Genomic DNA, 144,179 nt, shown 5'->3' on the forward strand with positions numbered 1-144,179 from the left:
TTGCAAACTATTGGTGGCGCCTGGTGAATTTTCCCAAAACACGGTTTCAGAAATGAGTGTGGGGCTCACACTTGGAGAAGTGCTTGAATCTTCAAGTTCTCCATCAGGAGACTGTGGTCTAGTCACAGCCACCACATGGCAACTCCCCCCCGCACCCCCGCCTCCACTCTGTGTCAGGTGTAGCTTTGGCACATTGCCTGTGGTTTCCTCAGGGGCTCAAAATTAGGAAACTCCAGGGCTTCCCAGGTGGCGCAGTGGTTGGGAGTCCGCCTGCCGATGCAGGGGACGCAGGTTCGTGCCCCGGTCCAGGAGGTTCCCACATGCCACGGAGCAGCGGGGCCCATGAGCCATGGCTGCTGGACCTGCGCATCTGGAGCCTGTGCTCCACAACGGGAGAGACCACAACAGTGAGAGGCCCGCGTACCACAAAAAAAAAAAAAAAAAAAAAAAAAAATTAGGAAACTCCATATTGGTGGTGTAGAGAGGAAGGCTCAGAGGGATCCAATTATTTGCTCACGATCATCCTTCTAGGAAGCAGCAGTGCTTGGATTAAAACAAAGTCCTCCTCAGTTGAAAGCCCATCTCTCGCCCTCTGCTCTTGCATACAGAACAGGGGCTGTCCTTTTGTACCTCCACACTTAAATACTCAGCACAATTTGTCCTAGGAGCTAAATGGGCATGGCCAGGGCCCTTAAGGCAACAAATGAGACCAGTAATCCTCAGAAGGGCTCTCCGTGTACTGCCCATTTATGGCCTGTGGTTTGATTGATCCATCCATTTCCAGGGATAAAGCTGTGTCCCATTTTCAGTTTTGCTCCACAGTTGTGGGTTTAGTTTAGAGTTCCCATCTCACACGTGTTCATCCAGAGCCAAGGCGTCTCAGAACATTGGGCATCAAGCAACAGAAACCCACTGCAACTCGTTTAAGCATAAGATAGGACTTTATTGAAAGTAGCCTGGGGCATCCTATAGGACAGTGAGTGAGGCCAGGCTAAGGAGAGCCCAGAACTGCCTCTTTCTCTGAAGGACTGTTTTCTCCGTGAACCTCTGCTTCGTGAGTCTCCTCTTGCAGAGCAGCTTTCTCTGTGCACGTGGCTCCCTGGTGGCTTTCAAGTTGATTAGATCCAGTGCAAGTAGCCAGTCCACAATGACCATGGTCATGGTCACCCAAGGCCACGGGACCCACTTTGGGAAACACTGTTCAAGCAAGGACCCTTCCCATGGAGAGCGGGGCTTCATGCTTTGTCCCCAGAACCCAGAACAGTACCCTGGCACATATCTGTGGAGCTCCATACTTACCTGTGGGTGGAAGCAGCTGACTTAGCTGCACACACACACCAGGCAGCGCTCTGCACTGCAGTCACAGTTGTGCTCCAACACGATCTTTATCTCAATCATCTGCTTGTGGCTCCCCTTTTCAGAACTGTAACTGGTCTGAGAAAAGTGAAAATCAAAATCGAGACCAGGTGGAGTATCCACTGTGGGCCCAGCACTGCCTGATATGATGCAAAGGCAGGGCCCGCCTTCAAGGACATGGACTACATTTAGGATCCGACCTTAAAAGGGGAATTTATTGGGAGGACACAGCATTTCTTGTGGAACCCAGGGGCAGAAGTACAGCTGGGCTTTCCAAGGCATCAGGACCAAAGACCAGAAAGTCATCAGGACACAGCTATGTCTGAGGTCTCATCCTTATGTCGGCCTCTTTCAGCAGTCAGCTTCTCTCTGTGCTGAGGTACGTCCCCTGCTTCACTCACCTGTGGCCCCTTAATCCCTGATACCACATTGCCCAACCCAGGACCTGGGAGAGATGAGCCTAGCACAGCCCAGCTTCTGATTGGTTCTCCTGGGTCAGGTGAACACATACCTATCAGCTGTGACTTGAGAGGGTGGAGGTCACATGGCACCAATATGGCTGCTGAGATTCCTCCTTTTGGGTGGGGTGGGAGTGCTGGGGGGAATTTTCTTTGCTCTTTCATAGCCCTGGGGCCAGTTAGGGCCCAAGAACAGGTGAGGTGGGTGGCTTTTGATTTTTCTCCCCTGTCTCTGCCTTTCTTATATTTAGTCTAAGAACAAAAACACGGCGGAGAGGAAAGGAAGGGCCAGGGTCTTCTGGTTTTTACCTTTTTAGCTTTTTCTGTAGTGAAAAGATAGAGAGCTCTGAGAAGTCTGAACCAGTGAACAAGCAGGACGAGTGTGCCTTCGGGAATTTTGAGGTGAAAGTGACCTCCTGCTTTGGTTTTAATTTACTCTTGCAGATAACTTCCTTGTCTTCCTAGGCACTATTCAGGGCTCCAGCCTATTGCTACCATTCCCAGCTAACATTCTCCCTGCCTTCCTTTTAGATGGAGGTGCATCCATGCTCCATATTTTATGTACTAAACATCCATGAGCTATTCTCTGAACAACGTGAATAATTTTCTACTTGATTGTTTCCACACATACAAAACAACTAAGGTCCTTTGTGCAATTCCCACAGCACTCCTGCCGTATAGGAAGAGTCCAGAAGTGTTCAGATCAAAGTGGGGGGCTGGTCTCTAATGAGTTGAAGATTGAGCCCCGTGTTGGTTTGCTAAACACAGTGATGAATTCCCACAAGCTTAGTGGCCTAAAACAACAAACGTATTCTCTCATGGGTCTGGGGGCTGGAAGCGCCAAATCAGCATCAGCTGGGCTGCAATCAAGGTTTTTCAGAAGGACCAAACTCCCTTGGATGTTCTAGGGAGGAGTCCATCCCTTGCCTCTTCCAGCTCTGGTGGCTGCTGGCATCCCTTTTTTCTTTTTTTTTTTTTCTCGCTATGTAGGATTCCCATCTAGGGAAATACAATAATTTATATGTGCATTTTCCTGTTGATGGACATTTAAATTGTTTCCAATTTTCAATATGATTTCTTTTAAAAAAATTTATATACTTTTTCAAGGTTACTTTACATTTACAGTTATTACAAAATATTGGCTATATTCCCTGTGTTGTACAATACATCCTTGAGCCTATCGTACACCCAGAAGTTTACATCTCTCACCTCCCCACCCTGTATTGTACCCTCCTCCCCCTCCGCGCTGGCAACCATTAGTTTGTTCTCTATATCTGTGACTCTCCTTCTTTTTTGGTATATTCGGTAGTTTGTTGTATTTTTTACATTCCATATATAGGTGATATCCTACAGTATTTGTTTTTGTTTGACTTATTTCACTTACCACAATGCCCTCCAAGTCCACCCATGTTGCTGCAAATGGCAAAATTTCGTTCTTTTTTAAGGCTGAGTAGTATTCCATTGGTTATATGTACCACATCTTCTTTATCCATTCATCTCTTTAAAATTTTTTTTTTTTTTGCGGTACACGGGCCTCTCCCTGTGAAGTCTAAAGAAATTTTAGAAAACCTGGATAAAGTAAGAAAACATCTGTTCGCTGGCATCTGAATGTTAGAGAGACACCAAGACATGTGGGCCAAGTTCTGGAGAGAAGGGAAACACAGACACAAGCTTGACATTGGGTGCAGCTTTTCTCCTTGGGGCATTTGCGGATTCAAATCTAACAGCCTAGGAGCTGAAAAGCCAAGGAGTTCAAAAGACTCTAACCACAGAAGCTGCTGGCATCCCTTGACTTGTAGGTGCAGCACTCTAGTCCTGCCTCTGTGGTCACTGCCTCCGCCTCTTCTTTGTATATAATCTCCTCCTGTCTCTCACTTATAAGTACACTTACAGATGGCACTTAGGGCGAGGATAGTCTCAACTCAAAATCCTTATATCCGCAAAGCTTTACCTTGTAAGGTAACATTCTCAGGTCCCAGGGATTAGAGCCTGAGATCTTTGGGGCCACCAGTCAGCCCACTGTAAGCCCAAAACGTCTTCTCTCCTGAGGAGGGTCTAGGCTGGGCAGAAACCCCGACAGACATCTACCAGAGGCCAGATTGAGAGCCCTTTTAGAAGGTCAATTCTCAGCTCATTTGGAACCTTGCTATTGCCCTTTTTTTTTTTTCTTTTCTTTTCGGTACGTGGGTCTCTCACTGTTGCGGCCTCTACCGCTGCGGAGCACAGGCTCTGGACGCACAGGATCAGCAGCCATGGCTCACGGGCCCAGCCACTCGGTGGCATGTGGGATCCTCCCAGACCGGAGCACGAACCCGTGTCCCCTGCACTGGCAGGCAGACTCTCAACCACTGCGCCACCAAGGAAGCCCTGCCCTTTCTTTTTTCCTCCTGTTTGTCCTCAACAGGGGGAAGCATTAAGAGTAAATGAGGGGCTTCCCTGGTGGAGCAGTGGTTAAGAATCCGCCTGCCAATGCAGGGGACACGGGCTCGAGCCCTGGTCCAGGAAGATCCCACATGCCGCGGAGCAACTAAGCCCGTGTCCCACAACTACTGAGCCTGCGTTCTTGAGCCTGCGAGCCACAACTACTGAAGCCTCCATGCCTAGAGCCTGTGCTCCGCAACAAGAGAAGGCCATGGAATGAGAAGCCCGCACAACACAACAAAGAGTAACCCCTGCTCGCCACAACTAGAGAAAGCCCGGGCGCAGCAACAAACACCCAATGCAGCCATAAATTTAAAAATAATAATAAAAAAAAAATAGATGCATTAGCAGATTTTGTGTTTCCTCTCATCGTTAGTGTATTGCTCTCATTCCTAAGACCCTAAAAAATTGGAAACCACTCCACTTACCAGGAACACACTTTGCAACACGGTTCCAGGGGAAGCTGTTTTCTTCCGTAGACACTTCATGACCCCGGTTTCCACAACAGCAGGCACTGCTGGCTCTGCCAAGTTGCTGGAGAAGGGCACCTTATCTGCAAAGTCACGAATCCAAATGGGCCCCCATTGGCAAGGGTGGAAGGAAGTTGTTTGGCTTAGCTTCTTGGGGGATCAGAAGATTGGGAGTTCTGGGGGGGAACTGCAGGTACCTTGCTGTCCCTTGGTACAACGTCAGGGGAGAGAAAGGTCGCTGGTAGCTTCTCAGAGCTACCAGTTGGGGCTGTGCAGAGCGTCTTAGTAAATGCCATTTTGGTTGCAAATAACAGAAACTCAAACCGGCTGAAGCAAAAAAGGGGACATCTACGGGGAAGAAAAGATGGCTCCTGCCTGTCCAGACTCCTCAGCTTTGCTTGCCCTTTGATTCTCTAACCTTCCGCATTTCCTTTCAGTAAACTCCTTTTCTGTTTAAGTTAGCCACAGGAGATTTCTGTTGGTTGCAACCAGAGAATCTTGAGTGATACAAAAAGTCCTAGTGGAACCCAAGGGCAGGCATTGGAATGGGCCTTTCCAAGGAAAGAAACCAGGAACCAGAAAGTCATCAGGAATCAGGGCAACTTTCTGCATCAGTTGGAATGCCTTCAGCTTTCTTTTTTTCCTTCATGGAGCTCATAATCCATTCATTTATTCAATAAACAATTATTGAGTATCTATCCTGTGCCAGGCACCCTGGTAGGTCTTAGAGTTCCATACAGGTATAAAATATGCCAGGACCCCTGCCCTCAAGTAGCTCACATTCTAGTGAAGATAAGACATGGAGCACATAGAGTATATTCACAACACAGAATAAGAAGAGCTATGCCATGGACACATATACACCAGCAAACATAAAATAGATAGTTAGTGGGAAGCAGCCGCACAGCACAGGGAGATCAGCTCGGCGCCCCGCGACCACCTAGAGGGGTGGGACAGGGAGGGCGGGAGGGAGGGAGACGCAAGAGGGAAGAGACATGGGAACACATGCAGATGCATAACTGATTCACCCTGCCACAAAGCAGAAACCAACACACCATTGTAAAGCAACTACACTCCAACAAAGATGCAAAACAAACAAACAAACAAAAAAAACCAAGAGCTATGCCAGAGGGATGAAGCATGACTGTCTTCATAGACCTAGAAAGCACAGATGCAATTATCCTGGTAGAGAGGGCCTGGGCAGAGAATCGCAGGTAGGTGAACCTGTGTGCACAGAGAACATGGTATGTATGAGAAGCTGCAAGTTTTCAACATCCGTGGAGCAAAAGAGTTCTTGCAAAAGTAGTGGGAGACGTGGCTGAAGAAATTGGTTGAGGATGAAGCATAAAAAACCCACTGAAGTGTGATCTTTTTTTCCTGAGGAGGCATGGGGGAGCCCTGGAAGATTTTTAAGCTGTTTGAGGACATGGTCAATTCTCTGGGTTTCAGAAAAGTCTCTCTGGAGTCTGGGATGTGGTGAAAGTTGGGCTGGACCTTTCACCAGCGGGCATGCTCAGTCGCTCAGGAAAGGTTTTTGCTCTGCCTTGGGAAATTTTTCACGCCGCTCTGGCAGCGGAGCTCGCCCCGCCCACGGCTTCTCCTCACTGGATTGGTTGAACTCAGGGAGGCTACCAGGAGGCCCAGTTGACCTCCCAACTCCACACCCCCGCCCCCGCCCGTTAACGCTCTGGGCGCGCGCTGCCTTCAGCTTAAATAACAGAAACCTGGATGTGGGTAGATGGTAAAAATTTGGAGCCCCTCCCAAATGAACTCTAGCCATGTGGCTTGCTTTGTCTGATGAGATGTTGGCAAACACATGGCAGGTGGAGACTTGAAAAGTGTGCTTTGGGGCTTTCTCTCTCCTGCTGCTCTTGGAAACCTGTACCCACCACACGTGGCCTGGTCTGGCCTGCTGGGTGATGAGGGACCACACCAGGCAGAATCCGACGTCCCAGCTGAGGCCTTTCTAGACCAGGGTTTCTCATTCTCGGTACTATTGACATATTGGATCAAATAAGTCTTGGTTGTGGGCAGCTGTTCTGTGCACTGCAGGATGTTTAGCAGCATCCCTGGCCTCTACCCCTAGATGATAGGATCACCCCCACCCCAGTTTAACAACCAAAGTGTGTCCAGACATTGCCAAATGCCCCCTGGGTGGCAAAATCGCCCCCAGTTGAGAACCACTGTCCTAACCCAGCTTGCCTGGCAATGACCAGGCAGGCATGTACACGAAGCCACCCTAAACTAGCCCCAGCCAAACCAACCAGACCAGTACAAGTGGCCAGCTTGACGCCTGGAATCATGAGAAATAATAGTTGCCATTTTAAGTCACTAACGTTTGAGTGGTTTCCTCCACACCACAAACAGGTACATCTGACCATAGTGGCTTAAACTGATAGGATTGATTTATTTCTACAACAGGATGTACAGAGGTAGGCAGTTCAGGTACAGTGCAGAGCACAGTGATGCCACTAGGCTCCCACCCAGGCTTTTCATGTCTTTCCACTCCACTGTCCTTTGAGGTGGGCTTTGGTCTCTGGCTTGTTACCTGGTGATCCCCAACATGGCTGTTCCAGCTCCAAGACTGAGCTCCAGGAGAGGAAAAGGAGACAAGGCAAAGGGACAAAGAGAAAAACTTTCTCCTAGCAAAGCCTTGCCTTTAATTCCAGAAGGGAAGCCCTGCCCAGGGCCTTCACCTGCATGTCACTGGCCAGAACTGAACAACACAGCCAGGTCTAGCTGCAAGGGAGGCTGGGAAATGAGGGCATTTCGCGTGCTGCTTATACAGTAGAGGGAGGCAATGACTAAGGGGCTTGTAGTGTCTGCTGCACTGTCTCTCTGGGGGTCGTCTTGGTTTCTTCTTCTTCTTTTTTTTTTGCCACACGGTGTGGCTTATGGGATCCTAGCTCCCTGATCAGGGATTGAGTCCAGGCCCTTGGCAGTGAAAGCACAGGGTGGACTGCCAGGGAATTCCCTGGGGCTTGGTTTCTTGTCTCTACCTGTTGCTTATCTATCCTGGCCATCTCTTTCTAAGACTGGCTTTGTTTCTCCAAACACAGTGGGAGAAATGGCCACCCCAGCTGGGAACTGCATCAAGACTTTCAGCTCCGGGCCATTAATGACCTGTGTGGTAACTCCGTGTCCCACTTCCAAATATCAAGGGCACAGGTGCTGATTGGCCCAGCTTGGGTTAGAAGAGAAACCTGATTGGTCTGGCTTGGGTAGACTATCTACTGATCAGCCAGTCAGGTGTGGCCAAGAGAGCAGCAGTAGGTAGGGTAAACCTGGTTGGGGAATGTGCATTCTCAGAGAAAGGGGTGTGTGGCTGAGGAGACACCTAAAGAACCATCTAGTTCAAGGAGTGAAGAAAGGACATTGCCATTGTGGGTTGCAATGTTGATACGATAAAGATTAACACGTCCTTTGAAAGACCTCAAATACAGTGAAGTCACATAGGCATTACATTTAACTTATGCAAATTCAAATATTTGTATTCAACCAAAGTAGTTTTTTTTTCCACACAATTTGGCTTCCAAACATGAGCCAGCTACTTAACTACTGACTGACCAAGTGATCTCTTCTGGTGCTGGAGATTGCTGTTTTGGATTTTGGGGATATGGTACAGTATAAGTAATATGTTCTTTATGGAAAACTGCTGGGATTTTCAAGATTATTTTTAAGGTCAGGTGATGCTCACCCTTCTCACTGTGTAAGAAGCACCGTTAGAGGAAGATCATGCAAATCATTTTTCCCATTTCCTTTTAGTTTTAATCAGTATAAAGAATGCATTTGGTTTTAAAATATCAAAATACTTTTATTGTGGCTTTTTAAAAATAAAAAATAAATGATATTCATGGCTTCTGGCTCTTCCTCCTGTTTTTTTTTTTTTTTTTTTTTTTTTTTTTTTGGTGGTCTCTGGCCATACAAGAAAGGCAGGGAGAGAACAGATGGCTGGAGAGAAGGCAAAAATGAGGGTCTCTTCAAACACCACAGGAAAGGGGTGTGTCCACCTGGGCAGTGTGTGTTCTTTGTTGACTGGGTACTTGGTCTGTCCTGATGGCCTGGGACTTGACCTACTGGGCTGTCTTGGTGCGGCAGAATGGGCAGCGTGAGACGGAGTTAGAAACCTGGGTTCCAGACCCAATTCTTGAATTTACTAGCTGTGTGACTTTAGGCGGGCCATTTAACCTCTCTGGGCCTCAGCTTCCTCATTTGTAAAATGGGGAACATAATGCTATTTACCTCCCAGGGCTTGAGAGAGGATTAGACGAGAAGTGTTTTGAACACCGCAGAGTGCCATATAAACATGACTCACTGTTATGGAAGCGATAAAACTGGTTGCTGTTCACATTTATTATAATCAATTCAGATATAAATGCACTATACCATGGCCCCAACAGCCCTGAGGTTACCATTCTGTCCTGTGGCCCCAGTACACGCCCTGGGTTTTCTCCACTGCGGGCTTCTCAGAGCTCCTTGGAGGTGTGACATTTGGGTTTGTCACTACCCAAACACATAATTGCATCTACCAGGCCTAGGAGTCTGAATTTCAAACTTATTCTTCATACGCCTGTGTATGTTTACATTCATAATATCTGTGAAAAGAACCCCTCTCCTCACACACTCCAAAATACAGTATTGTGCAAAATACCAGTCTAGGAAGCAACACACTAGGGTAGCAACCTTTAATGTCCTAACAAAGCATCTTAGTAGTTTGACGCAGAAGAGTTACACTGAGTCACAGAGGATCACGCGAGGCCCAGCGGGACGACGTTTCTAGTTCCTTCCACCAGGTTTAGAAAACAGAAGGCTCTGGCTGGATTTGCTGGACATTTCTCTCTTCAGCATCTCCCTTCCTTGGTCCATCTTTGGGGTGCCTTTTCTGGCTCCAACCTACAACAAGCAAGAGCAACAAATGCCCAAACTATATAATTGTAGGGAGATCCCCAAATATTTCTCAAATGGCATTTTTTTTTTACTCCAAATAAAATCTTTGTTGTAAAAAATATTTATATACACACATAGACGTGAGCAAAATGAAGGAAAAATGATCCACCATTATCACACTACCCACAGGTAACCTTATTCACATTTTGGTGTACACTCTTCCAGATACACAGATAATGTTTTCTTCTGACATTTGCATCTCTTTTTGAACCAGGAGTTTCTGATGATAGGCAATTTCATTGGGATGGACTTTCTCTCGAAAAGCTGTTACTGAACTGAATGCCTTATGTCTCTGATGTCTTAGGAGGGTAAAATGCAGCATACTCTAGGGGGTCTGTCTCACCCTTTTCTGAGCACTACTCCTGGATCCAGGCAGCCATGTGTGTAACTCTGTCCCTGGTCATAGCTGATCGGGCACTTGGCACGGGCTGGGCTTTTAAGATGGTCACTCCCAGGATTTGGGGTTATGGGCTCTAAGATGCCACTTGCTTCCTGGGCTGGTCCTTTGAACTGGGGGACCATGAGGTCATTCCTTCCTGTCACATGACTGGAGAGAGCAGAGATCAGGGGAGCCACACAGAGACACAGAGAGGAGATACGGCCTGTGTGTGCGTGTGCGCATGCTTGTGTGTGTGTAAAAGAGATGATGCCTGAGATCTGATGGCTTACCAGTTCTATTTCGAGGCCAGGCTCTCTTTCAGCTCCCAGTTTTTATGAGGCACTCACCCCTATATCCTTAAAAAAGCCCCCTCCCCCCCCTTTTTAATTTTTTGCGGTACGCAGGCCTCTCAGTGTTGTGGCCTCTCCCGTTGCGGAGCACAGGCTCCGGACGTGCAGGCTCAGCGGCCATGGCTCCCAGGCCCAGCCGCTCTGCGGCATGTGGGATCTTCCCAGACCGGGGCAAGAACCTGTGTCCCCTGCATCGGCAGGCGGACTCTCAACCACTGCGCCACCAGGGAAGCCCAAGGCCCACTCTTGGGGAAGGAGTCGCCCAAGTTACACTTGGCAAGGAACCTGAAGGAAACCTTTCTGTACTGAGGAGATCTTAGACACCAAACTTCTAAGCTCAGGCTGGAGGGCAGGGAGAATGGGAAGTTGGCTCTTTGCTCTTAGCCGAAGCACCATCTGCCCCGCTTCTGTTAAAGCCAGAGGCAGCGTGAAGTTCCAGGGCGTCTCACATCTCAGAGAAGCACAATGTTCCCACAACATCCGGGACTCATCCCAATATCTCCCCTGCCATTTCACATCCCCAGGTGGTCCTCAGACAAAACCTAGATGTAGGGCAGTTTCTGCCTCCTCCCAGCTCAGTCATATATGTGAGTGAATAAGTAACAAACTTCCAGTCGTTTCCACTTTGCAGGGTGGCAAACGTCTCAGATCAAGTGGGGCCCTCAGGATGCTCTCTATCCTCTTAACATCCTGCTCTGGGGAGTAACCACCTTCTGGTCTTTGCACAAGGATGCTGGTTGAGAAGCTTCTATTTTCCAAATATATCCCTCACCTAGAATATCTTCGTTTCTTCCCATGATAATTTGGTTGCCTCAGCATGACTGTGGCCTTTTATCAAACTTGAATGTCTCCTATCTCATATTCAACCAAAATGTGTTTGGCTTTCTAGCTTCCTGAGAGCTCGCCTCTACTGTCTGCAAAGTGGGAACGTGGACTGGCTTAATTCCAGTTCCAGGGCTGATTTGTCAATGGCAATGTTTCAACATGTTCAAGATTTCATAGTCTTAATTCTCAACTTTGAAGAGAATTCTAGAGGATGCTTCCTTGAAATTTCAGAGAAATGCCACTGGAAATGTATCAGGTTTATTACCTGGAGGTTTATAACCTAAAGGAGGAAAAGCTAGCACTCACCTGGGTGTCAGATCTGCACTGATTCCCAGCTCTCCTACTGAGCTGTGTGGCTCTGGACAAAGAAAGTCTCTGAGCCTCAGACACCTCATCTGTAAATTGGGTATAATAACAACACCCACCCCATAGGGTTGTTGTGAAGCTTAAAAGAGATACTGCACGTCGAGTGTTTGGCTCTGTGCCCGGCACATGCCAAATGCTCAGTACATAATAGATGTGGGATAACTGTCAACTGGGCTTCCTGCTGACGTTCTAGGGTTTTCTCTCTTCTCTCTTCTGGCTCACCTGGAAATGTGAGTTCTGCATCTTTGAGTTCTTCATCAGCTCTCCAAACATTTGTCTCTTTAACACAGAAAGAATATTGACAAAATTTAGCTTATGTTCTTCTTTGCCTTTTGCATCAGAGAAAAATGGATTTTTCTCAACTTTCAGATGCTACCCATTTGGATGGAATGTTGAGCCTTCCTAGGTGAGGAGGTGAGGATAGAGGTCTGCAGAAGGGGGTGTGGCTTTGGGGTAACGCTACACTGTCCTGCTGCACCTTTTAGGGAATCTCTGTTCCAGATTCCAGCAGAGAAGGAGGTGGTCAACCAAGAAGGCTACGAAGGATACTGTATTCTTCTTGGAGGACAGATCTGCTTTAGCTGGAAGCAGAGCCTCCTAGATCAGTGGAAGAGGCTGTAGATGTCCAGTGGCTTTCCACCCAGTGGAAATGTTGAAAGCCCCAGTGGCTAACCTCCCTGGCAGGGACTACAGGGGCCTGTTGGGAAGCCAGCATCACTGAAAACCTAGAGCTTGCTGCTCCCCTGGGGTTTGATTACTATTGCTGACCCTGATCTGCTCAAGACCCTGCACCTCAGGGGCAGCTCGTCAAAGAAAGAGCATCCCCTAGGCACTGGAGACACAAAAGTGAGAGGGAACTGGGGTCTCCCTTGCAGACTGACACTCCGCAGGTGAATGTGCAGTGGTGTCAGGAAGGAGACATTCTCCTAGAGCCCTGAGCATCCACTGGGGTCGCCAACCTGATTCCTACAGCGGCCAGGAAAGGAAAAGAAGTGGGTGAAGTGAGCTGGGGTGGTGGTGGACAGCAGCAAACACACGAGCCCAGCGCCTTTCTAAGGGGCCTGGAAGATGGAGGCTTGTGATGGTGGCTTGTGGGTCTGTGGGCCTAGGGTCGCCAGATCTTCCAAGTTTCCCAGAGAAGCTGGAAATCCAGAGTATTCCAGGAAACTGCCCTATTTTGAAATGTAACTTCAAAAAAAAATCCCATGAGCCAAATGGAATATATCTGTGGGCTGCCATCTTGCGACACCTGCTTCAGAACCTCCCTGCTTGGTGTCTAGTTGGTGCTCAGTAAATGTTGGAGGGGTTGCCAGATAAAATACAAGATGCCCAGTTAAATCTGAATTCCAGAATGAAGCCAACAAATTTGTGAGTGTGAATATGCCCCGTGTAATAGTTAGGACATTTATACTGAATAGCTTTTGTTGTTTATCTGAAATTAAAATTTAACTGGGCATCGTGTTTTTGGTTTGTTTGTTTTCCCCTAAATCTGGCAACCCTACCGGGTAGTCACAAAACTCAGGGAGGAAATAAGGCTGTCTTTTGGGACAGGGCATAGGTGCTTACAAGACTCTTCCATTCTCCCAGAAGGATGCTAACTCTACCCTCAGAGGACTGTCTGTGAAGGCTGGTGGGCCCGTATTGAACTGACAGTTGCCCTCCAGGCATTTTCCGTGGAGAAGGCCTTGAGCCTGCAGCCACTCAGTATTTATCACAAACTCAGTTGAGACAATCACTATCCAAATTCCCAGACATTATAAAGCAGGGGTTAGTTTTAAACCAACAGCCTTCTTCTCTCCCACCCCATCCCCCGCCTTTTTTTTTGCAGAACCGGTTTATCCAAGCAAAATCCCATGAGGAACTTGGGGTATAAGATAATGGAGAGCTTCTCTGGCGGGAGAAAGGTGTGTGTGCTTTGAGAGTCACACCTTTCCATGGCACCCAAAGGCTCCAGGGAACCCCAGTTTGAACATTGCTGCAAAATTCCTTCCTGGATTAAGTTCCGTCAGTGGGCAACTGGGCACTGAAGGGCAGAGCCTGGCCCCTGTGCACCTGCTTTTCCTGAACTTTACTGAACACACTGGGATGTGATGAAGGGGGTGCGGGAGGGTCTTTTTCTTTAGCCTTCTTCTATCCGTATGCTGCATAGGCCTGGCCACATGGTTCTACTTCATCATTGTGGGCGGAAGAGCACCACCCCAAGCCCCTCCCATCCCACGCTCCTCCTACACAACATCTACCAATTGTGGGGCTTCCCTGGTGGAGCAGAGGTTGAGAGTCCGCCTGCCGACGCAGGGTTCGTGTCCCGGTCCAGGAGGATGCCACATGCCGCAGAGCGGCTGGGCCCGTGAGCCATGGCCGCTGAGCCTGCGCGTCCGGAGCCTGTGCTCCACAACGGGAGAGGCCACAACAGTGAGAGGCCTGCGTACCGCAAAAACAAACAAACAAACAAAACACACAAGTGGCACGGAGGAAGCCAGAATCTTGAGAATACCTGGGCCCAAGGAAATCTTGGAAGATAGTGAGTTAAAGAGAATAGTGAGGATAATGACGATGGTAGGAGAGGGTGAATGCTTTGTGGTCCTATGTGCTAAGGCTTTTGTATACAAGCTCCCATTGGGAAGGCTACGAGCTAGGTGCCATTTTTATTCTCATCTTAAAGAAGAGGGATCTGAGCTAATTAAGCAGAGGGAAGGTTAGGGGGTTTTCCTGGCTTAGACCACAAGGCAAAGCGGTGGTCACGCCCCCTAGCCAGGACTTGATTGGCTGGAGATTTGATTGGCAGGAGAGCTGAGCGGCTTCTCCTGCCAGAAGCAGCCGGTGCCCTTCAGCCTTTCTTACACTTCAAGCCCTGAGAAAGGGCTTGCGTGCTTCCCAAGTGGCAACTTCTGTGCATTTAAAAATTTCCTCTTGAAAATCCCAGCCTTAGCCCATTCACAAAAGGTATCTGGGTCCTTTCTTGGCCGTGGCCTAGTCGTATTCACCAAAGAGAAGAGCGCGTCCCATAAGAGCTGGCGGCTTTGGGAGGACCGGGGAAGGCGTCAGCTGGCAGGAAGCTCCCTGAAAGAAATAGAGGAATCCCCACCCATCCATGAGCTGCCTATTCTTCCCCCTTAGAAACGGGGCTTGTGATGTGCCAGGCACTGCAGGCATTTTGCCATTTAACCCTCCCACTGCCCCACGGAGTAGGCCCCTTGCTAACAGTTTTGGTTGCTTTTGTTGAGGAACCTGCGATACAGAGGTCAAGCCACTTACTCAGGGTCATTCGGGGCAGTGGTGGGGCTTGACCCCTATTTCTTTGACTCCAAATCTGGCCTCTGAACTCTGAGAGACACTGCCGGGTTCTCGAGGGATGTGGGATGTGGATTCGAGTGAGCACGGCCTGGGCCGCGTTTCCCGTCCCTCTGCCACATGGAGAGAGCCACAGGCCCAGTTCGCTGTGAAGGCCCAGCATCTTATACCAAGTCTCATTTTCACAGCCAAAGATATTAGTGTGGATATAGGACTTTTGATTCTTGAAAGGTCTGCTTGGTGAAGAGATGATCAAACATTAAAACTACAAACTCCATTTTTTTTGGGGGGGGGCAATTGTGAAGCTTAAGATGTGTAATTTCATCTCAGTGCTTCAACCTTGCCACCTCTGTGAACGGGTGAAGAGTTTCAAAGTTTTATACAGGAGGCTAAAAAACTAAGGCTCCTTGTGAAAATACTAAGTGTAAAACTTAGAAAAGAGGAATTCTACTTTCTGTTCATTTCTGCTTAAAGACAACGAAGATCTACTCCCTGGAAGGAATGGATGCCAAGACAGATATATACAAGTGCCCTTTAGGATCCAGCAAAACTTTAAAATGTATTATTGTTTTCTTCCTGACAAACAGGCTGGCATGTCCCTTGCATTGTGTATGAATGAGGCAGCCCATGAATAATGCATGTGAAGCCTGATTATGTAAATCCTCAGGTTTTCAGTACATGACAATGGCTTTTTTTGGGCCCTTCTCTGTCCCATTCTGTGGTCTGGTGTCTCTGCTTTGGGGCCTAGTCTGCCAAGCCCTGTGGGGGGGGGGTGCATTTCAGGGAGGGGTGAGCTCTCCAGAGGGCACATCAAAGGGAAAGTCACAACTCTGTCACTGGCCCAGCTCTCCCTGGCATTGCTTGGTGTGAAAGGAAACTGTCCTCTGCCTGAGGCAGCCCCATGACACATGCAGACTAAGGCCTGTGATGTTTAATTCAGAGCAGTGAGCACTGGAAACACCGCATCCAGGCTCCCTCAGAGCAGGACAGCCACTTTTCATTTCTAGGGCTCTAAGTCAGAGAGCCTGCTGTCTGGAAACCTGTTGCCTGGAAGGTTCACAGGATGGAGGGCAGGCTTCTGCAAGGAACTATCTGGCCATCACCTCCTGGTTGAGGAGAAGGGCACCATTCTATCACCTTGGCCTCCTTAGAGCTCATGCAGGCAACAAACACACACATGCAAATACACACACATGCAAACACACGCAAGCATGCGTGTACAAATACACAGCCCCAAGTCAGAAAGACTGGAGTACTATTCTGGCTACTCAGAAGAGCAAACCCAAATCTTTATTCTCAGAGAGCTTATTCCTCGGTGTATCCCTGGCACCTGGCAGAACAATGAAAATCAGAAGCGCCGCCTTTAAAAACACTCGGGCTGTTCACTCAACTGATTGTGGTCATCATTGCAGGAGGCAGGGAAGTCAGATCATGATGCTGGACACCCTTAAGCTCAGTACAGTGCTGTGTGTCGCTTATGTCTCAATAAAACTGGTAGAAAAAATAGTTATCTGGATAGAAAAAAACAAGATAAAATACACGAATTATCAAAAGTTAAAAAATACAGACGAGCTAGACTATGAGTCTCACAAAGCACTGTTCACAACAGCCAGGACATGGAAGCAGCGTAAATGTCGATGGAGGAGTGGATAAAGAAGATGTGGTACAAATATACAGTGGAATACTACTCAGCCATAAAAAAGAGTGAAGTAATGCCATTTGCAGCAACATGGATGGACCTAGAGACTATCATACTATGTGAAGTAGGTCAGACAAAGACAAATATCATATGATATCACTTATATGTGGAATCTAAAAAAAATGATACAAATGAGCTTATTTACAAAACAGAAAGAGACTCACAGACTTTGAAAACAAACTTATGGTTACCAAAGTGGAAATGTGGTGGGGAGGGATAAATTAGGAGTTTGGGTTTAACATATACACAGTATTATATATACAATATGTAATCAACAAGACCCTACTGTATAGCACAGGGAACTCTACTCAATATTCTGTAATAACTTATATGGGAAAAGAATCTGAAAAAGAATAGATATATGTATATGTATAACTGAATCACTTTGCTGTACACGTGAAATTAACACAACTCTGTAAATCAACTATACTCCAATATAAAATAAAAATTAAATTTAAAAAAAGAAAGTTAAAAAAAATAGAGGCAAGCTAGACTATGAGTCTCAGAGAGGTTAAGCTAACACATATATATGGAATCTAAAAAAAAAAAAAAAGAATGTTCTGATGAACCTAGGGGCAGCCAGGAATAAAGACACAGATGTAGAGAATGGACTTGAGGACATGGGGAGGGGGAAGGGTAAGCTGGGACGAAGTGAGAGAGTGGCATGGACATATATACACTACCAAAGGTAAAACAGATAGCAGCCGCATGGCACAGGGAGATCAGCTCAGTGCTTTGCGACCACCTAGAGGGGTGGGATAAGGAGGGTGGGAGGGAGACACAAGAGGGAGGGATGTGAGGATATACGTATGCATATAGCTGATTCACTTTGTTATACAGCAGAAACGAACACCACACTGTAAAGCAATTATACTCCAATAAAGATGTTAAAAAAAAAAGCTGCCTGAAGTCACACAGTAAATGGCAGAACAAGAGTCTAAACCTAAGTCTGCCTAACGCTAAAGCTATTCTGCCACCTTCCTTTGCAATGAGCGAATGCATTCTGTGCTGCCTGGATCCCACTGGGACCTCAGTTGGCTGTTTCTAAAGGGAGCTGAGGGGCAGCCTCAGAGGCTCTGCTCCGAGCAGGGACCTCTCACCTTCTGCTGCCTGATCGCCCTGGTGACCCTCTTCTCCTGGTGCAGCCGCTCTTCCATGTGCGCCAGGGCCTCCTTCAGCAGCGCCTTTTCTTCGGCCTCTTTGCAGATGTCGTCCTTCAGCTTTGCCACCTGTGACTGGTACATCTGAACCGACACTTTGCTCTGCCTGAGCACACAGGAGAGACAAAGTCTCTTTTCTCCTCATCTTTCTCACTCACCACCAATGCTCCCGACCTGGGAGATCCTCAGAACACTTCCATATATGCCTGGCTTCGCGGTTTCCTTACAAGTGGGGGGAAGGCTGAAGATGTGGGGACTAGAGGGCAGAATAAATAGCCCATTGGCTGTGGACGTGCAGCATGAAGGGGGCACAGGTTATGCTACCAGCCCCTCCCAATTTTCCAGAGAGGGTGGGGGAACGGATACCACTGAAAATAGGATGGAATTATGAAAAGCACACACATGGTGAAACATCAGACACATTTATAAAAGGTGCACCTTATTCCTTAACAGTAGGGTACTTTAACTGCTGCTTTCTTGCCCAGAGACTTGGGTCCATCAGGCCCTGAGTCACCATCCCGCCTCCCCACTCCACACCCAGGCCTCTGTCCTCTTGTCCTGGTCCCTACGGGTCTGCAGCTGCACCGAGGTTTAGCCTGGAGAATGGAGGCCTGGGCCTTTTGCCGGAGACATGGGCCATACTTGAGCTGTTCAATGTCCTTCTCGTATCGTCTCAAAAGCTCCTCTTTTCTCTGCAGCTGGTTCTTGAGTAGGGTGATCTTATCAAACACCAGGTACAGGTCTCTTTGTCGAAGCTGGTAGACTCTCTCCCTCTCTTTTGGGGAGAGGTGTTTCATGGACACGTGACCTGACATACCTTTGATGTTCATCAAAGTCCCGAGGGTTTTGCTCATGTCCATGTACTACGAGAAAGCATTTCGCAGGTAAGAGGCCTGGCCCAAGACCGCTGGTGGCCCCTTTGAGGAGGCAAACGTCTAATTCTGTTTCATTCATTTTCTGCAGTTGCAGAGAAGAAACACATGCTTTGCAAATGAGTGCATTTGGGGTTTTTAGTACGACTTTCATTTTCCCCCGCATCCATTTACACTATGCCTTTTTGAGAATTGGGGGGAGGGGTGGAGGGGGAATGACAACAGACATAAACATTCATTCTTACTACCCAGTCTTGCAAGGAATTGGGCTCTGCAATTTCCAGCCCATGCTGGGATAGGAGATGGGTCTCGTGGACCTACTGTAACAACTAAAATGTATGTGGAGTTGATGTTTAAACTATCTGCAGGGCACGCAGGTTTGGACAGGAGGGGACTGATGCTGGGTATACCTACCAGCTTTTCACTAAGATCTAAAGCCTCAGCCACATCCATTTTCCTTAACTTCTCAGAGACCATGATGGACCCTGGGCTGGAAAGGCCATTTTGAGGCTGAAATAAAAAAAAAGAAGAAAAACTCTCTTGGCATTCCATTATGATTTTCTACATCCAGAAGAATAACCCAAAGAATAATGGAAGAACTGGAAAGATACTAAAGAATAATTTGAGAGAGTTAATTTTTTTAACATCTTTATTGGAGTATAATTGCTTTACAATGGTGTGTTAGTTTCTGCTGTATCAAAAAGTGAATCAGCTATACGTATCCATATATCCCCATATCCCCTGCCTCTTGCGTCTCCCTCCCACCCTCCCTATCCCACCCCTCTAGGTAGACACACAGCACCGACCTGCTCTCCCTGTGCGATGCAGCTGCTTCCCACGAGCTATCTATTTTACCTTTGGTAGCGTGTGTGTGTATATATGTCCACGCCAAGAGAGTTGGTTTTAAATCCAGTCTGACTCTGTGAACTGCTTTCTATATGACTGTGTTCCTACCACTTCAGAGCACGACTGCCTTTGAAATGATGCATCACTTATGCCGTTCTTTGGCCACCGTCTCGTCTGTCTTCCCTTTAGGCCAGTGGTTCTCAACCGGGGGTGACTCTGGCCACCCTACCCCCTCCAGGACATTTAGCAATGCCTGGACACATTTGTGGTTGTCATAATTGCTGCTGGCGTCTAGTGGGTAGAGGACAAGGATGCTGCTAGACACCCCACGATGCATAGGGCAGTCTCCCAAACAAAGAGTTACCTGGCTCAAAAAATCAGTACCGCTGATGTTGAGAAGACAAGCTCCAGAAAAATGGGGACCATGCGGCTTTTGCTCACTATCTCCCTCCTTGTGCCCAGCATGGCACCTGGCACCAAGTGGTGCATAGTGGGCATGTTTGTGGAATGAACGAATGAAGGTTAAGTGGAAAATAGCCTCCCTCCTTTTTATTAAAGGAATCTCATTTCTGTGCAGCAGAAACCATACCCTCACAAAATTTGGCCCAACCTTCTCCTAGCTCTGGAACCTGGTGGGTGGGCATCACTTCAGACCCTTTCCAGAGACAATGCAGATAGTGTTTGCAGCTGCATCTCCCTAAGACCCCAACCAGCCAGCTGGCTGCTGGAAACCCAAATGACTGCATGGAATGGCCACCAGTCTGAATAGGTTACCCGATCTGAACGACTACAAATAACCCTAATAAGCCTCCTTAAAAAATAAATTGGCTTTTAATGCTTGCCATGAGCATCTCTTAGCCCTAGCATTTGTTGGCACTACCCTGAAAACCTCTGAGATTAAAAACAAAACAACTAAAAAACTATAATGGCCCCCAAAGTGACTGTGATAGATAAGAGTGGACATATTTGTCTATGTATCTATGGAGATGAGAATAAAAGAGGGTATCTGAAGATGACAATAAACCGGGCAGATCTGCTGCAAAATGAACCTGAGATGCTGCTCAGTGTCTTCAGCTACCCTGAGCTGCATCCTCTATACCTCTCCAGACGCCCCCTCTTTTCCTGAGGGGAGGGTCACTAAGGAAGAGCCTGGGCTACAGGATCCAAGCACACAGTCCCCACCCGGTCTCTGCAGGCTAGCAGACAGACCATCAGGGACACACCCCTGGTGTGTCTTCAATCATTATTCTGTGACCTTGGGTGAGGTACTTGACCTCCTGAAGCCTTAATTTTTCTTATCTGTTAAATGGGGACAATAATAGTAACTATGACACAAGGCTGCTACGATGGTTAAATGACATAAGGCATGGAGCCGGCTGAGCTCAACGCCTGGCACACAGTAAGCAGTTCATAGATGTCAGCTATTCTTCCTCCTGCTCTTTCATTTAATTACTGCCAACCTTGGAGGATTGAGAGTTAGGAGGTTTCCTGCTCTGTGGTGTCAGTGGTGGGATGAGGGCTTGTTGCCAAGGAGAAGGTCTTGGAAGCAGGACCATCAGGACGTGAGATCCAGCTGAGCTCCCCACCTGGAGACGGTCCCTCTACTCCCAACCTCAGAGAAGGAAGGTTCGATTTTATCAGGAAGACCAACAAGTTTCTGAAGACTCACATCTCTAGACGTGTGAGCAAATGTCTAGAAAAATTGTAGGAGAAAATGCTGGTACAGAGAGGATGGCTTTATTATGTTTTCCAAAAGCTGGTTTAGACCAGCTGCCGCAGCAAGCCACGCTGGCCTGAGCTGTCCATTGTCATGTGTCAGTCAAACACCCGATCAAACATCCATTTAGGATACAGGGCACCTTCAACCTAACAATCAAAGTACTTCTGAAAATCCTGGAAAACACAAACTATGCTCCCTAAGAAAGGAAGGTTTTCTTGGATAATACTCTTTAAATACTGTTTGACAATAATAACTATCATCTATTAAAGTGCTCGCTATGAGCTAGGCACTGGGATAAGCACTTTACATAATGATCTCCTTTAATTTTTCCATCATCATTTTACAGCTGGGAAATTGAAGTCCCAGAAAGGTTAGGAGCCTGCCCAAGGTCACAGAGCTTGCAGAGCTGGGATTAGGACACAGGTCTCTGATTCTAGAACTTGTGTCTTCTTAATCATCATGGCTCCCTTCTGCTGCCCTTTATGTGTTCATGTTTTTCAGTTTATAGCAAAAAGCAAATGTTAGGCAAGCTCATGGCATAATGTTGTACATTAGCTTGTTGAATCTTTTCTGCAGAATACAACATGTGATGTGAAAAGGAGGGCCCAGAGATTGTCCGGGCCAGCATCAGTGCAATGTTATATCATGCTGTACACGATGGGAAGCCACCTTTCTATTCAAACATTGGATCACTGGTACGGCCAGGCACCAACCAGTCCATACAGGTGTTAGCCCATCAGGGAGGACCTGGCCTCGAACCAATGATGTATACAGTGGTGCCAGGGCACACGGCTAGTGTCTGTCCTCATGCCCACCCTCCCCACGTGTCAGTCAATGCAGAGACAAAGTTTCTTTGGTTACCGTTCCGATCTCTACTCTTGAAAAAGTTGGCAAGTCAGGTTTTGCATCCAATATTTTCCGAACATTTTTTTCCATCCCGAGGGTCTTTAAGTCTAGAAATGATTCATCCATGTGGTCCTTGTGATCTATAAAAGAAATAATTTACACTCAAAAGAAAGGCTCAGGAAGAAGTTACTGCATGTAAAAGTCACAGCTGCTATTTACTGGACACTTACCACAGGCCAGTACTAATTAGCTCACCATCCTCCCTTGGCAGGTGAGGCATCGAGGCCCAGAGAGGTGACATGACTTGTCCAAGGCCACACAGCTCATATGAGGCTGCAGCCTCCCAGGGCGGGGGCACTGAGGGGGAGCCTTCGGCCACAGGTGTGAGGATGGACTTGAACCCAGGCTTCTGTGTCCTAGCCCAGGGCTCCACCTAGCAGCAAGCTTGGTTTCTTGAAAGCCCTATTCCCTCTAAACAGGGTATTTATCCTGGGAAGTTCCCCAAGGTTGGTCCTTGCACAGCATGCATCTATGAAAAAGTTTCCACTGGGCCACAGTGAAATAAGAAAAAGAAGGACAAGGTTCTGAGTTTTTCATGAAATCCTGTTTATTTAATATCAAGGCCTGCTCTTGACTCTGAGCTCATGCCTACACATCTATTTTTTTTCCTGCCCATCTTTTTTTTATAACTATGTTTTTTTAGTTATGAAATGATGGGGATAGAAGATGGTGGTCCTGGCAAATTGGTTAGTCCCTAAAGTGAACCCTCAAGTCTGGGGCCCATGGTTCTCAGCACAGAGGGGTGACTAGGCAGGAGGAAACTTACTTGACAAGCTGGCCTTCTCAAGTTCTTTAATTCGCACACAAAGCTCAGATAAGGCCTTTTTCTGACACTGAATGACTTCCTCATGTCGGGACCCTTTGCACTTGGCTCCTAGATCACTGAAGGACTGCTCCTGTGGCCAGAATGGTGAGGACAGCAGCTTTATCAGTGATCACAATCTCCCTCTCTTGTATTTGAAGAAACATGAACAAATCATGGATTAGCAGAAACCCTGTCACTTACTTAGTACCTTGGAAAATATCATTACAGGGCTTCAGCAGAGAAGGAATTTAAAAATTTCATTTCGAATACAAAGTCACATCTAGGAAGATTTCCAACTTTCCTACCTACTTAGCATCATTATAAATAAGAGATCCCCCCATGTTCCCTCCCCATGTTTTATTTCTTTTTTTCTTCTAATGTTCTTCTAAGCTTGGGTTTCCACTTGTTGTCATTCTGGTCTCATCTCTGAACAATCACACCAAATTTGCTCCTGGAGGGGCTTTTTTTTTTTTTGCCTGCACCATGCGGCATGCGGGATCTTAGTTCCCTGACCGGGGATTGAAACCGTGCCCCCTGCAGCAGAAGCACAGAGTCTTAACAACTGGAACACCAGGGAAGTCCCTGGAGGGGCTTTATTTATTTATTTTTTTTCCACGTTACGCGGGCCTCTCACTCTTGTGGCCTCTCCGGTTGCGGAGCACAGGCTCCGGACACGCAGGCTCAGTGGCCATGGCTCACGGGCCCAGCCGCTCCGCGGCATGTGGGATCCTCCCGGACCGAGGCATGAACCGGTGTCCCCTGCATCGGCAGGCAGACTCTCAACGCACTGCGCCACCAGGGAAGACCCAGGTGGTTCTTATCGGCCAACTTGGGGAAAACCTTCTTCTAAGACTTTGTGGCTGAAAATGTAGTCTGCAGAGCTGTGCTATCGGTACCAGCTGGGAGCTGTTCAGAAATGCAGAATCCCAGGCTCCCCCCACCCGAGACCTGCTGAGTCACAATCTGCATTTCAACAACATCCCCATATGATCCGTGGACACCTTTGAGTTGAGAGGTGCCACTGTAAAGTATCCTCTAATTGGCTGGTTTCTGGAAAAGTAAGTAGCCGTTTTGGCCATGTGTTTCCCCTGATATGCATGAAGAGAAAGCAAAAGACTGAAATACTATTGGTTGGTCTTGCACACACTTAGACACAAACCAGGACCCGCAGTAACGACTGGGATTTGTATCAGTAAAATCAGCTGCGGTATATAAACAAAGTACCATTTCTAGACATTTCAATAAACTTGCCTCTTCAAGTTGATCTTCAAGTTGATCTCTGAGTTTTAGGATTCAAGCTTCATGTTAATTCCTCCTACATCATTCACCCTCTTTAATTAATTTAGTTCCCAACGAGGAGTTGCTGAGATTCCTCCATCTAAGTACGTGCCCTCTGTTTCTCATAGGAAAGCCCATTTCATCAGTTTCCAGTAGTAAAGAGAAGGACGGGGACCACCTTACCGATTTCTCTGCCATTAGCCGCTTGACTCTGGCTTTCAGCTTCTCCTCTTGCTGTAGCCTTTCCTCGGTCAGCTTCTCCTTCTCTGCCAGATGCTGCCGTAACTCTTCTTGCAGCAAACACTGCTGAGTTTCCCGAGAACTGTTGATCTTCATCTGAAATGAGGGGAAGGGGAACTGCAGCTGATGGGGGACAGGACTAACACAGGAGTCATTTCCACTACCTTTGGGGGCGGGACAAAGGTTCACGAAACTTTCTTCAAAACACAGAAAAATGATGCTTAGCTTAGTAACTAATAGCGAAGTAGTAGAGCATCGTGGTTAAAAGCTCAGGCTCTAGATCTAGATAGAATCTCAGCTCTAGTTCTTTCTAGACACTTCTTCGTATAGAAAATAAGCGGGTGAACTAAGGCAGGCCGTCTTCCTCCTCATTCATCCCTGCCGGCCGCTTGGGTGCGGGATTCCGTGGAGAGCACGGGCCCGTGAAGGGGCTCTGCAGCACGCCTACCTGACCTACTGCCCTTTCCAAATTGGCTTTAATGAGGTTTGCTCTGTTCCTCATTTCTTGCAGCTGAAGCAATTTCCTTCTGGAATCCTCCCGAAGCTTCTCTTCAACCTGAAAGGATGATGAAACCGAGGGCTTGCTGCTAATGTGATCATCATGCCCTCTGGGGAAACCCTTCTGGGGGGGCTAATGGCAGTGGGGGAGTCCCTGAGGGGTAGGGACAGCTGCAGCCCAGCAACAGCGGTCACAGGCATGCACAGGGTGGAGGCAAACTCACAGGGAGTTGCCCCCTACGGGAAAGGGCCGAGCTCTGCACCCGGGGCTCAACTATGTTCTACCGCACACTCCCATCCCAGCTCGGTCCCTAACAAGCCGTACGACACTCGGAAAGTTATTTCACTGCTCCGTGACTCAGTGTCCTCATCCGTCAAATGGGGATGATGATACTAGTATCACTGCATAGAGTCATTGTGGGGATTCAATGTTTGGAATAGTGCTTAAGGGCTCTGTGAGTGTGTTAAGTACCGTTGTAACCTATGAAAGGTGGACGGGAATGTCCGCCGTACAGTCTCGTTCTAATAACTCGTGATGGGTACTTGGAAATGTTATGATTGGGTTTATTATCATAACTGTTTGTCGTCACCACTTTGAGCACACTCACTGGTGGTAACCTCTCTGGAGGCTTGCCAAAGCAATGTCTATTAAGAATTGCAGCCTGAAAAGGAAGGCCTTTAAAGTGGAGAAGCTTGCCTACTTTTTCCCCCTTGCTTGGGTAACAGTCAACACACGGTAAGCTTGGGTGTGCTCCACGCTACCCTTGGCTGGCCAGTGTAGGCCTCGCAGCTGCTCAGTTCTTGGATGCACCTGCTGAGCCCTGGGCCCTGGCACTAACAGGAAATGAGGCAAACTCTCGTAAATAAATGGAAAGTTTTTGTGCTGAAACAAATTCACAGGCTGTGTTTTTAGGGATCTGAAGAGGGGGATCACAGGGATGTAATAAAAGACCCAGAAAAGCCCTTAAGAGCTTTCTTCTGAGTAGTGTGGTCCAGTGGAAGAGCCTCTACCCAGCTCCGTTACCTTGGAAAAGTCATCTAAGCTCTCTGGGCCTTAGTTTTCTCCCAGGTCTAAACATGCTCTGACTTCTATGTCAGTAGCCTTTTTCATATGCTGCAAAAGCCAAGTCCAGCCTTGGACTCTGCCCTTATCTGTGCTCTGCATGAACAGCCCCCGTTCCCGTCCCCAGGCCTCAGAGTCACCTTCAACAGCCGCCCTGCTCCCTCTCTCACACTCGGGGGTCTCATGCCTGTCCTCCAACCCCTCTCACATGCAAGCTGGACTGTGACAAGTGGCCTCCTCGCCTCGAGTTTAGTTTCTTCCAGTGCAATCTTAACGGTACTGTGAGAGTTACCCAGCTGTAAGGCAGCTCTGCGCAACAGAACTTTCTGCAACGATACAGGTACTCTGAGCGAGGCTGTGTTGTCTAGTACGGCAGCCACCAGCCACATCTGGGGATCGAGCACTCGAAATGGGGATGGTGTGACAGAGGAACTGAACTAAAAATTTTAGTTAATTTTCATTAATTTCAGTGTAAACAGTAGCATGTGGCTGTTTGCTACGCCAGGGTCACTGAAGTCAGACGAACCTGGAGTCAGACAAAACCGACTGTGCCATTGGGCTAGTTACTTTACTAGTAACTGGTAGCCTTGACTTTCTCATCTGTAAAATGGAGAGGATGAATTCTAGATCACAGCGCTGTTGTGAAGATGAAGAGATGAAATGTTCAAGGTAACTCCTAGTACGTGAGAAATTGTAACTATCATTTTCACCCTGATTACTGTCCACGAATGTCATTGCATCAGTCACTTGTTCAGAAGCCTTAGGAGCTCCCCACTGCCTGTGTGGTACAGAGCCCAAGCACCTGAACTAAGGCAAAACACCAAGCCAGGGATTCAAGAAGCCCCTACGAACTCAACGAGGTAAATAAAACTGAATCCACACCTAGATAAACCATAATAAAACTGCTGGAAATCAAGGGAAAAGACAATCTTAAAAGCAACCGGAGAAAAAGACAGATTATGCAAAGGTACAACAGTTAGGCTTACAGATGACTTCTAAATAGAAATAATAGGAGCCACAAGACAATAGTGACATATCTAATGCTGTATCTAATGTGCTGAAAGAAAAGAGTTGCCATTGTAGAATTCAATACGCAGTCAAATGTGTTTTAAGAATGAAGGTTAAATATACATCTCCAGACAGACACACAGGCACATTTGAGAATTTGTCATCAGCAGAGCCACAATGAGGGAAAACATTAAAGGGTATTCTTCAGACACAAGAAAAATGAACCCAGGTGGGTGATCAGAGATGCAGAAAAGACAAGCAACAGTAAGGGTAATGTGTGGATATGATACTGACTATAGAAAAACACTAATAATGTCTTGTGGGGTTTTAAGTATCAAGAGGAGTTTAGAAAATGACAGTAATGGCTTATAAATCTGGAGGGGGTAAGTGAAGTTAAGGTGTTTGAAACTCATTGCACTGTCAAGGAGAAGGGCATAATTATCAACTACTATTGTCTCTTGGTAAGTTAAGAATGCAGGGCTTCCCTGGTGGCGCAGCGGTTGAGAGTCTGCCTGCCGATGCAGGGGACATGGGTTCGTGTTCCGGTCCGGGAGGATCCCACATGCCACGGAGCGGCTGGGCCCGTGAGCCATGGCCGCTGAGCCTGTGCATCCGGAGCCTGTGCTCCACAACGGAAGAGGCCATAACAGTGAGAGGCCCGCGTACCGAAAAAAAAAAAAAGAATGCATATTGTAGTCTTTAGGATGACTACTAAGAGAATAGTAGAAGAGTGAAAAACTTAATTAATGTGTGATTTTGGTGAGTCAAGGATGAATGCTATTGTCTTACTATTACTAAGAGAATAGTAAAAAAGTGAAATATTTCCAAGCTAATAGAGGGGGAAAGTGGAATAAGAGAAAACCATCCACTCAGAAGGAGGCAAGAAAGGAGAGAAAAAGGAACATACCACAGATGGTACAAGTGGTATTGAGCAAGAAGGTAGATTTAAACCCCAGTACATGAGTAATTACATAATATAAATGGACTAAAAGTCAAAGATGGTCAAACTGTATTTTGTAAAAATGATACGCTATTTGAAGGCATATGTCTAAACCTTAAGACAAAAATTGACAGAGAACGTATGAAAAAGATATGGTATGAAAACTCTAACCAACAGAAAGCCAGTGATGAAGCTAAATGACAAAGGAGACATTAAGGGAGAAACACTACTAGAGATGAAAAGGGATATTTCATGATGATCTAAAGTTTTGCTCTACAGGAAGTATTAGGATTCTAAATTTATATGCACCTAGTAACACAGCCTCAAAATATATAAAGCAAACATCGTTCATATTAAAATAAGAAACACACAAATGACAAACATGTTGAGATTTTTAAAAACATTCTCAATGATGGAACAAAAAGACAAAAAAAATCAATATGAGAATTTAAGTTGGATCAACATCATTGGCAAACTTGATTTAATGGATCAATTCTTTCTTAGATAATTTCACAATTAAGATCTGAAGGCAGTCTAGGGTTGTGGTTACACACAGGAGCTTTGGAGTCAGGCAGACCTGGATTCAAGTTCTGCCACAACTACTTTATGCAAGTGAACTTGGATAACTTCCTTCACCTCTGTGAGCCTCAGTTTTCCCGACTGTAAAGTGGGGTTAATACCAGTATAGACCGCATGGGGTCATTGTGAGGATGAACAGAGATGATGCAGGTGGAGTGCTGGCCCCAGAGTGGTTCCCAGGCCAACCTGTCCCTGCCATACCTTGCTCTTTTCCCACAGCGTCATAGAGATCAGGCTCTGCTCGGTACTGCTCCTTTTCAGCTCCACCCTGAGCTTCCTCATTTCTTTTTCCATGTCATGGATTTGCTGAAAGAGTTCCAACAACAGGGAAGTCAACTTCACAACTCATTTCATCCGGTTCATTAAGGCAGAAACCTAGTCTGGGATTCGCTTCATTCCTTCCCTTGGGGGACAATTCCACATCTTTGAGGCAAAGTAGACTTTCTTTCAACGGATGCAATGAAAGGGCTGGGTGAGGGAAAATTTGAGTTTCTTTTGAAGATCAGCATGGATCCTGGATTAAACAGTACAAGATACCTATCCACTCATTAGAATCTCTTTCCTTGGGGTATATTTTTGAGTTCAATCTAAATAAGGGCTGTTTGGAAGACACAATGGGCACAGTTTGGAAGAAAAGAACAATGACATTTTTCTTTTTTCTCATTTGAGGCAGAGAAGTGTGTTCCTGACAGAGAGAAGAACACACGTCTCCTCCCCCTGTCCCAGGCACCGGGCTTCCCAACGGATGGAAAACGTATGCCTGGTGATGTGCACGAGGGTTCGGGCCGGTACAGGGGGTGAACATTTACATTGAGTGGCCATCTTTTCATTGTATTCATTTTTATGTTCACCTTCCATACAAGGCCAGTGATACATTTGCTTTTTATTTTGTTTTTATGAATTGTTGTAAAATTGAATGTATTTAAGTAAAAATATTTCAAGAAGAGTTGTGTTAATAACAGTGTTCAGGGCTGTGATAAAACTTGTGACAGTGGATCATGAAAGTCTGGGCATCACAAGTCCAGGGGTAGGGACCACGTTGAATTTCTAGCAGCATACGGTGGCCACCTCTCGTCCCTTTCCCCAGGGGAATCCTGATGAGGGGCCTTGAGCCAACTGCCCAGAAAATCTGGGGAGAGTGTGTTTTCCATGGTCTTTTCACCCATCTCTTTGAGGCTAGCAAATCAAAGAATTAGGAGACTACATTAACAGACAAACACCCAGAAAGCCCCAGAGCTTGTGCTAGCTAATGGGCCAAGGAACCCCTCCAAAACCCTGAAGGCCCCAATCTAGGCTTTCAGTGGACACCTAGGGGTCAGGAGGTTCAACGCACGGTTTTGCAGAGTTTTAACTCTTTCTCTTGGGCTTCCCACTTCTCCTTCTGGGCATCTTCCTTCTGTAACTCTTCTTTCAGCACTGAGCACTGTGGAGAAAAAGGACAAGGCCACGGGGGCTTGGCTGGGGGTCCCAAGTACCTGTGTTCACGCCCAGGAGTGTTTCCTGCTGTATAACGCAATCACACCTCTGAATTCTGAGAGGCGAGACCATTTGTGTGATGGGAGCACGGGATCCTGCAGTCGTTCCCAGTTCACCCCTCTCATGAGTTCTGAGGAATAGAGCGTCTAAATTCCTCTTCAAAAGCCAGCAAGCTTCACTGCAGGGGAAATCCAGCTTTGTAGGCTCTGGGTACTTAGGGTGCAGGAATTGGGATGTTTTCACGCTGTGACCAGTGAGAGTGGAACGGGCCAAGCCAGTGAGCCCAGGTCCATCTTAGGGCTTTTGTGCAGGTTGCATCTCAAAGACACAACTGCCCTGACTGGTGTGGACGGGTAAACGGAGCTGTCTTGCCCGAGAGCGGCTTGGCAACAGGCATTAAGGGCATAAGGATGGATGTGCCTTCTTTTGACCCAGCAATTCCCACTTTAGGAATGTACCTTAAGGACAATGACTGGAGAAATAAGTAAATCTGTAGTTTCAAGGATGCTCTTCACAGAATTGTCAGTAACAGTGGAAGAAAAAAAAAAAAAGAGGAAACAACCCAAGTGTTGTTTAGAACAGCAGACCACTTTATAACACTGGGTACATCCAGGAGAAAGTATGTAGCTTTTAAGACGAATGATAAGAGCATTGATTTATTAGAACGGGAAAATAATAAGTATTTAAAAATTTTAAAAATGTGTATATTATAAATTCACTATAAAATGATTGATTGATTTCTAGGCAATATATAGAAATAAGACTGGAAGAACATACATGAAAATATTAACACTGATTTCTGAAGGTAGCATTTCCTCTCTCCTCTTTTTATTTTTTCTTCTCAATGTCATCTACTTATTTTTCTAAAATTAACACACATGATGTATGTCATTAAAAAAAAAGGCATATCAAATGTTCACAAGAGCAGTACCCTTGGTGGTGACGAGCCCTTGTACTATTGGCCAGCACAGTCTAGAGGAGAAGGGACCTCATTCTGAGGTCAATGAGGAAGGGGAAACGGGGACATAAATCATCCAAAGGCACTTCAGGAGGTAGAAGAGCCAAGCAGGTGCTGTCTTTGCAGATTCCTTCTACTTAGCACCAGCTCTGCATCCCCTTCCCGTCCCCAACACACACACACACACACACACACACACACACACACACACACACACACACACCACATTAAACAGCTATAGCACATGCCTGGGAAGACACTCTGCTTGGGAGAAACGAATGCAGAGGGCTTGGCCAGGCAGCCGACCTCGGGCAGAGGCCGAAGAGCACAACGAAAACCAGCCTCCCACTTCTCGGAAAACGATTTTGTCATCCCCATTTCACACATGGGGAAATGGAGGCCAAATAAGTTACAATAAAAGAAAGCTCTGGGATTGGACCCTGGTCTGTCTGATCCCAAAGCTCGTGCAGTGCCTTTCACCAGCTCCAAACTGGGTATGGTACTACGTACCAGGTATTACTTACTGTGCCTTTTCCTTGGAACCTCAAGATCTGTTCTCACCCCACCCCCATGCAGACCTAGCTATCGGGTAGCCTCTGGGAATCTCTGAGTTGCCACCTGAGATGAAAGCTTTGAGGTTTTACCTTGACTCACAGAAACAGGCACATCATGCAAATACTGAGAAATCTTATCCTATAGGGGCAGGATTCTCAAGTTAGCATTGAAGGCAAGATTTGCAAATAGTCAAAGTTACATGTGAAAAGCTCTTTGCTTGCCTACCACGTCCATCTTCCATAGAGACATTCCACACACTAAAGTCTAAGGAAGAAATGAGCGTCTGCGTGTTTGCATCTGGATCTTCAGACGTTCTGCTGTGAAGACAGTTATGAGAACCAGCGGTGCTGGGGCCACGATGCAGCCGTGTGGTCATCCGTGCTCACAGGGAGATCGTATTCTGTTTAATGTTAAACTTTGCAATGGCAGTATATGCTCATAGGTGGGTTTGTTGCTGGGATTAAACAAACTCATTTATAATAGGGGTTAGAAAATGTTTGCTGGATTTGAAAATCTATTATGCTTATTCTGAGCCACATACATGCTGTCCTTTGAAAGGCTTCAGAGAAGTTGGCCACCTGCCCAGCAGCTACCCTCCCTGTGTCCTTGGGCACTGGCCTCATCTCACCACCGTGTGTCATGTGACTCCACTGTGTCTGCTTTTCGCAGCTACAATTTGCTGATGACCCGACACTCACTCTGGAGCTGAGGGCTTCGAGCTGGTGATCCTTTTCTTTGTTCTCACTTTTCAGTTGATTCACCTCCTGTTGTAGTTGTTGAACTTGACCATCCTTTACTAACACGTCTCTTTGCAAAGATGACACCATCTCTGTAAAAGAACCAAACCAAACCAAAACAAAAGACTCATGGAGGTGAAAGAGGCAGGAAGGATTATTGGCAACACCATGGCTGTCAGCCAACGTTTGGACAAGACTTTCCAAGCCCGGGCCACCACCGGTGCCCTCCTAGGACTGGGGAGGCTTTTTCCAAGGGTACCAGAGCAGGAATGGGAATGAGAGCAAAGTCCACAGAACAGGGTTTGAGGCTTCAGTGAGAATGAGGGGCAGTCAGCACCAGCGAGAGGAGAAACCTTTGGGGGCCCCTTTTGGGCACAGGCCAGGCAAACCTGGGAGGAGAGGCCACACCATGGACCTGGGGAACAAAGTCCCAGCACAGGGAAGTTCTAGGAATTCTTCTCCAGAGGCCAGGACACGGGCGTGTGGCAGAGGGCACTGCTGGACACTATTGATGGGGTGGGTGGTTGGTTTCTCAGTCCTCTGAGTTTGGACCCCTCTCTACCACTTATTAGCTTGGTGGTCTTGGAGAAGCTATTTCACCTCCCACTGTCTGTCCCACACAGAGTTATTTTAAGGGTCAAATGATGCGATATGTCCCAAGAACACAAAGTGGCTAAATTATGTTTGTTACAGGGCGCCTATGATTTTTCTCGGCAGCCAGCTTCCAAAATGGCCCCAATGATCCCTACCACCTAGAATTCATGCCTTGTGTAGCCCCTCCCAACCTGAATAGGGCTGCCATGGGTAACCAATATGATACTGTGGAAATGACGGACTGTTTCCTCTCAGGCTGGGTCATAAAACACACTGTGGCCTCCTCTTTGCTCTCTCTCCAATCACTCACTCTGGGGGAAGCCAACTGCTGTGTCGTGATGACACTCAAGCAGCCCTAGAGAGAAGCATGTGTGCTCAGGGACTAAGGCCTCCAGCCAATAGCCATATGAGCCGCCATTCTGAAGGGGGATCCTCCAGCTCCCCCCGAGGCTTTAGATGACATGACTTATGTCCCAGCCGACATGTTGACTGCAACTCATGAGAACTAAGTCACCCCCCTCTCAAATTCCTGAACTACAGATACTGGGTGAGATCATAAATATTAGTTGGGGATTTATCCATTACATTTTGGGGTAACTTGTTATGCAGCAATAGATAACTACTCCATTACTGTAGTATCATTTTTTTAAAACATCTTTATTGGAGTATAATTGCTTTACAATGGTGTGTTAGTTTCTGCTTTATAACCAAGTGAATCAGTTATGCATATACATATCTCCCCATATCTCTTCCCTCTTGCATTGTAGTATCATTTTGACTAAAAGTGGGAAGAAGGGTGCATAAATGCAGTGGTATTGGGTTATCTCCTACGGTTCTTTTCTTAAAAGAACATCAGGCCCAGTTTTAGTGGTAGGTATCAATCAAGAATGTCTATGAAATAAAGCACAAAATGCTCCAGAATTTCATTTTAAAAATGAGCTTTGCCTCCAGGACACAGTTCAGTTACTTGGAAATCCCTCTGGGGCTTGCCACACTTTGAGTGGGTCCAGCCCATCTCAAGCATTATCCCAACCCAGGTCTGTCCGACTCCCTGATCGGAGAAGGTGGGATCTGAGACAGGCTTGATGCTTGGATGAGGTTTCACTGGCCGACATACGGGAGGAAGGTGAGGACCAGCGAGTTCATCCTTCCATTCCTGGTGCCCAGAACAGCACCTAGCCTGGGGGAGGGGCTCAGAAAATATCTGAGGACATCCCAAGTGAGGGAGGAGAATAAGCAGAGACCTGGGGGCAGCAGGGGGTGGGGCTGGGTGTGATTAAGTTGCAGAGTGAGGCAGAAGAAAAGCACAGATTCATACAGAGATGGGGATTCACGTGCGACTCAATGCTATGCCTGCCTTCTACAGCTGTGGGCATGTTTCCTGCTACGCGCTGGCTGCTTTCAGAGTGATGTGCCCCTCCGAGGCTCACTGCCTCCTCCCTGTCACCTGCTTCTCTCCCTCCCCTCGTCTGTGAGTGGTCCCATCCTCTTCAGGTCTCTAGACATGTCAGTTTTGGCTTAAAAAACTCCACTGGATTCCCAACACCCTTGGAATAAAAACCCAGACCCCCCGACCCTGCCCAGCCCCACAATCCCCTGTTCACTCCACGCAGCCTCGCTTGCCCTTGGCTTGTCCTTGCCCACCTGAAACAGGTCCTCTCTAAAAGAAGGACATAGCCGTGGAGGATACAGCATAAACTGGTTAGAATCGGCTAGGTCCAAGGGGGCGTAAGATTCGAATTCCAGGGGGAACAGGAGCCCCATTACAGGCTCATTGTAACACATGAGCGAAATGACACACGCACCAGCACCAGGACAGTTCCGAGGCTGACCATAAAGGTCAAAAAGTGGGTGGTGGGGATTCCCTGGTGGCGCGGTGGTTGAGAGGCTGCCTGCCGATGCAGGGGACATGGGTTCGTGCCCCGGTCCGGGAAGATCCCACATGCCGTGGAGCGGATGTGCCCGTGAGCCATGGCCACTGAGCCTGCGCGTCCAGAGCCTGTGCTCCGCAACGGGAGAGGCCACAACAGTGAGAGGCCCGCGTACAGAAAAAAAAAAAAAAAAAAGTGGGTGGTGGCCCAATGCCTCGAAATCCCCGCCCCTTCCCCAAAATATTAGAGTTGTCCCAATCCTCCCACTCATTAGCCTATAAAATTACCCAGCCCATAAAAACTAACCGCCCCATATTTGGGGGCCTCTAGCCTTCTGAGATGGCCCACACTCTGTCTGTGGAGTGTGTTTCTCTCTAAAGAAATCCACTTCTTACTTTGTCTCTCACTGAATTCTTTCTGCATGAGACATAAAGAACCTGAGCTTTATTAAGTCCCGAGACCAGATGCGTGATCTCGATTAAAAGATAGTGGGTTCTGACTGGGTTCGAGTCCCAGCCCACGGGTTCAAGTCCCACCTGAGTTCCATGGTTGCACACCCACTAAGCTGGTCCCCCATGGCCTCCCCCCTTGAAGCGCTGGCCACCACAACACACAGTTTATTTTCTCCACAGCACCACTGCTCTCTGAAGTGGGCTTGTTTATTCATCCGTTTACTTTTATTGTCTGTCACCACCTCCCAAATCTGTGAGTACAGGAATCTGACTGTCTTGCTTGGCTCTCCCTCCCCGGAGCCTGGAACGGGGCCTGACACCTAGAAGGAGCTCAAGAAACATGTTGAAGCAATGAAGGAATCCAGGGAATCAAAGCTCAGTCACAGCTGTGCGTTGGCTGCCCCTCTCCCAACCCAAGCCCTTTATCAGGGAACCACCTCTGATCAAATTAGAAAATGGTTTCCTTTGGGCCCAAGTGCACTCGGCTGAAATGGGTGAGACTATGGGTGCCTTAAAGGAGTGACCCCATTTTGTCCATGCTCTAGTTTGCACTCAGGCTGCTTTGTGGAACCACCCAAGCCACAAGGCGACCTGTGTTCTCCCTGGTGGGGCCAGTGCTCAGGAGACCTTGTAGCCAAGAGATACCATTCTCTCAAATATTTACCAGGCCCTGCCCTCGGAACTGGGTGGCAAGAAACCTCCACTGAGGGAGAACTCTAATGCACCGACACGGGTGATCCCTGAGGCTGCACCCATGTCACGGGCACAGGTGCGCTGGTTGACTGGTGATGTCTGCAGGGGGAGGGCAGAAGCTCTGGGGCCTGAATGCAGAAGGGCCTCACCTGACGTGATGGCGGCGTCCCTCCTTAAGTTCTCGGCCTCGTGCTTCAGGGAGGTGATATCCAGGGTCTGGCTCAGCACCTGGTTGTAGCCTTGTTGTAGGGCACTGATCTGTGGAAGGAGGCAACACACAGTCAGAGGGGGTCAGCCAGGCCTGCAGGACACGCCGGTACTTCTCCAACGTTGGGCAAAGAGTCGGGCTGATCTTGGATCGGGGTGTTGGGGAAACCAAGGTTTTCAGTTGTCACTAGTGGAAGGGGCAGGAGGGGCCTGTTCCTTCAGTGACCACCATGTCATCGGTCCTCAAGACATGAACCTTATCTTTGTGGCCACCCAGGGGCTCCGGTGCTGCTGTCTTCCTATGACCTGTGGGTTTTCATCCATAAATAGACCAGCTGTTGGTTCCAGATCATCCAGCACTGACTGGATGCACAGCAAAGTTCAAGAGCCGGGAGCAGGTTATGAAATGAATTCCCTCTAATGAGAATAGAGGGTAGTTTATACCTCACAGAACACTCCAGAGTTTACAGAGCCCGTTCACACATGCTACACTGATACTCGTCACAGCGTTGCTGAAGGCTGACGTTCCCATTAATGTGCCCATTTTGCAAGGGAGCCAGGTTGAGACTCAGAGAGGCGAGGCCCCCTGCTCGGGATCACGCGGCTGGTCAGACGTGGAGTCTGATTCAAACCCAGTCTTTAGTTGCCTGGTTCCTCCTTCCCAGGTGGCTCTAGGAATGAGCGTGAGAAGTTGGAGGCTGTAAAGCATGGCATGGACTCGGGAGCCGGACTGTGGCCTTCAAGTCCTGTCTCTGCCAGTTAACGGGCATTGGGAACACAAGGAGGACACCATATTCTGTTTCCTTTTGTTCAGTCTGTACGCGGGGTGATGGTAGTCCCAACCTGATAGGATTGTTAGAAGTATTTTAATAAGTTAACATGTGTACAGGTGCTCAGATCAAGCCTGGCACACGGCACAGGGGGATGAGCTGTGACGGTCCTCTCCTCTGACTACCCACAGGGTGTTTTTTTTCTTTTGTTTTGGGTTTATTTTGGTTTTTTTTTGTGGTACGCGGGCCTCTCACTGTTGTGGCCTCTCCCATTGCGGAGCACAGGCTCCGGTCGCGCAGGCTCAGCGACCATGGCTCAGGGGCCCAGCCACTCCGCAGCATGTGGTATCTTTCCGGACCGGGGCACGAACCCGTGTCCCCTGCATCGGCAGGTGGACTCTCAACCACTGCGCCACCAGGGAAGCCCTCACGGTGTGTTTTAGCTTCAACTTCCCTCGTCCGTCTCTGGGGAAGGTAGTTGGTAATCTTTATGTGTGCATTTGTAAGCCTTGCCAGGCTCACTTAAATGCCAGTGTGGTTGTTATTAAGAGGAAATACAGGGGCTTCCCTGGTGACGAGGTGGGTGACAGTCCGCCTGCCGATGCAGGGGACACGGGTTCGTGACCCAGTCCGGGAAGATCCCACATGCCGCGGTGCGGCTGGGTCTGTGGGCCATGGCCGCCAAGCCTGCGCATCCGGAGCCTGTGCTCCGCAATGGGAGAGGCCACAACAGTGAGAGGCATGTGTACCACAAAAAAATAATAATAATAAAAAAATAAAGGAAATACAGGAATCGTGGGTGGGAGCACCACAGGCCAGCTCTATCTATGGCTGCTGTGAGCACCCTCTAAATCCATGGCTCAGAGCCCCCTCAAGGGCGGGCCCCCCTCCAGGGGTCTAGGTCTACACGTGGGGTGCGGAAGGCTCTCCATCAAATGCAACGTTGGTAAGGGCCCGAAAGTAGCTGCCAGGCCTCGGCCTCCACAGAGCAGGTACCCGAGAGGCCGGGAAAGAGAGCTGGGCCCAGAACCCCCTCCCTCTCGGTCTGATGTGGCCAGACTGCTTGTTCTGAGTGGCCCGGACATTCCCACCTCAAGGTGCACTGTGGGCCTTTGCCCTGTGATTTTTCAGATGTCAGGCCTCAGTACTCCCACAGGGACACGTTTATTGGGGCATAAATGTCAAGCAATCCGTAGACAGGACAAGAGCTAGCTTGTTTTTTTTTTTTTTTTTTTTTTCGCTGTACGCGGGCTTCTCACTGTTGTGGCCTCTCCCGTTGTGGAGCACTGGCTCCGGATGCGCAGGCTCAGTGGCCATGGCCCACGGGCCCAGCCACTCTGCGGCATGTGGGATCTTCCCGAACCGGGGCACGAACCTGTGTCCCCTGCATCGGCAGGCGGACTGTCAACCACTGCACCACCAGGGAAGCCCCACTAGCTTGTTTTGATAGATCAAAACGGAAGTGACAAAGAGAAGGATGCAATTTCTTTTCTTTTTTTAAAAATAAATTTTATTTATTTTTGGCTGCGTTGGGTCTTTGTTGCGGTGCATAGGCTTATTGTGGCACCTTCTCTTGTTGCAGAGCCTGGGCTCTAAGCACACGGGCTTCAGTAGTTGTGGCACGAGGGCTCAGTAGCTGTGGCGCACAGGCTTACATGCTCCACGGCATGTGGGATCTTCCCGGACCAGGGCTCGATCCCGTGTCCCCTGCACTGGCAGGCGGATTCCTAACCACTGTCCCACCAGGGAAGTCCTGGGTGCAATTTCTTTGTTCTCCTAAGGTAAGGTTGCCAGATTTAGGGGAGGAAAAAAGGATGTTCACTTAAAATAGGATTTCAGATAATGAATAATATTTTAGTGCAAATGTGTCCCATGCAATATTTGGGACACACGCTAAAACGAAATTCTAAAATTCAAATTTAACTGGGTGTCCTTACTTTATCTGGCAACCCCACCCGAAGAGAGTTCCTAAACTTCAGTCATTCATATACCACTTTCACTATTTTTCCCATGTCTCTTGGCTAGCCCCACTATAATTTCTTAGCATTTTTCGTAGAAGCAGCTCCCTTTTTAAACTTAAAAACGTGCATTAAATTAAAAATAACTGTTATAAGAGTAAATAGAGACTCAGTGTCTTAAATAAAAATAATCCCTCCAAAAGAAGAAATACAGGAATTTCCCTGTTTACCATCAGACCAGGTTGCGGGCATCACACTAAAAAAAAAAAAAAAAAAAAAAAGATTGGGGGGAGGTGGTGGGCATGCCCAGGTAATGGAGTTCGGGCGTGCTGATATGGCCACCAGATGGCGCTCACAGCCTTTGGTCTTGGTTTGTGTCCTTGGAAATCTTGTCATTATTACTCTGGTAGAATTAACAGAACCGTCAAGGTCTCACAAGTTTTCTGACTCGTTTCATACACCATCATGGTTCAGAGTCTAGGACATTTGGGGCAGTTACACTTACTTTTTCCCTGGGGCACCTGAGACATTATTGGGGGGGGTCTATGCTAGAAGTTGCGGGGACACAGGCCACTCTGACCCCCACTCTCCCCAAGGCTATACTTTTGCATGTTTGTGCTTTGGAAACTTTGAGTGAAAAAATTCTTTCACATCTTACTTTTCTCTGTTGGGGGGAAATACAACTTTTCCATAAAAGGTCCTTGGAACACTGAAAGTGTTTGTAAGCTCTTCTCAGCTTAATGCTTTTATTTGCATGATACCAGAGATAGAACACACAGAGACAAACTTCCAGAAGGGAAAACATACGTTCCCCTCTAAGACTCCAGTGGTTTTGACAGATTGAAAATATTTCAATCTGAGTGTCAGAGTTTTAGGATTTCGGATTGCTGGAAAACTCCAAAGAGTCTTCAAACCTCTTTGATACTTTTACTATCAAAGTAAATATCCATATTGTTTGTAATGGCATAAATTCCAAGATGTTTAATGTCTGTTAAGCTGTGTAATAAAATGGGCACTGAATCATAAGAAAGTTAAGAGTGCTAGGAGGAGTGATTGTTTCAGGATGATAATTTGGCTTCTAATTAGCACAGGCGTATAAGAGCACATGGAGGTAAGAATTTTCTAGTGATACTGTAGCAGGTCGAAGATCTCTGAGAGCAAATCATTATGCACACACCTTCGGGGACCAGGGAAAACACATAAAGTAATCAGAACCATAAATCAACCTGCCATGTGGCTTACACTTCTGGTGGAATGCTCTGCAGGCAGTAGAATAGTTAAGAAACTAAAATGTCAGTGGATGAAACTCGATTTGAGTTCAAACCGATGGAGCCTCTGGTTCATATATGCCTTGCTATAAACTATTCTTCTTCAGTTATAAGTGAAGCTCCAGGGGTAGGGGAGGCAAGAGCATGATGCATCAGTGTAATTATTTCTAGATAATTTCTTTGTAAAAAAACATTTTTTCCCCCAGATATCGGCAGCCACTTTAAATAATACTCAAATTGGGACCGGCTGATATTCAAAGCTATGTGGAAATTATATAATATTCTATGTCAAATATATTTCAATTATTTAAATAAAGGTATGTGGGGAATTCCCTGGCAGTCCAGTGGTTAGGGCTCTGTGCTTCCACTGCTGGAGGCCTGGGTTTGATCCCTGGTCAGGGAACTAAGATCCTGCAAGCCGCGTGGTATGGCCAAAAATAAAAAAGGTATGTGGGAATAATTCAGCCTCATCCATGTACCTGAAAAAGACATGTCATTTTCTCAGGAAAGCTCTGAAATGGGAGAATAACTGAAAGGAATATTTCAGCAAAATTGTGTTCAGTTCAAGAAAAAGATGCTCATTAATGTGTCAGCTACCTGTCAAGGTAGCTGTTTGCACTAATAATTCCTACAGGACCTGTTACTTTCATTGTTTTTTCAAAACAAGGTTTGAAGGAGTGTCATTAGTTCATTTAAATATTAGAGCATGTATTTGTTGACTTGTTTTTTCTGTCTCCCTCACTAGAGCATAACAGGGGGAAGGATCATGTCTGTCTTGTTCTCTGCTGAATTCTCAGAGCCTGGAAGAGGGCATGGCACGGGATAGGCCCCCCAAAATATTTCTTTGGATTAATGGACGGATGGATGGATGGATGAATAAAGAACAAACAAACAGACATGGTCCTAACAGAGTTCTAGAAGGTTACTGGGCCCAACCTTTGCCTTCATGGAGCTTACAGTTTCCTGCTAGAATCTCCTAGGTTCACCATACACAATCTGTGTCCTTTCTAGAGCACCATTTCTAGGATTGAAACTGTGTACCTAGAATCGGTTACAGAGGGAAAGACAGTAAACAGAGAACAAGAGAACAAGGGCCCCCAAGCACTGACTACGTTTTTTTTTTGCTCTCTCTTTTTTAAAAATGTTTATTTATTTATTTATATTTTTCTTATTAGTCACCCATTTTATACACATCAGTGTATACATGTAAATCCCAATCTCTCAATTCATCATACCACCACCCCCACCCCCTGCCGCTTTCCCCCCTTGGTGTCCATACGTTTGTTCTCTACATGTGTGTCTCCATTTCTGCTCTGCAAACTGGTTCATCTTTACCATTTTTCTAGGTTCCACATATATGCGTTAATATAGGATATTTGTTCTTCTCTTTCTGACTTACTTCACTCTGTATGGCAGTCTCTAGATGCATCCACGTCTCTACAAATGACCCAATTTTGTTCCTTTTTATGGCTGAGTAATATTCCATTGTATATATGTACCACTTCCTCTTTAACCATTCGTCCGTCGATGGGCATTTAGGTTGCTTCCATGATCTGGCTATTGTAAATAGTACTGCAATGAACATTGGGGTGCATGTGGCTTTTTGAATTATGGTTTTCTCTGGGTATATGCCCAGTAGTGGGATTGCTGGGTCCTATGGTAATTCTATTTTTAGTTTTTTAAGGAACCTCCATACTGTTCTCCATAGTGGCTGTATCAGTTTACATTCCCACCAACAGTGCAAGACGGTCCCCTTTTCTCCACACCTTCTCCAGAATTTGTTGTTTGTAGATTTTCTGATGATGCCCATTCTAACTGGTGTGAGGTGATACCTCATTGCAGTTTTGATTTGCATTTCTCTAATAATTAATGATGTTGAGCAGCTTTTCATGTGCTTCTTGGCCAGCGGTATATCTTCTTTGGAGAAACGTCTATTTAGGTCTTCTGCCCATTTTTGGATTGGGTTGTTTGTTTTTTTAATATTGAGCTGCATGAGGTCTTTATATATTTTGGATATTAATCATTTGTCAGTTGCTTCCTTTGCAAATATTTTCCCCCAGTCTGAGGGTTGTCTTTTCATCCTGTTTATGGTTTCCTTTGCTGTGCAAAAGCTTTGAAGTTTCATTAGGTCCCATTTGTTTATTTTTGTATTTATTTCCATTACTCTAGGAAGTGGATCAAAAAATATCTTGCTGTGATTTATGTCAAAGAGTGTTCTTCCTATGTTTTCCTCTAAGAATTTTAGAGTGTCTGGTCTTACATTTAGGTCTCTAATCCGTTTTGAGTTTATTTTTGTGAATGGCGTTAGGGAGTGTTCTAATTTCATTCTTTTACATGTAGCTGTCCAGTTTTCCCATCACCACTTATTGAAGAGACTGTCTTTTCTCCACTGTATATCCTTGCCTCCTTTGTCATAGATTAGTTGACCATAGGTGTGTGGGTTTATCTCTGGGCTTTCTATTCTGTTCCATTGACCTATATTTCTGTTTTTGTGCCAGTACCATATTGTCTTGATTACTGTGGCTTTGTAGTATAGGCTGAAGTTAGGGAGTCTGATTCCTCCAGCTCCGTTTTTTTCCCTCAAGACTGCTTTGGCTATTCGGGGTCTTTTGTGTCTCCACACAAATTTTAAGCTTTTCTGTTCTAGTTCTCTAAAAAATGCCATTGGTAATTTGATAGGGATTGCATTGAATCTGTAGATTGCTTTGGGTAGTAGAGTCATTTTCACAATATTGATGCTTCCAATCCAAGAACATGATATATCTCTCGATCTGTTGCTATCATCTTTAATTGCTTTCATCAGTGTCTTACAGTTTTCTGCATACAGGTCTTTGTCTCCCTAGGTAGGTTTATTCCTAGCTATTGTATTTTTTGGTTGCAGTGGTACATGAGAGTGTTTCCTTAATTTCTCTTTCAGATTTTTCATCATTAGTGTATAGGAATGCAAGAGATTTCTGTGCATTCATTTTGTGTCCTGCAACTTTACCAAGTTCATTGATTAGCTCTAGTAGATTTCTGGTGGCATCTTTAGGATTCTCTCTGTAGAGTATCCTGTCATCTGCAAACAGTGACAGTTTTACTTCTTCTTTTTCAATTTGGATTCCTTTTATTGCTTTTTCTTCACTGATTGCTGTGGCTAGGACTTCCAAAACTATGTTGAAGAATAGTAGTGAGAGTGGACATCCTTGTCTTGTTCCTGATCTTAGAGGAAATGCTTTCAGTTTTTCACCATTGAGAATGATGTTTGCTGTGGCTTTGTCATATATGGCCTTTACTATGGTGAAGTAGGTTCCCTCTATGCCCACTTTCTGGAGAGTTTTTATCATAAATCAGAGTTGAATTTTGTCAAAAGCTTTTTCTGCATCCATTGAGATGATCATATGGTTTTTCTTTTTCAATTTGTTAATATGGTGTATCACATTGATTGATTTGCATATATTGAAGAATCCTTGCCTCTTTGGGATAAATCCCCCTTGATCATGGTGTATGATCCTTTTCATGTGTTGTTGGATTCTGTTTGCTAGTATTTTGTTGAGGATTTTTGCATCTATATTCATCAGTGATATTGGTCTGTAATTTTCTTTTTTTGTAGTATCTTTGTCTGGTTTTGGTATCAGGGTGATGGTGGCCTCAGAGAATGAGTTTGGGAGTGTTCCTTCCTCTGCAATTTTTTGGAAGAGTTTGAGAAAGATGGGTGTTAGCTCGTCTCTAAATGTTTGATAGCATTCACCTGTGAAGCCTTCTGGTCCTGGACTTCTGTTTGTTGGAAGATTTTTAATCACACTTTCAATTTCATTACTTGTGATTGGTCTGTTCATATTTTCTATTTCTTCCTGGTTCAGACTTGAAAGGTTATAACTTTCTAAGAATTTGTTCATGTCTTCCAGGTTGTCCATTTTATTGGCATAGAGTTGCTTGTAGTTGTCTCTTAGGATGCTTTGTATTTCTGCGGTGTCTGTTGTAACTTCTTTTTCCTTTCTAATTTTATTGATTTGAGTCCTCTCCCTCTTTTTCTTGATGAGTCTGGCTAATGGTTTATCAATTTTGTTTAACTTCTCAAAGAACCAGCTTTTAGTTTTATTGATCTTTGCTATTGTCTTCTTTGTTTCTATTTCATTCATTTCTGCTCTGATCTTTATGATTTCTTTCCTTCTGCTCACTTTGGGTTTTGTTTGTTCTTCTTTCTCTAGTTCCTTTAGGTGTAACGTTAGATTGTTTATTTGAGATTTTTCTTGTTTCTTGAGGTAGGCTTGTATAGCTATGAACTTCCCTCTTAGAACTATGGGATGCTTTTGCTGCATCCCATAGGTTTTGGATCGTCGTGTTTTCATTGTCATTTGTCTCAAGGTATTTTTTGATTTCCTCTTTGATTTCTTCAGTGATCTCTTGGTTATTTAGTAACGTACTGTTTAGCCTCTATGTGTTTGTGGTTTTTACAGGTTTTTCCCTGTAATTTATTTCTAATCTCATAGCGTTGTGGTCAGAAAAGATGCTTGATATGATTTTAATTTTCTTAAATTTCCTGAGGCTTGATTTGTGACCCAAAACGTGATCTATCCTGGAAAATGTTCCGTGCGCACCTGAGAAGAAAGTGTAATCTGCTGTTTTAGGATGGAATGTCCTACAAATATCAATTAAATCTATCTGGTCTATTGTGTCATTTAAAGCTTGTGTTTCCTTATTAATTTTCTCTTTGGATGATCTGTCCATTGGTGTAAGTGAGGTGTTCAAGTCCCCCACTATTATTGTGTTACTGTTGATTTCCTCTTTTAGAGCTGTTAGCGATTGCCTTTTGTATTGAGGTGTTCCTATGTTGGGTGCATATATATTTATAATTGTTATATCTTCCTCTTGGATTGATCCCTTGATCATTACGTAGTGTCCTTCCTTGTCTCTTGTAACATTCTTTATTTTAAAGTGTATTTTACCTGATATGAGTATTGCTACTCCAGCTTTCCTTTCATTTCCATTTGCATGGAATATCTTTTTCCATCCCCTCACTTTCAGTCTGTATGTGTCCCTAGGTCTGAAGTGGGTCGCCTGGAGACAGCATATAGATGGTTCTTGTTTTTGTATCCTTTCAGCAACCCTGTGTCTTTTGGTTGGAGCATTTGATCCATTCACGTTTAAGGTAATTATCGATATGTATGTTTCTATGACCATTTTCTTAATTGTTTTGGGTTTCCCACTTAGAGAAGTTCCTTTAACATTTGTTGTAGAGCTGGTTTGGTGGTGCTCAATTCTCTTAGCTTTTGCTTGTCTGTAAAGCTTTTGATTTCTCCATCGAATCTCAATGAGATCCTTGCTGGGTAGAGTAATCTTGGTTGTACGTTCTTCCCTTTCATCACTTTAAGTATATCATGCCACTCCCTTCTGGTTGGTAGAGTTTCTGCTGAGAAATCAGCTGTTAACCTTCTGGGAGTTCCCTTGTATGTTATTTGTCATTTTTCCCTTGCTGCTGTCAATAATTTTTCTTTAATTTTTGCCAAGTTGATTACTATGTGTCTCGGTGTGTTTCTCCTTGGGTTTCTCCTGTATGGGACTCTCTGTGCTTCCTGGACTTGGGTGGCTATTTCCTTTCTGATGTTAGGGAAGTTTTTGACTATAATCTCTTCAATATCTTCTCGGGTCCTTTCTCTCTCTCTTCTCCTTCTGGGACCCGTATAATGTGAACGTTGTTGTGTTTAATGTTGTCCCAGAGGTCTCTTAAGCTGTCTTCATTTCTTTTCATTCTTTTTTCTTTATTCTGTTCCGCAGCAGTGAATTCCACCATTCTGTCTTCCAGGTCACTTATCCGTTCTTTTGCCTCAGTTATTCTATTGATTCCTTCTAGTGTGTTTTTTTTTTTCAGTTATTGTATTGTTCATCTCTGTTTGTTTGTTCTTGAATTCTTCTAGATCTTTGTTAAACATTTCTTGCATCTTCTCGATCTTTGCCTCCATTCTTTTTCTGAGGTCCAGGATCATCTTCACTATCATTATTCTGAATTCTTTTTCTGGAAGGTTGCCTATCTCCATTTCATTTAGTTGTTTTCTGGGGTTTTACCTTGTTCCTTCATCTGTTACATAGCCCTCTGCCTTTTCATCTTTTCTGTCTTTCTGTGAATATTGTTTTTGTTCCACAAGCTGCAGGATTGTAGTTCTTCTTGTTGCTGCTGTCTGCCCTCTGGTGGATGAGGCTATCTAAGAGGCTTGTGGAAGTTTCCTGATAGGAGGGACTGGTGGTGGGTAGAGCTGGCTGTGGCATTGGTAGGCAGAGCTCAGTAAAACTTTAATCTGCTTGTCTGCTGATGGGTGGTTCTGGGTTCCCTCCCTGTTAGTTGTTTGGCCTGAAGTGACCCAACACTGGAGCCTACCCGGGCTCTATGTTGGGGCTAATGGCAGACTCTGGGAGGGCTCATGCCAAGGAATACTTCCCAGAACTTCTGCTGCCAGTGTCCTTGTCCCTTGGTGAGCCACAGCTGCCCCCCGCCTCTGCAGGAGACCCACCAACACTAGCAGGAAGGTCTGGTTCAGTCTCCTATGGGGGTCACTGCTCCTTCCCCTGGGTCCCAATGCACACACTACTTTGTGTGTGCCCTCCAGGAGTGGAATCGCTCTTTCCCCCAGTCCTGCCAAAGTCCTGCAATCAAATCCCACTAGCCTTCAAAGTCTGAGTCTCTAGGAATTCCTCCTCCCATTGCTGGACCCCCAGGTTCGGAAGCCCGACGTGGGGCTCAGAACCTTCACTCCAGTGGGTAGACTTCTGTGGTATAAGTGTTCTCCAGTTTGTGAGTCACCCACCCAGCAGGGATGGGATTTGATTTTATTGGGATTGCGCCCCTCCTACTGTCTTTGCGCCTTCTCCTTTGTCTTTGCATGTGGGGTATCTTTTTTGGTGAGTTCCAGTGTCTTCCTGTCGATGATTGTTCAGCAGTTAGTTGTGATTCCAGTGTTCTCGAAAGAGGGAGTGACAGCATGTCCTTCTACTCCGTCATGTTGAACCAAATCTGACTACGGTTTTAAGCAGAATTACGCACTGAGGCCAAAATTCATCAATGAACAATTGCTTTTTTATCAACGTTGTTGAGATATAAATTATGTACAAGATCAGTGGCCAATTTTAAAGTAGTTCTTTAAAACTTAAAAAAATTTTTTTTTTCTTTTGGATTTAGTTTCAGGAGGAAGGAAGTTGACTGGTAAACCCAGACATTCTGGGTGGAGATTTTTTGGTGAAATTCCCTATAAATGAACCAGCAGCTGCCTTCAGGGTTTGATAAAGGCCTCAGTGTTTGGAACACTGTGGGGCTCCTTCTCCCCATCTCCAGCTCTTTCTGGCTGGGTCCGGGTGGGTGTGAGAAGTGGTCACTGAAGCGACAGGAGTTGGGTGGAAATGCAAAGTGGGTGTGAAAGCATGAGGTGTACAAGGCGGCAGAGCTGAACCCAAATCACATCACTGTCTCTCACTTGCTGTGCAAGCTGTAACAAGCTCCTGGGCATCTCTGAGCGTGCCTCAGTCTCCTCATCTGTAGAATGGCATGTGTCAAAAGACTGAGGTTTAAATAGCTAATGAGGGGACTTCCCTCATGGTGCAGTGTTTAAGAATCCCCCTGCCAATGCAGGGGACACGAGTTCGAGCCCTGGTCCAGGAAGATCCCACATGCTGTGGAGAAACTATGCCCGTGGGCCACAACTACTGAGCCTACACTCTAGAGTCCGCAAGCCACAGCTACTGAAGCCCTAATGCTGCAACTACTGAAGCCCACGTGCCTAGAGCCCATGGTCTGCAGCAAGAGAAGCCACTGCAATGAGAAGCCCATGCACCACAGTGAAGAGTAGACCCTGCTCACTGCAACTAGAGAAAGCCCGTGCACAGCAACGAAGACCCAATGCAGCCATAAATAAATAAATTAAATAAATAAATAAATAAGCTAATGCACCCAAAGCACCTGCACCGGGGCCTGAACATGGTAGGCACTTAATCAAATCTAATATTGTTCTTACAAGGCTAGAAACTTGCCAACCCTCCACTCCCTGGATCTGCACTCTTCACCATGCTGTGCTCACTGCCCATTTCTAACTACCCGGGTGGCTCCCCCCAGGCTCTACCTGAGAGCTGTCACCCTGTGTTGTGACCCCAAGGCCCCGACCCACTTGTCTCTGAGCCCTACCTGGTTTTTCAAGCTCTGGATCTCTCTCTGTTGGGCATCGTCCTCTTCATGCAGAACCTGAAACTTGGGCGGGATCACCCTCTCCTTCTGCCTGGAGGTGGCTGTTTCCAACAGCTTCTGCCTCAGATTGGCCACTTGGTTCTGCAGGCTTGCTATCACGGTGTCTTTGTATTTAGATTCAAGTTCAAAATCGGAGAGACGGCTGACTTCTTTTCCCAGCAGCCGAATTATTTCATCCTGGGTGGAGGCCAGATGGGAAATTTACTAGGTGTGGGTCTGGGTGTAAGGCTGAGCCCATTCAAAGAAATACAGGAAAAATATGGTATCATTCTTTGGGAAGGTGAGGGCAGGCAGGGAGGGAAAAAGCAGACTTTCAAGGCTATCTCTGTCACTTCGAAAATCTCATAGAGACAAGAATTGGGTTAAAATGAGGTAATTGTATATAGACTCCTGTAATGGATGTCTATACGTCACAGGTACGGAAACTTTCCTTTCCCCGAGAATTAGACTTTCATATTAAGAACAACCATCCCACTTGGGAACTTTTGTTGCTAGAAAGTTTACTTAGAGCGTTTTCATTTATAATATTCAGCCTAGCACACTGGGGACCTAGGAAAGGTAGTTAGGAAAACAACATTCTGTTTGACCACATTCTGCCTATAATGAGGGTTATTTGTTTTAACTTAAAACATTCTGAACTATTTGTTTTCCCTTTCCTCTCTTCTAATATTTCCTGCCTCTTTTGGCTATTCATGTATGAATTTTTTCCAGGTAACTCAATCTGGAAAGTAAATGAGACAGGAATACTGATTTATTTGCATGGGCTCATGTCAACTTTCGGCTGGAAAAACAAAATTGCTGGTAGACTGTACCCACAGGTATAATTAACCCTGTCCTCCATCTCTCCAGTGATAAAGCTCTGCAGCCAAAGAATTGGTTAGGTTTTCCAAAAAAGGAAAAAAAAATCCCCCAAACTTCTCACCAGACATTATCAATAAAATGTCAGAAAAACTGAAGAAGAAGAAGAAGAAAAATTTCCCCAGAGGCCTTTTCCAAAGCAGTCACGGGAGGAGGTAAACGGGCAATTTCTGGGCCAGCTCATTCCCAGGAGAGCCGTCCAGTCAGGCTCACGACCTGCTAGTTCCGTGACCTGGGGAAGGACAGGGTCTTGCTCATGAGAAAGCCTGTCTGACATTGCCAGCTGCTGCCAGGGGCCTTCCTTTGGGTCCTTGTGAAAGTTGGTGGCAAAACTTCAGGAGAGAGCATCAGACATATTCCCTACTCCTGGGCAGTTTCCCCTGTTTCACCCTGTTATGATCAGCCAGGTGCTTATTCATTTCTCATGCAACAAACATTCATCGGGCAGCAACTAAGTGCCAGGCCCCGTGCCAGTGCTGGAATATAAGAAGTTTGCAGAGGGCAGTGGACAGCTGTGGGTTCTGCTTTCCTGCTGAGGGTCCCCTTGCCCTTCTTGGAGGGAGTGTTCCTCCTTCCATTTGGTCTGGGTAGGACTGTCAGTCATGTGCCTTGCTCCTTCCTGTCCCACCTCCCCATGTGCATGTGGCCCAAGCTGGTCAATCAGAGATTTCACACATCGATTACAGAGGGAGAGGATCTTGCCTTCTTTTGGATCATGTAGGCTTGTTTGCCTGAGTTTGTCTTTTCTAACACACAAAGCCAGCCTTATGAAGAAAGCCAGACACTGAGGGAAACAGAGGGGAGAAGTTGGTAGTGGGGAGGTGTTCTGATGACATTATTCAAGCTCCTGGATCTAGCCATACCTGAAGCTAGTGGCCCTTTAAATTTTCCAATAAGATGAGCTAATCAATGCTCCCCCTCAAGCTAATTTGTTTATTGTCACTTGAAGGAGTCCTGGCAAGTCAGGGTATAAACGACTTATAAAGAGAAAGAATTATTTCTATTATAAATAGAAAAAATGATAAATGGCTTATAAAAATTTTCTATAAATAGAAAAAATTATAGTGGTTGCACTATATTTCCAAGTTAAAATTGAGGCAGGTTGAAAAATGGCTACAAATACTTTGCAGTTTTGCCATCCAGTCTATTTCCCCACCCTCTAGTCTGGGCTGGCCCCGTGACTAGCTTTAACCAACGGAATGGAGTGGAAGTGATGCTGCATGATCTCCAGGCAAGTTCTTACAGGCTGTGCAGCTTCTGCTCTGGCCCCCTGGGAACCCCGAGACCACCGTGCTGTGATGAAAAACCACATGCACAAAGGGGCGCACCAGTCCAGGCGTCCTGGCTGAGGCCCTAGATGTGGGAAGGAGGCCAATGGAGACCGACCACCAGCCTGGCCAAGCCAGCGGCTTACTGAGGCCGCATGAGTGAGGCCAGGGGACACGAGCAAAGGAACCTTCCAGGTCAACCCATAGATTCTGGGGAATAATGAATTGCTGTTGGAAGCCGCTAAGTTTTGGGATGGCTTGTTACACAGTGATAAATACAGAATCTGAGTGTGGCTTCTCGCCTTTCTTCTCGCCTTCTACATTTTTCAGAGTCTGGTCCCAGGATGCCTGGGTTGGAACCCCCTGCCTCCTGAAGGTTTGGATTTCCGTGTCTGACAAGAACCCCAGGTAGGTCTGCTCCTCACAAACTCTGAGAATTGCTGCAGGAGCAGGCCCTGGACCTGAAGGAAAGCGAGATATTATAGACTGCTTCTTTTAGAGTAACTTTCGAGTCGTATCTAAGTGGGGAGAAATTGACCTGGGCCCTTCCCAGGATGGCTTGAATCCACCTGTTCTGCTCGCATCCCTGCTTTAAACCTCTCTGGTTCTTTAACGAGTCTCTTGGCCCAGGCCTCCCTGACTTCAGGGCTCAATTCCTCCTGCTAGGAACGTGTTTTTGCGTCACTGTTCCATCACTGAAGGTTGACCAAGTGATTACTGTGTGGGAGTTAGAAGTACCCGCTGAGAAGCTAACCAGACCTCGCTTTGAATCCTAACACTGCTCCTTGCACTGGGCAGCCGTGAACACATCACTGAACCTCTCTGAGCTTCAGTTTCCTCATCTGCAAAGTGAGGCTGATAAAATCTATTTTGAAGATGGTGAAGATTAACGAGCTAATAAATGTCAAGTGCACAGGACATGGCCCAGCACACAGTAGGTGCTCAGTACCTTGTAGTTGTAGATGTTATTTGGGATAAAATGAGCAGTGGCCAAACCTGGCTGAATGTCTTGGGAGGAAGAGGTGGTTTCTTGGAAGTAGGAAAAAGGGACGGTCCTTGAGACACAGAGAACAAGAGGCAGTGGCAATCTCTCCATGGTCCCTCTTGCTGCTGTAGCTCTGTGCTTCCCCGAGACCCCTCACCTTATCATACTGGGCCAGGTCCTCGTCCACAAAAATTTCTCTGTAGGGCTCTGCCCCAGGAATTTCCTCGGCCACTGATTGTTCCGACAGTTCCGCCGCGTTGGTCCACACTAACACACAAGGTCAACAGAGAATGCAGAGGAGACAGTGAGTTTCCCCAAAGTCTTAAAGAATATTTTCAGATTAACCTTCACATTCATGAGACTTATGCACTGAAAGCATTACAGGAGGACTGGAAAGGGTAAGAGCTGCCTCATTTCTCTTCCCCAGCGTTAACTGCACTGATGCACTATGGTGTGTCTCTTTCCAGACTTTTTTCTATGCTGCATAAGAGCTGAGGACCTTGGGCAAGTCATTTGCTCTCTCTAAGCCTTCGTTTCCACATACATAATTCAGGATCCCTGATAGTCTCTGTTATAAAGGGCTATCTGGAGATTAAATAGAATAATGATATAGAGCAGGGGTTGGCAAACTATGGCCCTGTGGCCCAATCTGGAATTCTGCCTATGTTTGTAAATAAAGTTTTATTGCAACATAGCCACAGTGATCATTTACATATTATTTATGGCTGCTTCCCAGCTACAAAGGCAGAGCTGAGTAGTTGCAGCAGAGACCATGTGACCCACAAATCCTAAAGTATTAACTATCTGGCTCTTTACAGGAAAAGTTTGCTGACCCCTCAAGTAGAGCATTTAGCACTAAATATTAGCTATATATTTTTTATTGCAGTCATATCTTTTCAAAAAACAAAAATGCATTTACATGACAGAGATTCTTATCCAGCTTACTTTTCAGCTAACAATATCAAAAACATCTTCCCATGTCAGTATTTGAGGCTGTACTTGGTTCTTTTCCAGGGTAGCATTGTGGTCCATTGTCCAAGTGTGCCAGACGTGTTTAACTAGGATCCACTTGATAGACATTTAAGCTTTCCTATATTTTTTCTTATTTACCCCAGTATTACAAGGCCTTTTTATATGACTTTCAGGGATTATGGCATTGTGTTTGGGGACCCCACTCTGTATCACATCAGACATCTCACAATTCACTCACATCAACACTGAATACATTTCTTTTTATTGGTGTAGAAACGTTTGTAAAGATTTCTATAATTCTACGTGTGAGATCACTTGGGCCCAAGCAGCATATTTTAAATTTCCAAGTGACTATGGTTTCTGGACAGTCACTGCACATTCTTATCTTCTTGTGAAGTGAGAAACTGAACAAATTGTTTTCAGTGGTGATGAAACTTTAATGAGTATTAACATTAATGATGAATGAAGCACGCACTGTCATGTTTGTGGACATTCATCATTTATTCATTTTGCTTCTGTATTTTTTATTTATGCATTTTAGAGTCCAAGATTCCTGTCCCCCAGCCAGGTCTCAAACCTCTTTGTGGACCCCAGAACCTCTAGTGGACATAGCTGATGGCCTGTGGTGCCCAGAGAATGCACAGCCTTGCGTGTTGAATGAGCAGCCCTGGCCACACTGTTTCCTGGGGCACGAGGAAGAGAAGGGGCTGGAACTTCAGCAGCTGCCCATTTTCTCTCCCTCCACCTCCCCAGCTAGGTCCATGATTAGAAAACTTTTATTTGAAGCTCACTGCCCCCATCTGACTCTCTTGGATCCTGAGCAGCAAAGTCCTAACTGACTACAGCAGCAGTACCTGATAGAGAAATAACGGGAGCTACAGAATGCAATTTTCAATGTTCTCGTAGTCACGTTAAAAAGGTAAAAAGAAGAGAGGAATTTTTAATGATCAATTTTATTTAACCCAATACATTAAAAAGCATCATTTCAACACGTGATCGACAAAAAATATGGAGATATTTTATATTCTTTTTCTTCGAGGCATGAAGCCTTTGAAATCTGGGGTTTATTTGACACTGATTGCGCATCTCAATTTGGAAACTGAATTTTCAGGAGGAAGATTTCATCTGTTTTCAGATTCCTCAAGAAATCGGCTCTCATTGGAGGAAGGTACTGACTGGCCTGTGTCCCCAGGGAGGGCCTCGGGGTCTGACCCTAACTGGGCCCCTGTCCAGTCTCAGCTTAGAGTTCTGGCGTCTGATGCCATCTCTAGGGGTGACTCCGGCTGCCTCTACGACCGTGTCGTGGCTGTCTTGAGGGACGCTTCCCTGCAAGATGATGGCCGGAGGGGGGACTTCATCAATCTTACAGAACAGGCTGATCGATGGGGTCCCTTTACTGGGGAAGGTGTGTTTACTCAAAGTCTTTGTGGGGCTAGAATTTGCTCTGAGACTTGCTTTCCTTACACCCAGGCAGGGAGGTGCGGGAGCAGTTACCCCTCACCTGCCCCAAACTTCTTTACCGGCTACTGTTATTTATCAAAAAGAACCTAAGGGCCATGTATGACCAAACCGGCTTAACTCTAGATGCTGGATCCTTCGGAGGTCCCAGTGGGGAGAAGCCCCAGGGAGAGTCGGGAGGGCTGGGGCGGTGGGACGGCGGATATGGGGACGCAGGCACTTTAAGAATTTTCGGGCATGAGCTGTTGGCCAAAAGGCAGGGGAGTTACTTTAATATTTTAACAACCCCCAGCTGTCCTGGTGCGCTCCAGTAATCACCAGTCTGCAGCAGGGGCAGTATGTGTGCACCTTAACTGTGTCTTTCAGACATTGTAAGTTGTAAATAAAAGTTAAATAACAATCATGGTTAGGTAATAACTTAATTTTTAAATTTTAATATTTAAAATTTAAATATTAAAATTTTAAAATATTTAAATTATTAAGATTGTAAAATTTAAAATTTAAATATTAAAATATTAAATATTTTAATATTTACTGAATGTTCGCTATGCACCAGGCGCTGTGCTCAGCACTTACAGGCAGGATACGATTTCGTCTTCATAACAACCCAGTGAGATAGGCATTATTATTCCCATCTCCATTTTATACGTGAGAGATATGAGGCACAGAGACGGCAAGTCACCTGCTCAAGGACACACAGCTGGTAAGTGGTAGAGTCAAGGGATGAACCTAAGTTTGTTGGATTCAGAGCCTATGCTTTTAACCACTATGTAGTCAATGTATTGAAGTGGGAAGATGTTTATGACATATTACTGAATTTTAAAAATCAGGTAGGGAATTCCTTGGCAGTCCAGTGATTAGAATTCTGTGCTTCCACTGCAGGGGGCACAGGTTCCATCCCTGGCTGGGGAACAAAGATCCTGCAAGCTGAGCGGCACGGCCAAAAAAAGAAAAAAAAAGGTTACCTATGTTAGGTTCATATGATCCTATTATTGGGAAAAATATATATATATATGAATCAAGATGCTATTTTAATAAGTCACTCCACATATTTTCTTTTCTCAGTAATTCTTCCCCACCTCCCATGAGCTCTTGCCATTAAGATTTGGCCTTGGAGCTGACGTTTTATTGCCTTGTGGTAAAGGAAGGATGAGTATTAACTAGAACAGGGTGAGTTTTCCCCCAGGCAAAATGACGTTTTCATTTTTGACAACGTCTGGAGACATTTTTGAGAACCACAGTTAGGGGGGGTGGTGGTGTTGCTACTGGTATCTCTGGTGGGTAGGAGTCAGGGATGCTGCTAAACACTCTACAGTGGACAGGACAGATCCTTCAACAAGGAGTTATGCGACCCACCTGTCACTGTGCCAAGATTGAGAAACCCTGACCTGATCTGCAGTAAATAAATCCTTGGCTTTGGGTTTTCAAATAGAATTTTTCAAGTCTAAAGCAAGGTGACAGTCTAACAGTAAACCAATTTAATTGGAAGAGCCCAGCTTTGCTAAGAGAGGAAAGAGCTTTCTCAGAACCCTTAAAAAGAGGTGTTTTCTGTCAAGAGACAGCATGGAGGACTGGAGCACAGAGTTTTCTCTAAAGCGTGCAGTAGAGAGGCCCAGACACAAAGGAACTCCCCATGACACGGGAAGATGAAAGTCCTTTTCTGAGGATGGCGAGAGTGTCAGGGGAACGAGGGCAAACGTTTGGAAACATGAGACCTGGCTGAGAGGCTGAGGAGATAGAGCCCAGGTAGATGTGAGGGACTCTAAGCCATACGACTCATCCTTCATTTCTCCAGGGGGAATCCAAGTCCTTCAGAGAAGCCCCAAGTTCAGCATGGCACTGGAGAGACCAGTGATTACAGTGGAAAAATTTAAATGGCGGAGTGAAAAAAAGAAAAGAAACAGCCCATGTGCCATGTGTCCAAAGGACACATTAAAAAAAAACCCCGGGCCTCCCTGGTGGCGCAGTGGTTGAGAGTCCGCCTGCCGATGCAGGGGATACGGGTTCGTGCCCCGGTCTGGGAGGATCCCATGTGCCGCGGAGCGGCTGGGCCCGTGAGCCATGGCCGCTGAGCCTGCGCTTCCGGAGCCTGTGCTCCGCAGCGGGAGAGGCCACAACAGTGAGAGGCCCGCATACCGCAAAAAAAAAAAAAAAAAAAACCCCAAAAACCCTGTATATATGTTCATAAGACAGAACATGATGCATACAACAAAATGAATGAATCTCAGAAATACTATGCTGAGTGAAAAAAGCCTTCCACAAAGGAACATGTACTACATGGTTCTGTGTACTTGAGATTCTAGAACAGGAATATCTAATCCATGGCGGGAAAAGAATTCAGAAGAGTGGGTGCCTCTGGGGCCTGGGGCTGGGAATTGACTGGGGAGGGACATGAGGGAACTTTCTGGGGTGATGGTAATGTTCTATATCTTGATAGGAATTTGGGTTACATAGGTGTGCACGACTGGCAAAACTCAGTGAGCACATTCAAGATCTACACCTTTCAGGGTGTGGTAGCCAGTCTCCCAGATGGCCCCACTGATTCTTGTCTCCTGGTATTCAGAGCCTTGCATCATCCTCTCCAATACTGGATGGACTTTATATTAGTTAGCTGGGGCTGCCATAACAAAACACCACAGGAGGTCTTAACAAAAGAAATTCATTTTCTCACAGTTCTGGAGGCTGGAAGTCCAAGATCAAGGTGTGGGCAGGGTTAGGCCTCTCTCCTTGGCTTGCAGACGGCCACCTTCCTGCTGTGTCCTCACATGCCCTTTTCTCTGTGCACGTGCATCCCTGGCGTCTCTCTCTCTCTTCTTACAAGGACACCAGCCCTTGGATTAGGGCCCACCCAATCATCTCATTTGAACTCACTCATCTATTTCAATACACTATCTCCAAATATGGTCACATTCTGCAATATTCGGATTGAGGCCTCAGCATATGAATTTTGGGGGAATGCAATTCAGTCCGTAACAAAGCTTCTCTATGTAACCAAGGATATTGCAGAAATGACACAGTTTGATTCCTGAGGTTAGATCATAAAAGACATTGCAGCTTCTGCCTCACTCGCTAGGACCACTTGTCTGGAGGAGCTGGCAGCTTGAGGATGCTCAAGCAACGTATGGAGAGGTGCACTTAGTGAAGAACTGAGGCCTCTTACCAAAAGCCATGGGAGTGACCCATCCTGGAGGTGGGTCCTCCAGCCCCAGACAAGCCCCCAGAGGACCACAGCCCAGCCACCACCATTACTGCCACCTCATGGACAAGCCTGAGCAAGAATCCCCCAGCTAAGCCATTCCCAACTTCCTGCCTCAGAGAAGCTATGAGATAATAAATGTTTACTGTTGTTTTAGGCCATTACATCCTGCAGTAATTTGTTATGCAACAATAAGTAGCAAATACAGGTTTGGGCACCAGGAGTGGTGCAAAATTTAACAAAAACCCTACAATGTGGAGTGGTTTGGGATGGAACAGTGGCCAGAAGCTGGAGGACTTTGGCCAAGAGTCTTTGAGAAAGCCTGAATAGTCTTAGTAGAAGCCCGATGGCCTTTGAGGAGGCCGTGAGGGAAGGGTTCCAGGAAAGTGAGGAAAATGTTACTGGGGTTAAGGGATCCTTGTCAGGTGGTGGCAGAAGGTTTCCTAACACGTTGCCTGTGGTCATGAGGAAGGTAGAAAATGTTTGTGATGAGGCTGAGTGGTCAAGCTAAAGAGAGTCCCAGACAGAGTCTTGGAAGGTGCTGCCTGGTTACTTCTTACTACTTATAGTGAAATGTGAGGGGGAGAGACAGTTAAAGGAAGGGCTGTTAAATCAGGGCAATGTTCTGGGCTTGAAAATTCCCTGCCTCTCCAGGTGGCAAATGAAATGTAAGAAACAGGTTCTGGGCAAAGATCAAATCAAGGGCGCTCTCAAGAAAACACAGTCCAGAGAAGAAGCTGAGGGTGTGGTTGTAAAATCCTTTGTTAAGAATACAGATCCAGGGCAGTGTCCAAGAGAACCCTTCGGTCAAAGAACTCGGCTTCTAAGAAGCTTCGGTCCTTTGTCAGTCTTTGCAGAAGCCCATGGTGGAAGGGCTTGTGACAAAAAAGTCTGTGGGCGTGGTTTTTGCCTGATAGGATGAACCCCAATAAGAAGCACTGCCAACTCAGACTGACAGAGACCCACAAAAGTCAAAGAAGCGTCTGGACCCCCAAGCTTCTACAGGCAGGAAGCAGGCTATAAAACTATGCAGCCACATCCATGGGACACCTTTCATAGGGAAGGGAGGACGACTCAGAAGGCGGAACTCACGGACCAGGGGCAGAGCCAAGAGCCCTGGAAAGTCATTTCTGGGCAAGAGTTGGACTGAAGCCCAGTCAAGGAACTGCCGATATTTTCCCAGCTGGACTTCAGAACTGCTTTGGGCCAGGGACTCCTGTGTGTTTCCTGTTTTTCTTCTTTTGGAACAAGAGGAGTGTATGTAGCAGTGATGCTATGTCTGTCCCACCAATATGTGCTGGGTGTGTGAGGGACAGACCCTTTGTTCAGAGGTCTTCAGATTTCTGGAAGTAGTACTTGATGAGCTGAACGTAACGTACTACACCCATGAGCCCCATCTGTACCTGGACTTGATTTAGACGAGATTCTGGAATTTGAGCCGATGCTGTTACTGGGGTGAGATTTTGGGGGGCCTCGGGAGAGAGGAGGAGGAGTGTGAATCATTGAGGACCCGAGGGCAGGCTGTGGTAGTCGGCCTCCAAGATGACTGCTGATAATCCCCACCTCCTGGTCTTCAGGCCCGTGTGTAGTCTTCTCCCACACTGGAGGGTGACGCCCTGGGTAACCAGCAGGATATTGCAACAATGACAGAGCATGACTTCTGAGGCTTAGTCACAAGAGATGTTGCCATTTCCATCTTGTCCTCCAGGATCACTTGCTCAGGAGGAGCAGCTGCCGTGTCATGGGAACGCTCGAGCCACTCTCTGGGGAGGCCCATGCGGTGAGGAACCGGGGCCTCCTGCTGACACCCATGTGAGCAGCCGTGTTCCAAGTGGATCCTCTGGCCCAGGTCAAGCCTTCAGATGACTGCAGCCTTACGAGGGACCCTGAGCCACAGCCGTCCTGCTAAGCTGCTGCCAAATTCCTGACCCACAGAAACTGTATAGATGATAACACATGTTTGATTTTGCTTTAGGCTGCTACGTTTGGGGAGAATTCGTTACGCAATCATGATAACTAATACACATTCTGTGTTCATTTTACATGAAGGAGACAAAACATGTTGAGTTCTAGTTAATGGTATATGTGCTAAAACATTTAGGGGGAGGACTACAGATGTGTGCTATTTATTTTGAAATGCATCCAAAAAATAAGATGGATTAATGCAGGACAAGAAGGATGGGTAGACAGAAATGTAATAAAGAGTACAGCAAAGTGTTAGTGGTAGAATTAGGAGGAGAGCTGTCTCTGTAAAATTCTTTTTGCTTTGCTGTATGTTTGAACGTTTTCACATTAAAATGCTGGGGTGGGGGCTTCCCTGGTGGCGCAGTGGTTGAGAGTCTGCCTGCCAATGCAGGGGACACTGGTTCGAACCCTGGTCTGGGAAGATCCCACATGCCACGGAGCAGCTGGACCCGTGAGCCACGACTACTGAGCCTGCACGGCTGGAACTTGTGCTCCGCAACAAGAGAGGCCGCGATGGTTAGAGGCCCGCGCACCGCGATGAAGAGTGGCCCCTGCTCGCCGCAGCTGGAGAAAGCCCTCACACAGAAGTGAAGACCCAACACAGCCATAAATAAAGAAATAAATAAAATTAAATTTAAAAAAATGCTGGGGGGAAATGGCTGAGTAATTTCTTAACTTGGGTGGTTGGTACATGAGCGTTCCTTAGATGATGATGATGATGATGTAAACTGCAGAGATACCTTTCATTTGCTCCTTAGTCTGTTTATTTCAGAATAATAACTATTATTTGAATGGCTGAGGGAAGTGACTAGGTGAGTGGTCCTGAGTGAGACCAGGGAAGGGTGTGGAGGCATCGAGAGACCTGGGGACTCAGAGGGGTCTGGGGCTGGGACACAGAAAACAGAGAATGGGACCTTCACACCAGTGGCCACAGAAGAAACCTGGGAATCATGCCAGGGACTAAGTCGACCCAGCTACTCTGCCAGTAAGCCTGGCAAGGCCAAGAGGATGGTGACAGACAGGAAGTCTCCTCCCCAAGTGCCATGAGGCCTTCTGGGGGGGAGGGGGGGAGAAGGAAACCCTGATGGCTGTGTGTCCCCAAAGTGACCAGGCTGTGAGTGACAGTCACTGAGATAACCAGCCTTAAATTTGACTGAAAAGCGTTATTTTAGATTAGATTGAATACATAACCTCCGGAGAAGTAATTTTCTCCATAAGCCTCAGTCTCCTCTTACCTGTAAAATGGTAATAAAATATTTAAAAACCTCCTAAGGCAAGAGGGATTTCAGTTACCAATATGTCTGTACATCTGAGTCGAAGTATATAAATTTAGATTCTGATACACATTCATATATATTCATATATATGTACAAACACACACACACACACACACACACACACTCACCACAGAGGTACTGATGTGTGCAGATGGGCAGAGCACAGTCTTGGAGGAGTTTGTACCAAAAAGTCAACAGGGAGAATTCTGGTGATAAGGGTGACAGCTTATCTTTTACTGTTTTCTAACTTTCTGCTTATCCCAATTTTTTCACATTTGATTATGTTCTACTTCAGAACCAGAGAACATAAGCAAAAGCCAGAGAAAGACAAATATCATACCATATTGCTTATATGTGGAATCTAAAAAAAGGTACAAATGAACTTATCTACAAAACAGAGATAGAGTTACAGATGTAGAAAATAAACTTATGGTTACCGGGAATAAGAGGGGGGAGGGATAAATTGGAAGAGAGGGATTGACATACACAATACTATACATAAAAGAGATAACTAACAAGGACCTACTGGATAGCACAGGGAACTCTCCTCAATACTCTGTAATGGTCTATATGGGAAAAGAATCTAAAAAAGAGTGGATACATGTATATGTTGAACAGATTCAGTGTGCTGCATACCTGAAACTAACACAACACTATAAATCAACTGCACCTCAATAAAAATTTTTAAAAAAAGGGGAAAGCAGAAACTGAGACCCATCCTCCTAGCAAAAGCCCCTCCCCTAAGCCGCCAAGGAAGCACCCATGAGTACCTTGCCTGATGATGGGAACGCTGTGGGCGGCTCTGTCCACCTTGAAGGAGAACATCTTCTCGCTGGCACTCACGGGCCGCCTGTGGGAGGCTGGTGGGACCATGGGGGGCTCGGGGGACCCCTGCGACCAGCTCCTCTGCACTGGCGCTGTCCAGATGCCCGGGTAGAAGGGGGTCTGTGGTGGTGAGGGTGACTGGTTCAGTTGCTGGGTGGCCCAAGGTGGCTGTGGCCTTGGCCAAGGTGCTGGGCCCCTCACCCATGGGAAGGAGACCTGCAGGGGCAGACAAGAGGGTCAGGGGAGGTTACGAGCAGCTGGGGTGGCCTTCACCTTTCTGTCCCGGCGACATAATTGCTGCCCTAGATTTCGGCGTATAAGTCACTTCTCCCAGGAAGCCCTCCCAGACTCCCCAAATTTGGGATGGTGGTCCCCACCATAGGTCACCTTGCACACTATCGCACCACCATTTATTGGGTGCAGCCTTCGTGCCAGGCACCCAGTCAAGAGATTCACATGCATTACCTTATTTAATACCCCTGATGCTCTGTGATGAGCCCGAGGCTGAGCAAGACCTAGTGACTTTCCCAGGACCACAGATTTGGCAGTGAGCGTCTGAGCTGGTACAACGCCACCTCTGAGCTCTGAGAGGCTGACAGCTTTTTGTCTACCTTGCTCAGCACCGTATCCTCAGCTCCTAGAATAAACCCTTGGCACATACACAGTAGGTCCTTAAATACTGGTTGAAAGAATGAATGAACACATCTCCGAGATTCAAGCCCAGCTCTCCAGGACACACACATCCACACTGTGTGTCTCCCTGGCACTCCCATTCCACCTGTTCCCCGAAGCCGAGAGCTCTGGGGTGGAAGGCACCCCAACTGGCTCGAAACCCAGCTGGCTCATTAGCCTGTGATCCTCAACATCTGCCACATCTGATTCTTGCCAGACGCTCCATAAATATCTATCGAGGGAACCTTTTTTCATCTGACCCGGCGGAAGATGTCTGTAGCTACTTTCATTAGAGAGCACATCAAAATCCATCTACACCGGGAGAAGCAAACGCTGAGAGGTGCTGACACCTGGCTTTGTCTTGGTTAATGCTGTTGTGGCCGTTCCTCCCCGAGCCTAGTGGTTAAACCGTGACATCGTGAATGCTACCATTTATTGTAATTACTCACCGATTTCTCGCGATAGCCCTGAAGGGGAGGAGCTCTCCTTATTCCTAGCTTACAAATGAGGCTTGGAGAGGTTAAGGACTTCACCAAGCTCAGGTGGTGGTGGAGAGGGTGGTGGGACTGGGGTTCTGGAAAGCTCTTTCCCTCTCTGTCTCTCTCTCCCTTCTCTGCCCCGCCCCCAGTCTCTTGGCAGAAAAAAAACACACTTTTCAAGGAAGAAGCTAAGTTCAAAGGTTTGCCGCCTGTGGCGGTCACGTTTCTCTTTCTGCAGACTGCAGACACGTAATGAGAAACAGGACAGAATGCTTCCGAAATAGGAGCACTGGCAGACAGAACTTCCTATAGCTCCAGCTGGATTGTATTCAAGAGGAAGGTTCTCCACTCACTCAGGTTCCCAAACCAGTCTTTTAGCTACAGTCTTTCCCAGCCAAGTCAAGAATCCGGTGAATTCCCCTGAAGACTTTTTTGGAGTCAGGGAGAACACTGTTCGGGAAAATCAAACTCCAATTGCCTGGCGACACCTGGCCCAGCATTTATGATGACACTGGCCCCGTTGAAACCTGTTTCAGGAACGGACTTGGCAGTGTTCCAGAACTCTGTTACCTTATGTGAAGATTCGAATTTCTCTCCACTGTGGGCACCTCGGTCTCCACCTAAGCTTTCTTCCTTTCTCTCCTTTCAGAAGCTGAGGTGTCCTGCTTCTGCCTTGCACTCACTTCTCCATCCATCCTATCCCTTCCCGTCCTCTCCTCTGGGGCTGTCTTGCCTCAATCATTCCTACAACCTTTCCTCATCGATTTAATAAAGATTTATCGAATGAAAGGGCTGAAGGTGGGAAGGGGGAAATTTGAATATGTTTTACCCCCGCCTGATAGAAAACAAATCGAGAGACCACGGGTAGTGTGGAGGAATTCCCTTTTGTGCTGGGATGCTCAGGTAGATGTGCCTCACTGCCCACTAACTGCCAGGGTGCTAAAGGGAGTGCTCATATCTCATGCCTCAAGTGGTTCACTGCCGTAGTGGACAGGCCGCAACCCACCTGGCTCTTCTGGAAATTCCAGGAATCTCCCTCCCAATCTGTCGGCCCATTGCTGTGGGTGGGGCTAAGCAATCAACCAATCACACTCCCTGGACATACTGATTGGTTCAGTGGTGGGACAAGTGATCCAATCAGAGCCAAGGAGACCCAAGAAGACTTGGCTGGACACCAGGATCTGGAGTGACCTGGTGGGACTTCAGAATGCAGCCAGCATGAGGGAGTGGAGCCCAGACATGGAGAGAGGGAAGCTGTTTATTTATTTTTCAGATTGTGGTAAATAACCTGCAACATAAAATTTATCATCTTAGCCATTTTAAAGCATACAGTTCAGTGGTGTTAAGTATAGTCACATTTCTGTGAGATGGATCTCCAGAACTTTTTCGTCTTGCAAAACGTAAACTCTATTAACCATTAGACAACAACTGCCCATTCCCTCCGCCACCCAGCCCGTGGTGACCAACATTCTGTCTCTATGAATTGGACTACTCTAAGTACCAAGTACCTCAAATAAGTGAAATCACATGGTACCTGTCTTTTTGTGACTGGCGTATTTCACTTAGCATAATGCCCTCAAGGTTCATCCATGTTGTAACATGTCAGAATTTCCTTCTTTTATTTTATTATTTTTTTGTGTGTGTGGTAGGCGGGCCTCTCACTGCTGTGGCCTCTCCCGTTGTGGAGCACAGGCTCCGGACGTGCAGGCTCAGCGGCCATGGCTCACGGGCCCGGCCGCTCCGCGGCATGCGGGATCCTCCCGGACTGGGGCATGAACCCGTGTCCCCTGCATCAGCAGGCGGACTCTCAACCACTGCGCCACCAGGGAAGCCCTTCCTTCATTTTTAAGGCTAAATAATATTCCACCATACAGTTTAGAGTGTATTTTTTTTATCCATTAAGCGTCATGGGCACTTGGGTGGTTTCTACCTCATGGCTATTATAACTATGCTGCTGTGAACATGGTGGGGAAAATAAGGAAGCTGGTTTTGAGCACTGGCTGGGGTGCTACCCTGAAGTGCTCCATCCCTGAGGCTGGCTAGAGCTGGTTTCTGTTGCTTGCAGCACACAGAGCCCGAACGATAGGGCCCCTAGTGGGAAGGAGCCAAAGATGTATAAACGCAGCAGAGACTCCAAGCTCTTCGGGTTTAAAAATTTAAAAATAAAGGTTTTTTTTTTTTTTTCTCTCTGAAGCATGTTGGTTGAGGGTAGCTTTAGTTGGATGGTTAAAGTTGGTTTTCTCTAGTTTCCCGGCTTGCTTTATCAAAGGGAAGGTCAAGGTTTTCTCAGAAATTGCTGCTGGCAACTACAACGATACAGGCAGGGAGAAAAGCAAACATAAGAAGAAGACTCACATTAAAAGCTAGCTCTGGGCTGTACAGGAAGCATGGGGTCAAGGTCAGTTATCAACAAGTTTGTTTTTATTATTTATTTATTTTAGATTTAATTCTATTTATTTTTGTCTGTGTTGGGTTTTCGTTGCTACGTGCAGGCTTTCTTTAGTTGCGGCGAGCGGGGGGCTACTCTTGTTGTGGTGCACAGGCTTCTCCTTGTGGTGGCTTCTCTTGTTTCGGAGTGTGGGCTCTAGGCGCATGGGCTGCAGTAGCTGGGGCACATGGGCTCAGCAGTTGTGGCACGTGGGCTCTAGAGCGCAGGCTCAGTAGTTGTGGCGCATGGGCTTAGTTCCTCCACGACATATGGGATCTTCCCAGACCAGGGCTCAAACCTGTGTCCCCTGCACTGGCAGGTGGATTCTTATCCACTGTGTCACCAGGGAAGTCTTCAAGTCTGTTTTTAGAAACTTTAGTTTAAAAATACACGCTAATGCCTTTTCTCTTTCTTTGTGTCTGTTCTCTGACCATATGGTATGTTGCCATGGTTGGGTTTTTTGTTTTGTTTTTGAGGTAGCATATGTAATAGTCCTGATTTCTTTTCCATACTACCTTTAAAATAGCAGGTTGGGGCTTCCCTGGTGGTGCAGTGGTTGAGAGTCCGCCTGCCGATGCAGGGAACACGGGTTCGTGCCCCGGTCCGGGAAGATCCCACATGCCACAGAGCGGCTAGGCCCGTGAGACATGGCCACTGAACCTGCGCGTCTGGAGCCTGTGCTCCGCAACGGGAGAGGCCACAACAGTGAGAGGCCCGTGTACAAAAAAAAACAAAAAAAAAGCAGGTTGTCAACCACCTGGATTAACCATGACCACATCCACGGCTGAATTTATATTAGCTTTAATAAACACAGGTCAATGATTTACTCAAGAAATCACTATCTATTTTTTTTCAAATTATCTATTTGTTCTTTGTGTTATCTCCCCAATATCTGCTTCTAACCCTGAAAAGAGTATAAGTTGAACGGGAGACCCTAAAAAAAATTCGAAGTAGTTTGCACATCGAGTGCCTACAGTACACATGAATTCTGCCAGGAAGCCCTGGAGCCTGCAGAGAAGGTGGAAACTTAGACCTTGCCCTTGGAGAGCTTGCTATGTGCTCTGCCATTTGTAAGTAATTGTGGACAATACAACGGCTATGAGCCACTGTGTAGAGAAGCCTCAGATGTGCCACAGACTGTGCTGGGCACTTAATGCATGTGGTCTCATCTGATCTCCAGAATAACCTTGCAGGAGGCATTTTACCCCTCATTGTGTGGATTAAGAAACTGAAGCTCAGAGAGGTTAAATGACTTGCCCAACGTCTCACGGCCAGGAAGTGGTGACACAATTTGACTCCAATACCTGTGCTCTTAGGACTTCTAGGTTACTCGAAGTCATGATTTATTACCTGCTTTCCATACTCACAAACGGATCTTAGATGATTGGTTAGTGAATGATAGGATATTTTCCAAGTTAAAAAAAGGAAATGAACATTAGATGGTGTGAAAAAACACAAGACATCGCATGGGCTACTTAGAAATGGGATTTTCTAGGAACACTGACAACTGTCTTATGGAAGTGTTATTCATCTGGTACATGCCACGCCCTGGAAGCAGCTCAGAGGACCCCAGCCTCCATCCGGGAAGACCTGTGGTATGTTCACTGCTGTACCAGAGGAGTGCTGGGGCCAGCTGGTACCCGCCCACGAGAACTGATTGTTAAATGTCCAGGAATTTTGCCAACTGGTTGATAAACACAGCCATTAATAAGAATTAACTTACATAAATTTACACTTAAATTATATCAGAAACAATTGGTATACAAACTTAAAAGTCACCCCTTCCTAATTATTTTACTCTATTTTATTATTACCTATGCTCTTGAGGTTATTTCACTCTACTATATGTTTCTGTTGGAAATGTTACATAGTAATGTGTTACCACACCTCTCTTTCCTTCTCTGTATTCAGGGATGTGTCATTGGGAGCTTGAAATTGACCGTGGAGGGCGTATTACACCATAGAAATCAGGAAATGTTATAAATGAGGGCTTGGTTTTTAAAAAGTTTTATAAATAGGTTTAATAATGGTGGTTCATATAGAGCTTGATTTTGTTTGTTTGTTTGTTTTGTTGATTGCCTAGACTTAAGACAGTAATGGAGAAAATGTTAACAATGCAGATTATACCAAAGCATGTTGTGTCTTAGCCATTATGTTATGAATAGAGCAAAAAGTTGGGGAAACGTTCTTCCAGTATTTAAAAATTATTATCTGATGCAGCAACAAAGTCACTCATGTCACTGATGAACATGTGAAGTTCTAACGTCTTTCTTTTTTCACTTGTATTATTCATAAATCCAAAATATCCAAAAATACCCACGAGTGCTCAGGTTGGGAACTCTCTCATTCGTCAACTGCAATGAGAAATTGGCTATGGATACAAGAGTTCACCTAAAGTCAATGAAAGCATGCTGTGAGACTTAGCTGGCTATATAGAATTTACAAGAAAGAGTACTGTATATTTTGTTACATGGATAGACTGTGCTACACATTCTTTATATCAGTAAACCTTATGCTATGCATCCATGTACTTTACTTTTTCCAGAGAGCTGGTCATTAAATATTTACCAGCCAATTGCTGGCTGTGCTGGCACCCAGCAGAGTGCCTGCTACTTATGGTAGGTGTTCGCTGACTGAGCTGAACAGTTGGCAAATGGAGTGTAAATAAAAAGCACTTTGATTCTGGGGCTGGGATGGGGAAAACACATGCTAAGCCTGGCGCATCTTGTAACAGCAGAGAGTAAGGAAGTGCCCAAAACGAAAAGGTGGGGAGATGCTCAAGGACACAGCAAGCAATCTGAAAGAGCTCCCAGTGGCCAAGGCTGGAAGAATTTGAGCGATGAACAAGTTAATGAGTATTGGATTATAATTCAAAGTGTAAAATCAGTATACATGGATCCATACTGACATAGATACATTAGTGAGTAAATACATAAAGGAGGGAGAAGAGACCGGCTTCCTTACAGAAGAATTTAACATACATAGATGTGGAGCTTAATTCCCACAGTATGGAAGGGCCTGGGGGGTAGGGGTGATGGTGGCGAGCAGGCACACTGACTGCAGCATGGAGGAGCCATGGACCTGGAAAGACAGAATGGAGACTAGAAAACATGGCCAGTAGAACTCAGAAGCCAGGAGAGGGGGCTACATGGTGCCAGGACAAATGGCCTTTATCTCAACAAGTCCCGGGATGTCACCATAACTCAGAGACGGATAATAATTCTATGTCCCCAAGAAAAGGGTAAATCATGTATGGGGTTTCAGTGTGAGAAATCAGGGTTATACATTTAGAACACAGAACTGCCAAGTTATACATTATTTTTAGGTTTTGGAACTTAAGAGAATTAAGTCCCTTTGAGCTGTTCAGAAAAGCCATTCGTTTGGGTTTTTCCCAGCTGTGTTAAAGGAGATCTGGCCCATCTAATTTTCCCATTTTCTTGTAAATCTTCAACCTTACGGTTTTTCCTTTCCTTTCAAGTTCTAATCAGCTTCCTGGTCAGTCCATAAAATGTGAAATAGAATCTAATGAGAAAACAGCCGGATTTTTGCAAATAGCTTTTGCTACCCCTAGACTTGGCCTGCTTCAATTGGGTCTTGCCAGATAGAGAGACGGAATGAATGAATGAATGAATGAATGATCATCAACTAAGTTCAGAGAAGGAGCAACGTGGTTCTGATTTGGTAACAAAGGGTGTGGTCTGCCAGAGGAAGCAGGACACGGCCCGGTTCCTGGCCGGGTACGGGTTCTGTCTCAGCAGGATGCTAAGGGTTCAGCCCGCGCTCCCGTCTCCACCTCCCCCGATGTCATCTGCATCGCCTGTAGACATCTGGTGATAACACAGCCTCAGGGGTCCTTTTGTGTGAGTTTCTGCTGCGGAGGCCGAGCCTGAGGCTGTCTGCTGCCCCGTGCCCTCCACTTCACTGGTCTCGGGAAATCGCCTTTGATATAAAACACCCAGCCTCAGGAGTTCTCATCACATAAGTAAGTCCCCACGGCACCTGTAAGAGCACAGGGTAGAGGAAATCCTACAAGGTCAGGTAGGAGATGACAAAGCTTGACCAGAAAGAGGCTTTGTTCTGAAGGGCACCATACTCTCTGGTCATTCACTCAGTTGCCGGCTTCTCAACTCCCGGTACAGTAAAGCCACATCCTCCTCAACAACGGGCCCTATTCAGAGGTCCCAGGAATATGGAAACACCACCCTTCTTGGGGATGGACAACTAAGGCCCCGACTCTGAGCTTCTCATCACACCTGTTCACCACAGGAGAGAAATGAGCAACTCTACTTCCTTGGAGACTGGCCTGGGACTTTTCCAATGGAAAAGTGGATTATTCATCATTTTCCTCCCCCCAGATCCCTGGTGGCAAATCCCGTTAGGAAGGCTCCACTTAGGCAATAAGAATGCTTCCTAATGTCATGGACATCTTCTTTGTTTTTGCCTCCCCCGCATCCATTTCTTCCATCTTCTGGATGGGCACCTTAATTTTTTTGCAGGGAAGACACCCTTTCCCTGACAATCCTGAGTCCATAGAACTCTGACCCTTCCACCCCACGGGTGAGACCATAACCCAGGCCTGGCCAATCAGAGCATTCCTGGCCCCTGGCCTCAGTGATTGGTTCAGGGGAAGCCACGTGATCCAAGCCACTGTCAATGAAGATGCTGGCTCTTTCCCTGGAACTGCTACTTTGTAGGGTGCTGGGGCTGCTGCTGGCCACTTTCCTACAGGTGAGGCAAGAGTCTGTCTGAGATTGGGAAGCTAACAGGGAAGAAGGAGTCAGATTCCTGACCATGATTTGGGCGCCTGGATCCAGCTGGGCCTTAGCTGCAGCTTTTGGCCTTTTCAGTTCCATGAGCTTTTTTTTTTTTTTTTGCCTAGGCTAGTTTTAGTGGGTTTTCTGACACTTGCAAACAATCAAATTTCCTGGACAGTATGCTTATTGAGACTTTAGCATAAGCATCACTATGTACTCAGAGTGAAAGTTGTTTTAAAGGTTATGACATGCTCAAATAAAACCCACCAGACTGTCATCATGCACCAAATTTACCTTTCAACTTATAAAAGTAAAGCAGCATCTCCAGAGAAGAATGATTTAAGACCAAGGAACCAATCATAAGACAAGTAGTAAAACGCTGCTTAGAGAAACTTTGATAGATAAATAGTTCTCTAGCTACAGCAGGCTTCAGACTACAAACCCCAAATTTCTGCTTCAAAAGTGACTCAGGGAAGACATTCCATAGTTTCATTTATTTCGTTTTTTGGACTCGCTGTGCACTTGTGGGATCTTAGTTACCTGACCAGGAACTGAACCCAGGTCCTCAGCAGTGAGAGCACTGAGTCCTAACCACTGGACCACCAGGGAATTCCCAACATTCCACAGTTTTAAAAGAAAACTTTCCAGTTGAAGAAACAGGTAAAATTTATAATATGCATCTGTTGTATATATAATATGTTAATGTCTAGTATATTTATCAGATCCATGTCAATGTAATTATATTATTACTATATTTGCAAATGCATATCTATGTGTATGTATACTTAGAACCACATATTTCCAGCTCTTTTTTAAAGAGGTATTGAAAAGACTGTTCAAAATTTATTTTTCCAGCTTGTCTGTTTCTTCTTATTCCTCAGTAAACTTAAGCAATTAACCAGCACATTTCCTGGCACACAGTAAGGCTCAATCTGAGTGAGTTCTTTCTCCCCAGCTCCCCCGTCTATTTTAAGTTCTTCTTTCAGAAACCAAGTCAAATGAAAGAGGCAGTACTGCATAGTGTTTCAAGCAGAGGCTGGTGAACGTTTTCTGTAGAGCCAGACAGTAAGCATTTCCAGCCCTGTGGGCCATAGGATCTGCCCAGCTTACTCTGCCATTGTAGCCGACAACACAGGCAATACTGAAATGAATGGGACGGCTGTGTTCCCAGGAAACTTTACAGAAACAGCCGATGGCCCGCACTTGGCCCTGGGCCATAACGTGCCGACCCCGGGTTAAGACCTTGGGATCCGGCATCACACAGACTCTGGTCCAGCTCCCGGCTCTGCTCCGTCTCTGGGACCCTGACGAGTGTGTCATTTCTCTGCCTTGTCTGTAAGACACAGGGATACCAACAGCCATTTCTTAGTCTGTGAGAAGTGCGTGAGATAGTGCACGTGACATGCTGGGAACACTTCCTGGTCCATAATAAATGAGCATAAAACATTAGCCATCAGGTATGATCACCATCGTCAAAATAGAAGAAGAATGGGGGCAACTGAATTTGTCCAGGAACGGCAGCAATATCCCTGGTAAAGAGTTAGTGGGTGGACTTCCCTGGGCGCACAGTGGTTAATAATCCGCCTGCCAATGCAGGGGACAGGGATTCGAGCCCTGGTCCAGGAAGATCCCACATGCCGCGGAGCAACTAAGCCCATGGGCCACAACTACTGAGCCTGTGCTCTAGAGCCCGCGAGCCACAACTACTGAGCCCGCGTGCCACAACTACTGAAGCCCACGCACCTAGAGCCCATGCTCCGCAACAAGAGAAGCGACCGCAATGAGAAACCAAGCACTGCAACGAAGGGTAGCCCCCGCTCGCCGCAACTAGAGAAAGACCGCGCGCATCAACGAAGACCCAACGCAGCCAAAAATAAATAAATTAAATAAATAAAATAATTAAAGAAAAAAAGTTAGTGGAGCCAGGGACTTCCCTGGCCGTCCAGTGGTTAAGACTCCACGCTTCCAATGCAGGGGGTGCAGGTTTGATCCCCGGTTGAGGAACTAAGATCCTGCATTGGTGTAGCCAAAAAAAAAGTTAGTGGAGCCAAAGAAGCAAGGAAGCCAGGTAACTGAAAATGCATTTTCTTCTATTATCAGTGGCTTTCGTTTTTACCCACATAATGAATCATCCCCTGTAAGCGTGTGAAATTACAGGTTGGACTGGGAATTGCAAGACCTTCCTTAACCGCTGGGCAGTGAAGGACCTGCCTGGGCTCTCACGGCCCCACGATGCTTCGTGCTATTAGGAAAAGCCTCCAAAAGACTCAGGAGAGCCGGCTTTTAATCCTGTCTCTGGATCTATATGATTGATGCCTAACCTTGGGGAAGTCGCTGAAACTCTCTGAGCCTCAGTTTATGCCATGATAGGGGTGGTCCCAGGGACCTCTATAAAAACAACTGAAGGGGGAAAGGGGACCTGGGATTAATGAGTAGCTCCTTGGCAGAAATTGGAAATTGAAGCTCAGAAAGGTAAAGCCAGTTGCAGCTGGCATTTCAACTTGGGTCCATCCAACTCCAAAGCCCTTGCTTTCTCGATTGTGTTCTGCAGAGCTTCCCCATTAAAGCAGCAAGGAATATTGGCCGACAGAGGGCGCTCTTCTCGCAAGACAGGACGTCATGACATTGCAGGGACAGAAGACACTATCCAGGAGCCACGTGGGAGAGTCTGGCTGGACTGGGAACAGGGCAGAGCAGGCTACAGGGAAGGCCAGACACAGGCAGTCATGGGGATGGGGGCTGCCGACAAGGAGTTGTCAACCCCCTCATGGAACAACTCGGCACGTCATTTGTGGCGCCTGGCTTCCTTTTTCATTCTGGCCATTTCCATCAGTTTTGCCGTAATTCAGAACAGAGAAAGACATGATGGATACATACGGGTGACGTGGGTTTCCTTACTCAGCTGCCTTGTAAGAACGGCGCCACTGTGACTAGCGCAGCTTGTTTCCACACCTCCTTTCCCAGAGCTCAGAAAGCACGAGTAAAGGCAACAACCAACAAAACCCACAACACGGCAGCACACCTGACTCTGGGACTTCAATTTCCCACGCCTGGTGCCAAGACTCTATGGGATTAATTAACGGTTGCTTCAGGGCATTGCAGATGGCCCTGCGGGTTATGTCCTGCACAGCTTCAGTGGGCGCCATCCACATGGACTACGTTGTGAATGGTGACCCTGGAGTTGTGCAACATGGCAGCCCTAGGTAATACTTTGATGAGAGAGGTATAATTTACAAAGTATGGTCCTGGGGGCTTCCCTGGTAGTGCAGTGGTTGAGAGTCCACTAGCCGATGCAGGGGACACGGGTTTGTGCCCCAGTCCCAGATGATCCCACATGCCGCAGAGCGGCTGGACCTGTGAGCCATGGCCGCTGAGCCTGCACGTACGGAGCCTGTGTTCTGCAACGGGAGAGGCCACAACAGTGAGACGCCCGCGACCGCAAAAAAAAAAAAAAAAAAAAAAAGAATGGTCCTAGGCACAACCTGGCTGCCAATGCACTTTGTCAAACAAAAGTTTTTCTTTATATTTTTCCATCTTGTATTTTATTCTAAGGGTAATTTATCTGCAAATGTATTTATCTGCTAGCGGGGGCAGGTCTTGGGAGGTTTCCCTGTCCAAAAGGACACTTACAAAGGAGGCATCTTGGCTGCTCCATGCTGGTTTGCTTGACTCTAAAGCTGAGGGTTATCATGTGCTTATTAGGTGCCAGACACTGGACTAAGCAATTTACGCACTTTGCCCACTTAATACCACAGTCACTCAAGGTGGTAGGAACTATTGTTACAGGAGTGGGGACCGAGGCCCTGAGAGGTAGATGATTTGTGCACGTCCAGTATAAAAGCCGGTCAAGAGCAGGGCTGGGACGGCGCTGGAGTCAGCCTGACCTCAGGGCACGTGCTCTAACCACTGTGACATCTGCACACACATCTGGATTCCTAAGCGCCCCGCACCTCACCCCCATCCCCCAGTAAAATGCTGTCACACCCTCCTCTATTGGTTAGGGTCACCACAACACCTGAACTAAATGCTTTCATTTGGGAACTCTTTGTCGGGAGAAGAACAGTTCTCATCATACTTAATCTGTATGATATCAGGGCAGTCCTCCGTGGAAACTCCATCCAAGGAGGAAACACAGCGCCCTCACCAGGAACCCCAAAATCAATTGGAAACAAGAATATGCCGGAAGCAAGACGGCCACGAATTTTTTAGAAAAACTGGGCTTCAAAATATTTGATGAGAGATGCTCTTCAATACCTCTCCCTTTCCCCCCTCTTCCTTTCTCTTCTTTTAAATAGCCAGCAGGTTGGGGTCATCAGGAAGTGGAATTTGTAGGAAGGTGTCAGTCAGTCCACAGGCCGCCCTCACACGGATGCTGCAAAGGACCCCTCCATGAATATGAGCGTCATGGATGGAAGCTTCTCAAGCTGGGGACGCCCCGACAGAGAGCACTTTTGAGAAGATGGGGCTGTGGAGAGTCCTGCAAAGTGCCCTGGGCACAGGCCAGGGGAACACTTGTGCAGCTGCCTGTAGTCAACCGAGGAATGAAGCAAGGTGCAAGTGCGTGTAGGAATAAGAATTGAAAAAATCCGTGCATATTCGAGTGACCTTGAGAATATGCTTTCCTCAGTGTGAAAACCAGTCAAGGCTACTGCTCCAGCTAGCATCAGGCTAAATGGTTTTCTCCCCTCCTTTTTCCACAAGTGGGGATAGTGTTTAATTTGCACTGACTAGCTGTGTGGCCCTGGGGAGATTACTTAACCTCTCTGAGTTTCGGATTCCTTGTCTGTCAAATGGGGATCACGGGAGAACCCAGCTCATAGGTTGCTGTGAGCGTGAAATAAGGGAGAGCAGGCGAATTGCTTAGCACAGTGCTGTTCACGTCAGTGATTCCTCCTGCTGCTCTCCTGGTTTCTCTTCTTACAAAACATCTTCTTCCGTCTTATCTACTCAAGGTTAGAGGTCTTCATCGCTGTTTCCCACAATTATATAAGAAGCACCTTTTAAAATAAAGTCCCCATTCCATAGTTGTACACCCGTGTTCATAACAAACTTACTCAAAATGGCCAAAAGGTGGAAGCAACCCAAGTGGCCATGGATGGATGAGCAGATAAACAAAATGTGGTGAATCCATACAATGAAATATTCAACTGGAATGAACCATGAGGATATCATACTAAGTGAAATAAGATGATCGCAAAAGGACAAACAATGTAAGATTCCATTTATATGAGGAACCTAGAATAGTCCAATTCACAGACACAGCATGGTGGGAGGGGAGGAAGGAAGCAGGGGGTTTGATTTGATGGGCTTAGAGTTTCAGTTTGGGAAGATGAACAAAGTTCTGAAGATGGATGGGGATGATGGCTGCACAACAGTGTGAATAGATTTAATGCCACTGTGAACTGTACACTTAAACATGGTTAAGATGGTAAATTTTATGTGTATTTTACCATAATTTTGAAAATTAAAAGTTAAAAACAAACCCCAAAATGAAACACCTCCAAGGTTTCTCCGAGGTTTGGGGTGATAGAAATGGATGAAAGTGTTCTGAAAGCAGGTTGTGGTGATGGCTGCACAACTCCATCAATATATTCAAATTGATTGAATTGGACACTTCAAATGGGTGAAGTTTCTGTTATGTAAATTGTACTTCAGTGAAGCTGTTAAGAGCAAGCAAGCAAACAAACACATGCTGTGATCCGGAGGAAACTTTGGAGGATGAAGGAGCTGTTCACTGTCTTGATTGTGGCTATGGTTTCACAGGTGTACCCATATGTCAAAGCCCATCCACTTACAGACTTTAAACATGTGCCGTTTATGGCATGTCAATTATATCTCAAGAAAGCTGTGTTTTAAAAAGGCAGAACAGTATTCCATATATAAACAAACTCCTTATAATATATTAAACTCCTTAGAATATATTAAACAATATAATTTATTAAACAATGCCTCCTTTGGATGGAAATTTAGGTTTCAAATTTTATGCCCCTATCAATAATATTTCAATAAATATCTTTGTAGGAAAAAAAAAGAAAAAAATGCAGATATTATTTGCTGCTCCCCTATTCTTCTCCCCACAGGCAAGCCACAGAGTCAGAATTTCCCAGGGAGGGGGCCTGGGAACCTGTAATTTTACTGAACATTCCTGAAAATTTCTTGGAATCAGACATGTTGGGGCACATTGAATCAAACTTCATGAACTTGGATTTTCAGGCTTGGGAGTGTGAAATCCCCTTTTCTTTGATCCCTAAAAAATTCTGTAAGTGTTCCATACAAATGATTCTAAATTTCGGTTTCCCTCCTATTGGCGGTGCATCAGAATCATCAGGGAGCTTGTGAGAATGCATATTCCCAGGCCCTGCTCCCAGGGAGGATGTGTATGGTTGCCAGATTTCGCATAAATAAAGAAATGAATAAGTCAATATATAATAAACTATAGGGTGTCCGTTAAATCTGAATTTCAGATAAACACCAAATAATTATTTTAGCATAAGTGGTTCCTTGCAATAGTTGGGCCACACCTGTACATAACAATGATTTGTTGCTTCTCTGAAATTCAGATTTAACTGCGTGTCCTGTATTTCATCTGGGAATCCTAAGTATGAGTCCTCAGGCCTGGGGTGAAGCCCACATCTGCACTGTGGGTCTGCTCCCCACGTGCTTCTGACGAGGGGGATCCTTAGAACCCATGTTGAGAACCCCTGATCAGGTCAACACCTTCTGGGTCAGGAGCCCCTCCTCAGGGCGGCCAGTGGATCCCAGTGCATCCCACAAGTGAGCACACTTTAATGTTGGTCCAAGGAGGAAAAGGGGGCTGAGAAGCAGCAGGACAAAACTGCCCCAGGTTTTCAAAGCCAAACGTGGTGGATGCGGTGTCACGGGCCCTGCAGCCTGAGGGACGGTGCTCATCTTCTCTGAGTGAGTATTTAAGGCTGCCTAGTGGACCCACACCCCAGGATTCTGTCTAGATTCTCTAAACTTTATTTATTTATACCCAGCCTCGTCCCAGAAAGGACTTTAAGCCTCGGAGGTCTCAGTCCATGCAGGGTTCTTGGTGCTGGGGAGTGAGGTTAACACGCCGTCTCTCTGGGACACACACGACAGGTATTAATTGTGTGCTCACCACGAATGGGCATTATTCTGGGAGTTTTACAATTAGAACCATCTCATTTAGCCCTCGAGATAAGCCTGCAAGGTCGTTGCTGTCGTTGGCCCCAATTTGTAGATGAGGAAACCGAGGTTCCGAGGGGTCCAATGGCTTGTGCAAGAGCGCACCGAGTAGGCCAGTGGCAGAGCTGGGGTTCTGACCCAGGACTGTGTTGCTAACCAGCCCCCATCCCGCCTCCCTACTGAACCAGATACTTCTGGTGACTGAGCTTTGCTGGGCGAATTTTGGGTTACGTTCCGCTTAACCTGGGGCCATACTTTAGGTCCTGATCCCGGGAACATTTCTGATCCGGTGTGATAACAGCTGGCAGGCCTTGAGCGTCTACTCTGGCCAGAGACTTTGACTTTTTATACATAGATACTCTCTCAACGCCCTGCACCGCTGAGAAGACCCAGACCCAGGCATACAGAGAAGCCTGGCCGAGGTCGCAAAGCTAGGAAGTTGCAGAGCACTGATCTGCCTAAAAAGGAAGCATCCATCTCTGCATCTTCAAAAGCACACACTTGCTTTCCACCTCCCCTCGCCAAGCTTCACTTTTCAGGAAAACGCTCTCGCTCCGGGCTGGTCGCTAGGCAACCCTTGCATGTAATTCCATGAAATGCCCAGAAGAGGGCGCGAGGACTCGCTCTCCCCGGGCATCCACGCGACGGGGCTGAACTTCGCAGAATCGCGAAAGGAAGAGTGACGCGCTCCAGACGAACTCCACCTGTGGCCGTACCCGAGCCCTAGGCTGCACGGAAGGTGACACAACACGGCACCTCTGCACCCCACCCCACCCCACCCCCGAAGGGGCCTGGACTCACCGAGGCTGGATTTTCGATGACCAGTTCGTAGGTCAGCCCTCTGGACCCAAACCTCAGGATGTCTCCGGGTAGGAGCTTCACAGCCACGTTCTGAATGTGGCACTCATTGACGAACGTGCCGTTGCAGGAATTGAAGTCGTGGAGAACAAAGCTGCTTTCGGCCTCATTATATTCAATGAGTGCGTGATGGTTGTCGACGTCTGCAGACTGAAATGCAGAAGGGGGACAGTCAGAGCCAGGAATAACAGGAATAACAAGGAATAACTAGTGCCGCTGACACTGGGGGCCCCAATGTGCTAACCACTTCATCTGGCTGGACAGTCACTGCAATCCTCATTTTAAGAGGAGGATGCTGAGGGTCAGAGAGGTTAAGTGACTTGCCTAAGGCCACACAGCTAGTGAGTGGAGGGTCACCAGAGCCTGACAGCAGACCCAGAATAGATGCCCAGTTTTGGGGTAGGGCGTCAGGCAACACAGAGGCAAGAGGGAACTCGGGGGGAATTGGCCAGGAATTGGCCACTTGATAGTTCTCTGATCCCATGCCAGTATCGTTTTGGTTGTCCCGAGTGGCAAGACAGCAGAAATGGCCCAACACAAACAAGAAAGGTCAGTTGGCAAGTGACAACTGTCCATTTACAGCAAGTGTTAAAGTTCAGGGGAGGTTTTGTAATAATTGTTGTTTGTTCTATTCATTTTTAAAATAACATGTTTTTTGTAATAATGCAGAAAATGAGAACTAGAGAAAAACACAAAGAAGACATTAAAATCACTTAGACTCCCGTCCCCCAGAGGCAGGCACCAAGAACACGGTGGTTCACATCCTTCCAGTCTTTTCTCTATGCTTACAATCTTTTTAAAAAGTTTAAACACAATTGAGCTCATACCACAAAACATAGTTTTATAAACTACCTTTTAAAAGCCTTGGTGTACAATGAAGGTTTTTCCCATGTGCTTAATTATTACTGTTGCTTCTTAAAAGCTAATCAGAATTTATCTAACCAAAGATGATCTATTTTTCAATAGGGGCCCTGGTGTGACCACATTTCCCTCAAAAGAGAGAGACCCCAGACAGTGATTTGTCAGTGGTGTCAGAAACCTCCTGTGTAACCACTTTAATAAGAAGAATGAGCAAAACTCGGCACCAAGGAGGAAATATCACATCCCCCCCTGGCCCCGGCGCCCTGGACTATGGGCTGCAGGGCACATGCGAAGTCCTCTGTCTTCTCGGAACACTGCCTATGAGCCATCCACTCCAGCCTGAGACTTTGCAAATATTTTCTAAGTCACTCTTCTCAGAGTGCCTCATCCAACTTTCATAGAGAGTACTTGGACTTAGAAATCTATACTAATGTCCCACAATATAATTATAACCAATAGCTTATATTAATAATAGCTTATAGTATATGAATAGATAATAATATAACTGCATATATTAGTAGAATATATTAATGACACATTATGTGTAATTACACAAATGCCAGGAAATTTGCTAAGTGCTTTACTGCATTATCCCGTTTCATCTTCACAATAATTCAAAGGGATACTTCCTCATTTAAAAAAAAATTTAATTTTTTATTGAAGTCTAGTTGATTTACAATGTTGTGTTAGTTTCAGGTGTACAGCAAAGTGATTCAGTTATACATATATATAATATCTATTCTTTTTCAGATTCTTTTCTATCACAGGTTACTGCAAGATATTGAATATAGTTCCCTGTGCTGTACAGTAGGTCCGATAGTTACTCATTTCTTAGATGAGGAAACTGAGGCATAGAACGATTAAGTGTGCCCACAGTCAGCCACTTTGACTCGCTTGGCTTGTTCCCAGGTTTGCCTGATTCAAATGACTGTGCCTTTACCCACTTTTCAAATTCCTACCAAACACTTTGGCACTTAAAATACTGAAACACAAGAAGAAAGCAGGAGTAGCTCTATTAATTTCAGGCAGATCCAACTTCAGAGGAAGGAAAGTTATCAGGGATAAAGAGAGGCGATACATAGTGATAAAGGGGTCGATTCTCCAAGCAGACATAACAGTCCTTCATTGTATGTACCCAACAATAGAGCATCAAAGTATGGAAGGCAAAAACTGATAGGACTGCAAGTAGAAGCAGATGAATCCATCATGGTAGCTGGAGACCTCAACAGCCCTCTGTCAGTGACGGGCAGACCCACCAGGCAGAAAATTAGGAAGAATGAAGTTGAACTGAACAGCACTACCATCATCTGGATCTAACTGGCAACCACACAGCTTCATCCCACAGCAACAAAACACACATCCTTCTCAAGCTCCCATGGAACATTCATGAAGCAGACCACATTCCAGGCCACAAAATATACCTCAACAAATGTAAAAGAATAGAAATTATGCAAAGTACATTTTCAGAACACAATGGAATTAGGCTAGAAACCAATACCAGAAAGACAGCTGGAAAATACCCAAATATTTTCAGATTAAACAACACACCTCTAAATAACAGATGGGTCAAGGAGGGAGTCTCATGGGAAATAAAAATTTATCTTGAGCTAAATGAAAATGAAAATACAACCTATGAAAATTTGCAAGATGCAGTGAAAGCAGTGCTTGGAGGGAAGTTTATGGCATTGAAGGCATACATTTGAAAAGACCTAAGCTTCCACCTTATGAAACTAGAGAAAGAAGAGCAATATAAGCCTACCACAAGCACAAGAAAAGAAGCAATGAATGAAATAAAAAGCAGGAAAACAAGAGAGAAAAGTCAGCAAAATAAAGAGCTGTTTGGTTTTTTTTTTTTTGTAAAGATCAATAAAATTGACAAACCTCTAGCAGGATAACCAAGAAAAAAAGAGAGAAGATACAAATTACTCAAATCAGAAATGAAAGCGATGGCATCACTACTGATCTCATGGACACTGAAGGGATAATAAAGGAATATTATGAATAATTCTATGCCCACAGATTTTATAAGTTAATGAAGTGGACCATTTCCTTGAAAGACACAATCTACTGAAACTCACACAAGGAGAAATAAATACTCTGAATAGACTCATATCTAGTAAAGAATTTGAATCAATAATGAATAACCTTCCAAAATGGAAAGCACCAGGCCTGGATGGGTTCACTGGTAAATTCTATCAAACATTAAGGAAAGAATGATATCAGTTCTCAGTAATCTCTTCCAGAAAATAGAAGAGAGAACACTTCCCAGCTCATTCTGTGAGGCCAAGCTTATTCTAATAGCAAAACCAGATAAAGATATTGCAAAACAGGAAAATTGCAGACCAATACCTCCCATGAACATAGATGCAAAATCCTCAACAAAATATTAGCAAATTGAATCCAGTGATGTATAAAAAGACTTATACACCACAGTCAAGTGGGATTTATTCCAGGTATGCAAGGCTGGTTCAACATTTGGAAATCAATTAATGTAATCCATCACATCAACAGCGTAGAGAAGAGAAATCGCATTATCATAACAGTAGATGCAAAAAGAGCATTTGACAAAATTAAACACCATCCATGATAAACTAACAAACCACCAAACCACCACAACAACTCTTGGCAAATTAGGGATGGAGGGGAACTTCCTCAACCTGATAAAGTACATCTATAAAAACCCTAAAGCTAACGTCATATTTAGTGGTGAGAAACTAGAAACTTTCCAATTAAGATCAGGAATAAGGTGAAGATGTCCCCTTTCACCACTCATTTTCAACATTGTACTGTATGTCCTAGCTAATGCAACAAGGCAAGAAAAGAGAATAAAAGATAGATTGGGAAGGAAAAAGAAATCTTCTTTGGTGAGGTGTTTGTTCAGATCTTTTGCCCATTTTGCAGATGGCATGATTGTCTATGCAGAAAATCCCAAAGAACCGACAAAAAGCCCTCCTGGAACTAATGAGCAATTGTACCCAGGTTGCAGAATACATGATTAATATACAAAAGTCAATTGCTTTCCTATATACCAACAATGAACAAGTGGAATATGAAATTAAAAACACAACACCATTTACATTTGCACCAAAAAAAAAAAATGAAGTACTTAGGAATAAATCTAACAAAATACTTAGCTATATGAAGAGGTATATGAAGAAAACTACAAAATGTTGATGAAAGAAATCAAAGTAGTCTAAATAAATGAAGAGATATTTCATGTTTATTTGAAATTCCTTAATGATATATGATGTTTAACATCTTTTCATATGCTTATTTGACATCTGTAGATTTTCTTTGGTGAGGTGTCTGTTGAGCTCTTTTGCCCATTTTTAAGTTGGGTTGTTTGGTTTCTTATTGTTGATTTTTAAGACTCATTTATATTGTTTATTTATTTATTTTATTGAAATGTAGTCGATTTACAATGTTGTATTAATTTCTGCTGTACAGCAAAGTGATTCAGTTATACATATATATACATTCTTTTTAAAATATTCTTTTCCATTATGGTTTATCACAGGATATTGAATATAGTTCCCTGTGCTCTACAGTAGGACCTTGTTGTTTCTCCATCCTGGATGTAACAGCTCACATCTGCTAACCTCAACCTCCCACTCCATCTCTCCCTCAACCCCCTCCCCCTTGGCAACCACAGTCTGTTCTCTATATCCATGAAGACTCATTGATTTTGGATACATGCTTACAGCATCTTTCTTCATAACTGCCAAAAACTGGAAGCAACCAAGATGTCCTTTAAAAGGTAAATGGATAGACAAATTGTGGTACATCCATACAATGAAATACTAGTGATAAAAATAAATGAGTTATCAAATAACAAAAAAGACATGGAGGAATCTTAAATGCATATTGCTTAGTGAAAGAACCTAGTCTGAAAAGGTTACATACCGTATGATTCCAACTGTATGAAATTCTGGAAAAAGTAAAACTATAAGGAGAGTAAAAGATCAGTGCTTGCCAGGGGCACAGGGGCTCTGGGGCTCAGGATGCAGAGGAGGGGCACAGGGGATTTCAGGGCAGTGAAAATATTTTTTATGATACTGTAATGGTGGATACTTGTCACTATACATTTGTCAAAAGGAAAGAACGTACAACGCAAAGAGTGAACCCTAATGTAAACTATGGACTTAGTTAATAATAGCATATCAATATTGGTTCATCAGTTGTAACAAATGTACCGCACTAATGCATGATGTTAATAATAGGGGAAACTGTGTGTATTGGAGGGGTGGATATATGGGAACTCTCTGTATTCTCTGCTAAAATTCCTGTAAACCTAAAACTGTTCAAAAAAATAAAGTATTAAAAAAAATGAAAACACATTAGTTCTTTGGAAAATGTCACCCACATCATCTTCATCACCATTGCCATTGATCTTTGTGTCCTCTGAACCTTTGATAACCCATGAATGAGAGAAATTCTGTGTGTTACATTTTGTTTGTCTCTTGCCAGGCTTCACTGCTTTCAGTTCCTCAAAAACTGTCAAGCCATTATTAAGAAATCAAAGCAAGCAGGAAGTTTTAAATGACTCCACAAATTTGGGTGAGCCTCTACCACATGTTAGGCCAGGAGACAGCTTCCTAGTTTGGCCCTATAATATCACTCGCTCCCTTTACTTGGAAAATTGCTAAATGCTGCTACTGGACAGACGCCCTGCTGCTAATACAGACTGACTCTCTAAGCCCCAGCCTACTGAGCTGTCCAACTATGAGATGAACTGTTATTTATTTATTATTATTTTTATTATTATCCTTATCATCCTCTAACATATTTTGAGGGCTTCCTGTGAACTGGGCCCTGCTGAAGCATTTTGTGTGCATTTTTATCATTTAATCTGCATGACAGCCCTAAACAGGGACTCTATTATTATCTCCATCTTAGAGATGAAGAAGCTGAGACTCAAAAGGTGAAGTGAGAGGACAGCATTACCTTGATACCAAACCCAGACAAAGACACTACAAGAAAACTACAGACCAATATCTCTTATGAACACTGATACCACAATCCTCAACAAAATAGGAGGAAACCGAATTCAACAGCACATTAAAAGGATCATACACTATGACCAAGTGGGATTTATTCTTGGAATGCAGACTTGATGGTTCAACATATGAAAATTAATCCACGTAATACATCACATTAACAGAAAGAAGGAAAAAAATGGTCATCTCGATTGATGTACAAAAAGCATTTGACAAAATGCAACACTCTTTCATGATAAAAGCACTCAACAAACAGGGAATAGAGGGAAATTACCTCAACATAATAAAGGTCAAATATGAAAGGCCCACAGTTAGCATCATACTCAAAGGTGAAAGACTGAAAGCTTTTCCTCTAATTTCAAGAATAAGATAAGGATACCTGCTCTTGCCACTTCTATTCAACAAAGTACTGGAAGTCCTAGCCAGAGCAATTAGGCAAGAAAAAGAAATAAAGGCATCCAAATTCGAAAGGAAGAAGTAAAATTATCTCTGTTCACAGGCAACATGATCTTACATGTACAAAATCCTAAAGAGTCCATGAAAAACCACAACCCTCTTAGAACTAAAAAATAACATTCACTAGCAAAATCGTAGGACACAAAATCAACACACAAACATCAGTTGTGTTTCTATATGCTCACAATGAACAATCTGAAAAGGAAGTTAAGAAAATAATTTCATTTATGATAGCATCAAAAAGAATAACATATTTTGGGATAAATTTAACCAAGGTGGTAAAAGATGTGTACACTGAAAACTACAAAGTGCTGCTGAAAGAAATTAAAGACACAAATAAATGGAAAGACACCCTGTATTCGTGGGTTGGAAGACTTAATATTGTGAAGATGTCATTACTACACAGCAGGATCTACAGATTCAAAATCCCAACAGCAGTTTTGGCAGAAATAGAAAAATCCATCCTAAAATTCATATGGAATCTCAGTGGGCCCCAAATAGCCAAAAGAGTCTTGAGAAAGAAAAGCAAAGTTGGAGGTCTCACACTTTCTGATTTCAAAACTTACTGCATACAAAGGTACAGTAATCAAAACAGTGTGATACTGACATAAGGTCAGGCACATAGGCCAATAGAATAGAATAGAGAGCACAGAAATAAAACTTTGCATATATGGTCCAATGATTTTTGACAAGGGTGCCAAGATTATTCAATGGGGAAAGAACAGTATTTTCAACAAATGATGCTGGGAAAGACTGCAAAAGAATTAAGTTGAACTCTTACCTTACACCATGTATAAAAATTAACTCAAAGTGGATCAAAGACTTAAACAGAGTCTAAAACTATAAAACTTTTAGAGGAAAGCACAGGAGGAAAGCTTTATGACATTGGATTTGGCAATGCATTTTGGGATATGATACCAAAAGCATAGGCAGCAAAAGTAAAAATAGATAAATTCAACTATATCAAAAATTAAAACTTCAGTGAATCAAAGGACACAATAAACAGGGTGAAAGGCCATCTAGAGAATGGGAGAAAATAGTTGCAAATCACAAATCTGAAAAAGGGTTAATATGAAGAATATATAGAGAACTATAACTCAACAACAACAACAAAAAAGAACCCCCAAATAACTTGATCAAATATGGGCGTAGAACTGGAATAGACATTTCTCCAAAGAAGATATATAAATGTCCAACAAGCATATAAAAAGATGCTCAACATTACTAGTCATTAGGGAAATTCAAATCAAAACCACAGTGAGATACCACCTCATACCCATTAGGATGGCTACTATCAAAAACAAACAAACAGCAACAGAAAATAACAAGTGTTGGCAAGGATGTAGAGTAGGGGAACACTTATGCACTGCTGAGAATGTAAAATGGTGCAGCTGATAGGAAAAACAGTAGAGCGGCTTCTCAAACAATTTAGAATAAAATTATCATATGATCCAGCAAGTCCACTTCTGGGTATATACCCCGAAGAATTGAAAGCAGGAACTTAAAGAGTTATTTGTACACTCATGTTTATAGTAGCATTATTCACAATTGCCAAAAGGTGGAAGCCACCCAAGTGCCCACTGACCGATGATTGGATAAGCAAAATGTGGTCCATCCATACAGTGGAATATTATTCAGTGTAGGAGGAAGGAAATTCTGACACATGCTACAACATGGATGAACCGTGAGGACATGATGTGAAATAAGTGTCACAAAAAAGCAAATTTTGTATGATTCCACTATGTGAGGTACATAAAGTAGTCAAGCTCATTGAAACAAAATAGAACGGGGGTTGCCAGGAGCTGGGGAAGGGGAAACGGGGAATTGTTCTTTAATGGGTACAGTTTCAGTTTTGCAAGATGAAAAATTCTGAGGCTGGTTGCACAACAATGTGAATAACTTACAACTACTGATCTGTACACTTAAAAGTGGTTAAGATGGTAAACTTTATAGGTATTTTACCACGATTCAAAAAATGGCTAAGATGAAGGGACTCACTCAACCTCAGGATGCTGGCACAGGGCAATGTCAGGGTTTGAACCCAAGTCTAATTCCAAAACCTGTACCTTTGATTTGTACCCTGTGATTTTCAGAGTAGAGAGTGATTTAATAATGAGAGGGGAGACAGGCAGGACCTAATAGAGAAAACAAGTGCATTTCTTAAAGGCTCCTGCATTTTAAATGTTTAAAAATTATATAGTGAGTCCATAAAATATTAAGACGTTTAAACATCTCTTAACAATGACCATCTGCTCTGATGACTCCCGTGCTTTGAGGAAGTCTCCTCGGGAAGCTGACTTAGTTATGACATTGCCCTGAGGTTCACTGACATTGTCACTGAGGTTCGACGTGTACCTGGAACCGTCCTTTGGAGCTAGGTTTCAACCTTGCATCACCTGGCACTGGGAAGCCCCATCTCAGACCATAACCTCCCGCTCCCGGCCTTCCTTATCCTCTGTCTCGTCCTCTCCTTGAGTCACGTAGCCTTTGCTCCCTGTTTGCTCCCTATGGGTAATGCCCTATGCTCACCCAGCCTGGGCCCTGCTCAAGCTCACCAGCTCCTTCAAGTCCATCCCGGCCCCCAAACCCTCCTGCCACCCTCACACTTCTGTCCTGAGGCTGGCCCAGTGCCCTTTGGGCACCCCAGACAGCAGGTCCCTGCTCTCAGGCTTTTCATTCTACTTTGACAACAGCCTCCTAGGTCTTCACCTCCTGCACCTGCCTGCATCCTCCGTCTGCTTCTCCCGACCCTCCTCCATCCCTTTACACGGCGCCCTCTGCCCAGCAGGCCCACGTGTGCGGCTACATCCATGGGCTGATGGGCTCCTTGCCTCTGGTTTCTGGTTGGGTTTGGCCAATGGGGGGGTTAGAGATCAGAGCAGGGAGGAGAGAGCTTGGGGTACTTACTCCCCTGGCTTCCATTCTCTGGGGCCACACAGCTTCCCTCAGAGGACTCTACCCAGCCCTCGGGGTCCCAGGAAATGCCCCTGCCCCTCACCCCTCAGCTCTGGGGGTGGGAACAGTCCTCACTCATACTAGCTCTGGGCCCTGCACTATCCTTTGAGGTTTCTCTGAGCCCTGCCCACTCCCTATGGAGTCCCTTCAGGAAACTCCCCTCCATCACTCCACACCCCTGTGAATGTGCCTTCAGCTCCCTGCCAGGACCTGGACTTCCCAGGCATGGAGAAGCTCCTAGATGGGACCTTCAAGGCTTCTCTTAGCTGCCAAGGGCCTCCGGGTGGTCCTGCCTTCATCCCACCCTGGTCTGGTCCCTCTCCTCAACCATCTCCTCTTCTGCATCCTCACCTTGACAGTATAACTTCCGTCTAACCTGTGAACGTGCTCACCACCCCCTCGGCCTGGAAACACCGCCCCTTCCCCCTTCCTTTCCTTTATTGTCAAATGGCTTCAAGAGGGTCCTCTCCCACTGGGTCCTCAACCCACTGCCATTGCCCTCGGGGGCCTCCTCGGGCTCTCGGCCTCCCTGTGACATGTGACACAGTTGTCAGAGAGAGGCACGTGGCCTGGTGGTTCAGGGGTTGGGGGAGCAGGGCAACGTGGTGGTTATTAGACTGGGCTCGAGTCCAGCTCTCCTACTTCCTAGCAGGGTGACCTTGGGCAAGTGATACCTCAGCTTCCTCATCTGTAAGGTAACAAAAGGACAGTCTTATAAGCTACTGCTGACGTATAAATGATATAATACATACTAAAGCACTTACAAGAGAACATAGGGCAAATGGGAAATGTTCTCTATTATGAGCAAGAGGATGGGCTCTGGAGTTAGAAAGCCTTGAGTTCAAGTCCCACCTCTGCTACCTTCCAGCTGTGCAGCCTGGGGCACGGTTCTTTGCTTCTCTTTGGTTGCTCCCTGAGCAGCAAAAATGAGTTTGATAAGCTGGGCTTCGTAGGATTGACAAAAGGTACTGCTTGGTGACATGTTCAAAGGAGTGGGATAACATTTTTGAAATTAACTTGTGTGTGTGTGTTTGTGTGTGTGTGTTTTATCTATTTCTTTTAACCTTTTGGTTCTAGGCTATCCCATCCCCCAGCCCCATCCCCCCACTGCCTCCAGAAAGGGATGTAGTGCAGAAATAGTAAAAAAAAAATATGGGGTTTTCAAAAGAATAAGGATATGAGGAAACGGCCAGGCACTGGTGAGACGACGGGTCTGGGATTGGAAGGAAAGAAGAAGCTTCTCTGCTTCCCCGTCAGCTGGATCCTTCCTCCCCGGTCTCCCCAGGAGAGCCCTGTGGACCGGCAAGGCCTCAGGAGAGGCTGGTCCTGAAATCAGACTGCCCGAGCGTGGTGCCCAGTGCCCCAGCCTCCCTCTGTGACCTCAGGCAGGATACTCAGCCTATCTGTGCCTCAACGCCCTCATCTGTAAAGTGGGGCAAACAACATTAACCTCCTAAGGATGAAATGAGTTAATACACTCGAGAGTGAAAAGAACAGTACCTGGCACAAAGCAAGCTGTCTCTGTGATGAATACCCTCAGCCTGGCAGCAGCTCTCTGGCTCCCTCACCTCTCTGACTGCTTCCAGGTCTCCACGCCGGGCTCCTCTCCCCTCAGATGTCCGTTTCCTCCGCACTCTGTCCATGGGCTGGGGCCACTGTGCCACCCCCTTGATTCGCAGGTGTGTATTTCCAACCCCTGGTTCATCTCCAGACCCCAAACTGCCTGGCTGCTTCCGGGATGTTGAGGTGCTCACTCAACCAGTCCTGCTTCCTCCCCTCTTGGTAACGGTATTATCACCTGCCAGCTCATCCAGCCATCTTTCTCCGTGGCCTGTGGCATTGATCCTACTGATTCTTCCAGAAAGCTCTCAGACCAGTCCCAAAGCAACGGTCCAGTCAGGTGGTAGTATTAATGTGGTGGGCAGAATGGTCTCCCAAAGATGCCCATGCCCTGATCCCCAGAACCTGGGAATATGCTCCATGACGTGGCCAAAGGGTCTGTGACGATGTCAAGGTTACTAATCAGTGCTCTTAAAAGAGGGAGACTAAGGACTTCCCTGGTGTTGCAGTGGTTAAGAATCCGCCTGCCAATGCAAGAGACACGGGTTCGAGCCCTGGTCCAGGAAGATCCCACATGCCATGGAGCAACGAAGCCCGTGTGCCACAACTACCGAGCCTGCGCTCCAGAGCCCACGAGCCACAACTACTGAGCCCACGTGCCACAACTACTGAATCCGCGTGCCTAGAGCCTGTGCTCCACAACAAGAGAAGCCACTGCAATGAGAAGCCCGTGCACCGCAACAAAGAGTAACCCTCGCTCGCTGCAACTAGAGAAAGCCTGTGCTCAGCAACGGAGACCAAACCCAGCCAAAAACTTTTTAAAAATTTTTTAAAAAGTGGGAGACTATCCTGGGTTATCCAGGTGGGACTAATTGAACTCCACCAGTCCTTATAAGCAGAGAACTTACTCTGGCTGGATTGGAGAGATAAGTGGTGTTTCTTGCTGGGCCCCCACTTAACAGCCCCAATGCTCCTCTTCCTGGGAAAGCACCAGGTCAACGTTTCCTCTTTACCCAAATCCCCCCCTAGATGGCACCACCTCAGTCTGTTGCATGAATGAGGATCACAAGAACATTCATCTCACATTTCACTGACAACCCCCATTCTCCATTCCACAGGGTGGAATTTCCCTAGCTTAGTCAATTATCTTGTTATCTCAGTTAACTGAGAATTTCCAATTTAGATATTAGATGTTCCCAAAGCTAAATTTACACTCAAAAAGTGAAGCTTCTGTTTTTAGAAGCTTGAGTCAGCTCAGTCTGAAACTCAGCCCCACCTCCCCCGTCTAGCTGTGTGATTTGGGCCAGTTCCTTAACCTTTCTGAGTCCCATGTCCATGTCATCAAATGAGGATAATAATGATAATAGTAGTTCTCACCCGCACAGGATTTGTTTTGTGGATATAATTCTATAAATATATATACAGAACATACATAGATGATGTATAAAGCCATGTGAGATACAGTAAGTAGTCCAGAAATGTATGCTGTAGCTCTTTGTATTATGTATGCTATTCAAAAGATTATGATCTTTCTTTCATCTCACATCCATCAGAATGGCTAGTATATAAAAAAAAAGGGAAATAACAAGTGTTGGTTAGGACTCAGGGAAAGTGGAACCCTTGTGCCCTGTTGTGAGAATGTAACTTGATGCAGCCACTATGGAAAACAGCATGGCAGTTCCTCAAACAATTAAAAATAAAATTATCATATGATCCAGCAAGTCTACTTTTGGGTATATATCCCAAAGAACTGAAAGCAGGGCCTTGAAGAGATATTTATACACCCATGTTCATAGCATTGTTTGCAACAGCCAAAAGGTGGAAACAACCCAAGTGTCCATCAGTAGATGAATGAATAAACAAAATGTGGTGAATCCACACAATGGAATATTATTCAGCCTTAAAAAAGGAAGGAAATTCGGACACATGCTACAGCATGGATGAACATGGACATTATACTCAGTGAAAGCATATTATACTCAGTGAAAGAAGCCAGTCATGAAAAGACAAATACTGTTATGATTCTACTTATATGAGATACCCAGAGTAGCCAAGGTCATAGAGACAGAAAGCAGAACGGTGGTTGCTGGGGGCTGGGATGGGGGGACAAGGGGAGTTGTTGTTTCATGGGTGCAGTTTCAGTTCTGCAAGATTCAAAGAGTTCTGGAGATGGATGGGGGTGATGGCTGCACAACAGTGTGAATATATTTAATGCCACTGCACTGCACACTTAATAAAAGTGGTTAAGATGGTAAATTTTATGTTATGCATATCTTACCACAATAAAAAAAATGAGAAAAATGAGATCACGATCTAGCCCTTTCCTCTGAACTTTTTCCTCTTGGAAGCCCTCCATCTGCTGGTGAGAAACTAGTCCCATCAATTGCTGTGCTGGGTACTGAGCAATGAAATCAGCCGCCAGTTCCCAAACAGGGGACAAAACAGTCCCTGAGGACTGGTGAGACCAGACAGGTGAACCCCCAGAGCAAGGAGCACTTGGGGAGAAGCCAGGGGTGAGGTGGGGGTGAGGGGGGAGGATGGGAGCACGACCCAGGCAGGAGGACAAGCGCGATGCAGATGGGGAGCCAGCAAGTGCACCCTCCCAGGCCTGTTTCATTCCGTGGATTTCCCCACAGAGAGTCCACCTGTCACCTTCTGTCTCAAAATGCAGGTGTTCGCTTAGAATAAGAGAAATGTGAATTGAAATGACACAGGTACCATACTTCACCCCGTAGATCAGTGAAGATCCAATGGGGGGTCAGCACCCTAGGCTGGGGAGGGAGTGGGAGACGGGCGTCCACTGCTGGCAGGACACCACATCCGGAAACCTCTGGTGGACAATTTGGCCATGCCCATCAGAGTTACAGCTGTATGTGTCCTTTGACAGAGCAGACATACCTGCACGTCCGTGAAATGATGCAAATAATAGGAGAATCCCAACAGCCTTGTTTAATAATAATAAACAAGATTATGGTGTAGGCTCTGGTTCTTTTCTGAGAGGGAGCCCAGAACTGGCAGGGGCCAGGAAAAGGGACGAGAGTCATCCGGCTGGATGGGATCTGGGGTGTGTGTATGAGATCAGTCTGGCTTCACGACCCTCAGATCCCACGCTAGAAGGGCTGACACAGGCTGGAGAGATGGCTCCACCCATGAGAAAGGAGATGGCTGGCAGGACACTGATCACCGAGGGTGAGGGGTGGACACCAGCATTTCATCCCCCTGTCATGTCTGTTCTTTCTTTTTCTCTTCCATCTCCACCCTCGTAGCTGCAGCCCTGCACTGACTTGGGCTGTCCTAGAGCTCAGTCTTCTAGGGATCCTGGGACTTCCCCAGGGTGGGACTGGGGGAGTCCCTGGGGAGGGGTAGGGTCAGTCAGCCCTTCATTGTTTACCCTTCGCTTCTCTTTTCCTCAAAACAAAGTTTATTGAAAGAATACACACACACACACACACACACACACACACACACACAAGCAGGAGTTCTGCTGATCAAGAACGGAGAGGGAGGGAGCACTGATGGTGGGGTTCTCAAAGTGTGGTCCTGGAGCCAACTCCAGGGGACTCCATTCCCCCCACCTGAACCTGGGGAGCATATAAATGTGAAGATTCCTGGGCCTTACCCCAAACCCACTGGGTCAGAATGCCTAGGAGTTCATGTTGAAAAACCACTCTTAAACATGTGGAAAATCCAACAACCACTGGCTTTGGTGTTTCTTCATTCTGGAAGAACTGAGTCCCTTTCTCAGCAGAGTTTAAATAACAGCCACATCCAACTCTAAAGATTACAGTTTACAAGGCACATCAAATCATATAAATTATAACTTGCAATGTTTAGCTGTGAAATGAGCAAGGCTGAGGCTTTTGAGCCATGTAAAATGGGAGAGGGGAGATTGTGAATAGAGCTCCTGATGGCTCGTCTGCACACAGCAGCCGGGATGTTCACTGGCAGGTCTCCCCCTTGTTTACAATCCTTCAAGCCTTCTTCCCACTGCTTTTCAGATAAAGATCAAAACCCTTATGGTGACATGAAGGAGGCCGACTTGTCCCTTAGACCTCCTCCTTCCCACTCTGACTTCTGGACGCCCTGGTTTTCTCTCAGTCCCTTGGGTTCACAATATGCTCTTCCACCCCAGGGCCCTTGCACATGCCATTCCCTTCTCCTTTTGTCTAGTTAAGTCCTCCTTGTCTTCCATATTCCTTTCCTTTACAGCCCCAATGTTGGAATGGAATTAGTCACACCTTTGTGGGATCATTTGACTTATTTCTCTCTCTCCTGGCAGCTTCCTGATGGCAGGGACCATGTCCAGTTCTGACATCACTGTACCCCTAGGCTTGGCTCGGTGCTGAGGCTCTGGGTAAATACTGTGCAATGAATGAGTGATAGCAACAGTTATCACTGTTGACTATAAACAGTTCTCACTAGCCTGGCTATAAACAGGCTTCCTATTGCCTTAGGGAACCAAACTCCTTACAGGATATAGAAAAAAGTCTGGAGGGTAAAACCCTGCAAATATCAATATTGATTTTTCCCTGAGCCAAATGATTACAAGTGACTTTTATTTTCTTCCTTATATTTTCCTTTCTCCCAATTTTTAAAAACAAGAAGCATATAACTACCTTCCATTATCGGAAAGAGTAAATGATGTCAAAATACTACGATACCGGGGCTTCCCTGGTGGCGCAGTGGTTGAGAGTCCGCCTGCCGATGCAGGGGACGCGGGTTCGTGCCCCGGTCCCGGAGGATCCCGCGTGCCGCGGAGCGGCTGGGCCCGCGAGCCATGGCCGCGGAGCCTGTGTGTCCGGAGCCTGTGCTCCGCAACGGGAGAGGCCACAGCAGTGAGAGGCCCGCGTACAGCAAAAAATACTACGATACCAATAGTCAAAACAACATGTCAGCCTTGCTGATGAGTAGAAATCTTTAGAAGCATGACTGCCTATTCTTTAGGATTGATCCAAGCAAATAAAACAATCTTTTTTATTTGCTAGATGTAACCTCTGGGTAAATGCAATGATGACTTTTTAGTAATATAAATCCCTGAATTCTTTTTTTTTTTTTTTTTTTTTTTCGGTACGCGGGCCTCTCACTGTTGTGGCCTCTCCCGTTGCAGAGCTCAGGCTCCGGACACGCTGGCTCAGCGGCCATGGCTCATGGGCCCAGCCGCTCCGCGGCATGTGGGATATTCCCGGACCGGGCACGAACCCACGTCCCTTGCATCGGCAGGCGGACTCTCAACCACTTCGCCACCAGGGAAGCCTAGTGACGTATTTCTTAAGCTAAGTCCGAGGAGCAGTAAGCAGTGAATTATTTATATACAATGAATGCAACTCAATTTCTGTCTAGTTAATAACTGTCCTCATTAGTTCCCTTTTCCAAATGGCTTATTAATGTCAGTGGATCCTCATCTCAACCCTGTGCACCTCTGAGGATTCTTCTCAGTCTCTGTTTTATGAGACCATAATAATGATCATTGTGTCATTCACTGAGCACCACATGCCAGGCTCTTTATATGCATTTCTCACTTAATCCTCAGAATAACCCTGTGAGGTAAGAGGTTTACAGACAGGGAAAAGGAGCTCAGAGTGATTAAGTAATTTGGTTGAAGTCACTCAGCCACAAAGTAGCCTAATGAGATTCAAACCCAGCTCTGTCTATCTCCAAAGCCTGTGCTTTTAAAAATTACTACAGTTTTCTAATATCATAGGCCGGTTCAAAACAGAGATCTCTGTCTCTACTTTAGCCAGACAGGAAATAAAACTACCCCAAATCTATGCCTTGTTAGGATAAAGAAGAAACTACAGTTCTTCTTCTTCTTCTTTTTCCTCCCACTTTGCACACTGAACAGATGTTCTGTGTCCTTGAAGGGAGACCATATCATGGAGGAGAATCTCACGGGGACGTTCATGGAGTTATCTTTAAACCTGTTGCGTTTACAATAAACATTCTCAGAAAACTAGGAATAAAGGGGGAAATTTCTCACTTGGTAAGAACATGTATAAATACCCTACAGCTAACCTCGTACTTAACGGTTAAAGACTGACTTTTTTCCCCTAAGGTCAGGAACAAGTGAATATAAGGATTTATACACTGCTCTTGTTCAGCAGAGTCCTGGAAGTCTTAACCAGGGAAATAAAGCAAGGAAAAGAAGATTCAAGGCATTCACATCTCCTTTTCTGAAAGGAGAAATAAAATTGTTCTTATTTGCAGATGACATGATTGTTTATGTATAAAATCCCAAGAAATCTACAAAAGCCCTTATATAAGAAAGTGCAGTTAAGGTTCCAAGATACCAAGAAGCATATAAAAATCAACTGTATTTCTATATACTGTCAATGAACATGTGGACACCAAAATTAAAAATATAATACCATTTACAATCACTCAAAAAAAAAAAAAAGAGAGATATACTTAAGTGTAAATCTAACAAAACATGTTCAGGACTGGTATGCTGAAAACTACAAAACACTCATGAGAGACACTGAATAAATGGAGAAATATACCATGATCATGAATTGGAAGACAATGTAGGAGTATATCAATTATTCTCACATTGTTATATACGATTAAACACAATTCCAATCAAAATTACAGCATGATATTTTGTATATACAGACAGGCTTACACTAAAATGTAAATGGAAAGGCAAAGGAACTAGAATAGGTTAAAAAATTTTTTTAAAGAAAAGTGGGAGGAATCACTCTACCTGATTTAAGACTTACATAGCGACAGTAATCAAGGCTATCTCATAATGGTAGATCCATTATGACAAATAGATCCATGAAACATAATAGGGAACTAAGAAGTAGCCCCCATAGAAAGTATGGCCAGATTATTTTTGACAAACTTGCAAAAGCAATTCAATGGAGAAAGGATAGTCTTTTCAACAAATGGTTCTGGAACAACTAAATATCCACATGGAAGAAAAATGAACTTTGACCTAAATCTCACATCATAAACGACAGTGAACCCAAAATGGTTCATAGATTTAAACATAAAACTATAAAACACTTAGAAGAAAACATAAGAGAAAATCCTCAGGGCCAGGGACCTTGTGGCATGTTCTTAGACATGACACTAAAAGCATGATCTATAAAAGAAAAAATAACTACCTGGACTTCATCAAAAGTTAAAGCTTTTGCTCTGTGAAATACTCTGCTAAGAGAATGAAAAGACAAGCTACGGATGGGAGAAAATATTTGCAAACCATCTATCTGACAAGGGACTCATATCTAAAATACATAAAGAATTCTCAAAACTCAATGGTAAAAAAATTAACAATTCGATTAGAGACACTTAAAAGATATGAAGAGATATTTCACTGAAGAGGATATGCAGAAGGCAAACACGTACATGAAAAGACATTTAACATCACTATCGATTTGGGAAATGCAAGTTAAGACTATGATGAGATACCAGTAACTAAAACAGCTAAAATGAAAAACAGTGTTTATGCTAATTGCTGGTGAGGATGTGTCTCATACATTGCTGGTGGAAATGAAAAATGGTACAGCCATGCTGGATAAGTCTGGCAGTTTCTTTACAAACCGAATCTATATAAACACATATGTTAATCCATGCAATCATACTCCTGAGCATTTATCACAGAGAAATAAAAACTTATGTTCACACAAAAACCTGTACACAAATGTTTATGGTACATTTATTTGTAATAGCCCCAAATGGAAACAAAATGTCCTTCAAAAAGTGAATGGTTAAACATAGGTGATACGTCCATACCGTGGACTATTACTCAGCAATAAAAGAACAAGCTAATAACCTAAGTGGATGTCAAGGGCATTACAATGACTAAAAAAAAAAAAAAAAATCAATCGCAAAGGTCATAGATAAATGATGAAAATTATAGAGACGGAGAACAGATTAGTGCTTTTCGGAGCGTGGGGACGATGGTGGGAGGAGGAATTGTGACTATAAAAGGAGCATCACAAGGGACATCTCTGATGATGGAATACTCCTATATCCTGAGGGCCACACGCAAATCCACACGTGGTAAAATGGCACAGGACTCCACACATGCTTCGTGCCATTCTCTCTACCATTTGTGCATCTATAATTATTTCAAAATAAAGTTTAAAAAACTCTGTTGAGTGAAGTCTGAGAGTGGTCTGCCTTTCACAGTCCTAAAGGGATTCCATTGCATTTCTCTTTCTGCTTCAATATTTTAATCCCTTTCAAAATGTTAAAAGGCTCAAAGCCACTGTTTTTATAATTCCTTACTTACAATTTCTTCCAACTTCCTTGGCTGTCAATGAGCTGGGACTGTGGACCAAGCCACAGCTAATTCAGAGAATGGAATGAAATGAAGTGAGAGAGCGCTGAGGCCATGCCCAGGGCTTACCCTGATTTACTACTTGGAGGTACGGGGGCGGGGGAGGCCTCTGAGGGGCCCGTAGTCTCCAGAAGCTCTGGAAAGGGCGAGAGGCCATTGCTCAAGCTGGGCCCTTCAGGTGGCCGTGGCTGCCACACGCGGAGCAGGTGAAGGTCAAGCATCAGCTCTACGCCCACCTTCCAAACCGCGCCATCAGGGTGGGACACTGCACACACAGTCAGCAAAGGACACAGGGCCCATCGCACTTTGCACTGTGCTCATTCTTACCACATGTGCCAGGGAGACCCAGCACATGCCGGGATTGGTTATTGGTGGCACACCGAGGAAGGCTGGGACTGTTAGCCAGAGGCTGTGCTTTACAAGAGACTGGAGTCCACAGAACAGTAAGGACTTTTGGTGGTGTGAGGGGTAGGGAGGGTCGGGGACTGGCTAGGAAGAGGTCTTACCTCTAAAACAAGGTCTGAATTTTCATGCCTTCCAATCGTAGTGCTTTTATTCAGGACAAAATAGCCTTCTGCACTCTTTAGATAGGCTTTCATATTCTCTGCTTTCCCTATAAAAGGTTTTCAGAAAACAATTTTGTTAGAAAAATACAGTCCTCTAGTTATTCAATGTCATATTTAGAATGAATGGAATACACCATAATGTCCACAGGAGAAGTCAGCAGAGGTAGGAGTGGATAGCTGGATTTAACAATGATCACAATGATAATTCCACACATTTTTAAGACTGTCCTTTTAACAGTGATAGCCGGCATAGATGAGCTTGCTTCTGATCACAAGAGGACATCCTTTATGTAATTCAGAGCACAAACAAGCAATAGCAAAAAACAAAACAAAACAAAAAAAACAAATCTGAATTCCACTGATAACCACTCTCCACCTCCCATTAAGCTTAGTTTGGGGTTAGTTATCTGACAGAATCAAGTACTCAGTGTTACTAACCCACCACTTACTAGCTCTGTGACTCTGGGTGATTTACTTATTCTCTCTTTATGCCTCTGTTTCCTCATCTGTAAAATGGGGCTAATAATACTCTGTATCCCAAAGAGTTTTGTGAGGATTAAATGTGAAGCATCTAGAATGGTGATTGCTACACTAAACACCCATTTGTCCTACTGTGATTGTGACTGTTATTAATCTTGGGCTTCTGAACTTTGACTCAAGAAATCCCAACTTCTACAGAGCTTCTTAAAGTGTGGAAGAGTCAGTCATCAAGGAAATGGGCATTAGAAGATACTTTCTTTTTAAGTCACCGCATTCCTTCATATATTTAGGTTGAAAAGAAATGATTTCCAAAGACAAAATATCAAGATTATAGCTTGGCTGTACGGTCAAGACTCTGTACGTATCTTTTCCTGGCATTTTATTAGGAAAATGTCAAACACACAGAAAAGTTGAAAGAAGTGGATGGTGAACTTCTATAGAACCACCACCCAGATTCTACAATCAACATTTTGCTCTATTTGCTTTATCACATATCTACCCATCTATACATTTTATATTTTAATGCATTTCAAAGTAAATCCTATACATGGTTTTAAAATTTATTTATTAATTTTTGGCTGTGTTGGGTCTTCGTTTCTGCGCGAGGGCTTTCCCTAGGTGTGGCAAGCGGGGGCCACTCTTCATCGCGGTGCGCGGGCCTCTCACTATCGCGGCCTCTCTTGTTGTGGAGCACAGGCTCCAGATGTGCAGGCTGAGTAGTTGTGGCTCGCGGGCCTAAATGCTCCGTGGCACGTGGGATCTTCCCAGACCAGGGCTCGAACCCATGTGCCCTGTATTAGCAGGCAGATTCTCAACCACTGCGCCACCAGGGAAGCCCTATACATGTTTTTTATTATTTATTTATTTATTTATTTATTTATTTTAATTTTTTTTTTTTTTTTTTGCGTTACGCGGGCCTCTCACTGTTGTGGCCTCTCCCGTTGCGGAGCACAGGCTCCGGACGCACCGGCTCAGAGGCCATGGCTCACGGGCCCAGCCGCTCCGCAGCATGTGGGATCCTCCAAGACGGGGCACGAACCCGTGTCCCCTGCATCGGCAGGCAGACTCTCAACCACTGTGCCACCAGGGAAGCCCATATATACATGTTTTTTAAAACAAAAATTTCAGTGACTTCAGCTGGTTCCAAGATGTTGATGATAATTCACATGATATTGGAATTCTGATCCATCTCAGTGACATGTCAAACATAGTCTCTTTTCTTTTTTTTCCTTTTTTTTTTTTTGGCTCTGTTGGGTCTTCGTTGCTGCATGCGGGCTTTCTCTAGTTGCGGCGAGCGGAGGCTACTCTTCCTCACGGTGCGCAGGCTTCTCACTGCGGTGGCTTCTCCTGTTGTGGAGCATGGGCTCCTGGTGTGCAGGCTTCAGTAGTTGAAGCACGTGGGCTCAGTAGTTGCGGCACTAGGGCCCTAGCTGTGGCTCGCAGGCTCTAGAGTGCAGGCTCAGTAGTTGTGGTGCACTGGCTTAGTTGCTCCGAGGCATGTGGGATCTTCCTGGACCAGGGCTCGAACCCATGTCCCCTGCATTGGCAGGCGGATTCTTAACCGCTGAGCCACCAGGAAAGTCCCCAAAGTCTCTTTTCAACTGAAAGGTCACTGAAGTGTGAAGTTGTTAAACTGTGGATAAAAACAAAAATCTCTAGGTCTGACCGTCGAGGGTCTCCTGTCTGGCTCTGCTTTCCATCAACATCTCCATCATCATTCCATTACTGAATCCCTACTAAGTGCCAGGCACTGGGCTATCCTTTTACACACATGGCCTCTTTTCACCCTCAGAACCACCCTGCGAGGCAGGTGTCAGTATTGTCCCGCTTTACAAATGAGGAAACTGAGACTCAGAGAAGTTAAGGTCACACAGTAAGTAAGTGTGTGACAACTCTGAGCCTTTGCATGTAACCAGTGTACAAACCTCCATTGCTGCTGGTTGGGCAGAGTAGGGGTGGGGGAATTGCACTGTCTGATGACACTTGGCACATGTAATAAAAGAAAGTCCTTGAAACCAGCATTCTATCCTCTGAAAGGAAGACGAGACCCTACCTGGGGGTAAGAGAAATAAAAATAAGCAGCATAGTTTATATTTGTAAACTTTGAGGCCTGTGGATGTCCCACAAATATTGATGCTTTCAGATAATGAGAAATACATTTGATTAAGTTCGCTGTCATGTATACAGGGGAAAAGACATTTCCTCTTCCCAAAGAACCATGCTCTGCTGCCTTCAGTTATTAATCTTCAATTGCAGAGGACCATGTTAGCACGCAACACATTCAAGTCTAATTAAGCTAAAATGGAAACTTCCAAGAAATGTCTCTTCTGCAGGAAAACCACAGGAAAAGCCACTAATCTAAAACTTAAACTTGGATTATGCACATATTTGTTTTTTAGCTCTCACCCCAGACGTCCCCAAGGCTGAGGTCTTCTCTCTGCTCAGACGTCCCCCCTCGGGGCAACCACCTGACCACTCTGGCTAAAGGCACCCTCAGTCATGTTATTCCCCTGCTAGTTTTCCCCTGCTGTGTTTCCTTCCTTGTACTTATCATTCTCTGACATGTTCTTGTTCCTTTCTTTAGTTATGCTTGCTGTTGGTTTCTCTTTCACTAACATATATGTTCCTGGAAAACCAGAACTGTGTTCATTTTGTTCAGAAGCAATTCTTCATGGGTATGTTGTGTTTGTACCCATCTTCAGAGCAAAGGCATTGAAAGATTTTGTCCTGCACTCACTTTCCGAGGATGCTTGTATGGCAAACAGCTTGGGAGGATACAGGTAATGTTTCTAATAAAGATAACGGCTCCTTCTGGGGCAAAAGTTGGGCAGGTTTGCTAGCAGCCCCTTTCAAAGATTGCAGTTTCCTGAGTTTGGAGTTCCTTACCTGGGACACAGACCCACTGTGCGCACAGCATCCACACTGGCTGCTCTGCACCACCCCGAGGGACTTTCAGGGCAACAGGAACCAATGTGCATATGCAGCTCTGGCTGCCTGTTATGTAGGCTGTGTTGTGAGTAATCAAGTTCTTTGTTTCTGGCCCAGGAGTCTCTTGTCTTCTGCCAGGAACTATAAGCTGGGCAGGCTAACTTACTAACTTTCAAACAGGGTCAAATCTCAGACCCTTTGCAGTTCCTGCCAGTTCTGTGCATTACCCCTTCTCCAGGGTAGGGGGCGGCGGGGGGGCAGAACCTGACATATAGTAGGTGCTTGGGAAACACTTGCTGAGTGAATGAAAATACAAAGGACACCTCAAAGCAAGTCAGTACAGCCAGCTGGCTAGGAAGCTTTGATAGTAACTACCTTTCATTTTTCCTGTCAGTATCTAGCTTAGATGACTCCTTGGAAAACCTAAATTCTATCTCTTTAGCTTTTGGATTGGACAATATTTCTCCACCTTCATTTTGCCCTGTGCATCACTTCCTTGCGTGAAAACACTGTCAAAGTAATTTGAATGTGTGGAGCTCTGTGAATTCGTTCTTACTCAGGGCCATGGAGCACCAGCCACAGGAAAGAGCAAAAGGGCTTCAGTCATCTGCGTTCCCCCGACCACTTTGGATGGCTCAGAATTGGGCTATAGGAGCAAACTTTCTTTTGAGGTTTACAGTGGCCTCAAAGTTCCTTAAAGAAGGGGAGTTCAGGTAAGGGGCGGGTGTGTGTGTGTGTGTGTGTCTGACCATTGGGTGGGTGTTGTCCATAAATCATGGGAAACAGGGGTTCCTCTCTTAATCCCAGCTATACCCACAGGACATCCAAGAGCTGGTGCCCAGGAGAGGCTTAAAGCTCCCGTGCCGCCTCCCTTGGGGGGCGAGGTAGGGGCTGCACTTAGGAAGGAACGGCTGGTGTTGGGGCACCTTTTCTGGGGTGCTCCTGGCGACCCGAGCCTGGATCAGAGAGTTCGGACTCGGCTGGCGCCGGGTCCCCTGCCTATCCCAACACCCTTGACCTCGCAGGGCTGGCCTCCTCCGGCCCAGGTTTCCTCCCGCCGCCTCCTCGCGCGCCGCTCTCACCTGGCCTGAGGAAGAAGCCCACGCCTCGTCCTCTGCCAAGAAGCCCTGACCTCCGCCCTGCCGCCCTCCCGCGGAGTCTCCAGGCGACAGCCCGCAGCCCGTGCGCCCGCCCGGCCTTTGTACGAACGTCGCCACGGCAACGCCATTATGACGGCCGAGCTGGGGAGGGGCGTGGCGTGCGCGGCGCCCGAGGATGAGGGGGAGGTGCGCTGGCAGCACCCGGCCAATTACAGCCCGCTGCAGCGCTGCGAGCCCTCCCCGACCTGCCCGCTAGAGGTCCCCAGCCCCGTTTCCAGGATGGGGAAACAGGCTCAGTGTTCACAGAAGTAGCTCCAAGTCTTACAGCGGGGAAGGAGCAGACTCGAGAATCCTTCCTACTGACCTTAGCTCTAGGCTCGGTGCGTTGAGGAGGGGGTGGTCAGGCGTGGGAGGGTAATGGAGCTGAACCACGAGAAGCTTGGAGGTTAGTACCCCCCGTCCCACCCGAATCTCTAGTTCTCTCTGTTGTGGAGGAGAAAACAGAGTAAGCTGGGGGACCATCACTTCTGGGGATGGGGGTGGAGATGGGAGATGGGTGCGGTGGAGGGAACGCTTCTGAAAGAATGGAAGATTCTCCCACGTGCTAGGGAAGGGGTATTTACAAGCCCACAGCCTTACTGTTCCTGTCCTTCCCTGTCAAAACTCGCGTTTATTCATTCATGTGTTCTTTACTTCTACAAACATCACCTGAGTCCCTACAAGGTCAGACGGTGGCCCCAGTGTTGACCTGGATCAGATCCTTAAGAAATCCCCCCGCACCCCCCATGGGCACGGGGCTGGGGGGATGGAGCGTGTGGAGAAGACATGCAAATGCCAACTATCTCCCCTCACCCCATGTCACCTCTTTTCAGATCAGCCCCTTCTGTCTGGGAGCAGAACAGACCTGCTGACTACCTACAGAATGCCTCATTTCCCTGCCAGGAAATGACTGACAAGGTGCCCCAAGACAAACTCAAAATATTCATCTGAGAAAGATGAAAGATGGCAGACTCCACTCTAGTCAATTAGAAGAAGATATAAGAGAGAAAAATCATGGAAATCGATATGGGATGGAATATATGGTAAAGATGCTCCCACATGCCTAGAGGCTCTTAGAAATGCACATTCCCTGGCACAGACCTCAGAGATTCTGATTAGGCAGCTCTGGAGCATGGTCCAGGAATGAATTTGTTGCATTATTGCAAATTCCTTGTGCATTTGTTAAAAGCTTGGCAAAACCTCAGGACTTTTTCAACCCTGCAGTTGAATCGCAGAGCCCTCCCAGCAATTTTCCCTAGAAATCTCTTCCAGGCCCTCAGTCAGCCTGGAAGGTTCTGCCTGGGTTAGTTCCCTTCGACCAGAAAGACCTTAGGAATGTATGAGGAGTGACCACAGAGGCCGGGGCCCTGAGTGGTAACTTCAGAGGAACAGAGAGGGTCAGGCTCAACTCTCCAGGCACATTTCTGCCTCAGGGCCTTTGCAGTTACTGTTTCTTCTCCCTACCAGGCACTTCCCCCAGGGATCTCCTTCAGCTCCTTTAGATTTTTACTCAAGTATCACCCTATTTAAAAGGGTCTTGGAATTCCCTGGCAATCCAGTGTTTAGGACTCAGTGCTTTCACTGCCCGGTTCGATCCCTGGTCGATGCTGCAAGCCCCATGATGCCACCCAAAAAAACAAAACAAAACAAAAAACACCCCCCCAAAAACATGAATAACAAAACAAACACCTCACTCTATTGCTCTTCCCTTCATCTTACCACTCCTCTAACATGCTATTTATTTAGTTTTCTTCTCTTATTTGTTGTCAGTCTCCCCACTCCCAACTCCCCCCTGCCCCCAACTTAAGCTCCATGAGGGCAGGGATTTTTTTCTCTTTTGTTCACTGCTGTATCACCAGTACCTAGAACAGTGCCTGAATGAACGAATGAGTGAATGAACAGGGGCAGCCCTTGCCACCTGCCCACAGCCTTGCCTCCTACTCTTGAGCTGCTGAGCTGAACTGTCCTTACCCCAGGACCTAGGCTTCTGTAGCCTTGGCCCTCCCCAGCCCCACCCCCATCTCCATGCTTGTCTTCAGTCTCATCAACATGAGCACAGAACAGCAACCCTGCTCACTGCCAGCCAGACCCTATGGAGCCCATTCAGGCCAGCCTGGAGCCGGAGCCGCTCATGGCCCCCTGATAGGCTTGGGAGAGCATATGTTGCCATTAGTCCATCTCTCGATGAGGAAATACTAAACGCAGAACAAAGCTGACATTCAGGCTCACTGGAGCAGAAATTGCCAAATCTTGATTGGATCCTGCCGCTCCCCACAGGATACCACAGTCATCTCAAAGGGTGTGTGAAAGTCTAAAAACCCAGTTCCATGTCATCCACTTAAATTTCAAAAACAGAAACTAAAATACCCCAATAACTCATGGCTTTATCATAGCATGTCCTGGGCTGAGTGAGAGTTGTACTTTGCAATGATAGGGTGATCAAAATACTGCACCTGGGGAATTCCCTGGCGGTCCACTGGTTCGGACTTGGTGCTTTCACTGCCATGGCCCGGGTTCAATCCCTGGTGGGGAAATTAAGATCCCGCAAGCCACACGGCATGGCCAAAAAAAAAAAAAGAGGTTTCTAGCTTATATGGGCTCCTTGGTGATGCCTGTAATCAATCAATCTTATTGAGCTCTGGGTGGCTACCAAGGCTGTACTGTATCTCAATCAACATCAGGATGCTGGTGTCTGAAAGGCCTGGGTCCATGTCCCAGCTTTGTCATTCCCAGCTGTCCTCCTAATACTGGAGCGAGTGATGTTAACTCCGGGCTTTCCACCCGCAGGGCACTGTCCCAGTCCTTCCTGTGGATCATCTCATTTAATCCTCACCATAACCTGGGGCAGTAGGTGTGTATGAAACACCTGGAACAGGGAGCTCTGCAGAGAAATGCTCAAAAATGTCGTGATGGGTAGTATTTCTATCACATCACTCCCACTTGAACAGGAAAATAAGGCTCAAGAGACATGGAGGTATGTGACCAAGGTGACACAGCCAGAAAAGGATTTGAATCTAGATGACTGTGATGGGAAGGTATTTTCCCCGGGGACCACAGGTGACAGGTGTCACAGCCACGAGACACCCATGCTCACCACCTGCTTTCCCTCAGCCCTGAACAATCTGGGCTTCTGGCTGTCCTGAAGTTTGGGCAGTGCCTGCAGCAAGAGGGGGAGGGAGCTGAGGCCAAGAGGGCGTAGCTGGGGCTTGCCAGGGACCTCTCCTGCCACCCACTGGGCTTCTTTCCTGCAGGACCTCTGCCCCATAAAATCTCATTGGGCCACAGTTACCTTCCCTGGGCTGTCCTTGACTGGGAGAGCCCATCCACTGTGCCCCTTCCCGAGATCTGCTTGTTGTCCCCTGCATTCCAACAAGAAATGAATGCTGGCCTCCTGCCTGGAAGAGGTAGGGACCTTGCCCAGCCTTTAAGGGGTAAGAGAGAGCCAGGGAAAGAGCTGGAACAGGAGAAAGGGAGTGTAAAAGAGAGAGAGAGCTCTCGAAGATCAGGAAGTAGCTAAGCTGTTGAGTAGGTGTCAGATGGGAAAGCAAAGGGCCATTGGAGGCTCCACAGTCCATTCATAACCTGACGCTATGGGCTAAGGAAATGCAGGTTTTTATACACACACACACACACAGGTTCACAAAAATAAATTCAAACCACAAAATCACAGCTGGTCACTGAGGCCTTCTGCAGCCGTGCTCACCCCCTTCCCCTGTCAGAAAATGAGAAATCACCCAGGTGTTTTCTCAGATAGAGACAAGGCTGGTTGGGACATTCATCTCTTGCAAATCAGAGCTTTGCCGGGGGCTTCCCTGGTGGCACAGTGGTTGAGAATCTGCCTGCCAATGCAGGGGACGTGGGTTCGAGCCCTTGTCCGGGAGGATCCCACATGCCGCGGAGCATCTAGGCCCGTGAGCCACAACTACTGAGCCTGCGCGTCTGGAGCTTGTGCTCTGCAACAAGAGAGGCCGCGATAGTGAGAGGCCTCTGCACCGTGATGAAGAGTGACCCCCGCTTGCCACAACTGGAGAAAGCCCTCGCACAGAAACGAAGACCCAACACAGCCAAAAATAAATAAATTAATTAATTTTAAAAAATTAAAACAAAAACAAAAAACTACTCTCTCTAAAAAAAAAACAACAACACAGAAAAAAAGCTTTGCCAGGGAGGTCAGTCTGTATGTTCTGTTTGAAAGCTGCAGATGAAGGGTGCTGATCCCACCTCTGATCGGCCTGGTTTCGTTTGTTTGTTTGTTTTATTCTGTCTGTACCTCACTTCTCTCACCTGTAAAATGGAGGTAATAACAGCATTGACTGTAAAGACCAAATGGGTTAATATGTGTGAAGTAGTAAACTGTGCCCGGTACCACAGACTCCTTCTGTGAATGTCCGCGTTGCTGTCTGTCTGTTTGCTTGTTTTTGTTGCTTTCTTGATGATGTGGGAGGACAGCACCATCTCAACCCGATCACAGCCATCCTGGGGAGAGCTTTGATTTGCATCGTCTCAGTCCCAACCCAGAGCAAACTTGACCTCAGAACACTCGCATATCATCTTGCTTGTTGCCCAGGGACCTTTCTGGGTGTGGGTGTCAGAGGCAGGCTGAGCTCCCCTGATCGCTGCTAGAGGGATTCAGAGAATCCAGCTGGTCTCTGTGGGGTGGCACCTGCAGGACAACTCCATAAATTCGACTTGCAGGCATCCAGGCAAATCAACCTCCACTACTTCTTTTTTTTTGAGATTAACAATGAACCATTATGAATGAGGTGAACCAAACTAGCTAATATTTATTGAGGCTTGTTAGGTACCAGCTGCTATGCCATGCACTGTTTTATTTAATTCTTAGCCCAACCCATTTTACAGAAGCGGGCTCAGAAAAGTCAAGTAACTTGAGCAGTTACAAATCTTGTAAGTGATAGGTCCAAGATTCGAACCCTGGCTGTTTGACTCCAGCATATTGTCATTTTTGTAAACTTTTGTTTTCAAAACATAATCTACATCTCGAAAAGAGCACAACTGATAAGTGTACGCTTGAAGAATTTTCACAAAGTGTATGCACCCAACCTAACCAGAACCCAGAACAAGAAGCAGAACGTTACCACCCGCCCCCACCCCTCCGAGAAGACTCCCTGTGCTCACTTCTGGTTAGCCCCTCCCGCTTGTCTGACTTCCAATCATAGATTAGTTCTGCTTGTTTTTGAACTTCATGGAAATGGAATCTTACAGATTCCATTCGCTGCCTGGTTTCTTTCACTCAACTATGTGAGGTTCGACCATGTTGTCTGATGTAGCTGTGGTTCATTCATTCTCACTGCTGCATTGCTTTACACTCTGTTATCTATTCCTGCAGAACAAATTATGGCAAACTTAACGGATCCAAAAAACACACACTTATGTCACAGTTTGTGTGGGTCAGGAATCCGGGCACTGCTTAGCTGGGTTCTCTGCTCAGGGTCTCTCCCAGGCTGCAATGAGGGAGGTGGCCAGGGCTGGGGTCTCATCTGAGGCTCAGCTGGGGAAGGACCCTCTTTCCAGTTCATGTGGTGGTTGGCAGGATACAGTTTCCTGAGGGTTGTTAGTTAGTCTGAGGGCCTCACCTCCTTGCTGGCTGTTAGCCAGAGATCCTGCACTGTTTCTTGCCATGTGGGCCTCTCCATAAGGTGGCTTGCTTCATCAAAGCCAGTGAGAGTCCTTAGAGAGAGTCTCCAGGCAAGATGGAAGTTACAATCTTCTGTAACATAATCACAGAAATGACATGCCCATCACCTTTGCAGCATCTACTGATTAGAAATAAGGTACAGTCCTGCCTACTCGCAAGGGGAGGGGACACAGAGGTGTGAACACCAGGGATAATTGGGGGCCGTTGTGTATGCCTTTTGGTCTGCACATGTGCACATATCTCTTGGGTATATATCTAGGAGTAGAATTTCTGGGTCCCACATACGTCCTGCTTTACGAGATTCTGCCAAACATTTTTCCAAAGTGCAGGTACCCTCTACACTCCCTCAGCAGGCTATGAGCTTCCCAGTTAGAGCACATGCTTTCAATACACTCCTCCCCTCTCTCCTTACAGAAGGGGTGTTTGAGCTGGGGCTCTTCGGGACGACAGGTCCTAATTCTGGGCCCATGTCAGAATCACTGAATTCCCGGGCCGCTTCGCCAGACATTCTGATCATTTGAGGGCTCAGATACAAACTGGAAGGTCCACTCCATAAGGCGAGGATCCCTGTACCCTTGGTGCCCGGAGCAGTACCTGGCAGCAGTACCTGGCAGGTACCAGGGAGCTGGCACTCAATAAATGTTTTTTTGATTAAGTGAATGAGTTTAGGAACTATTGTTCAAGAGATGGGCCCCAGGGCGGGTATAAGCTGCTTAAACGGGAAGGAAACTTTGTTGTGACTGAGGCTGTGTTCATTTTTCTGGGAAGAGGGCTCAGAACCTCAACCAGGTATGTCCCCAACAAAGGTTAAAGGCCGCTGTGATTGGATACTGTCCGGCTTAGGTATTTTATCACATGAAGAAAGAATTGGTCCCGGGGTAGGTGGCATGGGAACTGTGGACAAGGTCCCATGGTCCTTAGAAGTAAAAAGCGAGACAGTGCTTGCCTGGGGTGGCTCATAAACTGAGACCTTGCTTGTTTTGACCTTTGACCCATGGTAGCTCTTTTGGTACATCTAGCCACTGCCTGGCCTCTTGGGACCCTCCCTGTGTCTGTCTGTTGAACAGAAAATTCCAGAAGGCCTCGGTGCCCTGAGTTTCCATCAGGGGCAAGCCAACATGAGCCCTAGCTTTTGAAAAACCCCTTTCAATCCATAGAAAGCCTCCCAGTTTATCTGGTTTGAGATGACCTCATCCTTTGTCACCTTCTCTCTTGTTTTCTGGAGGTTGCTCAGCGTCTTGCTGCTCTCTGCATTCTTTTCTCACGTGAACAGTGCACCTATTTTGGGCATTTTGTCGTTGTTGTTTTGGGTCATTCCCATCACACATTTTTTGTATTCCTTTCCAGTCAGATCAACCTCATGCCTCTCTAGACATTTCTTCTCAGGTTTCCTCTGAATCATTTCGTTCGGTCTAAATATGTCCAGTGTTTCCTCCTTCCTCACTGCACTCCACATAGACCCTCTCTTTTCCCCGGAACAACTGTTCTTTTCTTTCGAATCCCTGACCCAAATCCTCATCTTTCACCATGTTATCTGACTTCTCCTAAGAACTGATTGTTTTTTGAAACTTAAGCCTCAAATATCATCCCTTCTAATCTGCGTCTGAATTTGGATCACGGTCAAGAAGCAGGCGAGACAGGAATGTGGCTGGGTAATTAGGATCCTCAGCAGAAGGGCTGAGTGTTCATCGTGGGGTCAGAGGGGCCTGGGGATGGAGGGAGAGGTATCTTCTTCTGCCTCGGGTAGGGCTTAGGGTGGGGTGGTCAGGAAAGCGCTAAGAAAAAAGGACCCATTTGACTTGAGTTCTGAAGGAAGAGTAGGATTTCCGGAGGTAGAGCAGGGAGAGCAGAGGATAGTCCAGGGAAGGAGCAGTGGGAATGGAGGCTAGAAGATGAGTCATCAGAGATGCTAGGGACAGGAGTACAGAAGGAGAGGGGTGGCCAGGTGCTGAGACCGCACACTGAAGGTCCATGGTCAGCCCTCAGATATGTTTGTCTGGCTTTCCCAACGTGTTAAAAGACTTTTAATTAGTTGCTGAAGGAATAGGCCTCCTTCTGTGGAGTGACAGAGAAACCTATTCAAATTGTCTTTAGCATGAATGCAAATTCACTGGTTACCAAAAATGAAAATTCTAGAGGGAACCTCTGGGTTCAGGCTCAGATGATTTCATGAGGCCTTGGCCTCTCTCCAGCTCTCAGGGATTCTTTGTACCATGTGGACCCAACCTTAGACAGAATCTCTGTATAATGGTCACAAAAAGGCGGCCGAAGCTCCAACCCTTACATCTTCTCAGCTTTAAATTCCATAGGGAAGAATAGGAGTCTTTTTCCTAAGCTTCCCCCAATGGCCTCACTGCTTCTCATTTTCTCTGGGTGGGTCACAAGCCCATTGCTGAGCCAATTATTGTGGCCCAGGAGACTGCTCTGATTGGCTGAGCTTGAGCCAACATGCCCATCCCTGCAGCCAGAGGTGGAATCAACAGCGTCTCTGAGAAACTGGAATGAGACTAGGAGAAAGGTGTTGTCCCCAAAGGAGGATCATAACGCCATAATATTTTAGAAGAGGTGAATTGTTATTAGGTGACGAAAACCAGATGTCTACCACAGTAGCCAACATGTACAGATCATTAACATCTGGATTTATGCCTTTTTTTGCGAAAATGGGAATATCTGGCAATACCTGGACTCTCTTCTTGTATATAGATCAGCAATCTGCTGGGGATGAGTAGAGGCTCCCTCTTTAGATACAGCCTATGTTCTGCCTGCCCAATGCACTGCTCATATTTCCTCTCTGGCTCCTGGAAGCACTTGAATTTTTATTGCCAGCATAATTTGATTCTGTAAAGAAATCTGTTTTTCCCACCAGAATGGAAGAGGCAAATGTACAGGGGTCAAATAGCTCTCCTGTGCTCCCACAAACTCCTGAGGACAAATGCCTGGCCATTTTTAATAGTCTCATTCCTTGCTCATTTTAAAAGCCTTCTTTAAAAAAAAATATTGAATACATAGTGATTTTAGAATCTGTTATCTGATAATTCCAACATCTGAAGTCTTTGGGTGGGAGTGGCAGAGGGGTGGTGTCTCAATGTCTTGTTTGTTGTGTCTGCTTACTCTGGCTCATACTGACTCATTGCTTGGATGTTTAGTAATTTGACTGTGATCTCATTCTTGATTGAACTTAATCTGTGGGAATCCTGAGGGGTCTGATTCCTGGCTGCTTTGCTCTCGGAAGTCTTTTTTGTTTGTTTCAGCTGGATGCCGGGGATGCTAATAACCTCTGAACACTGACATTTATTTCCTCAACTTGGAGTTTTCCCACTGAATACATGGAGTATAAACTTGAGCCCCAGACCCACGTGGTTACAAACCTTCAGGGTGATCATCATCATCACCAGTATTGTGGCCATTATTAGTTTTCCCCTCCAGAGCCACATTGAAAACTACAGGTTTTCATAGGCTCTCCTTTCTGAAAGTCCAGAAAAAAAAATTTTTTAAGCCCTCCTCTTGCCAGGGTGTGGAGCATCTTTGAGGGTGCCAGCTTAATACAGGCATCTTAGACTTGGTTAGCTCATCTTGCAAAGGCCCAAGGCTTAATCTCCCTTTTCCTGCACTTACTAAAGGCAAATGGCTTCCTCATTTGCTTATGCTTTGGTTGTAGCTCACTCTGTTTGTGTGTGTGTGTGTATGTTCCTTTGAGATTGCCTACATAAAAATTGTTTTTTATTCTGGGATTTTGGAAACACACACAAAACTAGAGAAGCCTGCGATTAACTCCATGTATTCATCATCCAGCTTCAACATTTTCCCAGTGTTCTCTCATTCTTTTTTCTCCCTTTTTGAGTTTTTTTCTAGGTTAATTTAAAGCAAGTTGTGTCATTTCACCCATAAAGACATCCTAACTGAAAGGACTTTTTGTTCCTTTACATTATCCCCGCCTGGACATTATCACAGCTAAAAATACTTATAATCATTCCTGAATATCATCTAATATTCAGTCCATGCTCACATTTCCTTGATTCTCTCAGAGATATCTTTTTTACTTTTATCTTTGTTAGAATCAGGATCCAGACAAGGTCCACACATTACACTTGGTTGTTATGTCTCTGAAATGTCTTTAATTCTGTAACAGCAACACCCCGCCCCTGACCTTTGTTATCCCCCAGCCACTGATTTGTTGGAGAAACTGGGTCTTTTGTCCTGGAGAACATTCACATCCTGGATTTGGCTGATCACTTCTTCTTGGTTTCAGTTAACTTGTTCCTCTTTTCCCCATGTTTCCTGTAAACAAATAGTTAGATCTAGAGGTCTGAGGAGATCAAAGTCTTTTTGTTGTCCAGACGCCTTCATAGGCGATACTGTGTGATCCATCCTGCATCACACAGTGAGCACATAATGTCTGGTCATCCTGTTTTTAACGATATTGAGATTGAATGGTAGGTCCAGTGCTAACAGACTGAGCCATCCATTACAAAGTCCCCAACGGCTTTTTTTCCCCCAATAATTAACATTTTTAATTATTCATTATGGCAAAATATACATAATATAACATTTACCATCTTAACCATTTAAAAATATACAGTTCGGGCTTCCCTGGTGGCACAGTGGTTGAGAGTCCGCTTGCCGATGCAGGGGACGCGTGTTCGTGCCCCGGTCCGGGAAGATGCCACATGCCGCAGAGCGGCTGGGCCCGTGAGACATGGCCGCTGAGCCTGCGCGTCCAGAGCCTGTGCTCCACAATGGGAGAGGCCACAACAGTGAGAGGCCTGCGTACCGCAAAAACAAACAAACAAACAAAACACACAAGTGGCACAGAGGAAGCCAGAATCTTGAGAATACCTGGGCCCAAGGAAATCTTGGAAGATAGTGAGTTAAAGAGAATAGTGAGGATAATGACGATGGTAGGAGAGCATGTATGCTTTGTGGGCCTATGTACTAAGGGTTTTGTATACAAGCTCCCATTGGGAAGGCTATGAGCTAGGTGCCATTTTTATTCTCATCTTAAAGAAGAGGGATCTGAGCTAATTAAGCAGAGGGAAGGTTAGGGGCTTTTCCTGGCTGAGACCACAAGACAAAGCGGTGGTCACGCCCCCTAGCCAGGACTTGATTGGCTGGAGATTTGATTGGCAGGAGAGCTGAGCGGCTTCTCCTGCCAGAAGCAGCCGCTGCCCTTCAGCCTTTCTTCCACTTCAAGCCCTGAGAAAGGGCTTGCGTGCTTCCCAAGTGGCAACTTCTGTGCATTTAAAAATTTCCTCTTGAAAATCCCAGCCTTAGCCCATTCACAAAAGGTATCTGGGTCCTTTCTTGGCCGTGGCCTAGTCGTATTCACCAAAGAGAAGAGCGCGTCCCATAAGAGCTGGCGGCTTTGGGAGGACCGGGGAAGGCGTCAGCTGGCAGGAAGCTCCCTGAAAGAAATAGAGGAATCCCCACCCATCCATGAGCTGCCTATTCTTCACCCTTAGAAACGGGGCTTGTGATATGCCAGGCACTGCAGGCATTTTGCCATTTAACCCTCCCGCTGCCCCACGGAGTAGGCCCCTTGCTAACAGTTTTGGTTGCTTTTGTTGAGGAACCTGGGATACAGAGGTCAAGCCACTTACTCAGGGTCATTCGGGGCAGTGGTGGGGCTTGACCCCTATTTGTTTGACTCCAAATCTGGCCTCTGAACTCTGAGAGACACTGCCGGCTTCTCGAGTGATGTGGGAAGTGGATTCGAGTGAGCACGGCCTGGGCAGCGGTTCCCGTCCCTCTGCCACATGGACAGAGCCACAGACCCAGTTCGCTGTGAAGGCCCAGCATCTTATACCAAGTCTCATTTTCACAGCCAGAGATAATAGTGTGGAAATAGGACTTTTGATTCTTGAAAGGTCTGCTTGGTGAAGAGATGGTCAAACATTTAAACTACAAACTCCATTTTTTTTGGGGGGGGGCAATTCTGAAGCTTAAGATGTGTAATTTCATCTCAGTGCTTCAACCTTGCCACCTCTGTGAATGGGTGAAGAGTTTCAAAGTTTCATACAGGAGGCTAAAAAACTAAGGCTCCTTGTGAAAATACTAAGTGTAAAACTTAGGAAAGAGGAATTCTACTTTCTGTTCTTTTCTGCTTAAAGACAACGAAGATATACTCCCTGGAAGGAACGGATGCCAAGACATATGTATACAAGTGCCCTTTAGGATCCAGCAAAACTTTCAAATGTATTATTGTTTTCTTCCCGACAAACAGGGATTTCTGACGACATATTAACAACAAGCATGAAATGCAAACCTGAGTCCTGGAGTGAAACCCCCAGGAGCAATGGTGCGATGTATCCAAGGGGGCCACCCTGGTAAGGGAGACACAGAAGGAGGGGGTGTGGAAAAGTGAACATGGGCGGGGGAGGGCAGCAGGTGGGGAGGGAATCCTGTTTCTGCCACTTAGTAGCCAGGGAACGGTACCCTCTGTCAACTCACCTTTCCCCTCTCTCTAAGGGGCTGACACTTGCCAGCATCCCTTGCGGGTTGATGGGAGAGATGAAGCATGTGCGGTGTGGAGCAGGTGCCTGTCCCTTGGTAAGTCTTTCCCCCAGTTGTGAACTCCACGAATTTGAAAGCTTCTAGCTGTAGCTCTTCTGGGGACCCTGACACAGGTTCAGCTTGGCCATTTCAGACCCTTCTCTGCTGAGGGATGTCCAGCGCCAAACAGGCTGGCATGTCCCTTGCGTTGTGTGTGAATGATGCAGCCCAGGAATAATGCATGTGAAACCTCATTATGTAAATCCTCAGGTTTTCAGTACATGACAATGGCTTTTTTGGGGCCCTTCTCTGTCCCATTCTGTGGTCTGGTGTCTCTGCTTTGGGACCTAGTCTGCCAAGCCCTGGGGGCGGGGGTGGGCACCTTGGGGAGGGGTGAGCTCTCCAGAGGGCACATCAAAGGGAAAGTCACAACTCTGTCACTGGCCCAGCTCTCCCTGGCATTGCTTGGTGTGAAAGGAAACTGTCCTCTGCCTGAGGCAGCCCCATGTCACACACAGACTAAGGCCTGTGATGTTTAATTCAGAGCAGTGAGCACTGGAAACACTGCATCCAGGCTCCCTCAGAGCAGGACAGCCACTTTTCATTTCTGGGGCTCTAAGCCAGAGAGCCTGCTGTCTGGAAACCTATTGCCTGGAAGGTTCGCAGGATGGAGGGCAGGCTTCTGCAAAGAACTATCTGACCATCACCTCCTGGTTGAGGAGAAGGGCACCCTTCTATGACCTTGGCCTCCTTAGAGCTCATGCAGGCAACAAACACACACATACAAATACACACACATGCCAACCCACAGCACATACTCACATGTACACACATACACGCAAGCATGCGTGTACAAATACACAGCCCCAAGTCAGAAAGACTGGAGTACTATTCTGGCTACTCAGAAGAGGAAACCCAAATCTTTATTCTCAGAGAGCTTATTCCTCGGTGTATCCCTGGCACCTGGCAGAACAATGAAAATCAGAAGCGCCGCCTTTAAAAACACTCGGGCTGTTCACTCAACTAATTGTGGTCATCTTTTCAGGAGGCAGGGAAGTCAGATCATGATGCTGGACACCCTTAAGCTCAGTACAGTGCTGTGTGTCAATTATGTCTCAATAAAACTGGTAGAAAAAACAGTTATCTGGATAGAAAGAACAAGATAAAATACACGAATTATCAAAAGTTAAAAAAATACAGACGAGCTAGACTATGAGTCTCACAAAGCACTGTTCACAACAGCCAGGACATGGAAGCAGCCTAAATGTCGATGGAGGAGTGGATAAAGAAGATGTGGTACAAATATACAGTGGAATACTACTCAGCCATAAAAAAGAATGAAGTAATGCCATTTGCAGCAACATGGATGGACCTAGAGACTATCATACGATGTGAAGTAAGTCAGACAAAGACAAGTATCATATGATATCACTTATATGTGGAATCTAAAAAAAAATGATACAAATGAGCTTATTTACAAAACAGAAACAGACTCACAGACTTTGAAAACAAACTTATGGTTACCAAAGTGGAAATGTGGTGGGGAGGGATAAATTAGGAGTTTGGGATTAACATATACACACTATTATATATAAAATATGTAATCAACAAGGACCTACTGTATAGCACAGGGAACTCTACTCAATATTCTGTAATAACTTATATGGGAAAAGAATCTGAAAAAGAATAGATATATGTGTATGTATAACTGAATCACTTTGCTGTACACCTGAAACTAACACAACACTGTAAATCAACTATACTCCAATATAAAATAAAAATTAACTTAAAAAAAAAGAAAGTTTAAAAAAATAGAGGCAAGCTAGACTATGAGTCTCAGAGAGGTTAAGCTGACATATATATATAGAATCTAAAAAAAAAAAAATGTTCTGATGAACCTAGGGGCAGGCCAGGAATAAAGACACAGATGTAGAGAATGGACTTGAGGACATGGGGAGGGGGAAGGGTAAGCTGGGACGAAGTGAGAGAGTGGCATGGACATATATACACTACCAAATGTAAAACAGATAGCTAGTGGGAAGCAGCTGCATGGCACAGGGAGATCAGCTCAGTGCTTTGCGACCATCTAGAGGGGTGGGATAAGGAGGGTGGGAGGGAGACACAAGAGGGAGGGATGTGAGGATATACGTATGCATATAGCTGATTCACTTTGTTATACAGCAGAAACGAACACCACACTGTAAAGCAATTATACTCCAATAAAGATGTTAAAAAAAAAAGCTGCCTGAAGCCACACAGTAAATGGCAGAACAAGAGTCTAAACCTAAGTCTGCCTAACGCTAAAGCTATTCTGCCACCTTCCTTTGCAATGAGCGAATGCATTCTGTGCTGCCTGGATCCCACTGGGACCTCAGTTGGCTGTTTCTAAAGGGAGCTGAGGGGCAGCCTCAGAGGCTCTGCTCCGAGCAGGGACCTCTCACCTTCTGCTGCCTGATCGCCCTGGTGACCCTCTTCTCCTGGTGCAGCCGCTCTTCCATGTGCGCCAGGGCCTCCTTCAGCGGCGCCTTTTCTTCGGCCTCTCTGAAGATGTCCTTCAGCTTTGCCACCTGTGACTGGTACATCTGAACCGACACTTTGCTCTGCCTGAGCACACAGGAGAGACAAAGTCTCTTTTCTCCTCAGCTTTCTCACTCACCACCAATGCTCCCGACCTGGGAGATCCTCAGAACACTTCCATATACGCTTGGCTTCGCGGTTTCCTTACAAGTTGGGGGAAGGCTGAAGATGTGGGGACTAGAGGGCAGAATAAATAGCCCATTGGCTGTGGACGTGCAGCATGAAGGGGGCACAGGTTATGCTACCAGCCCCTCCCAATTTCCCAGAGAGGGTGGGGGAACGGATACCACTGAAAATACGATGGAATTACGAAAAGCACACACATGGTGAAACATCAGACACATTTATAAAAGGTGCACCTTATTCCTTAACAGTAGGGTACTTTAACTGCTGCTTTCTTGCCCAGAGACTTGGGTCCATCAGGCCCTGAGTCACCATCCCGCCTCCCCACTCCACACCCAGGCCTCTGTCCTCTTGTCCTGGTCCCTACGGGTCTGCAGCTGCCCCGAGGTTTAGCCTGGAGAATGGAGGCCTGGGCCTTTTGCCGGGGACACGGGCCATACTTGAGCTGTTCAATGTCCTTCTCGTATCGTGTCAAAAGCTCCTCTTTCCTCTGCAGCTGGTTCTTGAGTAGGGTGATCTTATCAAACACCAGGTACAGGTCTCTTTGTCGAAGCTGGTGGACTCTCTCCCTCTCTTTTGGGGAGAGGTGTTTCATGGACACGTGACCTGACATATCTTTGATGTTCAGCATAGTCCCGAGGGTTTTGCTCATATCCAAGTACTACGAGAAAGCGTTTCACAGGTAAGAGGCCTGGCCCAAGACCGCTGGTGGCCACTTTGAGGAGGCAAACGTCTAATTCTGTTTCATTCATTTTCTGCAGTTGCAGAGAAGAAACACATGCTTTGCAAATGAGTGCATTTGGGGCTTTTAGTAGGACTTTCATTTTCCCCCGCATCCATTTACACTATGCCTTTTTGAGAATTGGGAGGAGGGGGTGAGGGGGAATGACAACAGACATAAACATTCATTCTTACTACCCAGTCTCCCAAGGAATTGGGCTCTGCAATTTCCAGCCCATGCTGGGATAGGAGATGGGTCTCGTGGAGCTACTGTAACAACTAAAATGTATGTGGAGTTGATGTTTAAACTATCTGCAGGGCACACAGGTTTGGACAGGAGGGGACTGATGCTGGGTATACCTACCAGCTTTTCACTAAGATCTAAAGCCTCAGCCACATCCGTTTTCCCTATCTTCTCAGTGGCCATGATGGACCCTGGGCTGGAAAGGCCATTTTGAGGCTGAAATAAAACAAAAGAAAAAAACTCACTTGGCATTCCATTATGATTTTCTACATCCAGAAGAATAACCCAAAGAATAATGCAAGAACTGGAAAAAATAATTTGAGAGAGTTGATTTTTTATATCATCTTTATTGGAGTATAATTGCTATACAATGGTGTATGTTCGTTTCTGCTGTATCAAAAAGTGAATCACCTATACGTATCCATATATCCCCATATCCCCTGCCTCTTGCGTCTCCCTCCCACCCTCCCTATCCCACCCCTCTAGGTAGACACACAGCACCGACCTGCTCTCCCTGTGTGATGCAGCTGCTTCCCACGAGCTATCTATTTTACCTTTGGTAGCGTGTGTGTGTATATATGTCCACGCCAAGAGAGTTGGTTTTAAATCCAGTCTGACTCTGTGAACTGCTTTCTTTATGACTGTGTTCCTACCCCTTCAGAGCACGACTGCCTTTGAAATGATGCATCACTTGTGCCGTTCTTTGGCCACCGTCTCGTCTGTCTTCCCTTTAGGCCAGTGGTTCTCAACCGGGGGTGACTCTGGCCACCCTACCCCCTCCAGGACATTTAGCAATGCCTGGGCACATTTGTGGTTGTCATAATTGCTGCTGGCGTCTAGTGGGTAGAGGACAAGGATGCTGCTAAACACCCCACGATGCATAGGGCAGTCTCCCAAACAAAGAGTTACCTGGCTCAAAAAATCAGTACCGCTGATGTTGAGAGGACAAGCTCCAGAAAAATGGGGACCATGCGGCTTTTGCTCACTATCTCCCTCCTTGTGCCCAGCATGGCACCTGGCACCGAGTGGTGCATAGTGGGCATGTTTATTGAATGAACGAATGAAGGTTAAGTGGAAAATAGCCTCCCTCCTTTTTATTAAAGGAATCTCATTTCTGTGCAGCAGAAACCATACCCTCACAAAATTTGGCCCAACCTTCTCCTAGCTCTGGAACCTGGTGGGTGGGCATCCCTTCAGAACCTTTCCAGAGACAATGCAGATAGTGTTTGCAGCTGCATCTCCCTAAGACCCCAACCAGCCAGCTGGCTGTTGGAAGCCCAACTGACTGCATGGAAAGGCCACCAGACTGAATAGGGGACCTGATCTGAACGACCACAAATAACCATAATAAGACTCCTTAAAAAATAAATTGGCTTTTAATGCTTGCCATGAGCATCTCTTAGCCCTAGCATTTGTTGGCACTACCCTGAAAACCTCTGAGATTTTAAAAAAAACAACTACAAAAATATAAAGGCCCCCAAGTGACTGTGATAGACAAGAGTGGACATATTTGTCTATGTATCTATGGAGATGAGAATAAAAGAGGGTATCTGAAGATGACAATAAACCGGGCAGATCTGCTGCAAAAAGAACCTGAGATGCTGCTCAGTGTCTTCAGCTACCCTGAGCTGCATCCTCTGTACCTCTCCAGACGCCCCCTCTTTTCCTGAGGGGAGGGTCACTAAGGAAGAGCCTGGGCTACAGGATCCAAGCACGCAGTCCCCACCCGGTCTCTGCAGGCTAGCAGACACACCACCAGGGACACACCCCTGGTGTGTCTTCAATCATTATTCTGTGACCTTGGGTGAGGTACTTGACCTCCTGAAGCCTTACTTTTTCTTATCTGTTAAATGGGGACAATAATAGTAACTATGACACAAGGCTGCTACGATGGTTCAATGACATAAGGCATGGAGCCGGCTGAGCTCAACGCCTGGCACACAGTAAGCAGTTCACAGATGTCAGCTATTCTTCCTCCTGCTCTTTCGTTTAATTACTGCCAACCTTGGAGGATTGAGAGTTAGGAGGTTTCCTGCTCTGTGGTGTCAGTGGTGGGATGAGGGCTTGTTGCCAAGGGGAAGGTCAATCTTGGAAGCAGGACCATCAGGACATGAGATCCAGCTGAGCTCCCCACCTGGAGACGGTCCCTCCACTCCCAGCCTCAGAGAAGGAAGGTTCGATTTTATCAGGAAAACCAACACATTTCTGAAGACTCACATCTCTAGAAGTGTGAGCAAATGTCTAGAAAAATTGTAGGAGAAAATGCTGGTACAGAGAGGATGGCTTTATTATGTTTTCCCAAAGCTGGTTTAGACCAGCTGCCGCAGCAAGGCACGCTGATCAGAGCTGTCCACTGTCATGTGTCAATCAAACACCCGATCAAACATCCATTTAGGATACAGGGCACCTTCAACCTAACAATCAAATTACTTCTGAAAATCCTGGAAAACACAAACTATGCTCCCTAAGAAAGGAAGGTTTTCTTGGATAATACTCTTTAAATACTGTTTGACAATAATAACTATCATCTATTAAAGTGCTCGCTATGAGCTAGGCACTGGGATAAGCACTTTACATAATGATCTCCTTTAATTTTTCCATCATCATTTTACAGCTGGGAAATTGAAGTCCCAGAAAGGTTAGGAGCCTGCCCAAGGTCACAGAGCTTGCAGAGCTGGGATTAGGACACAGGTCTCTGATTCTAGAACTTGTGTCTTCTTAATCATCATGGCTCCCTTCTGCTGCCCTTTATGTGTTCATGTTTTTCAGTTTATAGCAAAAAGCAAATGTTAGGCAAGCTCATGACATAATGTTGTACATTAGCTTGTTGAATCTTTTCTGTAGAATACAACATGTGATGTGAAAAGGAGGGCCCAGAGATTGTCCGGGCCAGCATCAGTGCAATGTTATATCATGCTGTACACGATGGGAAGCCGCCTTTCTATTCAAACATTGGATCACTGGTACGGCCAGGCACCAACCAGTCCATACAGGTGTTAGCCCATCAGGGAGGACCTGGCCTCGAACCAATGATGTATACAGTGGTGCCAGGGCACACGGCTCGTGTCTGTCCTCATGCCCACCCTCCCCACGTGTCAGTCAATGCAGAGACAAAGTTGCTTTGGTTACCGTTCCGATCTCTACTCTTGAAAAAGTTGGCAAGTCAGGTTTTGCATCCAATATTTTCCGAACATTTTTTTCCATCCCGAGGGTCTTTAAGTCTAGAAATGATCCATCCATGTGGTCCTTGTGATCTATAAAAGAAATAATTTACACTCAAAAGAAAGGCTCAGGAAGAAGTTACTGCATGTAAAAGTCACAGCTGCTATTTACTGGACACTTACCACAGGCCAGTACTAATTAGCTCACCATCCTCCCTTGGCAGGTGAGGCATCGAGGCCCAGAGAGGTGAAATGACTTGTCCAAGGCCACACAGCTCATATGAGGCTGCAGCCTCCCAGGGCGGGGGCACTGAGGGGGAACCTTCGGCCACAGGTGTGAGGATGGACTTGAACCCAGGCTTCTGTGTCCTAGCCCAGGGCTCCACCCAGCAGCAAGCTTGGTTTCTTGAAAGCCCTATTCCCTCTAAACAGGGTATTTATCCTGGGAAGTTCCCCAAGGTTGGTCCTTGCACAGCATGCGTCTATGAAAAAGTTTCCACTGGGCCACAGTGAAATAAGAAAAAGAAGGACAAGGTTCTGAGTTTTTCATGAAATCCTGTTTATTTAATATCAAGGCCTGCTCTTGACTCTGAGCTCATGCCTACACATCTATTTTTTTCCTGCCCATCTTTTTTTTATAACTATGTTTTTTTAGTTATGAAATGATGGGGATAGAAGATGGTGGTCCTGGCAAATTGGTTAGTCCCTAAAGTGAACCCTCAAGTCTGGGGCCCATGGTTCTCAGCACAGAGGGATGACTAAGCAGGAGGAAACTTACTTGACAAGCTGGCCTTCTCAAGTTCTTTAATTCGCGCACGAAGCTCAGATAAGGCCTTTTTCTGACACTGAATGACTTCCTCATGTCGGGACCCTTTGCACTTGGCTCCTAGATCACTGAAGGACTGCTCCTGTGGCCAGAATGGTGAGGACAGCAGCTTTATCAGTGATCACAATCTCACTGTCTTGTATTTGAAGAAACATGAACAAATCATGGATTAGCAGAAACCCTGTCACTTACTTAGTACCTTGGAAAATATCATTACAGGGCTTCAGCAGAGAAGGAATTTAAAAATTTCATTTCGAATACAAAGTCACATCTAGGAAGATTTCCAACTTTCCTACCTACTTAGCATCATTATAAATAAGAGATCCCCCCTATGTTCCCTCCCCATGTTTTATTTCTTTTTTTCTTCTAATGTTCTTCTAAGCTTGGGTTCCCACTTGTTGTCATTCTGGTCTCATCTCTGAACAATCACATCAAATTTGCTCCTGGAGGGGCTTTTTTTTTTTGCCTGCACCATGAGGCATGCGGGATCTTAGTTCCCTGACCGGGGATCGAAACCGCGCCCCCTGCAGCGGAAGCACAGAGTCTTAATAACTGGAACACCAGGGAAGTCCCTGGAGGGGCTTTTATTTATTTTTTTTTTTTCTGCGTTACGTGGGCCTCTCACTCTTGTGGCCTCTCCGGTTGCGGAGCACAGGCTCCGGACACGCAGGCTCAGTGGCCATGGCTCACGGGCCCAGCTGCTCCGCGGCATGTGGGATCCTCCCGGACCGAGGCATGAACCGGTGTCCCCTGCATCGGCAGGCAGACTCTCAACGCACTGCGCCACCAGGGAAGCCCCAGGTGGTTCTTATCGGCCAACTTGGGGAAAACCTTCTTCTCAGACTTTGTGGCTGAAAATGTAGTCTGCAGAGCTGTGCTATCGGTACCAGCTGGGAGCTGTTCAGAAATGCAGAATCCCAGGCTCCCCCCACCTGAGACCTGCTGAGTCAGAATCTGCATTTCAACAACATCCCCATATGATCCGTGGACACCTTTGAGTTGAGAGGTGCCACTGTAAAGTATCCTCTAATTGGCTGGTTTCTGGAAAAGGAAGTAGCAGTTTTGGCCATGTGTTTCCCCTGATATGCATGAAGAGAAAGACTGAAATACTATTGGTTGGTCTTGCACACACTTAGACACAAACCAGGAGCCGCAGTAACGACTGGGATTTGTATCAATAAAATCAGCTGCGGTATATAAACAAAGTACCATTTCTAGACATTTCAATAACCTTGCCTCTTCAAGTTGATCTTCAAGTTGATCTCTGAGTTTTAGGATTCAAGCTTCATGTTAATTCCTCCTACATCATTCACCCTCTTTAATTAATTTAGTTCCCAACAAGGAGTTGCTGAGATTCCTCCATCTAAGTACATGCCCTCTGTTTCTCATAGGAAAGCCCATTTCATCAGTTTCCAGTAGTAAAGAGAAGGACGGGGACCACCTTACCGATTCCTCTGCCATTAGCCGCTTGACTCTGGCTTTCAGCTTCTCCTCTTGCTGCGGTCTTTCCTCGGTCAGCTTCTCCTTCTCTGCCAGATGCTGCTGTAACTCTTCTTGCAGCAAATACTGCTGAGTTTCCCGAGAACTGTTGATCTTCATCTGAAATGAGGGGAAGGGGAACTGCAGCTGATGGGGGACAGGACTAACGCAGGAGTCATTTCCACTACCTTTGGGGGCGGGACAAAGGTTCACGAAACTTTCTTCAAAACACAGAAAAATGATGCTTAGCTTAGTAACTAATAGCGAAGTAGTAGAGCATCGTGGTTAAAAGCTCAGACTCTAGATCTAGATAGAATCTCAGCTCTAGTTCTTTCTAGACACTTCTTCGTATAGAAAATAAGTGGGTGAACTAAGGCAGGCCGTCTTCCTCCTCATTCATCCCTGCCGGCCGCTTGGGTGCGGGATTCCGTGGAGAGCACGGGCCCGTGAAGGGGCTCTGCAGCACGCCTACCTGACCTACTGCCCTTTCCAAATTGGCTTTAATGAGGTTTGCTCTGTTCCTCATTTCTTTCAGCTGAAGCAATTTCCTTCTGGAATCCTGCCGAAGCTTCTCTTCAACCTGAAAGGATGATGAAACCGAGGGCTTGCTGCTAATGTGATCATCATGCCCTCTGGGGAAACTCTTCTAGGGGGGCTAATGGCAGTGGGGGAGTCCCTGAGGGGTAGGGACAGCTGCAGCCCAGCAGCAGGGGTCACAGGCATGCACAGGGTGGAGGCAAACTCACAGGGAGTTGCCCCCTATGGGAAAGGGCCGAGCTCTGCACCCGGGCCTCAAGTATGTTCTACCGCACACTCCCATCCCAGCTCGGTCCCTAACCAGCCGTACGACACTCGGAAAGTTACTTCACTGCTCCGTGACTCAGTGTCCTCATCCGTCCAATGGGGATGATGATACTAGTATCACTGCATAGAGTTCTTGTGGGGATTCAATGTTTGGAATAGTGCTTAAGGGCTCTGTGAGTGTGTTAAGTACCGTTGTAACCTATGAAAGGTGGACGGGAATGTCCGCCGTACAGTCTCGTTCTAATAACTCGTGATGGGTACTTGGAAATGTTATGATTGGGTTTATTATCATAACTGTTTGTCGTCACCACTTTGAGCACACTCACTGGTGGTAACCGCTCTGGAGGCTTGCCAAAGCAATGTCTATTAAGAATTGCAGCCTGCCAAGGAAGGCCTTTAAAGTGGAGAAGCTTGCCTACTTTTCCCCCCTTGCTTGGGTAACAGTCAACACACGGTAAGCTTGGGCGTGCTCCACGCTACCCTTGGCTGGCCAGTGTAGGCCTCGCAGCTGCTCAGTTCTTGGATGCACCTGCTGAGCCCTGGGCCCTGGCACTAACAGGAAATGAGGCAAACTCTCGTAAATAAATGGAAAGTTTTTGTGCTGAAACAAATTCACAGGCTGTTTTTTTAGGGATCTGAAGAGGGGGATCACAGGGATGTAATAAAAGACCCAGAAAAGCCCTTAAGAGCTTTCTTCTGAGTAGTGTGGTCCAGTGGAAGAGCCTCTACCCAGCTCCGTTACCTTGGAAAAGTCATCTAAGCTCTCTGGGCCTTAGTTTTCTCCCAGGTCTAAACATGCTCTGACTTCTATGTCAGCAGCCTTTTTCATATGCTGCAAAAGCCAAGTCCAGCCTTGGACTCTGCCCTTATCTGTGCTCTGCATGAACAGCCCCCGTTCCCGTCCCCAAGCCTCAGAGTCACCTTCAACAGCCGCCCTGCTCCCTCTCTCACACTCGGGGGTCTCACGCCTGTCCTCCAACCCCTCTCACATGCAAGCTGGACTGTGACAAGTGGCCTCCTCGCCTCGAGTTTAGTTTCTTCCAGTGCAATCTTAACGGTACTGTGAGAGTTACCCAGCTGTAAGGCAGCTCTGTCCAACAGAACTTTCTGCAATGATACAGGTACTCTGAGCGAGGCTGTGTTGTCTAATATGGCAGCCACCAGGCACATCTGGGGATCGAGCACTCGAAATGGGGATGGTGTGACGGAGGAACTGAACTAAAAATTTTAGTTAATTTTCATTAATTTCAGTGTAAACAGTAGCATGTGGCTGTTTGCTACGCCAGGGTCACTGAAGTCAGACGAACCTGGAGTCAGACAAAACCGACTGTGCCATTGGGCTAGTTACTTTACTAGTAACTAGTAGCCTTGACTTTCTCATCTGTAAAATGGAGAGGATGATTTCTAGATCACAGCGCTGTTGTGAAGATGAAGAGATGAAATGTTCAAGGTAACTCCTAGTACGTGAGAAATTGTAACTACCATTTTCACCCTGATTACTGTCCACGAATGTCATTGCATCAGTCACTTGTTCAGAAGCCTTAGTAGCTCCCCACTGCCTGTGTGGTACAGAGCCCAAGCACCTGAACTAAGGCAAAACACCAAGCCAGGGATTCAAGAAGCCCCTACGAACTCAACGAGGTAAATAAAACTGAATCCACACCTAGATAAACCATAATAAAACTGCTGGAAATCAAGGGAAAAGACAATCTTAAAAGCAACCGGAGAAAAAGACAGATTATGCAAAGGTACAACAGTTAGGCTTACAGATGACTTCTAAATAGAAATAATAAGAGCCACAAGACAATAGTGACATATCTAATGCTGTATCTAATGTGCTGAAAGAAAAGAATTGCCATTGTAGAATTCAATACGCAGTCAAATGTGTTTTAAGAGTGAAGGTTAAATATACATCTCCAGACAGACACAGAGGCACATTTGAGAATTTGTCATCAGCAGAGCCACAATGAGGGAAAACATTAAAGGGTATTCTTCAGACACAAGAAAAATGAACCCAGGTGGGTGATCAGAGATGCAGAAAAGACAAGCAACAGTAAGGGTAATGTGTGGATATGATACTGACTATAGAAAAACACTAATAATGTCTTGTGGGGTTTTAAGTATCAAGAGAAGTTTAGAAAATTACAGCAATGGCTTATAAATCTGGAGGGGGTAAGTGAAGTTAAGGTGTTTGAAACTCATTGCACTGTCAAGGAGAAGGGCATAATTATCAACTACTATTGCCTCTTGGTAAGTTAAGAATGCAGGGCTTCCCTGGTGGTGCAGTGGTTGAGAGTCCGCCTGCCGATGCAGGGGACATGGGTTCGTGTTCCGGTCCGGAAGGATCCCACATGCCACGGAGCGGCTGGGCCCGTGAGCCATGGCCGCTGAGCCTGTGCATCCGGAGCCTGTGCTCCACTACGGGAGAGGCCACAACAGTGAGAGGCCCGCGTACCGCAAAAAAAAAAAAAAAAAAAAAAAAGAATGCATATTGTAGTCTTCAGGATGACTACTAAGAGAATAGTAGAAGAGTGAAAAACTTAATTAATGTGTGATTTTGGTGAGTCAAGGATGAATGCTATTGTCTTACTATTACTAAGAGAATAGTAAAAAAGTGAAATATTTCCAAGCTAATAGAGGGGGAAAGTGGAATAAGAGAAAACCATCCACTCAGAAGGAGGCAAGAAAGGAGAGGAAAAGGAACATACCACAGATGGTACATCTGGTATTGAGCAAGAAGGTAGATTTAAACCCCAGTACACGAGTAATTACATAATATAAATGGACTAAAAGTCAAAGATTGTCAAACTGGATTTTGTAAAAATGATACGCTATCTGAAGGCATATGTCTAAACCTTAAGACAAAAATTGACAGAGAACATATGAAAAAGATATGGTATGAAAACTCTAACAAACAGAAAGCCAGTGGTGAAGCTAAATGACAAAGGAGACATTAAGGGAGAAACACTACTAGAGATGAAAAGGGATATTTCATGATGATCTAAAGTTTTGCTCTACAGGAAGTATTAGGATTCTAAATTTATATGCACCTAGTAACACAGCCTCAAAATATATAAAGCAAAAATCGTTCATATTAAAAGAAGAAACACACAAATGACAAACATGTTGAGATTTTTAAAAACATTCTCAATGATGGAACAAAAAGACAAAAAAAAATCAATATGAGAATTTAAGTTGGATCAACATCATTGGCAAACTTGATTTAATGGATCAATTCTTTCTTAGATAATTTCACAATTAAGATCTGAAGGCAGTCTAGGGTTGTGGTTACACACAGGAGCTTTGGAGTCAGGCAGACCTGGATTCAAGTTCTGCCACAACTACTTTATGCAAGTGAACTTGGATAACTTCCTTCACCTCTGTGAGCCCCAGTTTTCCCGACTGTAAAGTGGGGTTAATACCAGTATAGACCGCATGGGGTCATTGTGAGGATGAACAGAGATGATGCAGGTGGAGTGCTGGCCCCAGAGTGGTTCCCAGGCCGACCTGTCCCTGCCATACCTTGCTCTTTTCCCACAGCGTCATAGAGATCAGGCTCTGCTCGGTACTGCTCATTTTCAGCTCCACCCTGAGCTTCCTCATTTCTTTTTCCATGTCATGGATTTGCTGAAAGAGTTCCAACAACAGGGAAGTCAACTTCACAACTCATTTCATCCGGTTCATTAAGGCAGAAACCTAGTCTGGGATTCGCTTAACTCCTTCCCTTGGGGGACAATTCCACGTATTTGAGGCAAAGTAGACTTTCTTTCAACGGATGCAATGAAAGGGCTGGGTGAGGGAAAATTTGAGTTTCTTTTGAAGATCAGCATGGATCCTGGATTAAACAGTACAAGATACCTATCCACTCATTAGAGTCTCTTTCCTTGGGGCATATTTTTGAGTTCAATCTAAATAAGGGCTGTTTGGAAGACACAATGGGCACAGTTTGGAAGAAAAGAACAATGACATTTTTCTTTTTTCTCATTTGAGGCAGAGAAGTGTGCTCCTGACAGAGAGAAGAACACATGTCTCCTGCCTCCGTCCCAGGCACCGTCCTTCCCAACGGATGGAAAACGTATGCCTGGTGATGTGCACGAGGGTTCGGGCCGGTACAGGGGGTGAACATTTACATTGAGTGGTCATCTTTTCATTGTATTCATTTTTATGTTCACCTTCCATACAAGGCCAGTGATACATTTGCTTTTTATTTTGTTTTTATGAATTGTTGTAAAATTGAATGTATTTAAGTAAAAATACTTCAAGAAGAGTTGTGTTAATAACAGTGCTCAGGGCTGTGATAAAACTTGTGACAGTGGATCATGAAAGTCTGGGCATCACAAGTCCAGGGGTAGGGACCACGGTGAATTTCTAGCAGCATATGGTGGCCACCTCCCATCCATTTCCCCAGGGGAATCCTGATGAGGGGCCTTGAGCCAACTGCCCAGAAAATCTGGGGAGAGTGTGTTTTCCATGGTCTTTTCACCCATCTCTTTGAGGCCAGCAAATCAAAGAATTAGGAGACTACATTAACAGACAAACACCCAGAAAGCCCCAGAGCTTGTGCTAGCTAATGGGCCAAGGAACCCCTCCAAAACCCTCAAGGCCCCAATCTAGGCTTTCAGTGGACACCTAGGGGTCAGGAGGTTCAACGCACGGTTTTGCAGAGTTTTAACTCTTTCTCTTGGGCTTCCCACTTCTCCTTCTGGGCATCTTCCTTCTGTAACTCTTCTTTCAGCACTGAGCACTGTGGAGAAAAAGGACAAGGCCACGGGGGCTTGGCTGGGGGTCCCAAGTACCTGTGTTCATGCCCAGGAGTGTTTCCTGTTGTATAACCCAATCACACCTCTGAATTCTGAGAGGCGAGACCATTTGTGTGATGGGAGCATGGGATCCTGCAGTCCTTCCCAGTTCACCCCTCTCCTGAGTTCTGAGGAATAGAGCATCTAAGTTCCTCTTCAAAAGCCAGCAAACTTCACTGCAGGGGAAATCCAGCTTTGTAGAGTCTGGGGACTTAGGGTGCAGGAATTGGGATGTTTTCACGCTGTGACCAGTGAGGGCGGAGGGGGCTGAGCCAGTGAGCTCAGGTCCATCTTAGGGCTTTTGTGCAGGTTGCATCTCAAAGACACAACTGCCCCGACTGGTGTGGAGGGGTAAACGGAGCTGTCTTGCCTGAGGGCGGCTTGGCAACAGGCATTAAGGGCATAAGGATGGATGTGCCTTCTTTTGACCCAGCAATTCCCACTTTAGGAATGTACCTTAAGGACAATGACTGGAGAAATAAGTAAATCTGTAGTTTCAAGGATGCTCTTCACAGAATTGTCAGTAACAGTGGAAGAAAAAAAAAAAAGAGGAAACAACCCAAGTGTTGTTTATAACAGCAGACCACTTTATAACACTGGGTACATCCAGGAGAAAGTATGTAGCTTTTAAGACGAATGATAAGAGCGTTGATTTATTAGCACGGGAAAATAGTAAGCATTTAAAAATTTAAAAAATGTGCATAGTATAAATTAACTATAAAATGATTGATTGATTGATTTCTAGGCAATATATAGAAACAAGACTGGAAGAACATACATGAAAATATTAACACTGATTTCTCAAGGTAGCATTTCCTCTCCTCTCTTTTTATTTTTTCTTCTCAATCATCTACTTATTTTTCTAAAATTAACACACATGATGTATGTCATTAAAAAAAAGGCATCTCAAATGTTCACAAGAGCAGTACCCTTGGTGATGACGAGCCCTTGTGCTATTGGCCAGCACAGTCTAGAGGAGAAGGGACCTCATTCCAAGGTCAACGAGGAAGGGGAAACGGGGACATAAATCATCCAAATGCACTTCAGGAGTTAGAAGAGCCAAGCAGGTGCTGTCTTTGCAGATTCCTTGTACTTAGCACCAGCTCTGCATCCCCTTCCCGTCCCCAACACACACACACACACACACACACACACACACACACACACACACACCACATTAAACAGCTATAGCACATGCCTGGGAAGTCACCCTGCTTGGGAGAAACGAATGCAGAGGGCTTGGCCAGGCAGCTGACCCGGGGCAGAGGCAGAAGAGCACAACGAAAACCAGCCTCCCACTTCTCAGAAAACGATTTTGTCATCCCCATTTCACAGATGGGGAAATGGAGGCCAAATAAGTTACAATAAAAGAAAGCTCTGGGATGGGACCCTGGTCTGTCTGATCCCAAAGCTCGTGCAGTGCCTTTCACCAGCTCCAAACTGGGTATGGTACTACGTACCAGGTGTTACTTACTGTGCCTTTTCCTTGGAACCTCAAGATCTGTTCTCACCCCACCCCCATGCAGACCTAGCTATCGGGTAGCCTCTGGGAATCTCTGAGTTGCCACCTGAGATGAAAGCTTTGAGGTTTTACCTTGACTCACAGAAACAGGCACATCATGCAAATACTGAGAAATCTTATCCTATAGAGTCAGGATTCTAAAGTTAGCATTGAAGGCAAGATTTGCAAATAGTCAAAGTTACATGTAAAAAGCTCTTTGCTTGCCTACCACGTTCATCTTCCATAGAGACATTCCACACACTAAAGTCTAAGGAAGAAATGAGCGTCTGCGTGTTTGCATCTGGATCTTCAGACGTTCTGCTGTGAAGACAGTTATGAGAACCAGCGGTGCTGGGACCACGATGCAGCCGTGTGGTCATCCTTGCTCACAGGGAGATCGTATTCTGTTTAATGTTAAACTTTGTACTGGCAGTATATGCTCATAGGTGTGTTTGTTGCTGGGATTAAACAAACTCATTTATAATAGGGGTTAGAAAATGTTTGCTGGATTTGAAAATCTATTATGCTTCTTCTGAGCCACATACACGCTGTCCTTTGAAAGGCTTCAGAGAAGTTGGCCACCTGCCCAGCAGCTACCCTCCCTGTGTCCTTGGGCACTGGCCTCATCTCACCACCGTGTGTCATGTGACTCCACTGTGTCTGCTTTTCGCAGCTACAATTTGCTGATGACCCGACACTCACTCTGGAGCTGAGGGCTTCGAGCTGGTGATCCTTTTCTTTGTTCTCACTTTTCAGTTGATTCACCTCCTGTTGTAGTTGTTGAACTTGACCATCCTTTACTAACACGTCTCTTTGCAAAGATGACACCATCTCTGTAAAAGAACCAAACCAAACCAAAACAAAAGACTCATGGAGGTCAAAGAGGCAAGAAGGATTCTTGGCAGCACCATGGCTCTCAGCCAACGTTCGGACAAGACGTTCAAAACCCGGGCCACCACCGGTGCCCGCCTAGAACTGGGGGGCTTTTTGCAAGGGTCCCAGAGCAGGAATGGGAATGAGAGCAAAGTCCACGGAACAGGGTTTGAGGCTTCAGTGAGAATAAGGGGCAGTCAGCACCAGCGAGAGGAGAAGCCTTTGGGGGCCCCTTGTGGGCACAGGCCAGGCAAAGCCGGGAGGAGAGGCCACACCATGGGCCTGGGGAACAAAGGCCCAGCACAGGGAAGGTCCAGGAATTCTTCTCCAGAGGCCAGGAGACGGGCGTGTGGCAGAGGGAACTGCTGGACACTATTGATGGGGTGGGTGGTTGGTTTCACAGTCCTCTGAGTTTGGACCCCTCTCTACCACTTATTAGCTTGGTGGTCTTGGACAAGCTATTTCACCTCCCACTGTCTGTCCCACACAGAGTTATTGTAAGGGTCAAATGATGCGGTATGTCCCAAGAACACAAAGTGGCTAAATTATGTTTGTTCCATGGCGCCTATGATTTTTCTCGGCAGCCAGCTTCCAAAATGGGCCCAATGATCCCTACCACCTAGAATTCATGCCTTGTGTAGCCCCTCCCACCCTGAATAGGGCTGCCATGGGTAACCAATATGATACTCTGGAAATGACGGACTGTTTCCTCTCAGGCTGGGTCATAAAACACACTGTGGCCTCCTCTTTGCTCTCTCTCCAATCATTCACTCTGGGGGAAGCCAACTGCTGTGTCGTGACGACACTCAAACAGCCCTAGAGAGAAGCATGTGTGCTGAGGGACTAAGGCCTCCAGCCAATAGCCACATGAGCAGCCATTCTGAAGGGGGATCCTCCGGCTCCCCCCGAGGCTTTAGATGACATGACTGATGCCCCAGCCGACATCTTGCCTGCAACTCATGAGAACTAAGTCACCCCACCCTCAAATTCCTGAACTACAGAAACTGGGGGAGATAATAAATATTGGTTGGGGTTTTATCCATTACATTTTGGGGTAACTTGTTATGCAGCAATAGATAACTACTCCATTACTGTAGTATCATTTTTTTTAACATCTTTATTGGAGTATAATTGCTTTACAATGGTGTGTTAGTTTCTGCTTTATAACCAAGTGAATCAGTTATGCATATACATATCTCCCCATATCTCTTCCCTCTTGCATTGTAGTATCATTTTGAATAAAAGTGGGAAGAAGGGTGCATAAATGCAGTGGTATTGGGTTATCTCCTACGGTTCTTTTCTTAAAAGAACATCAGGCCCAGTTTTAGTGGTAGGTTTCAATCAAGAATGTCTATGAAATAAAGCACAAAATGCTCCAGAATTTCATTTTAAAAATGAGCTTTGCCTCCAGGACACAGTTCAGTTACTTGGAAATCCCTCTGGGGCTTGCCACACTTTGAGTGGGTCCAGCCCATCTCAAGCATTATCCCAACCCAGGTCTGTCCGACTCCCTGATCGGAGAAGGTGGGATCTGAGACAGGCTTGATGCTTGGATGAGGTTTCACTGGCCGACATACGGGAGGAAGGTGAGGACCAGCGAGTTCATCCTTCCATTCCTGGTGCCCAGAACAGCACCTAGCCTGGGGGAGGTGCTCAGAAAATATCTGAGGACATCCCAAGTGAGGGAGGAGAATAAGCAGAGACCTGGGGGCAGCAGGGGGTGGGGCTGGGTGTGATTAAGTTGCAGAGTGAGGCAGAAGAAAAGCACAGATTCATACAGAGATGGGGATTCACGTGCGACTCAATGCTGTGCCTGGCTTCTACAGCTGTGGGCATGTTTCCTGCTACGCGCTGGCTGCCTTCAGAGTGATGTGCCCCTCCGAGGCTCACTGCCTCCTCCCTGTCACCTGCTTCTCTCCCTCCCCTCGTCTGTGAGTGGTCCCATCCTCTTCAGGTTTCTAGGCATGTCAGTTTCGGCTTAAAAAACTCCACTGGATTCCCAACACCCTTGGAATAAAAACCCAGACCCCCCGACCCTGCCCAGCCCCACAATCCCCTGTTCACTCCACGCAGCCTCGCTTGCCCTTGGCTTGTCCTTGCCCACCTGAAACAGGTCCTCTCTAAAAGAAGGACATAGCCGTGGAGGATACAGCATAAACTGGTTAGAATCGGCTAGGTCCAAGGGGGCGTAAGATTCGACTTCCAGGGGAACTGGAGCCCCATTACAGGCTCATTGTAATACATGAGCAAAATGACACACGCACCAGCACCAGGACTGTTCCGAGGCTGACCATAAAGGTCAAAAAGTGGGTGGTGGGGCTTCCCTGGTGGCGCGGTGGTTGACAGTCCGCCTGCCGATGCAGGGGACATGGGTTCGTGCCCCGGTCCGGGAAGATCCCACATGCCGTGGAGCGGATGGGCCCGTGAGCCATGGCCACTGAGCCTGCGTGTCCAGAGCCTGTGCTCCGCAACGGGAGAGACCACAACAGCGAGAGGCCCGCGTACAGAAAAAAAAAAAAAAAAAAAGTGGGTGTTGGCCCAATTCCTGGAAATCCCCGCCTCTTCCCCAAAATATTAGAGTTGTCCCAATCCTCCCACTCATTAGCCTATAAAATTACCCAGCCCATAAAAACTAACCGCCCCATATTTGGGGGCCTCTAGCCTTCTGAGATGGCCCACACTCTGTCTGTGGAGTGTGTTTCTCTCTAAAGAAATCCACTTCTTACTTTGTCTCTCACTGAATTCTTTCTGCGATGAGACATAAAGAACCTGAGCTTTAGTAAGTCCCGAGACCAGATGCATGATCTCGATTAAAAGATAGTGGGTTCTGACTGGGTTCGAGTCCCAGCCCACGGGTTCAAGTCCCACCTGAGTTCCATGGTTGCACACCCACTAAGCTGGTCCCCCTTGGCCTCCCCCCTTGAAGCGCTGGCCACCACGACACACAGTTTATTTTCTCCCCAGCACCACTGCTCTCTGAAGTGGGCTTGTTTATTCATCCGTTTACTTTTATTGTCTGTCACCCCCTCCCGAATCTGCGAGTACAGGAATCTGACTGTCTTGCTTGGCTCTCCCTCCCCGGAGCCTGGAACGGGGCCTGACACCTAGAAGGAGCTCAAGAAACATGTGGAAGCAATGAAGGAATCCAGGGAATCAAAGCTCAGTCACAGCTGTGCATTGGCTGCCCCTCTCCCAACCCAAGCCCTTTATCAGGGAACCACCTCTGATCAAATTAGAAAATGGTTTCCTTTGGGCCCAAGTGCACTCGGCTGAAATGGGTGAGACTAAGGGTGCCTTAAAGGAGTGACCCCATTTTGTCCATGCTCTAGTTTGCACTCAGGCTGCTTTGTGGAACCACCCAAGCCACAAGGCGACCTGTGTTCTCCCTGGTGGGGCCAGTGCTCAGGAGACCTTGTAGCCAAGAGATACCATTCTCTCAAATATTTACCAGACCCTGCCCTCGGAACTGGGTGGCAAGAAACCTCCACTGAGGGAGAACTCTAATGCACCGACACGGGTGATCCCTGAGGCTGCACCCGTGTCACGGGCACAGGTGCGCTGGTTGACTGGTGATGTCTGCAGGGGGAGGGCAGAAGCTCTGGGGCCTGAATGCAGAAGGGCCTCACCTGACGTGATGGCGGCGTCCCTCCTTAAGTTCTCGGCCTCGTGCTTCAGGGAGGTGATTTCCAGGGTCTGGCTCAGCACCTGGTTGTAGCCTTGTTGTAGGGCACTGATCTGTGGAAGGAGGCAACACACAGTCAGAGGGGGTCAGCCAGGCCTGCAGGACACGCCGGTACTTCTCCAACGTTGGGCAAAGAGTCGGGCTGATCTTGGATCGGGGTGTTGGGGAAACCAAGGTTTTCAGTTGTCACTAGTGGAAGGGGCAGGAGGGGGCCTGTTCCTTCAGTGACCACCATGTCATCGGTCCTCAAGACACAAACCTTATCTTTGTGGCCACCCAGGGGCTCCGGTGCTGCTGTCTTCCTATGACCTGTGGGTTTTCAGCCATAAATAGACCAGCTGTTGGTTCCAGATCATCCAGCACTGACTGGATGCACAGCAAAGTTCAAGAGCCGGGAGCAGGTTATGAAAGGAATTCCCTCTAATGAGAATAGAGGGTAGTTTATACCTCACAGAACACTCCAGAGTTTACAGAGCCCGTTCACACATGCTACACTGATACTCGTCACAGCGTTGCTGAAGGCTGACGTTCCCATTAATGTGCCCATTTTGCAAGGGAGCCAGGTTGAGACTCAGAGAGGCGAGGCCCCCTGCTCGGGATCACGCGTCTGGTCAGACGTGGAGTCTGATTCAAACCCAGTCTTTAGTTGCCTGGTTCCTCCTTCCCAGGTGGCTCTAGGAATGAGCGTGAGAAGTTGGAGGCTGTAAAGCATGGCATGGACTCGGGAGCCGGACTGTGGCCTTCAAGTCCTGTCTCTGCCAGTTAACGGGCTTTGTGAACACAAGGAGGACACCATATTCTGTTTCCTTTTGTTCAGTCTGCACGCGGGGTGATGGTAGTCCCAACCTGATAGGATTGTTAGAAGTATTTTAATAAGTTAACATGTGTACAGGTGCTCAGATCAAGCCTGGCACACGGCACAGGGGGAAGAGCTATGACGGTCCTCTCCTCTGACTACCCACGGGGTGTTTTCTTTCTTTTGTTTTGGGTTTATTTTGGGGTTTTTTTGCTGTATGCGGGCCTCTCACAGTTGTGGCCTCTCCCATTGCGGAGCACAGGCTCCGGTCGCGCAGGCTCAGCGACCATGGCTCAGAGGCCCAGCCACTCCGCAGCATGTGGTATCTTTCCGGACCGGGGCACGAACCCGTGTCCCCTGCATCGGCAGGTGGACTCTCGACCACTGCGCCACCAGGGAAGCCCTCACGGTGTGTTTTAGCTTCAACTTCCCTCGTCCGTCTCTGGGGAAGGTAGTTGGTAATCTTTATGTGTGCATTTGTAAGCCTTGCCAGGCTCACTTAAACGCCAGTGTGGTTGTTATTAAGAGGAAATACAGGGGCTTCCCTGGTGACGAGGTGGGTGACAGTCCGCCTGCCGATGCAGGTGACGCGGGTTCGTGACCCAGTCCGGGAAGATCCCACATGCCGCGGTGCGGCTGGGTCTGTGGGCCATGGCTGCCGAGCCTGCGCATCTGGAGCCTGTGCTCCGCAACGGGAGAGGCCACAACAGTGAGAGGCCCGCGTACCGCAAAAAAAAAAAATAATAAAAAAATAAAGGAAATACAGGAATCGTGGGTGGGAGCACCACAGGCCGGCTCTATCTATGGCTGCTGTGAGCACCCTCTAAGTCCATGGCTCAGAGCCCCCTCAAGGGCGGGCCCCCCTCCAGGGGTCTAGGTCTACACGTGGGGTGCGGAAGGCTCTCCATCAAATGCAACGTTGGTAAGGGCCCGAAAGTAGCTGCCAGGCCTCGGCCTCCACAGAGCAGGTACCCGAGAGGCCGGGAAAGAGAGCTGGGCCCAGAACCCCCTCCCTCTCGGTCTGATGTGGCCAGACTGCTTGTTCTGAGTGGCCCGGACATTCCCACCTCAAGGTGCACTGTGGGCCTTTGCCCTGTGATTTTTCAGATGTCAGGCCTCAGTACTCCCACAGGGACACGTTTATTGGGGCATAAATGTCAAGCAATCCGTAGACAGGACAAGAGCTAGGTTGTGTTTTTTTTTTTTTTTTTTTTTTTTTTGCTGTACGCGGGCTTCTCACTGTTGTAGCCTCTCCCGTTGTGGAGCACAGGCTCCGGAAGTGCAGGCTCAGTGGCCATGGCCCACGGGCCCAGCCGCTCTGCAGCATGTGGGATCTTCCCAGACCGGGGCACGAACCTGTGTCCCCTGCATCGGCAGGCGGACTGTCAACCACTGCACCACCAGGGAAGCCCCACTAGCTTGTTTTGATAGATCAAAATGGAAGTGACAAGGAGAAGGATGCAATTTCTTTTCCTTTTTTAAAAATAAATTTTATTTATTTATTAATTTATTTTTGGCTGCGTTGCGTCTTTGTTGCGGTGCATAGGCTTATTGCGGCACCTTCTCTTGTTGCGGAGCCTGGGCTCTAAGCACACGGGCTTCAGTAGTTGTGGCACGAGCGCTCAGTAGTTGTGGCGCACAGGCTTAGATGCTCCACGGCAGGTGGGATCTTCCCGGACCAGGGCTCGATCCCGTGTCCCCTGCACTGGCAGGCGGATCCCTAACCACTGTCCCACCAGGGAAGTCCTGGGTGCAATTTCTTTGTTCTCCTAAGGTAAGGTTGCCAGATTTAGGGGAGGAAAAAAGGATGTTCACTTAAAATAGGATTTCAGATAATGAATAATATTTCAGTGCAAATGTGTCCCATGCAATATTTGGGACACACACTACAACGAAATTCTAAAATTCAAATTTAACTGGGTGTCCTTACTTTATCTGGCAACCCCACCCGAAGAGAGTTCCTAAACTTCAGTCATTCATATACCACTTTCACTATTTTTCCCATGTCTCTTGGCTAGTCCCACTATAATTTCTTAGCGTTTTTCGTAGAAGCAGCTCCCTTTTTAAACTTAAAAACGTGCATTAAATTAAAAATAACTGTTATAAGAGTAAATAGAGACTCAGTGTCTTAAATAAAAATAATCCCTCCAAAAGAAGAAATACAGGAATTTCCCTGTTTACAATCAGACCAGGTTGCGGGCATCACGCTAAAAAAAAAAAAAAAAAAAAAAAAAAGATTGGGGGGAGGTGTTGGGCATGCCCAGGTAATGGAGTTCGGGCGTGCTGATATGGCCACCAGATGGCGCTCACAGCCTTTGGTCTTGGTTTGTGTCCTTGGAAATCTTGTCATTATTACTCTGGTAGAATTAACAGAACCGTCAAGGTCTCACAAGTTTTCTGACTCGTTTCATACACCATCATGGTTCAGAGTCTAGGACATTTGGGGCAGTTACACTTACTTTTTCCCTGGGGCACCTGAGACATTAATGGGGGGGGTCTATGCTAGAAGTTGCGGGGACACAGGCCACTCTGACCCCCACTCTCCCCAAGGCTATACTTTTGCATGTTTGTGCTTTGGAAACTTTGAGTGAAAAAATTCTTTCACATCTTACTTTTCTCTGTTGGGGGGAAATACAACTTTTCCATAAAAGGTCCTTGGAACACTGAAAGTGTTTGTAAGCTCTTCTCAGCTTAATGCTTTTATTTGCATGATACCAGAGATAGAACACACAGAGACAAACTTCCAGAAGGGAAAACATACGTTCCCCTCTAAGACTCCAGTGGTTTTGACAGATTGAAAATATTTCAATCTGAGTGTCAGAGTTTTAGGATTTTGGATTGCTGGAAAACTCCAAAGAGTCTTCAAACCTCTTTGATACTTTTACTATCAAAGTAAATATCCATATTGTTTGTAATGGCATAAATTCCAAGATGTTTAATGTCTGTTAAGCTGTGTCATAAAATGGGCACTGAATCATAAGAAAGTTAAGAGTGCTAGGAGGAGTGATTGTTTCAGGATGATAATTTGGTTTCTAATTAGCACAGGCGTATAAGAGCACATGGAGGTAAGAATTTTCTAGTGATACTGTAGCAGATCGAAGATCTCTGAGAGCAAATCATTATGCACACACCTTCGGGGACCAGGGAAAACACATAAAGTAATCAGAACCATAAATCAACCTGCCATGTGGCTTACACTTCTGGTGGAATGCTCTGCAGGCAGTAGAATAGTTAAGAAACTAAAATGTCAGTGGTTGAAACTCGATTTGAGTTCAAACCGATGGAGCCTCTGGTTCATATATGCCTTGCTATAAAATATTCTTCTTCAGTTATAAGTGAAGCTCCAGTGGTAGGGGAGGCAAGAGCATGATGCATCAGTGTAATTATTTCTAGATAATTTCTTTGTAAAAAAACATTTTTTCCCCCAGATATCGGCAGCCACTTTAAATAAAACTCAAATTGGGACCGGCTGATATTCAAAGATATGTGGAAATTATATAATATTCTATGTCAAATATATTTCAATTATTTAAAAAAAGGTATGTGGGGAATTCCCTGGCAGTCCAGTGGTTAGGACTCTGTGCTTCCACTGCTGGAGGCCTGGGTTTGATCCCTGGTCAGGGAACTAAGATCCTGCAAGCCGCGTGGTATGGCCAAAAATAAAAAAGGTATGTGGGAATAATTCAGCCTCATCCATGTACCTGAAAAAGACATGTCATTTTCTCAGGAAACCTCTGAAATGGGAGAATAACTGAAAGGAATATTTCAGCAAAATTGGGTTCAGTTCAAGAAAAAGATGCTCATTAATGTGTCAGCTACATGTCAAGGTAGCTGTTTGCACTAATAATTCCTACAGGACCTGTTACTTTCATTGTTTTTTCAAAACCAGGTTTGAAGGAGAGTCATTAGTTCATTTAAATATTAGAGCATGTATTTGTTGACTTGTTTTTTCTGTCTCCCTCACTAGAGCGTAACAGGGGGAAGGATCATGTCTGTCTTGTTCTCTGCTGAATTCTCAGAGCCTGGAAAAGGGCATGGCACGGGATAGGCCCCCCAAAATATTTCTTTGGATTAATGGACGGATGGGTGGATGGATGAATAAAGAACAGACAAACAGACACGGTCCTAACAGAGTTCTAGAAGGTTACTGGGCCCAACCTTTGCCTTCATGGAGCTTACAGTTTCCTGCTAGAATCTCCTAGGTTCACCATACACAATCTGTGTCCTTTCTAGAGCACCATTTCTAGGATTGAAACTGTGTACCTAGAATCGGTTACAGAGGGAAAGACAGTAAACAGAGAACAAGAGAACAAAGGCCCCCAAGCATTGACTATGATTTTTTTTTCCTCTCTCCTTTTTTAAAATGTTTATTTATTTATATTTTTCTTATTAGTCACCCATTTTATACACATCAGTGTATACATGTAAATCCCAATCTCTCAATTCATCATACCACCACCCCCACCCCCTGCTGCTTTCTCCCCTTGGTGTCCATACGTTTGTTCTCTACATGTGTGTCTCCATTTCTGCTCTGCAAACTGGTTCATCTTTACCATTTTTCTAGGTTCCACATATATGCGTTAATATAGGATATTTGTTCTTCTCTTTCTGACTTACTTCACTCTGTATGGCAGTCTCTAGATGCATCCACGTCTCTACAAATGACCCAATTTTGTTCCTTTTTATGGCTGAGTAATATTCCATTGTATATATGTACCACTTCCTCTTTAACCATTCGTCCGTCGATGGGCATTTAGGTTGCTTCCATGATCTGGCTGTTGTAAATAGTACTGCAATGAACATTGGGGTGCATGTGGCTTTTTGAATTATGGTTTTCTCTGGGTATATGCCCAGTAGTGGGATTGCTGGGTCCTATGGTAATTCTATTTTTCGTTTTGTAAGGAACCTCCATACTGTTCTCCATCGTGGCTGTATCAATTTACATTCCCACCAACAGTGCAAGACGGTCCCCTTTTCTCCACACCTTCTCCAGCATTTGTTGTTTGTAGATTTTCTGATGATGCCCATTCTAACTGGTGTGAGGTGATACTTCATTGCAGTTTTGATTTGCATTTCTCTAATAATTAATGATGTTGAGCAGCTTTTCATGTGCTTCTTGGCCAGCGGTATATCTTCTTTGGAGAAACGTCTATTTAGGTATTCTGCACATTTTTGGATTGGGTTGTTTGTTTTTTTAATATTGAGCTGCATGAGCTCTTTATATATTTTGGATATTAATCATTTGTCAGTTGCTTCCTTTGCAAATATTTTCCCCCAGTCTGAGGGTTGTCTTTTCATCCTGTTTATGGTTTCCTTTGCTGTGCAAAAGCTTTGAAGTTTCATTAGGTCCCATTTGTTTATTTTTGTATTTATCTCCATTACTCTAGGAAGTGGATCAAAAAATATCTTGCTGTGATTTATGTCAAAGAGTGTTCTTCCTATGTTTTCCTCTAAGAATTTTAGAGTGTCTGGTCTTACATTTAGGTCTCTAATCCGTTTTGAGTTTATTTTTGTGTATGGCGTTAGGGAGTGTTCTAATTTCATTCTTTTACATGTAGCTGTCCAGTTTTCCCATCACCACTTATTGAAGAGACTGTCTTTTCTCCACTGTATATCCTTGACTCCTTTGTCATAGATTAGTTGACCATAGGTGTGTGGGTTTATCTCTGGGCTTTCTATTCTGTTCCATTGACCTATATTTCTGTTTTTGTGCCAGTACCATATTGTCTTGATTAGTGTGGCTTTGTAGTATAGGCTGAAGTTAGGGAGTCTGATTCCTCCATCTCCATTTTTTTCCCTCAAGACTGCTTTGGCTATTCGGGGTCTTTTGTGTCTCCACACAAATTTTAAGCTTTTCTGTTCTAGTTCTCTAAAAAATGCCATTGGTAATTTGATAGGGATTGCATTGAATCTGTAGATTGCTTTGGGTAGTAGAGTCATTTTCACAATATTGATGCTTCCAATCCAAGAACATGGTATATCTCTCCATCTGTTGCTATCATCTTTAATTGCTTTCATCAGTGTCTTACAGTTTTCTGCATACAGGTCTTTGTCTCCCTAGGTAGGTTTATTCCTAGGTATTGTATTTTTTGGTTGCAGTGGTACATGAGAGTGTTTCCTTAATTTCTCTTTCAGATTTTTCATCATTAGTGTATAGGAATGCAAGAGATTTCTGTGCATTCATTTTGTGTCCTGCAACTTGACCAAGTTCATTGATTAGCTCTAGTAGATTTCTGGTGGCATCTTTAGGATTCTCTCTGTAGAGTATCCTGTCATCTGCAAACAGTGACAGTTTTACTTCTTCTTTTTCAATTTGGATACCTTTTATTGCTTTTTCTTCACTGATTGCTGTGGCTAGGACTTCCAAAACTATGTTGAAGAATAGTAGTGAGAGTGGACATCCTTGTCTTGTTCCTGATCTTAGAGGAAATGCTTTCAGTTTTTCACCATTGAGAATGATGTTTGCTGTGCCTTTGTCATATATGGCCTTTACTATGGTGAAGTAGGTTCCCTCTATGCCCACTTTCTGGAGAGTTTATATCATAAATCAGAGTTGAATTTTGTCAAAAGCTTTTTCTGCATCCATTGAGATGATCATATGGTTTTTCTTTTTCAATTTGTTAATATCGTGTATCACATTGATTGATTTGCATATATTGAAGAATCCTTGCCTCTTTGGGATAAATCCCACTTGATCATGGTGTATGATCCTTTTAATGTGTTGTTGGATTCTGTTTGCTAGTATTTTGTTGAGGATTTTTGCATCTATATTCATCAGTGATATTGGTCTGTAATTTTCTTTTTTTGTAGTATCTTTGTCTGGTTTTGGTTTCAGGGTGATGGTGGCCTCAGAGAATGAGTTTGGGAGTGTTCCTTCCTCTGCAATTTTTTGGAAGAGTTTGAGAAAGATGGGTGTTAGCTCGTCTCTAAATGTTTGATAGCATTCACCTGTGAAGCCTTCTGGTCCTGGACTTCTGTTTGTTGGAAGATTTTTAATCACAGTTTCAATTTCATTACTTGTGATTGGTCTGTTCATATTTTCTATTTCTTCCTGGTTCAGACTTGAAAGGTTATAACTTTCTAAGAATTTGTTCATGTCTTCCAGGTTGTCCATTTTATTGGCATAGAGTTGCTTGTAGTTGTCTCTTAGGATGCTTTGTATTTCTGCGGTGTCTGTTGTAACTTCTTTATCCTTTCTAATTTTATTGATTTGAGTCCTCTCCCTCTTTTTCTTGATGAGTCTGGCTAATGGTTTATCAATTTTGTTTAACTTCTCAAAGAACCAGCTTTTAGTTTTATTGATCTTTGCTATTGGTTTCTTTGTTTCTATTTCATTTATTTCTGCTCTGATCTTTATGATTTCTTTCCTTCTGCTCACTTTGGGTTTTGTTTGTTCTTCTTTCTCTAGTTCCTTTAGGTGTAACGTTAGATTGTTTATTTGAGATTTTTCTTGTTTCTTGAGGTAGGCTTGTATAGCTATGAACTTCCCTCTTAGAACTATGGGATGCTTTTGCTGCATCCCATAGGTTTTGGATCGTCATGTTTTCATTGTCATTTGTCTCAAGGTATTTTTTGATTTCCTCTTTGATTTCTTCAGTGATCTCTTGGTTATTTAGTAACGTAATGTTTAGCCTCTATGTGTTTGTGTTTTTTACAGGTTTTTCCCTGTAATTCATTTCTAATCTCATAGCGTTGTGGTCAGAAAAGATGCTTGATATGATTTTAATTTTCTTAAATTTCCTGAGGCTTGATTTGTGACCCAAAACGTGATCTATCCTGGAAAATGTTCCGTGCGCACTTGAGAAGAAAGTGTAATCTGCTGTTTTAGGATGGAATGTCCTACAAATATCAATTAAATCTATCTGGTCTATTGTGTCATTTAAAGCTTGTGTTTCCTTATTAATTTTCTCTTTGGATGATCTGTCCATTGGTGTAAGTGAGGTGTTCAAGTCCCCCACTATTATTGTGTTACTGTAGATTTCCTCTTTTAGAGCTGTTAGCGATTGCCTTTTGTATTGAGGTGTTCCTATGTTGGGTGCATATATATTTATAATTGTTATATCTTCCTCTTGGATTGATCCCTTGATCATTACGTAGTGTCCTTCCTTGTCTCTTGTAACATTCTTTATTTTAAAGTGTATTTTACCTGATATGAGTATTGCTACTCCAGCTTTCCTTTGATTTCCATTTGCATGGAATATCTTTTTCCATCCCCTCACTTTCAGTCTGTATGTGTCCCTAGGTCTGAAGTGGGTCGCCTGGAGACAGCATATAGATGGGTCTTGTTTTTGTATCCTTTCAGCAACCCTGTGTCTTTTGGTTGGAGCATTTGATCCATTCACATTTAAGGTAATTATCAATATGTATGTTTCTATGACCATTTTCTTAATTGTTTAGGGTTTGTTTTTGTAGGTCCTTTTCTTCTCTTGTGTTTCCCACTTACAGAAGTTCCTTTAACATTTGTTGTAGAGCTGGTTTGGTGGTGCTCAATTCTCTTAGCTTTTGCTTGTCTGTCAAGCTTTTGATTTCTCCATCGAATCTCAATGAGATCCTTGCTGGGTAGAGTAATCTTGGTTGTAGGTTCTTCCCTTTCATCACTTTAAGTATATCATGCCACTCCCTTCTGGTTGGTAGAGTTTCTGCTGAGAAATCAGCTGTTAACCTTCTGGGAGTTCCCTTGTATGTTATTTGTCATTTTTCCCTTGCTGCTGTCAATAATTTTTCTTTAATTTTTGCCAAGTTGATTACGATGTGTCTCGGTGTGTTTCTCCTTGGGTTTCTCCTGTATGGGACTCTCTGTGCTTCCTGGACTTGGGTGGCTATTTCCTTTCCG

At 45.8% G+C, this 144,179-nt stretch overlaps 1 protein-coding gene across 1 annotated transcript; it reads right to left on the reverse strand.

Annotated features, from left to right (window-relative positions):
• Window positions 1-9,481: 9,481 nt before the first annotated feature.
• Window positions 9,482-97,102, reverse strand: LOC309808835 (forkhead-associated domain-containing protein 1-like; the record flags this gene model as incomplete). The annotated part of the gene is made up of 18 exons (XM_082629408.1): window positions 9,482-9,598; window positions 11,795-11,815; window positions 17,669-17,828; window positions 18,365-18,585; window positions 19,009-19,104; window positions 22,022-22,146; window positions 22,833-22,956; window positions 24,360-24,419; window positions 24,844-24,945; window positions 28,679-28,783; window positions 29,811-29,900; window positions 32,165-32,295; window positions 35,963-36,071; window positions 48,166-48,402; window positions 51,494-51,603; window positions 60,975-61,245; window positions 77,334-77,540; window positions 97,010-97,102. The coding sequence occupies 18 exons, from the start codon at window positions 97,100-97,102 to the stop codon at window positions 9,482-9,484; spliced, it is 2,379 nt and encodes a 792-aa protein (XP_082485534.1).
• Window positions 97,103-144,179: the final 47,077 nt, after the last annotated feature.

This window comes from Mesoplodon mirus (assembly GCF_964341445.2).
Source record: "Mesoplodon mirus genome assembly, chromosome: 7".
NCBI classification, from domain to species: Eukaryota; Metazoa; Chordata; class Mammalia; order Artiodactyla; family Ziphiidae; genus Mesoplodon; species Mesoplodon mirus.